At 37.4% G+C, this 144,179-nt stretch overlaps 1 protein-coding gene and 1 long non-coding RNA gene across 2 annotated transcripts; one reads left to right on the forward strand and one right to left on the reverse strand.

Moving 5' to 3' along the window:
* Positions 1 to 8,682: 8,682 nt before the first annotated feature.
* VAMP7 (vesicle associated membrane protein 7) lies at positions 8,683 to 69,455 on the reverse strand. Its single transcript, XM_035010434.1, has 8 exons — positions 69,326 to 69,455; positions 59,489 to 59,643; positions 53,823 to 53,880; positions 51,671 to 51,808; positions 49,236 to 49,326; positions 16,739 to 16,806; positions 14,074 to 14,166; positions 8,683 to 10,304 (listed from the first exon to the last, which is right to left on the reverse strand). The coding sequence occupies exons 2-8, from the start codon at positions 59,632 to 59,634 to the stop codon at positions 10,236 to 10,238; spliced, it is 663 nt and encodes a 220-aa protein (XP_034866325.1). The 5' UTR covers positions 59,635 to 59,643; positions 69,326 to 69,455; the 3' UTR covers positions 8,683 to 10,235.
* A 44,508-nt stretch (positions 69,456 to 113,963) lies between these two features.
* Positions 113,964 to 117,371, forward strand: LOC118014267. The gene is made up of 3 exons (XR_004680239.1): positions 113,964 to 114,740; positions 115,338 to 115,408; positions 117,097 to 117,371. It is a non-coding gene; the product is annotated as an uncharacterized LOC118014267 (long non-coding RNA).
* Positions 117,372 to 144,179: the final 26,808 nt, after the last annotated feature.

Below are 144,179 nucleotides of genomic sequence, written 5' to 3' on the forward strand. Positions count from 1 at the left end.
ACAGAAAGACACTCTGTGCTCAAGGAAGAACCCACACTGTGAAAATATCTACTGTCCCCAAAACTGTCTACAGAGTCCGCGCCGTCGCTACCGAACTTCCAGACAACGAAAGGACAACCCTGAAGCGGGTGGAGATGCGGGAAGGACCCTGCAGGGCTGAGGCGGCGGGAGCACGAGCACCACAACAGGAAACCGCTCCCTGACTGCAGACAGCCTGAGGAACCGAATCCGTGTGGCGCATAAACACAGACCCGGGACCCCTGGAGCGGTTCAGAGCCCAGAAAGGGGAGACCCGACAGCCCCCGGCACAGCGCCCACCGGGACCCCACGTCACCGCACACAAAGCCACAGAAACCCCACCGTCTGCACAGCGCGCCCTTCCTCCGCAGGGTCCTGTGAGCACGGGCGCCCTCAGCAGTCCCCGCTCAGGTGGCTTCTCCTCACCTTCTCCTCACGCAGCGGGTCCTGAGGAGTCCGGACTCCTGTCCGCGTGGATGAGCCCAGAGTCCTCCCCAGCGGGTCCTGTCAGCATGGACGTGGCCCCACGTCCTCCCCAGGCCTCCACAGCGAGTCCTAAGGACGCTGGGCTCCTGTCATTGAGGATGCGAACCCACGTCCTCCAGAAGCCCCCACAGAGGGTCCTGAGGAGCTCCGGCTCCTGTCAGAAGGGACGCGCATGCCCCACACGGGTTGGCGAGCTGGGCTAGGGCGCCCCCTACAGGCGCTGGAGGCAGTGCAATATGTGGTGCACTCAGTTCAGTGGAGGCACCTGTCCCCTCCCCTGGTCCAGCTGAATCCATTAAATTTTGGAAATTAAAACTGAAATCGAGCCCAATATCCCCTAACATCTCCAAAAATAGGAACAATTATTTGGAAACTATATGTAATTAAATTAAATGCACATATAAACTTTACAACTTATACCAAAATTCATTCAAAATTGTAGATAAATTTAAAATGCAAAACTATCAAAATATCAAAAAAAAACCCACATAAAGGAAAATCTACATAGCCTTGGGTTTGATGAGGAGTTTTAACGCACAACAACAAAAGCCAATCCACAAAAAGAAAAAAATTGATAACATGAACTTCCTGAAATTAAAACTTTTACTCTGTGAAAGACCTTGCTCAGAAAACTAAAAGACAAGCCACACACTGGGAGAAAATATTTGCAAAGCACATATCTCATAAAGTATTTCTTTCAAAATATACAAAAAATTCTCAGAACTCAACAAAAAGCAAATAACCTAATCAATAATGGGTAAATATTTGAATAGATGCCAGGACAAAGAAGATATACACATAATAAAAAGCACACAAAATATGCTCAACGTCCATTATCATTAGTAAATTACAAATTTAAACAACAGTGAGATAGCACTGCACACCTATTAGAAATGCTAAACTACAAAACAACAAGAATAACAATTGCTGGAAGATGACACATGACAGCAACTGTACTTCACATCGGGAGAATGTACCAACTGCCACTTCAGAAGACAGTTTGGCAGTTTTTTCCAAAGTTAAATAAGTCTCACCTTTAGGAACCAACAATCGTGTTTCTGGTATTTAGACAACTGCTTTGAAAAGCTATTTCCAAACAAAAACTTGCAAGCTTACACACAGCAGCTCTGTATCTAGTGCTTAAAATCTGACAGAAATCAGGTTGTACTTCAGTAGATGAATCCATAAGCAAACTGGAGTGCATTCATATGAAAGAAGCAGAATATGCCACCCCAAATATGCCTCTTTGGTGCAAGGATTATTTGCGGCTGATCATTTTTAAGTAACAGCAGATACAGAAGAATCTCTGAAAACTGAGCAGAGGTTGCCATTTGGTGACTGAAATGTACACTTATAAAGGAAAGCTCCGTTTGTAAGACTGTCTCCCTCTCTGTAACAGGAACAGAAGAATGACTAAATCTCAACACATTCTTATCAAAGGAGAAGGCACAGACTTGAATCTGTGTAACAACCATACCCTCCTTTGCTCAGCTTGGCCTGATAATGTCCCTTAACTGGGCTTCCCACCGCCCAAAATGTTTGTGTATTTAGCTGAAGATGGCATTTAGGGAGATGGCTGAGCCATTTCAGGGAGTTACTCTGTTTTCCTGGGTATCTTCCATGTAAACAGGACCTATGCATGTTATTAAACTTCTGTTTTTCTCCTGTTTATCTATTCAGCAATAAAAAGCAGTGAACCATCACCCCATACAATGACATGGATGAATCTTACATGTATTTTGGTAAGTGAAAGAATCCAGTCTGAAAAAGTTACACACTGTATGACACCATTTATAGGACATTCTGGAAAAGGCAAAACAATAGACATGATAACAGGATCAAAGGATGGGGGATTTCAAGTATTCCATGATATTTTAATGATTTATACCTGCCACTATACATCTGTCAAAATCCAAACATTTGACATCCCAAACAGTAATCATAATCTACTTAAATTATTTAGGATGTGGGAGTATCACAGGATGGTGTAGGGGCCAAGAGCAGGCCAAAGTGGCACATTGATCATTTTGAATAACAGTTACTTAAGAGACAGCCTATGCAAGAAAGACACTCAGACTCCCCCCTACAAGTCCCCCTGGAAGCAGGAAATAAATATCCCATGTGAAGATCTCCCTGTACGAGGAGGTTAAGAGACTTCCTTATCATCTGTGATGGGAAATTTAGAGCCAAGAAGCCTATTTGAACAACCATTCTTAGTTTTTTTACTTATTTACTACCCCAGCCTAAATTCCTAGAATTCCTTACAAATTGAAACTCCCAAGGTTACATTTTCTTTGTCCTGTGAATTCCTCACAAGTTTACTTTCCTTTTGTCCAAAAAGTATAAAAACTGACTGCATTGGTCATTTCTTTGAGTCTCAATTTCATTATTGAGCTTCAATATGTCCAGTTTCATTCTTCTGCATTTTTTTGTCCACTTTTCCCAACACCATTTGTTGGAGAGACTGTCTTTTTTTCCATTGGATATTCTTTTCTGCTTTGTTGAAGATGAGTTGACAATAGAGTTGTGGATCCATTTCTGGGTGTTCTATTCTGTTCCATTGATCTATGTGTCTATTTTGTGTGAATACCATACTGTCTTGATGACTACAGTTTTGTAATATAGCTTGAAGTCCAAAATCGTGATGCCTCCACCTTTGCTTTTCTTTTTCAAGATTGCTTGGCTATTCGGGGTCTTTTGTAGTTCCATACAAATCTTAGGATGGTTTGTTCTAGCTCTGTGAGAAATGCTGGTGGTATTTTGATAGGGATTGCATTACATGTGTAGATTGCTTTGGATAGTATGGAAATTTTAACAATGTTTGTTCTTCCAATCCATGAGCATAGAATGCCTTTCCATTGCTATCCTTCATCTTCAATTTCTTACATCAGTGTTTTATAAGTTTTTGGGTTTTTTTTCTACTGGAAACTAATTTTCAGGGTACAGTTCTTCCACCTCTTCGGTTACGTTTATTCTTAGGTATCTGATTGGTTTTGGTGTGACTATAAATGGGATTGCTTTCTTAATTTCTCTTTCTGCTCCTTCATTATTGATGGATAGAAATGCAACAGATTTCTGTATGTTGCTTTTTGTATCCTGTGACTTTACTGAATTCATGTATCAGTTCTAGCAATTTTTTTTGAGGAGTCTTTCTGGTTTTCTATATAGAGTATCATGACTTCTGCAAATAGTGAATGTCTGACTTCTTCCTTGCTGATTTGGACACCTTTTCTTATGGTTGTCTGATTGCTGAGGCTAGGACTTTCAGTACTATGTTAAATAACAATGCTGAGAGTGGACATCTCTGTCTTGTTCCTGACCATAGAGAAAAGCTCTCGGTTTTTCTCCATTGAAGATGATGTCACCCATGGATCTTTTGTACATGGTCTTTATTACGTTGAGGTAGGTTCCCTCTATCCCTACTTTGCTGACGGTTTTTATCAAGAATGGGTGCTGTGCTTTGCCAGATGCTTTTTCTGCATCTATTGAGAGGATCATATGGTTCTTATCCTTTCTTTTACTAATGTGGTATATCACATTACTTTCTCAATATTGAACCACCCCTGCAACCCAGGAATAAAGTCTACTTGATCATGGTGAATAATACTTTTAATGTACTGTTGGATTCAATTTGCTAGTGTCTTGTTGAGAATTTTGGCATCCATGTTCATCAGGGATATTGCCTGTAATTCTCCTTTTTAGTGGGGTCTTTGGTTTTGGAATCAAGGTAATGCTGGCCTGTAGAATGAGTTTGGAAGTTTCCCTCCCATTTCTATTTTTTGAAACAGTTTGATAATTGGTATTAACTCTTTAAATGTCTGGTAGAATTCCCCTGGGAAGCCATCTGGCCCTGGACTTTTCTTTGTTGGGAGATTTTTTATTACAGATTCAATTTATTTGCTGGTTATAGGTCTATTCAAGTTTTCTATTTCTTCCTATTTCAGTTTTGGTAGTTTATATGTTTGTAGGAATTTATCCATTTCTTCCAGAATGCCCAATCTGTTGGCAAATAGTTTTTCATAATTGTTTGATTTTCTGTGGTCTTGGTTGTGATCTCTCCTCTTTCACTCATGATTTTATCTATTTGGGATCTTTCTCTTTTTGGTAAGTCTGGCTAGGGATTTATCAATTTTATTAATTCTTTCAATAAACCAGTATTTCTGGTATTTCCAAATTTTTTCTTGTGGTTGACTTCAAGTTTCATAGTGTTGTGGTCTGAAAATATGTATGGTATGATCTCAATCTTGTTCAGGCCTGATTTGTCACTCACTATATTATCTATTCTGGAGAACATTCCATGTGCACTCGAAAAGAATGCACATGTATTCTGCTGCTTTACAATGAAAGGTTCTGAACATATCTATTAAGTCCATCTGATCCAGTGTCTAATTCAAAGTCATTGTTTCTTTCTTGACTTTCTCCTTAGATGATCTGTCCATTGCTGAAAGGGGGTTGTTAGAGTCCCCTACTATTACTGTATTGTTCTCAATGAGTTTCTTCATGTTTGTTATTGACTTATATATTTGGGTGCTCCACGTTGGAAGCATAAATATTTACAATTGTATCTTCTTTGTTGGACAGTCAGTCCCCTTTATTATGATATAGTGCCCTTCTTCATCTCTTGTTATGGTCTTTGGTTTAAAATCTAATTTGTCTGATATAAGTATGGCTAGCTTTCTTTTGATGTCCATTAGCATTTCTCCATCCCCTCACTTTTAATCTACAGGTGTCTTTAGGTTTAAAATGAGTCTCTTGAAAGGCAGCATATGGATGGGCCTTTTTTTTTTTAACCCATTTTGATATCCTATGTCTTTTAATTGGAGCATTTAGTCCATTTACTTTCAGAGTGATTTTTTTTTAAGATTATTTATTTATTTGACAGAGAGAGACACAGCGAGACATGGAACACAAGCAGGGTAAGTGGGAGAGGGAGAAGCAGGCTTCTCACCGAGCAGGGAGCCCAATGTGGGGCTCGATCCAAGGACCCCGGAATCATGACCTGAGCCAAAGGCAGACACTTAATGACTTAGCCACGCAGGCGCCCCAGTGGTTATTGATAGATACGAATTTAGTGCCATTTTATTACCTATAAAGTCATTCTTTCCAAAGATTTTTCTCTGTTCCTCATCTAGCCATCTAGATGTCTTCTTTGGAAAAAATGTTTATGTCTTCTGTCCATTTCTTAACTGGATTATTTGTTTTTAGGTGTTGAGTTTGGTAAGTTTTTTATAGATTTGGGATACCCTTTATCAGATATGTCATTTGCAAATATCTCCTCTCATTATGTAGGCTGCCTTTTAGTTTTATTGACTGCCATGACTTTCAGGAGCAAGAAACATAATAGGCTTTCCTAACACACAAAAGAAGAGATCCAGACAAGATGCCAAGATGGAGGAATTCTTCCCAAAAGAAAAACAAGAGATTACAGGCAGGGATCTATTCAAAAGAGGTGTAAGTAATACGCCTGAACCAGAATTTAAAACAACAATTATATGGATACTAGCTGGACTTGAGAAAAGACCACAGAGATAAAAGACCTAAAAACTAGTCAGGCATCCAGTCTTTGTTGCTTTTGGTTTTTCTTTCCCAAAGAGTCCCCCTTTAGTATTCCTTGAAAGCTTGTTTAGTGCTCATGAACTCTTTTAGTTTTTGTCTGGGAGACTAGTTCTCCTTCTATTCTGAATGACAGCTTTGTGGATAAAGTATTCTTGGCTGCATATTTTTCCCATTCTGCATGTTGAATATATCCATGCCACTCCCTTCTGGCCTGTCAAGTTTCTGTGGAGAGATCTCCTGTTACCTTATTTGTCTTCCCCTGTAGCTTTCCCTTGCTACTTTCAGGATTCTTTCCTTACCTCTGTATTTTGCTAATTTTACTATGATATGTCTTGGTGTTAGCCTGCTTTTGTCGATTTTGATGGGACTTCTTTGTTCCTCCTGGATTTGGATGTCTACTTCCTTCCACAACTTAGGCAAGTTTTTTTTGCTGTAATTTGCTCAAATAAACCTTCTGCCCCCTTTTCCCCTCTCTTCTTCTGGGACTCCTGTAATACAAATACTATGCTTTATTGAGTCACTGAGTTCCCTAGGTCTACATTTATAATCCAGTATTTTTCTTTCCCTCCTCTTGTCAACCTCATTATTTTCCGTAATTTTATCTATTACTTATTCATTCCTCTGATACTTCCATCCTTGTGGTCATTACATCCGTCAGTGTTGCATCTTGGTCATAGCATTTTTTATTTCGGCCTGATCAGTTTTCAGGTCTTTTAACTCTATGATAACTGTCTTCTATGCTTTTCTCAAGTCCAGCTAGTATCCATATAATTGTTGTTTTAAATTCTGGTTCAGGCATATTACTTATAACTGTTTTGACTAGATCCCTGGCTGTACCTCTTGTTCTTTCTTTTGGGAAGAATTCCTCTATCTTGGCATCTTGTCTGGGTCTCTTCTTTCGTGTGTTAGGAAAGCCTATTATGTTTCCTGCTCCTGAAAGTAATGGCTATATTAAGAAGAGGTCATATACTGTTCAAGGCTTGATGCTTCAGGAAAGGTTTCTGCTTTATGCTGTGTGCACTCTGCTGTTGTGTTTTAGCTGCTCTTTCGCTCAGGTCAGTTCTCTGCAGAATTTCTCCTTGGCTGCAGTGGGGAGTGTTTGCACCTTGTCAGTTGTATAGCAAGTTTTAATTAGGTGTGTTTTGGTTTGCTTGTTAAGAGGCTAGATCTTATTTCCCCTAGAGCTGAAGTTTTGTAACACTCTATGGTCAGTAGACTTGGTGCATATGGTGTGGAAGGAGAGTTGTGCTGGTCTTCTGGGGGAGGGGCCCACTGCTGCTCTCTCAGGTACACTTGCCCTAGTAAAAAAGCACCTGTGGAGTGTGTGGGGGAGGAGGGACAGGGCTTGGTGTAAGTGGCTCAAGCCTCCACTGTGAATGCTGTGTTGCTCACTGAAGTCCTTCTGTGCTGATGGGTGGGGGTAAACATGGCATCAGCCTACTCTCAGATCCCTGCCTTCACCCTGCATCCAAAGTGTCTGCCCACTTGGCAGCACAGTGTTCCTGTTTTGTCTCAGGTTCACCAGCTGGGTTTCACAGACCCGTGCTCATCCTCTGGATGAGATTCTCACCATGCTGTGGCTGTGCAGGTTGTCCCATGGCAGTCACACAAATGCACAGGGGTTTGGAGTTTATGGCAAAATACAGCAAAAAGCTGGTGTCCAGGTTAGCTGCCCTCAGCATGTGCCTCTACTCCTATGCTAATGAACGGGGCAGCTCAATGGCGCCCACCAGCTCTTTTGTCCCCAGATAGGCCATGCCACCTCTCCCAAATGCACTTCCAAGAAGAGGAATGGTCTCTCCTGGTGTGACCCAGGGGATCCTCGGGCTATGATATCCACTCAAGCCTCTACCCTCCTTCCCCACAGGAGCACTGCTAAGCCTGCCAGGCATGACCCCAGCGATGGCACAGACTTCTAAAACTTCACACTTTGAGCTCTGCTGCTTATAAAAACTTGCAATAATCAGCCCCTCTTGCTTTCCATCAATGGTTTTGGGGAAGTGTGTGTCTTGTGCAATGCTCTGTGTACTGCTCTCTCTTCCCTCTACTCTCCCTGATCAGGACTCTCTCTCCTTCACAGGACCTGAAATTCTTTTGTCCCCCAAATCATGTCTCCACACCTTCTACCGCCCATGGTGTGGCCTTTTTTCTCCCGCTATTTGTGCAGTCTTATTCTCTCAGTTCTCAGATTGATTTCTTGGGTATTCAGAATGATGTGATATTTATCTAGCTGTGTTCAAGGGATGAGGCAAGTATAAGGTCTCTCTCCTCCTCCATCTTAATTCCTCCCCAGGTCACACTTCTTAATGTATTCTTAGTGTAAGTAAACTATGGCAAAATGTCATCAGAAGAAATTAGATTCCAGGAGGAAATTCTAAAGCTCATTACATTACTCTTAAATTTTATTAATGCCTTCAGTTTGTGCGTCATTTAAAACAAGATATGTGCTTTAAAAAGCATTCTTATAAATAGACCAATGAACAGTTAAGTAATTTATCCCTAAAACATGCACATCATTTTTATTCAGGTGTGTATAAGAAAGGGAAATAAGCTTTAAGTCTTTTTCTTTGGATTAAAGACATTTGGAAATTATTATTCAGGAATGCCAAATGTTTTCCTGGAACAAATGTGTTTTCCAATAGGAAATGCTGATATAATTAAAAGGCATTAGTGTTGATAAAGAAGACCAAGAAACATTTGCGCCATGTGTGATCACCAAGAAGAGTTCTAGTGGGCCTAAAGTATATGTCAAATAAATGAATCTGGTAGCATGAATCGGAACGTTTAGATGGAAGAACAGATAGCATGAGCCAGATTATGAGACAGATATATATTCAAGGCACATGACTAGGATTACACAGGTGGCTAAGTTTTATAGACTACTTTGTTCATTTGGAAAATAGTCAAATGTAATATAATTTCCATTTACTGGCATTTATTGATAAATAAATGATTTAGGGCAGCAAATGTCCTTTCAGATACACACCACAAGTACGTAATAGGTAACAGATGCCAGTGTAGCCAAAGCAGAATGATTACACTCCAGTTTTCCCACACTGCAGTTAAATGGATGGTAAACTGTCTGGTATTATTTCTCTCTATATATATATATCATACTGTCTATTCTCAAGTTTCACAAAAAAATTCTTCAAAACTAGATTACAGAATTTATTAATCCATAAAAGATACTAAAACTATTATTCAACAGAACTCAAACCCAAACCCTAGAGTTGACTGTTCACTATATTCAGTTTGGGCTTTTCCCAGACTGGAAAAAATTCCCCATACTATCTCTCCCTTATATACCTAAAACACTAGTACATCCACCGTGGTTCTCTTATTTTTCTCTGGGGAGCCAGAAGAATTTGCCTCTCCACCTTCTCCACTACCCATTCTATTAACTATACAATTGCTCTAAATATCCACCAAAAAGAAAGAAGTATATAAAAAACCACAACCTTCAATATTTAAACCATCATCTTTTCAAATCAACTGCAATGGGGAAAGAGAGGATATCATGCTCTGCAAGGTTTGTGAAAGGTCAAACCTTTCTTCCTGGAAGTGAATACTAGAAGGACAAAGTTAATTCTGTGTATTTCTAATGGGCTAGCAAAATGTTCCCCATATGACTGACAGAAAATGTTTAAAACTTTACCTGCATGGGCTCCTAGAAACAAGCAGCACCAACAAATTAATTACAATTCCCCAAATAACGATTCTCCATTTAAATTGTTTTCAAGCACCTAAAACTCTTCAATAGCAAAAGATATTAAGACGAGATATTAGCAATGCTGTCTCTGGAATACTTTTGTGTGCAAATACAAAGTTCATCCAAAGTCTTAGTAGACAGCTCATAAGACCTGTGGTTTCTACCTTGGTGACAGCTATGTGCAATTACAAACAAAAACGTTTCTCTAAATAGATGACTCTAATAAACTAAAGAAACAAAAGCCTTTTTAAGGCTACTGCTGCAATAAATGGTTAAATCTGAAGTGCACTGGAATAAACTGGACAAAGATAAATCTGGAAGCGTACAACAGGATTAAAAAAAAAGGAAATAGAAGAGGGTTGAAGAGACTGGCAGACACCATCTGTCAGTATTAAAAGGCTTGAATCACATGGATTGCTTTTAACTCCTTGTTGTCTCATTTCCTTGGTTAATGACAACTTTTTTTTTATTTCTTCACACAGCTTGGCCATGTAAATCCACCACAGAGAGGTGACACGATGATATAGATGAACACCTAGAGGGAGAAGGAAGGCAATTTTATTTTCTTGAATCTATCATAGGCTCATAAATAATACATAAAGCATAGTAAAAACCTATTAACAGATACTGATTCCATTACAGTAGTAGTTGTGTAATAATATAATACACCAATCAAGTATTTTCAAAGGCAGAAGTGGAGTTAAAGGGATCCTTTCTGATACAACTCTCACACATTTGAATTCTAGTATACGTTCTTCATTGGGAGAGAAAGCAGTGGGGTTGTTTCTCTTCACTGGAAACCAGGCAGAATCAAGCTCTATGAACAATTCTTATTGAGACATCATTAATTATCAAAATCACAAATTATCTTAATTCTCCTGATGTATAATTTTATTATGAAGCATATGTTTAGGTTTTACACACGTGTCACTTTTCATTATTAGGATGATTAGAAATATTTAAAAGTCTGAGTAGAGACTCTGCTCTATATCGCCTATGAGCAAGAATGTTGCTATGAACCTTTTGGTGAATAATGACATGATAATTACAATAACCAAATCAAAAGAAAGCTGATGATACAAGTAACACAGTAAAAATGCTGGTCCTATTATAGATGGATTAACTTTTTAATTGTATTGGATTTTTGAAGTGTTTATATATACATATATATACATATATAATCTATATTTAAAGATTTTATTTATTTGAGGGAGAGAAAGAGAGGGGGCGGGGCAGAGCCCAAGGGAGAAGCAGGCTCCCCGCAGAGCAGGGAGCCCAATGTGGGGCTCGATCCCAGGACCCTGGGATCATGACCTAAGATACGCTTAACCGACTGAGCCACCCAGCAGCCCCTGAAGTGTATTTTTAATAGTATACGCTTGTTCACATTACTAAATTCCAAAAAACAGATTTATTTTAAACATTAGGATCACTGCATTGATTTCATCATTTGTCTTGCTTTAAATTACAACTTTTTTGATATCTTTAATGGGCTGATTTCATTACTCAATGCTAAGAAAAAAAACACATTTATGAATTCCATGCTTGCTCCCGAAAGTCAGCAGAGTGCTTTTGCCTTACTTCTCTACAAATGTGAGGGAGGGGGTGGTTTACAGCAAATTCTGGTTCTTAACGAATAAACTACTCACAGGTACACATACAAACACACACACACACACACGTACACAGATATTCCAGTATGACATGAAGTTGACTATTTACCACAGCTGAAATACAAGGATTTTTAAAGCTGAAGTACAATATATTAGGCAACAACAGCTTTTGGGAGAGACTGATACTGCATTAAGAGCAGTGCTATGTATGTAGTAAGTAATCAATAAATACAATCTGAATTTAACAATAATCCAGCTTTATAAATCATTGTAAATTTGCAGACCCAAGTAGAAGGAAGAAGCTAAGCTGAGGAGCCTAGAATGTGCCACCTGAGTATCCTGAGCAATGTGACATTCCAGGCTCTGGCACAATTTCTAGTATAACATCAACATATTGATGGCTGCTCTTCTCTGTTAGGTAAATGCAGCTATCTAAGGTGGAAGTCTTTCAACAGGGGTCAAGGAAAAGTGGAGCTGAGTCAGAGGTATCCGCACACAGTTAACTTTGGGCTTCTGCAAATGGCAAGAGGATAGGGAGAAAGGCTGCTTCACCCAGCCATAAACTACCCCCAAAGTAAAGCATCTCCCTCCCACCCTCTGTAGAGCAGCAGCTCTCAAACTTTTGGTTCAGGACCTATTCACACTCTCAAAAATCACTGAGGACTCCAAATAGCTCTTACATAGGGGGATTATAATTATCAACACTTACCATATTAGAAATAAAGCTTTAAAAATACCTATATAATTCATTTAAAAACAAAAATAATAAACCCATTATAGATAAACATAACTATATTTCTCCCAGATCAGTTTTATTTGTGTCAGCTTGGCTAGCTATAGTACAGAGTTACCCAATTAAACACTAACCTAGGTGTTACTGTATTTTGAAGATGTGATTAAAGCCCATAAATCAGTTGCCTTCAAGTAAAGCAGATTATCTTATATAATCCAAATTAGCCTGATTCAGTTAGAAGTCCTTAAGGGCAGAGCTGAAGTTTCCTTGATGAAGAAGAAATTATGTCTATGAATTATGCCTTTGCTCTTGCCCCAGCAGTCCAGACTGCCCTTCCTGACAGCCTGCCCTAAGGATTTTGAACTTGCCAAGCCAACTCCCACCATCACATAAGCTAATTCCCTGTGATGTATCCTTAACATATATCCAGAGAAATTCAAAGAGAGGCTACATCTGTTAACAAGGAGAACTCCACGAAAAAAAAGGTTACATTAAGAATAATAAGAGTTCTTAGAAATTTAAAGCATATCTATGAAAAATGAATACATAAGATGAATTGAGCTGAAAAGAAAATTAGCTTGCAGGCAAGAGTGAGCTATCTCTCAAATGTAATGCATATTAAAAAGGCTATCAGACATTCAGGATAGTTCAAAGAGGTCCAATATCTGTTTACATAGGAGTTACAAAAGGAGAACAGCATACAGACTCATTTACATTTATAAACATGAGAACTACTAAATAGACATTAGGAAATTGAACTCATGATGCATTAAAAGAATATTACATAATGGCCACTTAGTATTTATCCCAGAAATGAAAGGATAGTTATAAGTACATTTATTACTGTAATTCTATACATTACTATTAAATGCAGATAGTCATATTGTCAACTCATTGGGAAGAGAAATATTATTTCCCAAAATTAAATGCCTATTCATGACTAAAACTTCAGGCAATCTAGAAACAAAAATAAAGTTACCTTTGATGATAAAAATCCAACAAGAATTCGTAATACATATCACTCCTTTTAAAAAAGATTTTATTTATTTGAGAGACAGAGAACACGAGTGGGGGAGCAGGGTAGAGGGAGAAGAGAGCCCTACGCGAGGGAGGCTCCAAATGCCCTGAGCCAAAGGCAGATGCTTAACTGACGAAGCCACCTCGGCGCCTCTACGTATCACTCTTACAAATGAAATATTGGAAGCATTCCACTTAAAACCGGGAACTAAATAAAGATGCCCACTGGCACCACAGTTGTTCAACATTGCTAGTAACTGCAAATTATATATACATATACATACCTATATATAGTTATGCAGAATTATATAGAACGTGTGTATATAAATTTGATAACATTGAAATTATTAACAGACGGTAACATAATTTACCTATAGCACGAGTAGGCAAATGACAGCCCATGGCTTGTGAGCTAAGAATGGTTTTTATATTTTTAAAGGTTTAAAAAAAAAGGATATGTGACAGAGACTACATGCAGCCTGAAAAGCATAAAATATTTATTATCTGGCACTTTACAGAACGTTTGCTGACTCCTGACAGAAGAATCAGAATACAGAAGAATAAACTGACAAACTATTACAACCAGTAAGAGTTATACAAAGTTGCCAGACACAAAAACAGATCAGTTAGAAAAAAAACAGAAATAAAGAAACAGAGAATGCAATCAGCTAGAAAATAGAAATATAATTAGAAAATATGGAATTACAAAATGTAATTTTAAAAGAATCCCATTTCAAATGGGATGACAGAAACATTCAATATCCGGGAATATTTGGAATGCCTTGCCTGATTCCTTACATATAAACATTTAGGAAGATGGAGTTTAAGTACAATATTTTGGAGTGATTTCACAGGACAGCTAATCATTGAGAAAGAATTCCAGCATCCAGTTTCTTAAAGATTGAAAAATAAAATAACACACTAAAATAACAAAAACTTACAACTGATACGATGATGATGATGATAGTGAGTTTGAGATTCTTCATACACATGGCTCGTGCAAGATTTCTGCTGGTTGTTTTGAAGGTGACAGACTAGGAAAAAAAAAAAAAGATTTATTTGATCCCTGGCACTGACTACATAACCGATTCATAGTAATACCTGTAAAACTTTTACTTTCATTAATCATGTTGAATCATGAATTCATTACTGTCTTCACAGGTCGAGACTAGCCATTCATAATCACTAGTTCTCAGAAGCAGGACTTGGTCAGGTGTATGGTAAGCAGTACAAGCCCACTGGAAAAGCTTCTCCCCTTTTTCTTGTCCACCGAAGTAATGCATGTGGTGTCAAGAATCACAAATGGCTCTTCCTGCTAGTGTGAAAGCCTTTTCCTCTTTATGCTTCCAGGAAGAAAGGTTCCCTCTAAGCCAGTTGGTTGCAAACACATTTGCCTGTTCTACCCAATATAATCCTGGGATTTTTGAGCCATAAAAATCTGCTCAATTTCCATAAGAAGATATGTATTTACTTGTATGAGGCCCAAAACCCAAGGAACTTTGCTCCTTCAGTTACTCATTTTCTTTTGCAACACTGACTTCTCAATATCTACTGAACCATTCCCACCAGACACAAAGAGTTTAAAGCAACCAAACAACAAAATTCCCTAACAGCCCAGCAATTCCACTCCTAGGTATATATCCAACAGAGCTGTATGCCCAAGTTCACCAAAAGTGGAATAAACAGTTCAATTGTACACATACTTCATATATTCAAGAAGGCAGAGGGAAATACGCACATGTAAAGGAGACATGTGGAAGATATAAAAAAGAACCAAATCAAGCTTGTAGAGATGAAAAATATATGAGGTGGGAATAACAGCAGATTACAAACCACAAAATAAAACTAACAGAAGCTATCCTAAATGAAACACAGAAGAAAAAAAGACTGAAAAAAATGACCAGATCAATAGATCAACAGATAATTCTACAGAATCTGGAATTAGAATGGATTCCCAACAGGGGAGCATGGATAAACAAATTGTAGTAGGCAGACTTATACAACTGAATAGTACAAAACAATAAAATAAACTATTACCATATTGAACAATATGAATGAATCTCATAGATATAATAGTGAAAGAGGCCAGAGAGAAGCTAGTATATAACAGATGAATCCATTTCTATACCTTTAAGAATAAACAAAATATCATCTAGGGTAATGTAAGTCATAAAATGGTTACCTCTGTTGGGGATTATTAACAGGAAGGAGCATGAGGCAGCTTTCTGCAGTACTCGAAATGTTTTTTTTTTCTTGACCTAAGTGGCGGTTACATGCATATAGACATATGTGTAAAAAATAACTAAATGGTACACTTGCTGCACCTTATTCTACATATGTTATGCCTCCACAAAGAGAGACATCTGTTAATTAATTAGTACCTTTTGTTATTCTGGGTCACATAGTCAACAAAATTAAAGACTTATTTGGAAATTACAGGCTAAATACAAGACCATTCTAGCTAAACAGAGTAATCTTCGATTAAGAATTTGATCTGCAGATCTGAGATCAGATGCTTCTTTGCCCCATAGCAATGGGTTACAAAGTGAGCCATTATAAAAACCTGGTATTTTGACTTGCTGTATGGTACCACCCTTCCTCCAGTTACCATGTGCTTTGACTTAAAACTATTATCCTCCTAAAAACTACTGTTAATACATGTCCCTATAAAACTAACAATAACAATAAACACTGAAATAGCTCTTACTATGCACAAGACACCGTGTTAGGCACTTTGCGTGCATTATCTGATTTAATGACATATAGCTCCATTTTACAGACAATGATTCCTGAGGCACAGAGAGGTCAAGTAACTTGTCTAAGGTTGCACAACTACTAAGTGGCAGAGAGGGGAATCAATCCCAGGCAGCCTGACTGTAGAGCTTGTGCTCCTAACCACTACAATCTAGCTGCTGGTAGGAATAAACATGATGACTTACTAAACCATTTCACGGTGTAAACTACTCTGCATTTAAATTTCAAATTGTGTAGACCTAGAATTTCACTGATCTCTGCCCTCCATCTAGTCACATCTATTCACTATATATCTATCATCTTTCCTGAAAACCCCCAGCCACTATCCAGATGGAAAATGCAAAGACACACACAACTGTAGCGTAAGTAGGTCACAGGGACATACTGACTCTTTTAAGGCTCATTGGCCCTTCCCAATTTGACTCTTGCTTGATACAATGAAGGCTCAAGCTATCATGGTAAGCAAGAAAGTGACTGTATTGTCCAGTTTTCAGGATTCATACTGGATCACAACTGGCCTGCACATTTGTTTCATGTATCACAAAACTTTGGTACAGAAACAAATGGTATATGCAGACTATAAAGGCATTAATCTACAGCTTTAAAAAATTGTTTATGTATATTGAGTATGTTTTCCAAACCAAAATTTCATTAATGGTTTCTAATGGGTTGTGGCTTTTATTCTATGCCGCATTGTTACCCTTATCATCACAACATAATCACATCATGGAGTTAGAAAGGAAAAAACCCTGTAAATTATTAAATTTAACATGTCTCCCTATTATGTTAGTCATCAACCAGTTTCTCTACTTTATTTAGATGCTGAAAAATATTACCATATCCCATACTTACCGAATCCACAAGATTTTCTGTTTTATCTATCAATAATTCCAATCTTTCTCCTCGCTGAGCTACCAGATCTGAAAATGTTGGAAAAAACAGAAAATATGTTTATATTACAAATCTGCTATTTTTATCTTTAAGCCAAATCTGATTTTAATTATAGTTGGTATTCTTGACAACTCATATTTACTACAGAAGCACTTTTATCTTTAAGTAATAAAAGACTTTAGTAAAGCTAATCAACTAAAGTAGGGGTTGGCATTTTTTTTCTGTAAAAGGCCAGATACTGAATATTTTAGGCTTCCTGGGCCAAATGGTCTCTGTCGTAATTACTCAACTCTGTTAAACATAGACAATATGAAAATAAATGGGCATCACGGTATTCCAATGAAACTTTATGCAGATTTGATCCAAGGATTATAGTTTGCAAAGCCTAAATTAAGGGTATGATCTGAGAGTTTTAAAAAATGGAGCCCTCAAAATGAGTGAGAGTTGGACACTTACAGAATTATAGTATGACGAGTTCTACAGACCCTCTCTCCAACAAAACAACTGTAACTTGAAAAATTATAAAAACAGAAGCCATCAACATTTAAAGTCTCTGAAAACTATGAATATCCTAAGGGCATACAGCAAATGGAGAAACATATATAAAAAAATTATCTAATTCTTGTAAGAACAGTGAATCTATGGCATTTAAGCCATGACCTGCTCCATCCCTCAGCTGAGACAGAAACTCTACTCCAGGCAACTAAAGCCTGGAGGCTCTTTCCCTCCAGGTCTCAGTCAAAAGCTATGCTTTCTCCCCAGCAGGGGAAAGTCATTAACATTCCCCCTCCCATCCCATCCTACCCCTAGCTCCATGATGCAGAAGCTCTATTCCCACAAGGCATGCCCGATAGGTCTGAGGTTCCTTTCCTTCACCTAACCCTACACATAGGGCAGAAGTTCTATTAGAAGCTCTATTAGATTACACTGGATCAATTTATGTCTGGGGGAACTGTTACCAAAAAATACAGTTAGTGGAGGCTAACATCTGGGTGTGACACCAACAGAGGCAGACAAGCACTAGAAGCTTGACAGGGAGATTAGGAAAAGAGACACTCAGAGTTGTGTCACTCCAGTGTGACTACACATGCTCAAGGCTATCCCTCTGAGAAATGACATTAGAGACTGCACACTGTGGGAAAACTAAAGTTCAAAGAAAAAGTCCAGCCCAGTCACTAAGCAAATAACCAAACAACAAACCCCGGAGGATGGGAATCAGTACCCAGAGTTGCTATAATACATTACCTAAAACATCTAGTTTTCAACAAAAAATTATGAGATATGGCAAAAAAACCAGGAAACAGTAATCAATATACAGGAAAAAGAGCAGAGTTGTTAGAAACTTACTTTGGGTGGTGGTGGGGGGCTCAGCTATTGGACTTAGCAATGGAATGATACTGGAAATCAGTAGCACAACGAAAACTTATGGGATAAAGCAAAAGCAGTGCATAGAAGGAAATTTATAGCAGTAAACACCTACATTAAAGAGAAGAAAGATGTTACAGACTGAATTGTATCCCTCTGAAATTCACATATTGAAGCCCTAACCGCTAACGTGATGGTATTTGGAGATGGGAGACTTTAAGGTATCATTAGGTTTAGATGACGCCATGATGGCTTATGGTGAAATTAGTGTACTAGTAAGAAGAGACACCAGAGAGCTTACTTTGTCTTACTTTCTACCATGTGAGGACATAGTGAGAGGGGCCTTCTGCAATCTGGGAAGAGAGTTCTCACCAGAATCTAGCTAGGCAGGCACCTTGATCTTGGACTTCAAGCCTCCAGAATTGTTAGAAAATGAATTTCTGTTAAACTATCCAGTCTACAGTAATTTTTTATAGTAGCCTGAGCACGCTAAGAAAAAAAAAAGATTTCATACTAATAACTTTCTACCTTAATGAATTGGAAAAAGAACATATTAAATCCAAAGCTAACAGAAAGAAGGAAATAAAAATCAGAGCAGAAAAAATTAAATACAGAACAGAAAACACCAGAGAAAAATAAATGAAACCAGAAACAGGTTTTGGGAAAGATCAACAAAATTGATAAAACCTTGCATAAACTGACCAAGAAAAAAAGACAGACAATTCAAATTACTGAAATAATCACTATCAACTTCACAGAAATGAAAGGGTCCTAAGAGAATACTATTAACAAGAGTATGACAATGCATTAGATAACTTAGATGAAATGGATAAATTCCTAGAAAGACATAAACCACCAAAACAGACTCAAGAAGAAATAGGAAATCTGAATAATTACAACAAATAGATTGAATAATTATAATTTTTAAGATTTGAGTATAGTTGACACACAATGTTACATTAGTTTCGGGTATACCACACAGTGATTCAACTTCTCTATGTTATGCTATGCCTACCACAAATGTAGCTAACATCTGTCACCATATTATGCTATCATTGACTATCTCTACCTTTCACCCTTGTAACGTATTAATTTTCATAACTGAAAGCCTGTATCTCCCCCTCTCCTTCACCCATTTTGTCCATCCCCCACCACCTTCCCATCTGGCAAACATTTGTTCTCTGTACTTATGGGTCTATTTCTGATTTTTGTGAAAAGATTTTAGGGGGCGCCTGGTGGCTCAGTCGTTAAGCGTCTGCCTTCGGCTCAGGTCATGATCCCAGGGTCCGTCTTGGGATCGAGCCCCACACTGGGCTCCCTGCTCCGCAAGGAGTCTGCTTCTCCCTCTCCCACTCCCCATGCTTGTGTTCCCTCTCTCGCTGTGTCTCTGTCAAATAAATAAATAAAATCTTTTCAAAAAAAAGCAAAAAAGATTTTGAGAGAGACAGAGAGCATAAGTGGGGGGGAGGGGCAGAGAGGGAGGGAGAAGCAGACTCCCCGCTGAGCAGGGAGCCCGATGCGGGGCTCAATCCCAGGACCCCAAGAACATGACCTGAGCTGAAGGCAGACACTTAACCTACTGAGCCACTCAGGCGCTCCTCTGCTTTTTTTTGTATATTCGTTTGTTGTTCAGATTCCATAGATGACTGAAATCATATATGGAATGGTATTTGTCTTTTTCTAACTGACTTATTTCGCCTAGCATAATACTCTCTAGGTCCATCCATGTAGTCACAAATGGCAAGAGATCATCTTTATAGCTGCATAATATTCCATTATATGTACATACCACATCTTTATCCATTCATCTATCAATAGACACTTAGGTTGCTTCTGTATCTTTCCTATTGTAAATAATGCTGCAATAAACATAAGTATGAATATATCTTTTCCAATTAGTGCTTTCATTTCCTTTGGGCAAATACCCTGTAGTGCAATTATTGCATCATATGGTATTTCCATATTTTTTTCTCTTAGGAACCTCCATAGTTTGGACAATAGCTGTATCAGTTTACATACCCACAAATGCTGCATGAGGGTTTTTCTCCACATCCTCACAGATACTTGCTATTTCTTGTCCTTTTGATATTAGCCATTCTTATCAGTGTATGGTGATCTCTCATTGCAGTTTTGATTTGCATTTCCCTGATGATGAGTGATGTTGAGCATCTTTTCATGGGTTTGTTGGCCATCTCGATGTCTTCTTTGGAAAAATGTCTGCTCATGTCTTATGCCCATTTTTTACTCAGACTATTTGTTTTCTTGGTGTTGAGTTATATAAATTCTTTGTATATTTTAGATATTAAGCACTTATCAGATATCATCTGCAAAATTCTTCTCCCATTCTGTAGGTTGCCTTTTAGTTTTGTTGATGGTTTCCTTCACTGTGCAAAAACTCTTTATTTTGATATAGTCCCAATAGTTTATTTTTGCTTTTGTTTTCCCTTGCCTCAGGAGACATATCTAGAAAAATGTCGCTAAGGCCAATGTCAAAGAAATTACTGCCGGTGCTCTCTTCTAGGATTTTTATGGTTTCAGGTCTCACATTGAGTTCTTTAGTCTTTGAGTTTACTTTTTATGTATGATTTAAAAAAAATGTGGTCCAGTTTCATTCTTTTCCATGTATGTACTTGTCCACTTTTCCCAACACCATTTCTTGAAGAGACACTCTTTTCTTCATTGTATGTTCCAGCCTCTTCTGTCACTAACTGATCACATAAGTGTGGGTTTATTTCTGAGCTATTTTGTTCCATTGATCTGTGTGTCTATTTTTGTGCCAGTATCATGCTGTTTTGATTACTATAGCTTTGTAATATATCTTGAAATCTGGGATTGTGATACCTCCACCTTTGCACTTCTTAAGATTGCTTTGGCTATTCAGAGTCTTTTGTAGTTCCATACAAATTTTAGTATCACTTGTTCTAATTCTGTGAAAAATACTATTGGTATTTTGATAGGGATTGTACTGAATCTGTAGATTGCTTTGAGTAGTATGGACATTTTAACAATATTAATTCTTCCAATCCATAAGCAGGGAATAATATCTTTGTTTGCTTATGTTGTCTTCAATTTCTTTCAGAAATGTTTTATAGTTTTCAGAGTACAAGTTTTTCACCTCCTTGGGCAAGTTTATTCCTAGGTATTTTTTTTTTTTTTGGCACAACTGCAAATGAAATTGTTTTCTTAATTTCTTTGTTACTTTAGTTATAAGCATATAGACACACTACTGACTTCTGAGTACTAATTTTGTATTCTGACAATTTTACTGTATTACTTCTAGTACATTTTGTTGGAGTCCTTAGGGTTTTCTATGTATAGTATCACGTCATCTGCAAATAGACACAGCTTGACTTCTTCCTTACCAATATGGATGCCTCATATTTTTTTTTGTTATTTGATTGCAGTAGTCTGTTGAATAAAAGTGGTGAGAGTGGGGGCACCAGGGTGGCACAGTCCGTTAAGCGTCCAACTTTTGGTTTCAGCTTAGGTCTTGATATCAGGGTCATGAGATCAAGCCCCACATTGGTTTCTGTGCTGAGTCTGCTTTAGATTCTCCCTCTGCCTCTGCCCCTTCTCTCGATCTCTAAAATAAATCTTTAAAAAAAGGTATGAGAGTGGAGGTTCCTGTCTTGTTTCTGATCTTAAAGTGCTGCGATTTTCACCAGTGAGCATGATGTTAGCTATGGGATTGTCATATATGCCTTTACTTATTAGATCAAGCCCCACATCGGGTTCTGTGCTCAGTGCTGAGAAGCTTTAGATTCTCCCTCTGCCCCTTCTCTCGATCTCTAAAATAAATAAATCTTTAAAAAAAAGGTGGTGGGCGCCTGGGTGGCTCAGTTGGTTAAGCGACTGCCTTCGGCTCAGGTCATGATCCTGGAGTCCCGGGATCGAGTCCCGCATCGGGCTCCCTGCTCGGCAGGGAGTCTGCTTCTCCCTCTGACCCTCCTCCCTCTCATGCTCTCTGTCTCTCATTCTCTCTCTCTCAAATAAATAAATAAAATCTTAAAAAAAAATAATAATAAAAAAAAATTAAAAAAGGTGGTGAGAGTGGAGGTTCTTGTCTTGTTCCTGATCTTAAAGTGCTGCAATTTTCACCAGTGAGCACGATGTTAGCCATAGGATTGTCATATATGCCTTTATTTGTTAGATCAAGCCCCACATCGGGTTCTGTGCTCAGTGCTGAGTCTGCTTTAGATTCTCCCTCTGCCTCCGACCCTTCTCTCTCTCGATCTCTAAAATAAATAAATCTTTAAAAAAAGGTGGTGAGAGTGGACGTTCCTGTCTTGTTCCTGATCTTAAAGTGCTGCAATTTTCACCAGTGAGCATGATGTTAGCTATGGATTTGTCATATATGCCTTTATTTGAGGTATGTTCCCTCTAAAACCAGTTTCAGTTTTATAGTGAATGGATATTGAATTTTGTCAAATGCTTTTCCTGCCTCTTTTGAAATAACCATATGATTTTTATCCTTTGTTTTATTGATGTGGTGTATCACACTGATTTATAAATATACTACCATCCTTGCATCTCCAGGATCAATCCCACTTGATCGTGGTAATGATCCTTTTAATGTATTGTTGGATATGGTTTACTAATATTTTGTTGAGGATTTCTGAATCTATATTCATCAGAGATACTGATCTGTTTTCTATTTTTCTGATGTCTTTGGTTTTGGTATCAGGGTAATGCTGGCCTCGTAGAATGTATTTGGAGTTCCTTCCTCTTCTATTTTTTGGAATAGTTGGAAGAGAATGGGTATTAACTCTTCTTTAAATGTTTGGTAGAATTCATCTGATCCTGAATTTTTCATTTTTGGTAGGTTTCTGATTACTGATTCAATTTTGTTACTAGTAATTGGTCTGTTCAGATTTTCTATTTCTTCCTAACTCAGTTTTGGAATTTTGTAATATGTTTCTAGAATTTACCCATTTCTGGGAACCTGGGTGGCTCAGTTGCTTAAGAGACTGCCTTCAGCTCAGGTCATGATCCTGGAGTCCCAGGATCGAGTCCCGCATTGGGCTCCCTGCTCAGCAGGGAGTCTGCTTTTCCCTCTGCCCCTCACCCCTCTCATGCTCTCTCTCTCTCTCTCTCAAATAAATAAAATCTTTAAAAACAAAATATTTACAATTTACCCATTTCTTCTAGGTTGTCCAATTTCTAGGCATATATTTTTTTGTAGTACTCTACTGTAATCTTTTTATTACTGTGGTGTCAGTTATTTTTTCATTTCGGATTTTATTTATTTCAGTCCTCTCTTTTTATTCTTTTAAATTAAAAAAAAAATTAATTCCAGTATAGATAATACAGTGTTATAAGTTTCAGGCGTACAATACAGTGTTTCAACAGTTCCATATATTACTCAGTGCTCATCAAGACAATTACACTCGGGGCACCTGGGTGGCTCAGATGGTTAAGCATCCACCTTCGGCTCAGGTCCTGATCCCAGGGTCCTGGGATCGAACCCCGCATCAGGCTCCTGGCTCAACAGGAAGCCTGCTTCTGCCTCTCCCTCTGCCTCTCCCTCTGCTCATGCTCTTTCTCTCTCCATATCTCTGTGTCTCAAATGAATAAATAAAATCTTTTTTAAAAAAAGATATTATACTCTTAATCCCCTTCACCTGATTCACACCCCATCATCCACCTCCCTAGTAGTAGTCATCTGTTCACTATAGTTAAGAGTATGTTTTTTGGTTTATCTCCTTTTTTCCCTTTGTTCATTTGTTTTGTTTATTAATTCCACATATGAGTGAAATCATATGGTATCTGTCCTTCTCTGGCATATTTTGCTTAGCATTATACTCTCTAGATTGATCCATGTTATTGCAAATGGTAAAACTGCATTTTTTATGGCTGAATAATATTCCTCTGTGTGTGTGTGTGTGTGTGTGTAACACCTTTATCCATTCATCTATTGATGGACACTTAGGCTGCTTTCATAGTTTGGCTATTGTAAATAATGCTGCTATAAACACAAACATGTATATATCCCTTTAAACTGGTGCTTTATATTCTTTAGGTAAATACACAGTAGTGCAATTAAGAATAATAGGATAGTTCTATTTTTAACTTTTTGAGAATCCTCCATAGTGTTTTCCACAGTGGCTGCACCAGTTTGCATTCCCACCAAGAGTGCAAAAGGCTTCCTCTTTATCCACATCCTCATCCAACACTTTGTGTTTTTTTTTTTATTTTAACCATTCTGACTTGTGTTAGGTGATAATCCCACTGTAATTTTGATTCACATTTCCCTGATGATCAATGATGTTGAGATCATTTCAGGTGTCTGTTGGCCATCTGGATGTCTTCTTTAGAAAAATGTCTGTTCATGTCTTCTGCCCGTTTTTTAATACTTAGGGTTTTTTGGTGTTGAGTTCTAGAAGTTCTTTAATATATTTTGGAACAAACCCTTTAACAGATATGTCATTTGCAAAGATCTTCTTCCATTCAGTAAGCGGTCTTTTAGTTTTGTTCTTTCCTTCTCAGGGCAGAAGCTTTTTATTTTGATGAAGTCTCGATAGTTTATTTTTGCTTTTGTTTCCCTTGCCTCAGGAGACATTATCTAGAAGGATGTTGCTACAGTCAATGTCAAAGAACATACTGCCTGTGCTCTTCTCTACGATTTTTATAGTTTCAGGTCTCACATTTAACTCAATCCATTTTGAGCTTACTTTTGTGTATAGTGTAAGGAAGAGGTCCAGTTTTCCCACCACTTGTCAAAGAGACTTTTTCTCCATTGCATATTCTTGCCTCCTTTGTCAAAGATTATTTGACCACATAATTGTGGGTTTATTTCTGGGCTCTCCATTCTGTTCCATTGATCTATATGTCTATTTTTGTGGCAGTACCATACTGTTTTGATCACTATAGCTCTGTAATATAACTTGAAGTCTGGAATTGAGATACCTCCAGTTTTGTTTTTATTTTTCAAGATTACTTTGGTTATTCAGGGTCTTTTGTGATTCCATACAAATTTTAGGACTGGTTGTTCTACTCCTGTGAAAAATGCTTTTGGTATTTTGATAGGGATTGCATTAAATCTGTAGATTGCTTTGGGTATTATAGACATTTTAACAGTATTTCTTCTTCCAATCCATAAGCATGGAATGTCTTTCAATTTCTTTGTGTCATCTTCAATTTCTTTCAATGTTTTACAGTTTTCAGAGTACAGGTCTTTCACCTCTTTGGTTCAGTTTATTCCTAGGAATTTTATTATGTTTGGTGCAATTGTAAAAAGGATTGTTTTCTTAAGTTCTCTTTCTGCTGCTTCAATATTAATGTATCGAAAGGCAAGAGATTTCTATACATCGATTTTGTATCTTGCAACTTTACTCAATTCATTTATCATTTCTACTGGTTTTCTGGTGGAGTCTTTAGGGTTTCCTTTATATAGTATTATGCCATTTGCAAAGACTGAAAGTTTGGATTCTTCCTTACTAATTTGGATGCCTTTTATTTCTTTTTGTTGTCTGATTGCTTTGTCGAGGACTTCCAGTACTATGTTGAATAAAAGTGGCAAAAGTGGACATTCTTGTTTTATTCCTGACCTTAGTGGTAAAGCTCTCAATTTTTCCCCATTGAGGATGATGCTACCTGTGAGCATAAGGCCTTTAGAATGTTGAAGTATGTTCCCTCTAAAACTACTTTGTCGGGGGTTTTTATCATGAATGGATGTTATTTTTCAAATGCTTTTTCTGCATCCTTTGAAATGATAACATTATTTTTATCTTTTCTCCTCTTGATAGGATGTAGCACATTAACTGATTTGTGAATACTGAGCGACCCTTGCAGCCCAGGAATAAATCCCACTTGTGTGTGGTGAATGATTTCTTTAATGTATTGTTGGATTTGGTTTGCTAGTATTTTGTTGAGGACTTTTTTATCTATGTCCATGAGAGATATTGGTCTGTAGTTCTCTTTTGTGGTGTGTTTATCTGGTTTTGGTATCAGGGTAATTCTGGCCTCAGAGAATGAATTTGGAAACTTTCCTTCCTGTTTTATGTTTTGGAAAAGTTTGAGAAGAATAGGTATTAACTCTTCCTTAAATGTTTGGTAGAAGTCCCCTGTGAAGCTGTCTGGTCCTGGACTTTTGTCTGTTGGGAGTTTTTTCATTACTGATTCAACTTCATTGTTGGTAACTGATCTGTTCAAATTTTCAATTTCTTTCTGCTTCAATTTTGGTAGGTTGTTTCTAGGAATTTGTCCATTTCTTCCAGATTGCCCAGTTTGTTGGCATATAATTTTTCATAATATTCTCTTACAATTATTTGTATTTCTGTGGTGCCAGTTGTTATTCTCCTCCTTCATTTCTGAATTATTTGCGCTCTCTCTCTCTCTGATATTTTCCAAGAAACTGCTTGTGTCTTTGATTTGTTCTACTGGTTGTTTTTTTTTTTAACTTTTCACTTCATTTATTTCTGCTCTAATCCTTATTTCCTTCCTTCTGCAGGTTTTGGGTTTTGTTTGCTCTCTCACTAGCTCCTTTAGGTGTAAGGTTAGGTTGTTTACTTGAGATTTTTTTGCTTCTTGAGGTAGGCCTATATTGCTATAAAATTCCCTCTGAGAACTGCTTTTACTGCATCCCAAAGATTATGGACCCTTTTATTTTCATTTGCATTTCTCTCCATGTAATTTCTGATTTCGTCTTTGACTTCTTGGTTGACCCATTTATTATTTAGTAGCATGTCATTTAACCTCCATATATCTGTGGTCTTTGCAGATTTTTTTCTTGTGGTTGACTTCTAGTTCCATAGCCTTGTGGTCAAAAAAGATACAAGGTATGACTCCGATCTTTTTTCATTTGTTGAGACTTGTTTTGTGACCTAATATGTGATCTATTCTGGAGAACGTTCCCTGTGCACTTGAAAAGAATGTGTATTCTGCTGTTTTCGGATGGTATGTTCTGAATATATCTGTTAAATCCATTTGTTGCAGTGTGTCATTCAAAGCCATGGTTTCCTTGTTGACTTTCTGAATGATGATGTCCATTGATGTGAGTGGCATGTTGTATTACTACCAATTAGTTCCTTTATGTTTTATGTATTCGGGTGCTCCCATGTTGGGTGCATAAATGTTTATAATTGTTATATCTTTTTATTGGGTTTTCCCCTCTATTATTATATTGTGTCCTTCTTTGTCTCTTGTTACAGTCTTTGCTTTAAAGTCTAGTTTTTCTGATATAATTATTACTATTCTGGCTTTCTTTAGACATCCATTTGCATGATAAATGTTGCTCCATCCCCTCACTTTCAGTATACACGTATCTTTAGGTCTGAAATGAGTCTCTTACAGGCAGCATACAGATGGTTCTTATTTTATTAACCACTCTGTCTCCCTATATCTTTTGATTGGAATGTTTAGTCCATTTACATTAAAAGTAATCACTGATAGATATGTACTTATTGCCATTTTGGTACTTGTTTTATGGTTGTTTTTCTAGTTCTCTGATCCTCTCTTCTTTCATAGTTTGTTGGCTTTCCTTAGTGATATACTTGCATTCCTTTCTCTTTATTCTTTGCATATCTATTACTGGTTTTTGATTTGTGGTTGCCATTAGGTTTGTATATAATATCTTCTGCATATAGCAGTCTATATGAGGTTGATGGTCATTTAAGTGTGAACCCATTCTCCACTCCTCTTCCCTCCTCCATGCTTTACGTATATAATGTCATATTTTACATCCTTTTGTGAATCTCTTGACTGATTTTTACAGATATACTTATTTGTACTGCTTTTGGTTTCCTACTTTTCCTACTGTTAATTATGGTCTTTCCTTTCCACTCAGAGAGTCCACTTTAATATTTCCTATAGGGCTGGTTTAGTGGTCATGAACTTCTTCAGCTTTTGTTTCTGGGAAACTTTATCTCTCCTAGTCCGAATGATAGCCTTGCTAAACAGAGCATTCTAGGCTGCAGATTTTTTCTTTTCAGCCCTTCGAATTTATCATGCCATTCCCATCTGGCCTGCAAGTTTCAGCTGAAAAATTAGATGATACACTTATGGGGTTTCCCTTGTGTGTCACTGTCTTCTGTTCTGCTGCTTTTAAAATTCTCTTTATCACTACTTTCTGCCATTTTAGTTACTATGTATCTTGGTGTGGACCTCCTTGGGATGATTTTTTCAGGGGATCTCTCTGCTTCCTGCATCTGGATGGTTCCTTTCCCAGATTAGGAAAGTTTTCAGCTATTATTTCTTCAGATACATTTTCTACACCTTCTTCTGGGATCCCTTTAATGTGAGTATTATGCTTGATGGAGTCATTGAGTTCCCAAAGACTGTTCTCATTTGTTTATGCTGGGGTGTGGGGATGGAAGATGATGCCTGCGAGCTACTTTGTTCCTGGAAAAGTCTGTCAGCCATCCCTGCTTCATGGGACACACTCTGAAATGAGTAGACTACTCTTCCTCCCATGTGTCCCATGCATTTTCCAAACTGCTGCTTCTATGCTGTATCTCCACAGGCTGTTCACTGTGTTGTCTCTTTAAGGGTGGGGGACTCAGTTTACTCTTACCCTCCAGGCTCTTCCAGAACTGAGCCCCAATTTTTAAAATTCCAGGCCTTAAGTCTCACGGTTATGAGAACTCATGAAATTCGGCCCTTCTAGCTTTCAAAGCCAAATGTTATGTGGATTCGTCTTCCCCATGCAGGGTTCCCGGTGTGATAGTCTATTTTTCTCTCTGCTTCACCCATGGCTCCCTTCCCTACCCACCACAGATTGCTGTAGTCCATTTCACGCCCCACCACATCTCCCCTCTTACTACCGTCTTCAATGTGGTCTCTTCTCTGCCTTTAGTTGTGGAGTTTGTTCTGTCAGTCTTTGTTTTAAAGCCTATTTTGCCTGATATAAGTATTGTTAGCCAGGACGTTTTTCCCCCACTTCCATTTTCATGGTAAATGTTTTCTCATCCTTTCAGACTGTATGTGTCTTTAGATCTGAGGTGAGTCTCTGGTTGGCAGCATAAAAATGGGTCTTGTGTTCTTTTTAATCCATTCTGCCACCGTATATCTTTTGATTGGAGCACGTAGGCCATTTATAATTAAAGTAATTATTCATAGCTATATACTTATTGCCATTTTGTTAATTGTTTTTTGGTTGATTTTGTAGTTCTCTGTTCCTTTCTTCTTTTCTCGCTCCTTCTCTGTCATTGAGGAGTTTCTGTACTGTTATGTGTGGCTTTCTATTTTTTGTGTATCTCTTACAGGTTCTGAGTTTGTGGTTACCATGAGGTAACATCCTAAGTATATAACAGTCTATATTAAGTTGACGGTCATCTAGGTTCAAACACTTTCTAAAAAAAAACATTTTTTAACTCCTCCTCCACATTTTATGTATATGCTGCCATATTTCACATCTTTTTATTCATAATTTTCCTATGTCTACTTCTGGCCTTTTCCACTTAGAGAAGTCCCTTTAACAGTTTTTGTAAGCCTGGTTTAGTGGTGATAAACTCATTTTAACTTTTATTTGTCTGGGAAATTCTTTATCTCTCCTCGATTATTAATGATAACCTTGACAGATAGAGTATTCTTGATTGTAGGTTTTTGGTTTCCTTTCAGCACTTTTAATATACCATTTCACTCCCTTCTGGCCTGCAAAGTTTCTCCTGAAAAATAGGGTTTCCCTTGTAGGTAAGTTTTTGCTTCCATCATGTTGCTTTTAAAGTTCTCTCTTTATCTTTAATCTTTGACATTTTAACTACTTTGTGTCATGGTGTGGACCTCATTCAGTTCATTCTGTTTGGAATTCTCTGGTGCTTCCTGAAACGGGATGTCTATTTCCTTCCCTAGGTTACTGAAGTTTCCAACTATTATTTCCTCAAGTAAGTTTCCTGTCCCTTTCTCTCTTCTTCTTCTTCTTCTTCTGGGATCCCTATAACGTGAACATGTGCTTGCTTGATGTCTCCAAGAGATCCCTTAACCTATCCCCACGTTTTCAAATTATTCTTTTCTCTTTTTGCTATTTGCTTTAGGTGCTTTCCATTACCCTGTCTTCCAGATCACTGATATGTTCTTCTGCATCCACTAATCTGTTGATTCCCCCTAGGGTATTTTTTATTGCAGTTACTGTATTCTTCACCTCTGATTGGTTCTTTTTTATATTTTATATATCTTTATTAAAGCTTTCACTGAGTTCTTCCACTCTTATCGTCAGACCGGTGAGCATCTTTACAATCATTACTCTAAATGTTTTATCAGGTATGTTGTTTATCTCCATTTCATTATCTTACTGATGTTTTGTCTTGTTTCTTTTGGAGCATGTTGCCTTATTTCCCCCATTTAGTTTAACTATGTTTGTTTCTATGCATTAGGCAGAACAGCTACTTCTAAAATTGAAGGAATGGTCTTGTGTCTGGTTGTCCCGTGTAGACTGTGTATGCTTGGTGATTCCTGCTGGCCGGCTGGAGCTGTGGCTGGCATGGGTTGGGGGTCCCAGGGCTCTCCACAGAGTGGGCGCCCTGGCAGGAAAGCTAAAGCTTGAAGTAGGTACAGGTCAGTATGGTCCCTGGGCTCTCCACACAGCAGGTGGGTGCTATCCAGGGTAGTTCAAGTTTTCCATGTGGGGGTGCCCTGGCAAGGTGGCTGGAGCTGAGGCTGTGTGTGGGCCGGAAGGTCCCTGGGCTCTCCATACAGAAGGTGCCCTGACAGGATTAGCTGAAGTTGAAATGGATGCAAGCTGGGGGGTCCTGGACATCTATGCACAGAAGACATCTTGGCCGGATAGCTGAAGCTGAAGTGGATATAAACCAGGATGTTCCAGGACTCTTCACAGAGGGTACCCTGGAAGGGCAACTGGAGCCAAGGTAGGGTACGTGTCAGGGGGTCTTGGGGTGTTCCATGCAGGGGGCATCCTGACAGGATGGCTAAAGCTGAAGTGGACATGGACTGGTGTGGTCCCTGGGCTCTCCCCACGAAGTGTGCCCTGGCAGGACAGCTGAAGCTGAAGTGGGTGCAAGCTGGGGTGTCCTGGGGTGCTTGACGTAGTGGATGCCTTGCCCAGGTGAATGGAGCTGAGGCTGGCATGGACAGGGATGTTATGGGGTGCTCCACACAGGGGTGCCTTGGTGGGGCAGCTGGATCTAAAGCAGACATCAGACAGGAGGTTCCAGAGCACTCTGCATTGGAGGCTCCCTAGCAAGGCATCTGAAGCCAAAGTGTTGTGATCCTGGAGTGTTCTGGGTGCCTTGCACCTGTGTCACCTTGGCACAATGGCTGGAGCTGTACTGAGCACTAACCGGGGGTATCCCAGCGTGCACTGCTCTGTGGCCACCTTGGTGGGACGGCTGGGGCTGGCCTGGGGCTCACTGAGGCAAAGCAGACCAATTTTGATGCCAAGACTGTGTACTGGTCTGTACTTTCAAGGTGGGAATGGAGAGAATAGACCATGGCTGTCAGCCTCTCCCATCCAGAGAGTGTTCCAGCAGCTCCCTCACCATTTGGTGGAGTTCTAGTGCTGGCTCTTTTATATGCTAATTGATCTTTTAAACTGTGTTTTTTCTGTGCCCCAGGAGTTCAGGGCGGATGTGAGGTAAGGGACCTGGGGCTCACTGAAACCTCAAACTGGCTATGGTGTCCAGACTGCTCGGGTCAGTGCTTTCAAGGGGAAGGGGGAGCACAAACCATGTCGCTCACCAGTCCCTCTGACCCGGAGAGTTCCACCAGCTATTCTGTTGTTTGCTGGAGTTCTAGTTCTATTTTATGAGCTAGTTTCTCTTTTAAACCTGGAGTTCTAGTTCTATTTTATGAGCTAGTTTCTCTTTTAAACCATGGCTTTTCTCCTGTGCCCAAGGACAGATGACTGTGCTCCCAGTCCCTCAGTACTATCTCTTACCACTGCAGTTCGCAGCATCTGGGGTAGGGGTTCCCTGCATTACTGTGTCTCCATCTCTCCTGCTGTTGTTTTGCTATTCTATCTTTTGTTGTGTGGAAGCTGTTCAGGTGGCCCTCAGTTCCTCCTCAGGAGGAACTGCTCTGTAAATAGGTGTAATTCGGTGTGTTCCATGGAGGAGGTGAGATCAGGATCCTCCCCTACGTCACCATGTTGGACTGGAAGCTCTGAATCTGTAATTTTTAAACTTTGCAGAAGGAGAAGCCCATGTCCATATCACTTCAAAGGTGAATTCTACCAACCATTTCAAGAAGAATTAATACCAATTTTTCAAAAACTCTTCCAAAATAGAAGTGGAGGGAACACTTCTCAACTCATCCTATGAGGCCAGTTTTACTGATATCAAAATCAGATAACCACAGCACAAGAGGCTGAGAAGGAGGAAGATGGCAGAGGAGTAGCATATCCTAGTTTTATCTTGTCCCTGGAATTCAGCTAGATAGCTGTCAAATCATTCTGAACACCTGTGAACTCATCTGAGATCTAAGGAAAGGATCACTGCAATTCTACAAATAGAAAAACAACCACTTTTTGCAAGGTAGGAGGTATGGAGAAGTGAATATGAACCAACATAAAGGAAAATAAGCTGTGGGGGGAGGGAGCCTCAATCAGCGAGCTACCTGAAAGTGATATAGCAGTGGACTGCAAAATTGGAACTTCTAGAAATCTGCTCCAGTGAAGGACTTCCCTGCCTGAAACGCACTCAGGTGGTGAAGTAGGGCAGAATCCCAGGTGGGGCAGTGTGGTCTCAGGATCCCCGGGGTCACAGAAAGAACGGGGGTGCCTGAGTGCGGCAGAGATTGCAAGCATTAGAGCAGGGAAGCCGGCTGCAATCAGTGAGCCTATGAGTGGGCTTTCAGCTCAGTTTTGCCATAAACCAGCAACCACGACACGATCAGGTGACTGCTCTTCGAGCAGGGGCCCAGCAAGCAGCAGAACCACAGCAAGACCCTCCTCCTTCCCCCAGGGAGGACCGGCATGGGTGAGTGCCACAGGAATCTGCAGGATTTGGAGACCCAAAAAGGGGTCGGTGCCTGAGATAAAAACGCTTGGTCACAGGCTGGGTGAACAGAGTGTGGATGGAAACCAGGGAGACAAAACTGATTGACTGCTTTTCCCTGAGGGCATAATGAAGAGTGGGGGCTGGGATCATTCAGCTCTGGGGCTGGAGAACTGGACGCCACCATTTTTATTTTCATCCTCTAAAGTGGCATGGAAGGCCTTCAGGGAACAAAAGCCACATAGAGCAATCTGGAGCAGCTCACACTAAGCCCTGGCAAGGGTGGTGCAACTCGGCCCAGGCAAAGACACCTGAGAATTAGCAAAACTGGCCCCCCCACAGAAGACCAGCAGGAACATCTGGCTAATACCAAGTTTACAGATCACACAGAACTGCAAAACTCCAGAACTAGGGAAAAATAGTATATAGATTTTGAGATTTTTTTCTCATGATTCTTTAGTCTTTCAGTTTAAAATTTCTTTTCTTTCTTTTTTTTTACTTTTCAACTAGTTTCTTATGTTATCAACTCTTTTTTAAGTCTTTTTTAATTTTATTTTTACGTTTATATTTTATCTATCTATATATATTCTTCATTTTTGGCTTCCTTTCATCATATTCAATTATATTTTTGTATATATAGAAGTTTTTCTTCCTTTATCATTTGGGATCTAGTTTCTTCTAAAAGACCAAAATACACCGAGGACCTAGTGTGTTACCCTGTTCTATCCACCTCTTTGATCATATTCTCTTTCTGTTTTCCTTTTTTTCTTTTTTGGTTACTGATCTCTTCTGATTTGTTTACTGTATATTTTGCTGGGGTCATGGTTGATATTTTTGTATTTTGTTCTCTCATCCATCTATTCTTCTTTGGACAAAATGACAAGACAAAAAAACTCACCCCAGAAAAAAGAACAAGAGGCAGTACTAACTGCCAGAGACTTAACAAATATGGATATTATAAAATGTCAGAGCTAGAATTCAAAATAACGATTATAAAGATACTAGCTGAGCTTGAAAAAAGCATAGAAGACACTAGAGAACCCCTTTCTGGAGAAATAAAAAAACTAAAATCTAATCAAGTCAAAATAAAAAAGGCTATTAATGAGAATCAATAAAAAATGGAGGCTCTAACTACTAGGATAAACAAGGCAGAAGACAGAATCAGTGATGGAAGATAAAACGATGGAGAATAAAGAAACTGAGGTAAAGAAAGAAACAACTACTGGATCACAACGGGAGAAGTCAAAAGATCAGCAATACCATAAAGTGAAACAATATTAGAATAATTAGGGTTCCAGAGGAAGAGGAAGGGGGTGGCAGAAGGTATATTTGAGCAAATTATAGCTGAGAACTTCCCTAATCTGGAAGGAAACAGGCATCCAAGTCCAGGAGGCACAGAGAAACCCTCTCAAAATCAATAAAAATAGGTCAACACCTCGACATAGAATAGTGAAGGCTGCAAATTTCAGAGACAAAGAGAAAATCCTGAAAGCAGCTCAGGACAATAAATAGGTCCTTAACCTACAGAGGTAGACACATAAGGCTGGCAGCAGACCTAGCCACAGAGACCTGGCAGGCCAGAAAGGACTGGCATGATATATTCAGGGTGCTAAATGAGAAAAACATGCAGCCAAGAATACTTTATCCAGCAAGGCTGTCATTCAGAAAGGAGAGAGGGGCGCCTGGGTGGCTCAGTCATTAAGCGTCTGCCTTCGACTCAGGTCATGATCCCACGGTCCTGGGATCGAGCCCCGCATCAGGCTCCCTGCTCCACGGGAAGCCTGCTTCTCCCTCTTCCACTCCCCCTGCCTGTGTTCCCTCTCTTGCTGTGTCTCTGTCAAATAAATAAATAAAATCTTAAAAAAAAAAAAAAAGGGCGTCTGGGTGGCTCCGTTGGTTAAGCGACTGCCTTCGGCTCAGGTCATGATCCTGGAGTCCCTGGATTGAGTCCCGCATCGGGCTCCCTGCTCAGCGAGGAGCCTGCTTCTCCCTCTGACCCTCCCCCCTCTCATGTACTCTCTCTCTCTCATTCTCGCTCTCTCAAATAAATAAATAAATCTTAAAAAAAAAAAAAAAAGAATAGGAGAGATGAAGAGCTTCCAGGAAAAACAGAAACTAAAAGAATTCGTGATCACTAAACCAGCCCTGCAAGAAATATTAAAAGGGATCCTGTAAGCAAAGACAGAGCCTAAAAGTAACACAGACCAGAAAGGAACAGACAATATACAGTAACAGTGACTTTACAGGTAATACAATGGCACTAAATTCATATCTTTCAGTAGTTACTCTGAATGTAAATGGGCTAAAATGCTCCAATCAAAAGACAAAGGGTAGCAGATTGGATAAAAAATAAGACCCGTCGATATGCTGTCTACAAGAGACTCATTTTAGACCCAAAGACACCTCCAGATTGAAAGTGAGGAGGTGGAGAACCATTTATCATGCTATAATGGAGATGGAAAAAAAAGTAATCCTTCTTTCAGACAAATAAGATTTTAAACCAAAGACTCTAATAAGAGATGAGGAAGGACACTATATCATACTTAAAGGTTCTATGCAACAAGAAGAGCTAACAATTGTAAATATTTATCCTCCTGACTTGGGAGCAGCCAATTATATAAAACAATTAATAACAAAATTCAAGAAACTTATTCACAATAACACAGTAAGAGTAGGGACTTTAACACCCCACTTACAGCAATGGACAGATCATCTAAGCAGAAGATCAACAAGGAAACAAGGACTTTGAATGACATACTGGACCAGATGGACTTCACAGATATATTCAGAACATTGCCTCCTAAAGCAAGAGCATACACATTCTTCTCGAGTGCCCATGGAACATTCTCCAGAATAGAACACATACTGGCTCACAAATCAGGTCTCAACTGGTACCAAAAGACTGGGATTATTCCTTGCATATTTTCAGACCACAATGCTTTGAAACTAGAACTCAATCACAAGAGGAAAGTCGGAAAGGACTCAAATACATGGAGGCTAAAGAGCATCCAACTAAAGAATGAATGGGTCACAACCAGAAAATTAAACAAGAATTTAAAAAATGCATGGAAACAAATGAAAATGAAAACACAACTATTCAAAACCTTTGGCACACAGCAATGGTGGTCCTAAGAAGGAAGTACATAGCAATACAAGCCTTTCTCAAGAAACAGGGAAAGTCTCACATGTACAACCTAACCCTACACCTAAAGGAGCTGGAGAAAGAACAGCACATAAAGCTTAAACCAAGCAAGAGATGAGATTTAATAAAGATCAGAGCAGAAATCAATGAAATAGAAACCAAAAGAATAGCAGAACAGATCAATGAAACTAGGAGCTGGTTCTCTGAAAGAAAGATCGATAAACCCCTGGCCAGACTTACCAAAAAGAAAAAAGAAAGGACCCAAATTAATAAAATCGAATGAAAGAGAGATCATAACCAACACACAAGAAATACAATTATAAGAACATATTATGAGCAACTATCTGCCAACAAATTAGGCAAATGGAAGAAATGGATACTTTCCTAGAAATATAAACTACCAAAACCGAACCAGGAAGAAATAAAAACCTGAACAGACCCATAACCAGCAAAGAAATTGAATCAGTAATCAAAAATCTCCCAAAAAACAAGAGTCTAGGGCCAGATGGCCAAACATTTAAAGAAGAATTAATGCCTATTCTTCTGAAGTTGTTTCAAAAAATAGAAATGAAGGAAAACTTCCAAACTCTAGAGGCCAGCATTTCCCTGATCCCAAAACCAAAGATCCCACCAAAAAGGAGAATTACAGACCAATATCCCTGATGAACATGGACGCCAAAATTCTCACCAAGATACTAGCCAATAGGATCCAATAATACATTAAAAGGATTATTCACCATGACCAAGTGGAATTTATTCCTGGGCTGCAAGCGTGGTTCAGCATCTGCAAATCAATGTGATACACTACATTAATAAAAGATAGGACAAGAACAATTTGAGCCTCTCAATAGATGCAGAAAAAGCATTTGACAAAGTACAGCATCCTTTCTTGATTAAAACTCTTCACAGTGTAGGGATAGAAGGAACATACCACAATATCATAAAAGCCATATATGAAAAGCCCACAGAGAATATCATTCTCAATGGGCAAAAATTGAGAGCTTTTCCCCTAAGGTCAGGAACACAACAGGGATGCCCACTCTCACCACTGTTGTTCAACATAATGCTAAAAGTCCCAGGCTCACCAATCAGACAACAAAAAGAAATGAAAGGCATCCAAATCGACAAAGAAGAAGCCAAACTCTCACTCTTCACAGATGACATGATACTCCATGTGGAAAACCCAAAAGACTCCACCCCAAAATTGCTAGAACTCATACAGGAATTCAGCAAAGTTGCAGGATACAAAATCAATGCACAGAAATCAGTTGCATTTCTATACACTAACCATGAGACAGAAGACAGAGAAATTAAGGAATCAATCCCATTTACAGTTGCACCAAACACCATAAGATACCCAGGAATAAACCTACCCAGAGAGGTAAAGGATCGGTACTCTGAAAAGTATAAAACTCATGAAAGAAATTGAGGAAGACACAAAGAAATGGAAAAACATTCCATGTTCATGGATTGGAAGAACAAATATTGTTAAAATGTCTATGCTTCCCAGAGCAATCTATATATTCAATGCAATCCCTATCAAAATACCATCATCATTTTTCACAGAGCTAGAACAAATAATACTAAAATTTGTATGGAACCAGAAAAGACCCTGAATAGCTGAAGTAAGGTTGAAAAAGAAAACCAAAGCTGGTGGCATCACAATTTTGGACTTCAAGCTCTACTGAAGCTGTAATCAAGACAGTATGATACTGGCAAAAAAACAGACACATAGATCAATGAAACAGGATAAAGAACCCAGAAATGGATACTCAACTCTATGGTCAACTAATCTTTCACAAAGCAGGAAAGAATATCCAATGGAAAAAAAGACAAGTCTCTTCACCAAATAGTGCTGGGAAAACTGGACAGCCACAAGTAGAAGAATTTTCTTACACCGTACACAAAAAATAAACTCTAAATGGATGAAAGACCCAAATGTGAGACAGGACACCATCAAAATCCTAGAAGAGAACACAGGCAACAACCTCTTTGACCTCAGTCGCAGCTACTTCTTGCTAGACACATCTCCAAAGGCAAGGGAAACAAAGGCAAAAATGAGCTATTGTGACCTCATCAAGATAAAAAGCTTTTGCACAGCAAAGGAAAGTCGACAAAACCAAAAGACAACCTACCAGAATGGGAAAAGATATTTGCAAATGTCTTATCAGATAAAGGGTTAGTATTCAAAATCTATAAAGAACTTATCAAACTCAACAACCAGAAAGCAAATAATCCAGTCAAAAAATGGGCAGAAGACATGGGCAGACATTTCTCCAAAGACATACAAATGGTCAAAAAGCACATGAAAAAATGCTCAACATCACTCAGCATCAGGGAAATACAAGTCAAAACCACAATGAGATACCACCTCACACCAGTCAGAATGGCTAAAATTAACAAGTCAGGAAACAACAAATGTTGGCAAGGATGTGGAGAAAGGGGAACCCTCTTACACTGTTGGTGGGAATGCAAGCTGGTACAGCCACTCTGGAAAACAGTATGGAGGTTCCTCAAAAAGTTAAAAATAGAGCTACCCTATGACCCAGTAACTGCACTACAAGGTATTTACCCCAAAGATACAAATATAGTGATCCGAAGAGGCACCACACCCAAATGTTTACAGCAGCAATATCCACAATAGCCAAACTATGGAAAGAGCTCAGATGTCCATCGACAGATGAACGAATAAAGATGTGGTAATGTATACACACACACACACAACGGAGCATTACTCAGCCATCAAAAAAATGAAATCTTGCCATTTGCAATGATGTGGATGGAACTAGAGGGTATTATGCTAGGCAAAATAAGTCAGTCAGAGAAAGACAATTATCATATGATTTCATTCATATGTGGAATTTGAGAAACAAAACAGAGGAACATGGAGGAAGGGAGGGAAAAATAAAACAAGATAAAATCAGAGAGGAAGACAAACCATAAGTAAGAGACTCTTAACTCTAGGAAACAAACTGAAGGTTGCTGGAGGGGAGGGGGTGGGGGATGGGGTAATAGGGTGATGGGCATTAAGGAGGGCACGTGATGTAACGAGCACTGGGTGTTTTTTACAACTGATGAATCACTGAACTCTACCTCTGAAACTAATACACTGTATGTTAATTGAATTTAAATAAGAATAAGACATCACAAGAGAAAAACAGATCAATATCTCATGAATATAGACATAAAACCTCAGTAATATTTTAGATGTAATCCAGCAATATATTAAAGGGATTTACAACATGACGAAGTGGCATTTATTTCAGAAATGCAAGGTTGATTTAATATCCAAAAACCAAAATATATAATATACTGTATTAACAGAATAAAGGACAAAATCCACACAAACATTTCAATAGATGCAAAAAAAGTACCTGGCAGAATCTAACACCCTGTATATAGAAAATCATAAAGAACTCACTAAAATGCTATTAGAATTAATAAAAAAATGTTCAATAACGTTGCACAATATGCAAAAAATCAACTGTATTTCTATACATTAGCAATGAAAAATCCAAAAATGAGAGAGAAAAATTGCATTTACAATAGCATTAAAAAATATAATACTTGGAAACAAGGCAAGAAGGATGTTGGAAGAGAGATACTATTAAAGGGAAATTATTCTGACACTTGCCAAAAATGATAAGGAAGATTTTATTCTTCCTACTCTAGACTACTGCAACAGGGGTCAAGACTATCACAATATAACAAGAAGTGGGGTGATGTCAGCATCATGGCACTGTAAGACATCCCTCCATTTTGCCCCCCCCTTTTAAAAAACTAATTAAGGCATCCATCCACAAAAAAAGTGCCTCTGTGGGACCTGTGGGATCCAGCACCATAGGCCAAAGGACCTGAGGGGGTCTCATGCACCTGCGCATCGGTAACAGGCAGACAAACCTAAGTATAGGCTGTGGAACCAACATGATCAGTGTTGCTTCCATAGCCCTCTTGGTCGCAGCTGGGGAAAATTTGAAGAGTACTGATTTAGGCAGGTACTCATGGATGAGAGAGAATTTGTAGAAGGCTAGCCTTGCCAAGAGGAGACTTCAGCATGGCACTGGAGCATAAAATATAGATATGAATTTAGATGCACTGGAGAGGGTAAGAGGAACTTTTCCAGCACTGACCGTTGCCCAAGGTGACAGAGCATAGGGCTGAACTAAGTTTTTTTTCCCCCCAAAAAATGACCACCTCCCAGCCCCCACAGTCTGGCAGGGTATGGCCTTCACTTGCTGCCTGCAGTGACGGCCTTGAGGCTGCCTGCCCACGATGGACTATTTGGCACAAAGAGCAGTCCTGAGGCCTGCTCAGTGCTCTCAATGGGCACCAGGAAGCACTCCAGCAGGACCACCTCATACACAGGAGCATTGGGCATCACACAGGAGCACAGTTCGATTTGCTGGTGGCAGTCTCTCCCCCAGGGGAAAGGGAGAACAGTGAGTGAGTGCCTGGCTACTCCACCTATGTGACAAGCTACTGGAGAAACCCATTTCTCTCCAGCAGCACCCAGGGTACAGAGGCAGGACCTCTAAGACTGGGGGCAGGGAGGAGATCAGGAAAGAGGCCAATAAAAATGTCATAGGATATTAAAAGAACATACTCCCTGATAGCTGTGCTCAGGGCTTAAGCAGGAAGTCCACCCACAAGCCTCTGGGAGACCCTTACTCAATGATTCCCTCACCAGTCCCACAGTCACCTCCTCCTACTCTGCGGCCAGCTCCTTATGCATGCTCCTAAGTGCAGTGGCAAGAGTGAGCTCCAGTTAAAAGTAGTGCTCTCAGAATATCAGACCAGGGTCTGTGGGCAAGGGAGAAACCATAAACTTGAGCTGTAATGTCATCTTCTGGAAAAAAAAAAAAAAGAGGTTTCCAGCAGCCAGCATGGTAAGTTGTAAGATCAGAGAAGACATAAAAGTTAAGAACTCTGCCACAAGAATGAGTAAGAAGCACGGAGCAGGAGCATCCAGACAAGGATGGAGAGAACCCCAGATAGCAGAACCACAAATGCTATTTCCTACCTGAGGGTAACTAGGAAAGATTTTAGGAGGTGTCTACTACACATCAAAAGGGAAAGCAGCAACACAGAAGTTCAAGGAACATCAAGAATCAAGGAAATATGTCAACACTGTATGGTAACAATCATTCTCCAATAACTGAAATCAAAAGTGTGAAATTTTGCAATCTAGCTAATAAAGAATTCAAAATAACTGTTTTGAAAAACTCAACAAGCTGCAAAAAAAAATCCACAGAAAAACGATCAACAAAATCAGGAAAGCACTATATGAACAAAATCTGAAATTTAACAGAGAGAGAGATCATAACAAAGAATCAAACAAATTCTGGAGCTGAAGAATGAATGAGATGAAAAATTCAATAGAAAACATCTACCTCAAAGTAATCCAAATGGAAGACATAATAAGTGAGCTAGAGGATAGGAACTCTGAAACAACCCAGAGGACAACAAAGAGAAAATAATGAAAAACCCAAAAAGCCTATATGATCAATGGGACTCCATCAAATGTACAAATATTAGAATTGGGGTTCCAGAAGGAGATAAGAGAGGGAACAAGACAGAAAGCTTATTTAAACAAATAATAGTGGAAAACTTCCTAAACCTGGAGAGAGACCTGGACATCTAAGTTCATAAAGGTAAGAGATCACCTTATTATCTCAATGCAAAAAGACCTTCTTAAGATACATTATAAGAAAATGGTCAAAAATCAAAGATAAAGGGAGACTCTTAAAAGCAGCCAGAGGAAAAACAAGACTGTAACCTACAAAGAAATTCCTATTAGGCTATGAATGGATTTGCAGCAGAGACCCTAAAGGCCAGCAACGAATGTGGAATAACACATCCAAAGTGTTGAAAGAAAAAATTGCCAGCCAAGAATAGTCTATATGACAAAGTTATCCTTCAAATATGAAGGAGAAATAAATATATTCTCAGACAAATAAAAGTTAAGGGAGTTCATTACCACTAGACTTGCCATGCAAGAAATGCTAAAAGGAAAAGACACTAATTAGTGACATGAAAACATAGAAAAGTATATAATACACTGGTAGAGGTTAAATATACAGATTTACAAAACTAATTCTGTAATAGGATGGTGTGTTAAACACTTAAATATAGTATAAAGGTTAAAGATAAAGAGTATTAGAAATAACTATAGCTACTATAAATTTTAACAAACAGACAATAGAAAAAGGTAAACTGTGACACCAAGAGTGTAACAGGGGAGTAAAATATGTGGAGTTTTTGTATGAAAAGTTGCTATCACCTTAAAATGGACTATTTTATCTATAAGATGGTTTATGTAAGCCCCATGGTAACTGAAAAGCAAAAACCTAGAGTAGGTTCACAAAAGATACAGAAACAGGAAATGGAACACACAATCCCAAAACATCACCAATTTTAAAAGGTAGGCAGACATTTGGGACAATACAGATAGACCTAGAGGGTATTATGCTAAATGAAGTAAGTCAGATAGAGAAAGCAAATACCATATGATTTCACTTATACGTGGAATCTAAGAAACAAAAACAGAAACAGATGCATAAATAATGAGAACTGGTGGTTGCCAGAGGGGAGGGGGTTGGGGGATAGGTGAAATAGGTGAAGTGGATTAAGAGGGGCAAACTTCCAGTTATAAAATAAATAAGTTAACAGGGATGAAAAGTACAACATAGGGAATATAGTTAATAATATCATAATATAACTTTTTTTTTAATGTTTTAATTTATTTATTTGACAGAGAGAGACAGAGAGAGCAGGAACACAAGCAGGGGGAGGGGTAGAGGGAGAAGCAGGCTCCCCGCTGAGCAGGGAGCCCGATGTGGGGCTCAATCCCAGGACCCTGGGATTATGACCTGAGCCGAAGGCAGACGCTTAACGACTGAGCCACCCAGGCACCCCCTCATAATAACTTTCTATGGTGAGAGATGGTAACTACACTTATTGTGGTGAGCATTTCCTAATGTGTATAATTGTCAAATCACTATGCTGTACACCTGAAACTAATAATAATATGGTGTGTCAACTATATCTCAATTAAAAATTACATATATTTTCTGGGATACACAGACACATACATACATATACATATTCTAGGGGAAAAATAATAAATACATTAAAGGAAAAAAATAAAAAGGTAGGCAGAAATGGAAGGGAAAAGGAACGATGAAATTACAAAACATCCAGAAAGCAATGAATAAGATGGAATTAGTATAGTAAGTCTTTACATTTCAAAAATTACTCTAATAAGTTCACCAATCAAAAGGCACAGAGTGGCTGGATGGATAAAAAAAACAAGATCCAACAATATGCTGCTTACATGAGACTCACTGCAGATTTAAATACACACATAGGCTTAAAGTGAAGGGATGGAAAAAGATATTCCATGCAGGTGGAAACCAAAAGAAAGTGGAGATAAAATAAAACTATACACCAAAAACTGTAAAAAAAAAAAAAAAAGATAAATACAGTCATTACATAATAATAAAGTAGTCAATTCATTAAAAAGGTATAACAATTTTAAATATATATGCACACAGGGGTGTGGGCGGCTCAGCTGGTTAAGTGTCCGACTCTTGATTTCAGTTCAGTTCATGATCTCAGGGTCATGGGATGGAGCCCCACATAGTGCTTAGCGAGGAGTCTGCTTGGGATTCTTTCTCTCCCTCTCCCTCTGCCCCTCCCCCACTGGCATACTCTCTTTCTCTCTAAAATTAAAATAAATCTTTGAAAAAAATATATATACGTACACAATATCAGAGCACCTAAGTATCTTTTTTTTTTAAGATTTTGTTTATTTATTTGACAAGAGAGAGACACAGCGAGAGAGGGAACACAAGCAGGGGGAGGGGGAGAGGGAGAAGCAGGCTTCCTGCACAGCAGGGAGCCCGATGCGGGGCTCGATCCCAGGACCCTGAGATCATGACCTGAGCAGAAGGCAGACGCTTAATGACTGAGCCACCCAGGCGCCCCAGAGCACCTAAGTATCTTAATACAAGCAGATCTGAAGGAAGAAACAGATAATAATACAATAATAGTAGGTGACTTCAATACACCCCTTTCTAACAATGGCTAGATCATCCAGACAGAAATCAATAAGGAAACATGACTTAAACCATACAAGTGGTCATAACAGGCAATACACAGAACATTCCATCCAACAGCAGCAGAATATACATTCTTCTCAAGTGCACAAGGAACATTCTCCAGGATACATCATATGATAGGACACAAAACAAGTCTTAACAAATTTAGGAAGACTGAAATCATACCAAGTACCTTTTCTAACCACAGTAGTATGATATTAGAAATCAACAAGAGGAAAGCTGGAAAATCTATAAATATGTGGAAACTAAACAACACATTCCTGAACAACCAATGGGTTAAAGAAAAAAATCAAAAGGAAAATAAAAAAATAACTGAAACAAATGAAAACAGAAACACAACACACCAAAACACACAGGATGCTACAAAAGCAGTTCTGCAAGAGGTTATAGTGATAAATGCATATGTTAAGAAAACAAAGACCTCAAATAAACAGCCTAACTTGAACCTTCAAGGAACTAGAAACAGAAGAACAAATTAAGCCCAAAGTTAGTGGAAGGAAGGAAACAAAGACCAAAGTGGAAATTAATGAAATAGAAACCAGAAAAATAGAAAAGATCAACAAAACTAATGGCTGTTTTTTTTTTCTAAATAATAAAATTGACAAACCTCTAGCTAGATGAAAGAAAAAAAGAAGATTCAAATATAATCAGAAACGAAAGAGGAGACATTAGAACTGATACTACAGAAATACATAGGATCATAAGAGACTCTTTTGAATAATATATGACAACAAACTGAATAAAGAAGAAATGGATATAGTCCTAGAAACATATAACCTACCAAGACAGAATCATGAAGTAATAGAAATTCTGAACATTCCAATAATGAGTAAGGAGATTGAATCTGTACCCAAAAACCTCCTAACAAAGAAAAACCCAAAACCAGATGGCTTCATTGGTGAATTATACCAAACATTTAAAGCAAAATTAATGCCAAACCTTCCCAAACTCTTCCAAAAAAAACCAAAGAGGAGGAAATACTTCCAAACTCATTTTACAAGGCCAGCATTACCCTGAAACCAAATCCAGATAAGGACACAACAAGAAAACTATAGACCAATATCCCTGATGAACACAGATGCAAAAATTCTCAAAAAAATATTAGCAAATTGAATTCAACACCACATAAAAATGATCATATACCATGACCAAGTGGGATTTATCCCTGGCATATAAGAATGGTTCCACATATACAACTCAGTACATGTGATACACCACATTAATATAATGGAAGATAAAAACTTGTAATCAAATCAATAGATGCAGAAAAAACATTTTACAAAACATAGCATCATTTCATCATAAAAAACTTCAACAAACTGAGTATATAAGGACATATTTCAGCATAATAAAGGCCATATATGACAAACCCAAAGGTAACATCATACTCAATGGTGAAATAATAAAAGCTTTTCCTCTAAGATCAGGAACAAGACAAAGATCCCCACTCTCACCACTGTTACTCATATAGTACTGGAAGGCCTAAGTAGAGCAATCAGACAAGACAATTAAATAATAGGCATCAAAATAGAAAAGGAAGAAGTAAAACTGGCATCATTTGCAGATGATATGATAATATATACAGAAAATCCTAGACTCAACCAAAAATTGAACTAATCAACAAATGCAATAAAGTTGTAGGATATAAAATCAACATACAGAAATCAGTTAAATTTCTATATACTAACAATAAAATATCCAAAAAAGTAATAATGAAAACTATCCCAATCACGATACCATCAAAAATAATAAAATACTTACGAATAAATTTAACTAAGGAGGTGAAAGATCTCTGCAACGAAGACTACAAGACACTGATGAAAGAAACTAAAGACACAACAAATGTAAATATATCCCATGTTCATGGATCAGAAGAACTAATATTGTTAAAATGGCCATACTACCCAAAGCCATCTACAGATTCAATGCAATGTCTTTCAAAATTCCAATGGCATTTTTCACAGAAATAGAAAAAACAATCCTAAAATTTCTATGGAACCATAAAAGACCCCAAACAAATAAAGCAATTCTGAGAAAGAACAAAGCCAGAGGCGTCACAGTTCCTGATTTCAAACTATACTATAAAGCTATAGTAATTAAAACAGTATGGTACTGGCATAAACATAGACACATGAACCAATGGAACAGAATAGAGATCCCAGAAACAAACTCCCACATATACAGTTGACCAAGATTTTACAAGGGAGCCAAGAACTTTACTCACTAGGGAAAAAACAGTCTCTTCAACAAACAGTGCTGGGAAAACTGGATAACCACGTGAAAGAATCTAAAATTGGATCCCTTACAACAGCTCCCCCAAAATAACTTGAAATGGATTAAAGACTTAAATTCAAAGACTAAAACCATTAAATTCCTAGAAGAAAACATAGGGAAGAAGGTTTTTTCTCACTGGTCTTTACGCAAAACTCAACAAGTGGAACTACATCAAACTAAAAAGCTTCTGGACAGCAAAATAAACACTCGACAAAATGAAAAGGTAACCTACAGAATGGGAGAAAATATTTACAAACCATATACTAGATAAGGGGTTAATATCTAAAATAAGGAATCCATACAACTCAGTTAACAAACAAAAAAACTATCAAAAACAGGCAGAGGAACTGAATAGACACTTTTCCAAAGAAGACATCTAGATGGCCAACAGACACATGAAAAGATGCTCAACATCAGTAATCATCAGGGACAGGCAAATCAAAACCACAATGAGATATTGTAGATATCACACCTGTTCGAACAGCTATCATCAAGACAAGAAATCACAAGTGTTGGTGAGGGTTTGGAGAGAAGGAAACCCTTATGCACTGTTGGTGGGAATATAAATTGGTTCAGCCACTATGGAAAATAGTATGAAGGTTCCTCAAAAAATTAAAAATATGGGGCGCCTGGGTGGCTCCATTGGTTAAGCGGCTGCTTTCAGCTCGGGTCATGATCTCAGGGTCCTGGGATTGAGCCCTGCATCGGGTTCCCTGCTCAGCGGGAAGCCTCCTTCTCCCTCTGCTGCTCCCCCTGCTTGTGTGTGCACGCTCTCTCTGTTAAATAAATAAATAAAATCTTTAAAAAACACAGAGAGAAAACAGTGATGGTTACCAGAGGGGGAGGTGGGGTGGGAGAATGAGTTACATAGGTAATGGGGATTAAGGAAGACAGCTGTTGTGGTGAGCACTGTGGTGCAGTATGGAACTGCTAAATCACTATATTGTACATCTGAAACTATTATTACACTGCATGTTAACTAACTGGAATGAAAGTAAACATTAAAAAAAAAGTTTCTCCCTTTTGATTTTTAATCTCATTCCTGGGACTTAATTTCAAGAAAATAAGAAAAATAGGCACAAAACCATTTAGAGCAGTACTGTTATTGTAACACAAACCTCTAAATCGGTGCTACCTAAGAGTGTTTATTATTGCTTCAACTGAGTCTCTAAGCACACAACTGACATATTCATAATAAGATGTTCTCAATGAAGGAAGCACAGCACTGACTTACATGCTGGCGCAAGCTCTTTATCTGGTTGTAAAACAGTACTCTGAGTAACACTGCTCTAAAGAACCGAAGTGTCCAAAATTAGGACATGATTCTAACCTATAATATAACCCAATGAAATACTGTATGAGCATAAAGTAGATTAATGATAGCTAACGATAATTCAGCTCTTACTATGTGCTAGGCACTGTACAAGATGCTTTACATACATTATCTCCTTTATCCTGGTAACCTTAGGTTCTACCATCTCCTTTTTGCAGATTAGGAAACAAAGCTCAGAGAAGTTTGAGGATGACCAAGGGCTAACAGCAGGTTGGAAGTGAAATCATGACTCAAACTCAGGCACATATGACTCTAAATCTTGGTCACTATATTGTACTGCCTCAACAAAACTGAATATGTGCGATTATTATAATACGTATATATATGGATAAAAACCTTAAAAGAAAAAATGGAAATGAGTCTTTAGGATGCTGGGATCAAGAGTATTTTTTTTTCTAAAATGTCTTTACAGCTTGTACCTGTGCTAACAATAAATGTACAAGTAATTCAAATAGTAAATCCAAGATTATAAGTAAATTGACATTTATGAAATTTGACAATGTCTCAATTAAATATCTTATAAAACAATATCATTTTCATTCAATTTTATACAAGTTATTGTCTGAGATATTCCCCTTAGAAAGAGTGGTTCTCAAACTTGAATATGCATTCAAATCCTCTGGAGGGCTTGTGAAAACACAGATTGCTGGGTCCCACTCACAGAGTTTCTGATTCGATAGCTCTGGGGTGGGTCCTGAAAACTTGCATTTCTAACAGGTTCCCAAAGGATGCTGATGCTGCTGGCCCAGGGACTACATTTTGAGAACCAATGATTTTAAAAAATTAGCATCATCCTAAATCTAAATACAATTGCATAATCAATTAAAAAATAAACTTGATGCATTTCTCTGGATTATTTTAGTGTGCTTAAATAGCTTGACAAAACATAGGCTGACAGAATTTATATCATAGTTCATTCTTTGAAAAGTACAACAGTTTTTTTGGACCAATTCTTTCTTTCTCTCAATCAAGTGTTACAAACTTTCTGAGGAGGTCAAAAAGTTAAACTTTAAGTATCTACTGATAACATCAGCTATCTGGGTATCTCCAGCCAAAACTGACTAAATTATTCTTAATTGCGGAACTGTTGCAAGAATCTCAAATTATTCTTGCTAAGCCAACTAACAAATTAGAATGAAGAACAGTCATAAGTACTAAGAAATAAACATTCATACAGGAGACCGTATCATAGGTAGGCAACATCCATATCTCAGCTGATAGTTTCCAAAAGTAAGATTCAGGAAGTACTATTTCAGCCTTTCTAGAATAATTTGACCCCAATCAAGTAATCAATTACCATTTTTGCCCATATGCATGTGGACTATGCCATGAAACATACCTATGTTTCTGACCATGATTCCTTTCAGTTCATCCACTTGGGCTTGAGTCTCCACCACTTTGTCTATGCCCTTATTCTCAGAGTGATGCTTCTATAAGAAAACAAGATTTAACTTATCCAGACCTTACAATAGGAAAACAAAAAGAAAAGGAATGACACTGAGGAATGCTATTAAATTATGCCTGTATTGATATAAAAGATACATGCCATTTCATTTAAAAATTGTTACCAGGGAGCACCTGGGTGGCTCAGTCATTAAGCGTCTGCCTTCGGCTCAGGTCATGATCCCAGGGTCCTGGGATCGAGCCCTGCATCGGGCTCCCTGCTCAGCGGGAAGCCTGCTTCTCCCTCTCCCACTCCCCCTGCTTGTGTTCCCTCTCTCACTGTATCTCTCTCTGTCAAATAAATAAATAAAATCTTTAAAAAAAATTGTTATTAGGCCTAGGGAAAAATATAGGCAGCATAAAATAAAGGTAAATGTATTTTATCAATATATATACCTGAGACTCTTAGGGCAGAAGTACAGGGTTATATAATCTGTGCTCAGACAAGAAAGGAGAAAAGAAGACCATAGATGGAGAAAACAAGACAGGGAAAAGCACACTAAATTGTTCCCCAATTCTTGGGTATGATGAGGAGAGGCTGGCCCACCTTCTGAGCATCTATTCTTCTATCTGTTGGGATCAGAGTATGCATCCTATTTTCATTGGCTTCTTATAGGATCTAGAAATCTAAGCATTGATAATTGTATGTATTTTGAAATTATTATCCATAGCTATCCATGAAGTCCTTAATATACAATATTCTAGTCACTTCACTGTGCTAAATGCTTCAAAGAGAGGACATTATTTAATCTACCCAAAAACTCCATGATGAAGATGCTCTTATTATTATCTCCATCTGTAAATGACAATCCTGGCACAGACTTGTTCAGAGGGTCACACATAGATACAGAGCCAATGACAAACTGGTTAAGTTGAAAGTTTTGCTGCCAGCTCACCTGTTACCTTTGACTATATATTGGTATATTTTTGGTTGGTGATGTTTTACACAGTATCACATGTATGAATGTTTTCTAGTGGGAAGTATGAAACAAACAAACTGACTGAATAAAGATTTATAACTATTTAAAGGAACTTCATCCCCCGAAGAATGCATATTTAGAAGTGTAACACTCAAAAAGTACTAAAAAGAACACTTAAAGAAGTGAAAAGTAAAGTATTCAATCACAATAATGCTTTTGTTTCTCATTCACGATACAATCATAGATAGAACATATGTCTTTGCACTCAGATAGTTTCACCGCTAAAAGGGAAGCATTTTTAAAGGTCTCAACATCATTAGTCATCATGGAAATGCAAATTAAAACCACAATGAGATATCACTACACACCCACTAGGATGACTAAAATTAAAAAGATAGACCATAACAAGCATTGGCAAGAATGTAGAAACACTAGAACTGCTGGTGGGAATATAAATGGTACAACCACTTAGGAAAAAAGTTTGATAATTTATTACAAATTGTGGTATATGCACACAACACTACTCAGCAAAAAAAGGGAACTACTGATTTACACAACATGAATATCAAAAGCCTTACACAGAGCATCCAGGACACAAAGGAGTATGTAATGCATAATTCCATTTATAGGAAATTCTAGAAAGGACAAAACTAATTCATAGTGACAGAAAAGAGAGCAGAGGTTGCCTGGGGCAGAGTGTTGGGGAGGGGATTGACTGCAAAGGGACATCAGGAACTTTTAGGGTCATGGAGATGTATTTTGAAAAGGGTGTTATTTCATAGGTATATATGTATGAAAAACTTCACTGAGCTGACAGTTTGGTATTCACATAGATGAGCAGACTTTCAAATGACTAAGTTAAGCTGTTCAAAAATTACAGTTGCCTTGGGGTGCCTGGGCGGCTCAGTCATTAGGCATCTGACTTAATTTCCAGCTCAGGTCATGAACTCAGGGTTGTGAGATTGAGCCCTGCATTGGGCTCCATGCTGAGTGTGGAGCCTGCCTGAAAGTCTCTCTCTGCCCCTCCCTCACTCTCGCCTTCCTTCCCCGCCACGCAGGCAGGCATGCACCCTCTCTCACTCAAAAAAAAATTACAATTGCCTCATGGGAGGGTAGAAGGTTAATGTACAAGTTAAGAGGCCATTTGGCATACTGAGTGGATTTATGCATTAGATGGGTAGCTCAAGTAGATGATCTTTAATGTTTTTCCCCATTCCTAGATACTTTGAACACTATATAGAGAGTATCACTGATTATTTAAAATTTTTCTATCTGGGAAGTTTTATTACGTTGCCATTTAATAGCACAATCAGAAAAATATATTTGCAGGTCAGAGTCCCCTATATTCAAAGTGCCTGAAGGTAATAAAGAAGATATGAATCAAAATACTATATCCTGAAAAAGACCTTACCAACTGTGCAGCCAAGACACTTGAGAACTCGCTATTCATGGCATATGGGAGTGCTGTCTGTGCTCTCGAACCATATGTAGTCTGGAACCTCTTCTTTATCTCATTCAGAAAATTAAATGCTCGAGAACGTTCAAAATCCTGAAAAGAGACCAACACAGAGTCCACATTAGAAAATAAACAAAGATGATATGGATGATTAACAACAACCATAAGAACAGCTAACATTTACTAAGCAATGATTCCATGAGGAGGAACTAGCACTGACCTCATTTTACAATAAGAGAACAAAGGCTCTTAAAAGGTAACTTGCTTAAGGTCAAACGACTAATAAAAGAAAGAACTGAGAGTCCAATCCAAATATATTTATTTGACTACTGCCAACTAAAGATAACAGTATCTAGGTTAGTTTCTTGAGAGTAAGAATTGGGTATTACTTCCTCCATATCTTTCACAGGATCTATTAGAAGGCCCAGCACAAGAAGATGCTTAATAAATCCATAATAATAGTACAGTCTTTCACACACAAAAATAACACTACTTTGAATTGAGTTTTTTTTAATAGTGATGGTATACTTGAAAAGATCAAGTCATGTACTCTTGTCTGGTCCCAGTCAAGAAATAGAAAACTCAACTCTGATGAACCCAAATTTAGTCATATTTCTTATCTATTCCAAGCCTTTTCACATCAGTCATTTCAGATATAGCTGAACTTTTAAAATAATTTTAGAAAACACTCTGAAACTAAGGATAAAAATCACTGTGATGATCACTATAGTTGACACTCATCTCCATGTCACCCAAGATGATTAGTCTAAGCTAAGGGTTCTTACACTGGCGTCAGTGGTCCAAATTCAAGGGGTCCATGCACTTGGATAGAAAATAAACCACATTAAGTTTTAACTTAAGTTTCAAATCTGACTGTAGGTAACAAACCAGAATAGTACCAAACAGTACCTGTGACTGTCACCAATAGAAATCTTTTTTTCACATACCATCAGTTATAGATATCTCAAAATATCATTTATACTCATCACTTCAAAATTATTATTAGTTATCAGACCTATGACTAGATATTGTTACTTAATGAATTCATAAAAATCATATATATTACTATATCAATTTTTAAAATACTCTGAATACTGTATTTCATTATAATTGGTTTTGTTTATAATCATGTATTTCATACATTTAAAAACATCCTGGGAGGGGCCCATGAGTGTCAAAGGGGTCTGTGACACAATAAAGGTTAAAAACCCTGACCTATGGCAATCATGCCAATTCCACGCCTCTTGTCATTGATCAATTTAGAAATAAGTATGTAACCTAGTCCTAGCCAATAAGACATGAAAAGAAGTTCACTTTGAAAGAGGGGGAGAAGAGCGTGTGCTTCTGAGAACTTTCCTCATTCTTACAATAAGAGATTTGGGAACACACAGTTCCTCTGGACACAAATAAAAAAGCATGTGGCTCCATGCAACCATAGGGAAATGGACTAGGAAGAAGCTGACGCTAAAGATAACAGAGGAGAGAAATGACCTTGATGGCATTGTTAAGTTACTGAGCATTTTGGTCTAGAACCTGTAAATACTCAAAAAACCACCTACCAATGTGAACTACAGGTTTACAAAGGGGATCATGACGTATTGTGATTTTGTTTTCCAAAGGTCATTATACATTAAAAAATTCACTATTCACATGAGCACTGGGTGTTATACGCAACTAATGAATCATTGAACATTATATCTAAAACTAATGATGTACTATATGTTGGCTAATTGGATTCAAATAAAAAAATTCAGTATTGAATAAAATAACCTATTTAATATTTCAGATAAATAAATTTTGAGGATTTGATATCAAAGGGTCATGATGATGAAGACCAATTCTCACTACACAATGGGAGAAATGCAGAAGTTGCAAGAGGTTAGTTAAGCTAAAACTCTACCAAAACTGAGCTGATTTGCATATATCCAGACATCAACTCTTCTTGTCATTTGCTGCTCCATATGACAAATGCAAAGTATAGAAAAAATTTCCAGCTATGGACAGTTATAATCACATCACCTTTACCTACTAAAGATACAGATAATTAAGAACTGACTTTATTAACAGTACACATAGTTAAATAGCAACATGTCTTCAAGTTACTTACATCATCAGTGATACAAAGATATACAATCCTATCTTGGCAGATGTAATGAAACAAATAACTGTAGAATAAAAGATATAAAATTTATTGTGGTTATGAGCAATATCGCTTTCACTTCCATCTTCTATCTATGTATAAGCAAATTTAGTACCACCAATGTGACCATATCATTTACAGATACTATCTATTCTCCCTCTCCCCCTCCCCTATACACCTGTTTCTCTCAAGTCAAACTGATAAGAATAAATAAAACATTAAAATAAAGTCTCTACCCTAACTATGTAGCACAACGGTATGCACATTACCCATTAAAATGGTAGCTGTAAAAGCATAATTGGACTCTTAGGGCCTCAACAAGAGATGACATCTTAGGAGGGACACATAATTAAGATTAACCTCCAATGAGCCATACATCTTCCTTGCCTTCTTTTAAAATCTCAGAGCAATCACTTTTTGTACCAAATGCTCAACATTAACAACTGTTTGACATCTACTTTGAGCCAGTTACTGGGTTGGGTGCTGAGGATACAAATAAGCAAAACCATCAGTCCCTGCCTTCACAAAGATCACAGTGCAGGGAATTACTGAGCGGCATGGTAAAACAGGATGAGGAGTAAAAGGCAGTATGGTGCTCTGGCAACATAAAGGAGACACCTAACAGAGTTTAGCAAAGGGTAATGGGAAAGACATCCTGGAGCAAGTGATGTCTGAGTCAAGACCTGAAGAATAAGTAAAAGATGGCAAGGTAAAGAGGAGACAAAGAGGGTTCCAGAGTGAAAAACCAACAAGCATAAAGGCCTGGAGATTTAAAAAAAAAAAAAAAAAAAAGCACATAATGGCTTTAGTACAGTCAAATGAGTTCACATGACTAGAAAGTGAAATAGAAGGAAAAAACAAATTACCTGCACAGATGAGGCTGGAGAAGTAAGCAAATACCAGGTTAAGTAAGATGTTAAAACCTCACTATGCACTATCCTAAGAAAAATGAACAAGCATCAAAAGGTTTTAGCCTGAAGAGTGTGTAGTAAGATTTGTCATGCAAAAGGATGTTTTGGCTAGAGCATGGAAAACTCACTGAAAGAAGGACCAGAGAGAGGCGCCTGGGTGGCTCAGTCATTAAGCGTCTGCCTGCCTTTGGCTAAGGTCATGATCCCAGGGTCCTGGGATCAAGCCCTACATCAGGCTCCCTGCTCCACGGGAAGCCTGCTTCTCCCTCTCCCACTCCCCCTGCATGTGTTCCCTCTCTCACTGTGTCTCTCTCTGTCAAATAAATAAATAAAATCTTTAAAAAAAAAAAAAAGAAGAACCAGATAGGAGAGTACTGTAGTACAGCAGGTAAGCAAATGAAGAGGGAAATAAACTCAAGTACTACGGGCAATGAAAAAGAAAAGGCAGGAGACATAGAACAGAACTTGGTAACTGGCTACTGGAAATGAAGCAGAGGGTAACTCAATTTTGCCTCCCAGATTTCTACCTTGGGCAAGTGGATAGATAAGAGTACCTGTTGAATTATACTTTTAATGTTCACATAAAGGCTTGATATGAATTACAAGGAGGTATGGTAACTCAGGCAAAATGTCTTCCTCCACTACTCTAAAACTGTTCACATCAATTCCACCAATAACTTCCACGTCGCCATATCCAGTGGCCCTCTCTGAAACATGATACTATTGACCACTTCCTTCTTCTGAAAAGTGTTTTCTCTCCACTAGATTTCCCAGCACCAGGCTTGCTTGGTTAATGTGGCAGTCTCTTTCCCTCTCTATTGACGTTTTCCAACATCCTCAGCTCTCTGCTCTTCTCACACACAGTCCCTGGACGGTGGCATCCACTGTCATGTCTTGCTGTTGTTTTCAGCTACCACAATTATGATGATAATTCCCAAACCTAGATCTGATTTACTTCCTGAGCTCCAGGCCTACATACACTACTGTCTACTAGACACATCCAACTGGACATAGCATAGATAACTTAAACACAGTGTCCAAAATGGAAGTCATCATTTTCTCCAGAAAATTTGTACCCTAGGGAGTAACTTGGTGTGAAGACCACAAAAAGTTACAATGTATGGTCCCTGCCACCAAGCAGCCTACAGTCAGATGACAGAGACAAAAAGTAAAGATTGCAATTATACTACAGTGTGCTAAGTGCTACAGTATGAATAAACAAATGATACTATGGAGACAAGCAAAAAGGGGGCACCTGGCCTGGTCTTGGAGTTCAGGGTTTCTAGAAAAGAAAATATCTAAGCTCAGAAAGGCAAAGTCAGATTTTTAAAAAGAAAAACATATTCAAGTAAAAGGTAATAGCTACTGCAAATAGAAAGAGAAAGAACCCAGCACTGAAATGCAAATAGCTAAGTATGGCAGGAGAACAAAACCGAAGGCTAAAGTAGTGAGATATGAGGCTAGAGAAGGAAGCAAAGGCAGATACTGAAGAGTCTTCCAAGTCACCAAGAAACTTCACCCTGAGTGCACAGAGTAACTGCTGAATAAAAGGGACGTGATCAGAATTGCCCTTTTAGAAGGATTAAATAATGATGAAGAAAGTATCTCATTTGGGACCTATAAAATGAGCAAAAGTTTACCACTGGGCTGGGAGGGGAGAGAAAGTTCAAAACATGAAAAAAAGATGTAACGAAGCTTGAAATAACACAGCTAGGTCAGAGAACGGCAAGGACTCCTATAGAGATAAGGGCAGAAAGGTCAGGAATGGACAAACTTATGAAGGTAGAGTTTGGGCTTTACTCTAAAAGTAATGGGTTTTACTTTTTTTTTTTTTAAAGATTTTTATTTATTTATTTGACAGAGAGAGACAGCAGAGAGGGAACACAAGCAGGGGGAGTGGGAGAAGGAGAAGCAGGCTTCCCGTTGAGCAGGGAGCCAGATACAGGGCTCGATCCCAGGACCCTGGGACCATGACGTGAGCCGAAGGCAGAGACTTAATGACTGAGCCACCCAGGCGCCCCAAAGTAATGGGTTTTATTTATTTTTTAAGTAATGGGTTTTAAGCAAGAAAGTGTAATCATAGGAGCATGAAATACAAATTTAAGGAAGGAACAACTAGAAGCTGAAAAACAAGTTATGAGGAGGTTATTAAAAATGAAAACCAATAAAGGCCTAAACTAAACACTTTGACAAGTGGGGATAGAGGATAGGCAATGGATTGAAAAATCTCTTGTAGGAGAATGGCAAGGATTTGGTGAGAAAGTCAAATATGATTCTTCAGTGTTAGGCTTAGCCAACTGAATGGCTGGTGATGTTGTTAAAGAAGAGAGAAACAGCAAGAGGAAGATCAAATTTCAGGGGGAAATGGTTGTCTTACAGTAACATGGACTTTTTCTTTCAGTGTACAATAATGGATATTTTTAATCAAGATGATGGAATATGATTATAGGAAAGAAACAAAGGCAGAATGTTAAAAGGAAAAACTGAGTGCTGGAACCTCACTCCAGAGGATACTGGGCAGGACTGGATCAGGATACAAGTGGAGAGGCACAACAGATGGACAATGTTGCCTTCTTGTACTATAACCACATTTTTACTGGATTACATACTCTAGCTTCCCTTGTAGCTAGATACGGCTACGTGACTAATTTTGGCTGATAAAATGTGAGTGGAAGGTATATCCCCACTTCCCAGTCTTGCCTCTAAAAGGACTGAATGTGCTTTCCCTGGGCATTTTCCTGGGAACTGAATAGGAACACAGAGACCGTAAGTCTAATAAGTTTTTGAAAACACTATAAAGCCATACTCACAAGAAGCTGGGATCATTTGACCCCTAAGACAACGTCTGGACCTCTAAACCATACCAGCAGGCAGCAGACTACAAAACCTGTACAGTTCCAAAAGATGACACACATTTTTGGTGTGGCCAGGTGATAATGGACAAGGAAGAGCCTCCTGGAGAACAAAACCAGGATTCAGGGAGAAAAGACAAGGGAGTTCCTCCAATGAACCAGAACCACTAACCACTCCAGGGTCAGAATAGGGAATCTTTGAAATTGCTGTGAAGTAGTTACTGGAACACTGCGAGGAAGCAGTGACTTCTATGTGTTTCTCATCCTTCTCTTCTCTAAATGTGAATTTGTAACTTCGACGTTGATGATGTTGTTCTACTTCTACCATTGTCTAATGTGTGGGACAGGGGGAGCAGGAAGAACATGTCACTTCTCTAGTTTATGGTAAGTCACAAAAGCCACCCCTGGGCCTGATGGAGAAGACTGTGTGTCACCCAGACTCTCTGAACTAGACAGTGACCAGATGAGTTTTTGGAGCCATCTCCTGCAGAGAGGATATGTGCTCTTTGGGAAGAAGAGTACACCCAGATATCTGAGTGGCCCAAAAGAGTAGAATGGAAGATTGCAAGTTGTCTCCTAATATCCTATAACTTCTTCTAATGTAATAGAATTTTACCTGAACATACAGCTGCACAGCTATAAATGACAAAATCTAGCCTCCCTTCCAGCTAGGTTAGCTACATAACTATGTAGAGAAAAATAAAACATAACCCAAAACTTCTGAACAATAAAATGTCACCCTACTTCTGGGCTTTGCCCTTAAAATTACTGAGCACAGGATGTTAACAAGAACTAAAGGAACTGCCTTGGCCAGAGCTAACTGAAGACACTAACCGAAAATGACAGAGCCACCCCACCAGCCTGGAAGTACTCATCTCTGGGCTATCTCATTTAAGTAACACTGTAGTTTGGGTATCTCTCTTACAGTAGTTTAGACTAGAGTAGGTCCTAAATTATACAAAGAGCTAGCTCTGGAAAGTAGTAAGGACCTCCTTCTGAGATAGGAACTAAGGAAATTAGGATGGGTTAAATGACAAAAGTTTTTTAAGTATTGATGAGGAAGGTTGAGGTACTTTTTATCTGATTACTAAGATTTCCCACCTATGCCCTCCTAATCCATTCTCCAATCAGCCACCAGAGCGATCTTTCTAAAGCAAAAGCTGACCATGTCACACCCCAGCTGAAAACCTTCAGTGCCTTCCCACTGTCCACAGGGTAAAATCAATCTCTTAATATGGCCTATGAGACCCTATATGATTTCTCTTTTACCTATCTCTCTAGCTTTATTTTCACCATGCTGGGTACCAGTCACAGAATACCACCTGCAGTTCCCTAAACATGTGCTATGAACTTATAACTCCATACTTCTCTACCAGCTATTCCTTCTAGCTAGAATGCCATCCTCCTATCCACTACCTTCCACCATCTACTATAGTTATCTATGGATTTGACTGTCTCCTCCATTAAACTGTAACCTCTATGAGGGCAAATACTGTGTAATTTCTTGTTGCATCCCCAGCACCAAGCACAGTGCCTAGCAATAGTCAAGTGCTCAGTAAATATTTACTGAATGAACAAAGGAATATTATATCTTTTATCTGTATCATGTTGCACATATCCTAGAGCTCTATAGCAAAGTCATTTTTTATAAGTAACATTACCATATCTTTAAAATATTAATATCACTTTGATGATAAAAATAATTTAAATTCAAATTTATAATGAATAGAACCAGACCATTATCTAAGCTGGTAAAGATTACTGTTCTGTCAGCTTATTTAAATTATCTACCAAGAACCCTGTTTTCTGTTGTTCTGATTATAATACAGTTCACTTCTTTCACCCTCTTCCCATGCAGAGCAGAACTCACTTGCCATGTGAGTACGTTAGTTTGTTATTTTCAGAAGGTATCTTAGCCAGAATCTGCTCTGTCACCTCCAGGAAGTTTCCTCCACACCAAGCATGTTTGGCAAGGATAGTCGTTCCCCTGGCAACAACTGCAAAAAGAATGGCCATGGCTTCAATCTATCAAAAGGAAAAAAGACACAAAAAATTAGGATATTTCTTTGACATGATCTTTCAAAAGAAAACTATCATTTACCAACGTCTACCTGAAGAGAGTATTTTTTTCAATATTCATTTATTTTTTAATTGAAGTATATTTGACACACGTTACATTAGTTTCAGGTATACAATACAGTGATCTGACAAGTCTACAGTTTATGCTATGCTTACCACAGGTGTAGCTACCATCTGTCACCATGCGAAACTATTACAACACTTTGACTTTATCCCCTATGGTGTACCTTTTATTCCCATGACTTATTCATTCCATGAATGGATGCCTGTATCTCCCACTCCCCTTCACCCCTTTTTGCCCATCCCCCTTCCCTCTGTCAACCATCAGTTTGTTCTCTGTATTTATAAGTCTGATTCTGCTTTTTGGTTTTTTTAATGTATTTGTTTTTTTAGATTCCACATATAAGTGAAATTATACAGTATTTGTCTCTTTCTCACTTACCATAATACCTTCTAAGTCCATCCATGTTGTTGCAAATGGCAAGAGGCTCATTCTTTTTCATGGCTGAGTAATAATATTCCATGGTGTGTGTATATATCCATATATATATATGTGTATATATGGATAAAGAAGATGGATATGGATATATGGATAAAGAAAATATGGTGCATGTATATATGGTGTATATCTTATCTATTCATCTATCAATGGACACTTGGGTCACCTCTATATCTTAGTTATTGTAAATAATGCTGCAATAAACATAGGGGTACATATATCCTTTCAAATTAGTGTTTTTTAGTTCTTTGAGTAAATACCCAGTAGTGGAATTACTGAATCATATGGTATTTCTATCTTCAATTTTTTGAGGAACCTCCATACTGCTTTCCACAGTGGTTGCACCAATTTACATTCCCACCACCAGTGCACAAGGGTTCCCTTTTTTACACAGCCCTGCCAATACTTATTTCTTGTCTTTTTGATACTAGCCATTCTGACAAGTGTGAGGCAATATCTCATTGTAGTTTTGATTTGCATTTCCCTGATGGTTAATTAATGATGGTGAGCCTCTTTTCATGTGTCTGTTGGCCATCTGTATACCCTCTTTGGAAAAATGTCTATTTGGGTCCTGTGCCCACTTTTTTAAGTGATTATCGGGGGGTTTTGGTGTTAAGTTCTTTATATATTCTAGATACTAATCGCTTATGAACATATCATTTGCAAATATCTTTTCCCATTCAATAGGTTGCCTTTTAGTTTTGTTGGTGGTTTCCTTTGCTGTGCAAAAGCTTTTAATTTTGATGTATTCCCAATAGTTTATTTTTGCTTTTGTTTCCCTTGCCTCAGGAGACATATCTAGAAAAATGTTGCTAAGGCCTATGTCAAGGAAATTACTGCCTACTTTTCTTCTAGGAGTTTTATGGTTTTGTGTTCCACATTTAGGTATTTAACCCATTTTGAGTTTGTGTATGGTGTAAGACCATGGTCCAGTTTTCCCAACATCATTTGTTGAAGAGACCGTCTATTCCCTGTTGTATATTCTTGCCTCTTTTGTTGAAGATTAATGGACCATATAATTGTGGGTTTATTTCTGGGCTCTCTATTCTGTTCCAATGATCTACGTGTCTGTTTTTATGCCAGCACCATACTGTTTTGCTTCCTATAGCTTTCTAATATATCTTGAAATCTGGGACTGTGATACCTTCAGCTTTGTTCTTATTTCTCAGGATTGCTTTGGCTATTCAGGGTCTTTTGTGGTTCCATATAAATGTTAGGATTATTTGTTCTAGTTCTGTGAAAAATGCTATTGGTATTTTGATACGGATTGCACTGAATCTGAAAATTGCTTTGGGTAGTATGGACATTTCAAAAATACTAGTTCTTCCAATCCATGAGCACAGAATATCCTTCCATTTGTTTGTGGACCTGGAAACAGTATTGACCAAGGGGCTATAATATTAATGTAAGACACTTAATAACAGGCTTAACACAAAGGTCACAGTCTTGTACAAGCTTACAACCCTAAAACATGTTGATATGCATACATATATAGAGACACACCAAATATGTACACACGTGTGTGTATACACTGTAATGTATATGTCACATACACACTGATAGATAGGGTGCATTTACAAATTATACAGCATAATTGGATATCACCATTTGAAAAGCAATTACCATAAATAGTAAAGGGACATAAGAGGTGGTTCATCCTTTTTTTATTGAAGCATAATTAACATACAGTGCTATATGAGTTTCAGGTACACAATATAATGATTCAACAATTCTACGCATTACTCAGTGCTCATCACCATAAGTGTACTCTTAATCTCCTTTATCTATTTCACCCATCCCCTCCACCTCCCCTCTGTCAACCACCAGTTTGTTCCCTGTATTTAAGAGTCTGTTTTTTGTTTGTCTTTTTGTTTTGTTTCTTAATTCCACATATGCAATAATCCCATCCTGAAAATTTATCCTAATAGTTCAACAGAAATTTGACTCTAGATTCAGAAAGATACATATTAACAGTATTAATAGCCCATATTTATTAAGTGCTTACTGTGTACCAGGCACCATTTTAAGCTCTTTACAACTATTAACTCACTCAATACTTACATCAATTAAATTATACACTATTATGATACTTATACTAAAATGAGCAAACTGCAGCATAGATGACTTACAAAGTTTGCCCAAAATTACAGAGCTAGTAAATAATAAGAGTTGGGATTCAAACCCAGGCAGTATGGTTCTAGAACCTGTAATTCTATCCCTATAGTACATACTGCCTCTACTATAAAGGCATTATCCATAATAGAAACAAATTGAAAAGAACCCAAACCTTCCACAAGAGGAATGGTTCTCTAAATTATGTTAAGATCCTTCATAAACAAAACATTTCTTAAAAAAATACAACACGAGTTTAAGTCTCTTTTTCTCATGTTAATGAATTTGTACAATTTTTTTCACCTAACAGCCCCATTTCTTTTATCTAATGGAATAAATTTATAAAAAGAGATGTCCAAGTACCTTCCTATTCTTCTACTAACTCTTCAACTTACTATTATTTGTTAACATGTTCAGTTTCATCCAACAGGCCAGTGGTTCTTAAACTGTAGGTGAATGAGTTATCTTGGGTGGAAGAGTGACAGTCACTGTTAAAAACTCAAATTCTTGGCATCATCACCTAAAATTCTGATTCAGTAGGCTTGAGGTAAGACCCTGGAATAACATACTTAAGACAAGCCTATCTAGATGCAGGTCATTCACTTAACCATATTTTGTGAAACACAGCAACAGACCATAAAGTGCTTGAAGTCGGGGAATCCAGAGATTCCTTCTTGGAATCCCAGCACTGAAAAACCACACATAGAGCAGAAGCGCTCATCTGTGTCCTGAGCTGAACACCTCTCAGGGTCTCTTCTTCACTCTCTAAATGAGGGTATTCCTCAGGGTTGTGTCCTTAGCCATCTTCTTTCTGGATTTCTCTTTATACATACGTAGTAAGTTACAATTTCCAAATCACTTTCTCATACATCATATCTCTCAATCTTAAAAGCCTCAGCTGACCCTATAACATGCTCCAGGTACTGCTCCATTTCTTAATATCATAATCTATACACCATCTCTGCTTCTCTACTTCTTTTTTTTTTTTAAATAATTTATTCTGCCCTCATACTTTCTTTTTTAAATTTTTATTTATTTGACAGAGAGAGAGACAGCGAGAGAGGGAACACAAGCAGGGGGAGTGGGAGAGGGAGAAGTAGGCTTCCCGCAGAGCAGGCAGCCTGATGCAGGGCTCGATCCCAGGACCCTGGGATCATGACCTGAGCCGAAGGCAGACGCTTAATGACTGAGCCACCCAGGCGCCCCTCTACTTCTTTTTAACTCTTCAACTTACTGGGTTTTGCCCTCAACGGTCCACAAAACCATGCTTGCTAAGATCATCAACAGCCTCTATGCTACAAAATTCAGTGGACACTTCTCTATTCTCACTTACCTGACCTCTTAGGAAGAGTCGACATCGTTGACTAACCCTCCTTCTTGAAACACTCCCACATATCTGGCTGCTTCTTGTTTTCTTGATGAGCCCTCCTCCTCTAGCTGACTTCCAAATGTTGACTTTCCATGGGTCTTGGTTCTATGCTCTCTCATCCCAAGAAGAGCTCATCTACACCTGTCATTTTAAACATCATCTATTTGTTGAAGACATATTGCATATAGAAAAAAAAAAAATCAGGGCACAACCAAAGTTAAGAGAAAGCCAAAGACAAAACCCAAGGCACAACAAATAGTTGAGGGAAAGGTAGATGAAAAGAGACCCACAAAGAAGACTGAGAAATGAGAGGAAAGCCAGAAGTGTGTGGTGGCCTGGAAGCCAAAGGGAAAGCAAGCTTCAAGAAGGAACAAATGTCAGCTCCTACCTGTGTTTACTGATGCACAGCAGAAGACTATAAAGAGCCACTGAAATTTTATAAAGAAGGAAGTTATTGGTTAGTCAACAGATACGCAGTAGAGTGGAACAATAACACAAAGAGAAACCGAGATGAGAAATTACATGGTCCCTGAAACAAATGAAAAAGTAGCAGCTTCAATCCCTTAGTAGCTTCAAGAAGAAAACTGAACTGGCAACAATACAAAAAAAAAAAAAAAAAAAAAAAAAAAAAATCTAGCGTCTTAGTGGACCATAAGTTCATTATGAACTGACATTAGGTAATTGCTTAAAATGCTTACATAATCCTAAATTACATTTAAAAACAGGGTGTCTTGATCTTTTTAACTACTATTACCATTATACTCTCTGCTGGTTAGAATATATGTGGAATACTGAGTTCAAGTCTGGGTACAGTATTTCAAGACTGGATGGGTAAGAGACCTGGACAGAGACCTGGACATTCTATCATTTGAAGAATGACTAGAGACACTAGAAATATTTAATATTAAAAAGAGAAGATTTAGAGGGAACGTGACAACAGCCTTCAATTTTACATGAAGTACAGTCACCTAGAACAGGGAGTGCATTATTTGGACTTGGAACAACAGATATATGTTACAGGGAAGCAGTGTTTTGTTCAAGAAAATCAGTCCCCAATTAAAAAATGTCTGTTAAACATCAGGTACATAGCAACAGACACTTTCTTCTCAGACATCAATAACAGCAATTTCTTACTCTCTTCTGGACTGTTAAAAACCTCACCTATTATCAAGTCTCATCTGCCACCACTGTAACTCTCTTGCAATAGAATCTGTAATGTCTTTTTAAGTTTTTATTTAAATTCCAGTTAACAGTGTAAAATTAGTTTCAGGTTTATAATTTAGTGATTCAACACTTCCATACAACAGCTGGTGCTCACAAGGGTATTCCTTAATCCCCATTACTTGAATCTAATGTCTTAATGAATATTGGGATAATAGAAACTATGAAAGAATACTGCATTTAAAGTGAGAAAACCTGGTTCTGCTAATTACTAGCAGTATGTGAATGTCTAATAAACCATAAAGTGCTATATAAATGTAATATGCAAGAAAAAAAGAATGAAAAAGATAAACCAGAGGGAAAAGAGAAGGAAAAAAAACCCAATAATGAAATATAAAGGAAAGCCCTGTCTCAACACTGTTCCTCCATTCTCTTATTCATGCCTTGCTTGGTCCCACAGCCGTTATCCCAGTTCTACTTCCTTCCTGCTAAGAATCCTGTATGAGTTTCCTGTGGCTGCCTTGACAAAGTATCAAAAGCCACAAAGGTTTAGAACAACAGAAATTTATTGAAATCAAGATGTTGGCAGGGCCAGGCTCCCTCAGAAATCTATTAGGGGACAATCCTTTCTTATCTCTCCCTAGCTTCTGGTAGTCTGCTGACAATCCTTGGCATTCCTTGGGTTTCAGCTGCAGCACTTCAATCTCTGCCTCCATAGTCATATGGTATTCTTCATGTGTGTCCATGTCTTCACACAGCAGTCTCTGGGTCTTTTCTCTTATTAGGACACCCACTCCGCTATGACCTCATTTTAACTTACATCTTAACTATACCTGCAAAAACCCTTATTTCCAAATAAAGTCACATTCACAGGTACCACTGGTCAAGATGCAACATATCTTTTTTGAGGACACAAAACATCTTAGAAACTCACTGTTCCTCCCAAATCATTCTTACTCTTCCCTCTCTCTATATTCACATCAGTCTTTCCTTACTCCCATTAGAGGCCTGTCCTTAAAGAGATGGGCCAGAAGGGCAATCTCCAACAGCTTGGAGTTAGAAAGGCCTGTTTCTACTGCCTAGAAGATTCCAAGGAAAGGACATTTTTGTTTCAGTTGCCGGGATTCAAAAAAAAAAAAAAAAATGCTATGGGGGAATCCTACTGAGAATTCTAGATGTAGTTTTTTACAGAGGAATTATTAAATTGTGGTGAAGATCTTTAAGTCCATTAAAGATTAAGATGTTACCAATTGGCATAATAACGGAAATGCCCTGAATAGCATTATTTATAATGAAAAAGGCATCAAGTTTCAAAAAATCTTAAAAAGTAATTTTCAAAATATATCCATTTATAAGTAAGGGATTACCTGTGTTATAAACAAATTGCTCAGGGCCCCTGGGTGGCCCAGCTGGTTAAGCATCCAACTCTTGGTTTCGGCTCGGGTGTGATCTCAGAGTCATGAGATTTAGCCCCATTTCGGGCTCCACAATCAGCGTAGAGTCTGCTTAAGACTCTCTCTTCCTCTACCCTTGCCCTCCCACACACACTCTCTCTCAAATAAATAAATAAATCTTAAAAAAATTGCTTCCCACTCCCCATGCCCCTCTCTAGAAAACAATACATAAAAATAAAAATAAAAAACAAATTGCAAATATAACAGCAACAATGAAAACACTGCTCCTCAGTGGAGGCATCTTCAAGTAGAGGGTAAAGATGGTTTTAGGGAACTGAATAAAGAAAAAGGCCAAGTCAGTTTTTCTCACGTTCGAGTCTGTGTATTCTGAGGATTTTTTTTAATTCTATATTTTTATTTTGATAGCATTAAAAAATGTATGTTAATATTCTGGATCTACACATATACCTTATAAATGAGTGATGGCACACAATTCCATGCTGCATTTGCATTATGAAGGCCTAAAAGCCAAGAAATTCTCTAAAATGACAGTGCCTAATTTTTAATGTCTTGGAAGCATGTCTGGCTGCTCTTAGGCTGGCATATCCTAAAATCATAATGACAATCATGACTCCAACACTCTTGTGTTCCTGTTGTGTTTTTTAATCAGTTATAAAGACAAAATTTATCTTTTGCAGTAACAATTTACAGTTGAATGATATCTGCATAATAAAAACCTTTCATTTGAAGAATTGAAACTTACATTCTGAAAACAACAGAGTGACAAAATAAAAATTATCTCAGGCTAAGGAGAAAATAATATTTAAAGATGTGTCTCTACCAAGTGGAAACCAAATGACACTATAATGTGTTGTATGAATAAAGGTTGTGCAACTGTTCAAACAGAAAAAAAAGGTGGAAGAATTAACTTCTCACATAGCACATGGTAATAGTCAATGCAAAATCAAAAGAATGCATTCTGTCTCATTATTTATATTATTGCAAAGGAATGTATTATGTTAATCCTTGCAACAGTTCATTAGCAGAATGTTTCACAGGAAATACACAATGGAAATTAGATTGTTTCCACCCTTATATACTATTAAATTGGCCCATTAAATTAAATGAGAAGGGGGCATAAGAAGTGCTCACGAAGAGATGGGAACACATTTTATGGGAGAGCTATGGAACAAGAGAAGGCATAGAAGTGAGAACAAACTAGGGAAGGTAAACTAGCCTGATGAGATAGACTGGTCCACATTTGATGAATGAGAAGTTTTAGGGATAAGTACAATGACATTTTATAAAGAAGGCCTTGTGTAAATGAAATAATTAATGGATTGGATCAAATCGTTTTTCTATTTCAGTTCAACACATATTTTTCCAGGATTTACTATATGACAGCCAAAGTAGTAGACACTGGAGATACGAAGGCCAGTAAGAAAGGACCTCTATACTCAAGGGAGCCATAGTACAATGGGAAACACAGACATAAACAAATAAGTGCAATGAAGTGTAACCAGTGAATAATCTAAAAATGTACAAAGTTATTCAGACTTCTTAAAGGTTTGTGATTATCTCACCCTGGGTGAAGAAAAAATGCAGGCATCAGCCTATGTATTAGGAGTTTCCTCTACATACTACTTACAATTATTTCTCTGGAAGAGAGGTCAAGGTCTATTTTATCCTCACTAGCTTTCCAGTGCCCAGCACAGTGCCTGGCATATAATTTTCCCTCAAATATTTGTTAAATAAATGAATGAATACTGAGCATGTTTTGGTTTAAACAACAGATAACTTTATATTCAGTAGGACCTAGGAAGAAGGATATTTTGATTACTAAACTATCTCCTTAATTAAGATAAAGCAGTTGAGCTGCTTTAATCTAATCTAATCCCCAACTTTCTGTCTGGGTCTTAGGAGGAAATAAACCAACGACAGATAAACCACCAGTTCTGATGTAATAACCTTGGAGGAGACAGAAGAATGAAGAACAAATATTGATATGACAGAGGAAAAGAAGAGATGTTTATGAAAAGCCTGAAGTCTGGTTACAGACTTCTTGTATTCTTGTTGGTGTTACAAATACTCTTTTATGGTGATGTTCTGAGACCCAACCCAATCCCTCTGACTTTCTCAGGATAGGAGCCTACCCCGTCAAGTCAACCACCTGTTCTACTTTGCATTAACCACCACATCACATCACATCATCTGGATTATTCCTGTTTGCCAACACACACATACAAACATCTAAGCTACTAAGAGTAGCGATCTCCTAGGTCTTGTTTCTAGCTATATCCCTTGAACTTAGAAGAGTCTCTAGCACATATTAGCTGTTCAATAAATATTTATTAAATATATGAGTGAGTCTGCTCTCAGCCACAGCTATTCAAAGGGAACACATGTCTCTGGGATCAAGGGTGGGACAATGGAGGTACAGGTAGTTGAGCGCAATTAATAAGAGAAAGAAAAGGACTTGACAATTGCTCATTTGTGGGGGTTACAGGAGAGGGAGATGTAAGACATTTACCAAAGAGTCTAGTACATGGTCAGAGTTTGTTAAATATTGGCCAGTTATAACAGTAAAATACAGGTCGACGCTGTGAAAATAGGTCTGGGTAGAGATAATGAGTCCCTATCCGAACTGAGGCAGAAGAGGAATGAAACAATGGGCGGTGAAGAAAGGGCACGCGGAGGTGTACAAACCCACGAAGGAGCATAGAAGTAGGTGAAGCACAAAGTGACGTCATCAAAACAAGGGCGCAGAGACTAGTTTTTAGAAGACTCAAATCTCAAGATTGAATCTCAAACGCTAAAGAAAGGTCCTGCAAAATGCGAATTGAAGGAAAGTTAACATTTCGCCCTCCTGTAACAACAACTTCAGTGACGCATTCTGACACTCTTTATCAGCGGCACAAAACGCAGTTCGCCAAAATTGAACCTGCCCGACAATTCGCACCGTCGACACCAGAGAAGCCCAAGTCACCCTTGCACTGCCTCCTCGCTCCACCCCAGCACCCTCTCGACCACCCCTCTGCCCTCCCTCCGCCGTCGTCTCCCCGCCTTCTGCCGAGCGCGCCCCGTTCCACTTACCTGTCCGTGCACCCCCTGAAAGCGCGTGGGCTCAGAACCGAGGGGCGCAAGTCTGAGCCGGGCCGCCGACTGCCCGCTCCCAGAGGAGGCTGGGACCGGACGCCACCGGCTTCCGCGTAAAGCGCCCCGCCCGCGCGCGGCCTCCTGGGAATGTGAGCGCTCCTCCAATGGGGAGTGGGCTGTAGGGCGGGGCCTGCTGCGTTCCCAGCCCCGGCACTTCCCAGTAGCCGCACTGCATTCTGGGAGTGGTAGTCCAACTGGCATATCGCCCAGTCTGTCACACAGTCAATAACTTGTGGTAAACAACATCAAGCGCTGTTCCTCCGGCAAAAGGAAGGATGCAGGGCCACAAAGAGTTCACCAGCATTGAGTCGGTAGGGATAAATGAAGAGCGAAGCTTGCCCCGCCATCTCCGTGCTTAGTCTCAGAAGGTAACGTCTCCTGTTATTTCACAAAGTAGAATTCGTGTCACAGGAACTCTCTACTTTCGCCACGAAATCTCCTAACCTCCTTAGACCCCTGAACAATCCTTTCTCCCATTCTTTTGCAATAATAATAATAATAATAATAATAATAATAATAATACCTCCTCCTTCTCCTCCTCTCATGTGATATAAGCTCCCCCCGCCCCGTCCCCTTTACATTCCTATTCCCTCTTGCCAACTGAGTCTAGCCCCACTGATGAACCCTTCTGTCTCATGACTCAAATGGCTCCCTGCTTACTCGCTGCTTATTATCAGCATTTAAAGATTGGCAGAATTGCTCTCATCTAAAACATTCCAAAGTCACCTTTCTCAATTTCACACCCCCCAAACCTGTCACCACACAAACTTAACCTGTAGTCTTTTTCCCACCTCTTTTCCAGTCAAAATTATCAACTGTGTTGCTAAAACAATTACCATACTTCAAACTTGCAGGATTTTACGTTGATTGTTTTCCTCTTCTTTAAATCCTCTTAGTATGGGCCGCCTTAACAAAATATCACACACTGGATGGCTTAAACAACAGAAATTCATTTCTTACAGTTCTGGAGGCTGGGAAGTTTCAGACAAGAATGCCGGTATGGTTGAGTTCTGGTGGGAACCTGCTTGCTGACTTGCAAACTGCTATCTTCTTGCTGTATCTTCACATGATGGAGAGATATCAGCTCTCACACATCTCTTATAAGGGCAGCAATCTCATTCATGAGGGCTCCACCCTCCTGGCCTAATTAACTCAGAAAGGCACCACCTCCAACTACCATCACATTGAGGAGCAGGACTCCAATATATAAATTGTGGGGAGGGACACAAACATTCACTTCATAGCACTTTCTATTCTTTTATCTCTAAGATGGTGCACATTCCTCATTCCCCTCCCACTTTTATGGCAGCTCCTCATTTTCCTTTGAAATGTTCACGATCCATAGTGCTCTGCCCTATGCTCACACGTTTCTTGGGTGATCTTACCACTCCCACTGATTTGGTTGTCATCTCTATGCTGAGGATTCCCACATATAGGAAGCCCAGAAAAGACTCCTGTAACCCAGACTGAAATATCTAATGACAGCTGGGCATCTCTTTCAAGCACTTAAAACTTAATGTAGTCCTCAGATGACCTAGTACATTTCTACTCTCCCCTCTCCCATAACCTGTTCTTCCTTCTCTAATCCCACCTCAGTGAACAGTAGTGCCAGGCAGAGAGTAAGCACTTGAGGACAATAAGTATTTATCAAACAAGCACTGTGTTTGTCATTGGTTCTCCTTCATTTGGTCTTACATAACGATAACTAACATTTACTTTTATTTAGTTTATATTCAGGGAGAAAGAAAAGGAAAAATGGGAAATGGTGAGATAGTTTGTGCAAATTACCTCTACTCCATTCCTCTGTATTTTTCCAAGCATGTCAAAAATGTAGTACTGGTCATGAGGCACTATACACATGGTTCTAATCTAATATGTGCAGACTATACCATACCTTAGTTATTGTTATCGGCTCTGGGTGGGCTAGAGACAAATTGAAGTACATTAAGAAACTCATGACTACAATGATCAGGGCACTAGAAATCAGAAATAATGTCTGTACCTATAGTATCTCCTTCACCATCTCCCCACCCACCCCTTCTTGTCACTTGAGATTATTCTATTTAAAACAAAATCTGATCACTTTGAAATCCTACTTAAAACCTTCATTGGCTCCACATTATATAGGGGATAAGGTCTAAGATTCTTAACAGAGAATTCAAGGCCCTCCATGATCTGGCCTCCCTCTACCTCTCCTGCTTCATATTCTCTCTCACTAACACACTCTGTGTTCAACCCTGCTTCTCTGTGGTGGCATTCATTCATTCATCCATCCATCCATCCATTCCTTCCACTAATATGTACTAAGTGTCTACTATGAGCCAGGCCTATTATATATCCTGGAGATATAGCAGTGAAAAAGACAGACAATGCCCTTGCCTACATGGAGCTAACACTTCAGTACCATGCTCTTTCATGTCTCAACGCCTTTGCACATGCTGCCTCTCCTGTCTAAATCTTACTTATTTTTCAATGCCTATCTCAAATATCACTTCTTCATTTTACATCAAAGTATATGCTTCTTTTTTCACCTTTATCCACCGTCTGTAAGGGTTTAATTTTCGTATTAGTATTAATTTTATTCAGTACCTATTCTTTGTGAGAGGGAATAGTACCTTAGAGAATGAGTTCTGGAGCTAGACAGTCCTGAGTTAAGAGCTCTGTGAACCCTAAATGTTGCCTCAATTTAGAGATTTTAGGGCTCTATCAAAGCCTCTCTTCTTACTCCATGTTCTCTCCTAAAGTAACATATCTGTGCTCCAAAACTTGTATTTCTAGCAAAACCCTTTACATTGGGAAATCAGGGAAGGTCTCTCTCAGGAGGTAACATTTAAGCTGAAATCTGAATGTCAAGAAGGAATCAGCCACAAGAAGATAAGAGAGAACAGAATTAAGCCAGAGTGACTGGAAGGTAGTAGAAGTGAGAGAAGAGTGGTAGGAGGAGAGATCACACCACGTTTCTTTCTGGTCTTTAAATATTGTGAGCTCCTTCCCATTTTATGATCTTTGCACCAACTCTCTCTGCTTGGAGTTCTATTATGTCTTATCTTATGGCCAGAGGGTCTTGCAAGGCTGTGGAAGCCAGAAGGAATTTGGATTTTATTCTAAGTGTAACAGAAAATCTTTAGAGAGGTTAGAGCAGAGCAGTGATATGATCTGATGTAAGGTTTTGTTTTTTTTTTTTTAATTAGCTTTATTTAGCATGCCTATACACCGTCTATCCTGGTAATAAATTAATATCTACAGTTTTAAAAATATGTTGGGTAGTTTCCAAGAAAAATACTTCTGGATGTGTATACTAACGTGCATACAGAACCATTTAAATAGGTGGCTTTATAATTTTATAGTTTTCAAATTCAGAAATTCTGTTACTAATTCATCAAGTTACTGAAGAATGGAATCTCTTTTTTATAATGCATGATTTTAGATAGTTTGAGCATATGGAGTAAAGGCTTCAATTTCCATTTCAGTTCCTGCAGCTACCAAGCCTGGAATTATAGAACTGATGGTTTAGATAACCTAATCCAGTCTCCTAATTGTATACATTAGAAATCTTCTGGTCTTGACAAAGATTACAAAACTAAGAAACGATGGAGTCTGGATTACAAACCAGCTCTCATGTACTAGATGCTCCAGAAATGTCTGTTGGGCTAAGACAAGATACATATATTACACAGAGCTCTAATCTTATCTAGGAGACCCTGGTTTTACATTCCATTTAACAGGATTGGATCCCGATGTGTTATTTTGTGATTCACAAACAAATCCAGTGACTGTTGCCTTGGCATCAAAATCATGCACATTGTTGCATTCTATCACTGATCACCAGTGCTGTTTATGCTTCTTTTCTCCTGGATATTTGGCCTTGGGCAAATTTTCTTCTTGTTCTGTGTTCAGAATAGACCTGCCTCAAGAGTGCCTGTTCTCCTTTGAAATTCACAATCAGCAGAGGGAGCTAACACATTATCAATATCTACACAATCATTGGCATTTGAGCATGGGAGAGTTCATTTTTTCTTTGTGGCTCAATTCCAGTCAGAGTCATCACTTATCCTGCTCTGTTTCTCTGAGCCATCAATGATTCCAACACCAGCTTTGGCAAAGCAATTCTGAGGTGTCTTTCCCACACAGCAATGAAATTTCTCATTATAAACATGCCATTTATTTACATCTGCAGTAGGACAATGCTTCTCATAATGTACCAAACACTTTCAGCATCCAGCTTTTGATGATTTATTGTTTCTCAGTCTAATAGCTACGCATAGCCATGGTACTTGTAGGAAAAAAACCCTATAGACTTGTTTTAATTTAAACCTCCAGTGTCTATGTGCAGCTATCAGTAATAGAATGTTTTCTGGTAAGCCATTTTTCTCTTTAATTGCAGGAGCCATTTCCCAAACAACCTACCAGATGTCAGTGCATTTTTGTTAACTTTATATACACACAGGAAATTTACATATACAAAGGGGGTTTTCAAATCTCCATATAAGTGAATCTAATTTCTTGCTTCTCCCAGCATTGTAACAAAGGAAAGCTGATGACCCATCTCTCTTTATATATTTATTTTTCTCCAGGACAACATTCTTCTGGCATAGTGTGCCTCTAGTTTGGTTGCAGATTATAGAGGTTCATTAGATGTACCCCATGAGCGCATCTACTCAGATTTGGCCTCTTATTTTCAAGACAATCTTCAGCAGTTACTTCAGAGATCCTTTATTTTTTAGGTGATGTGATATGATAGTGTGAAAATGCTGGGAACATTGTTGCCAGTCATGAAGAGTTGACATCAACTCCCATCTAGAGAGCAATTTCATTAGCCCTTTCTAAAAACCACTGAGCATCCATATATAGAAATATCTGCCCTGGTCTGGCAAAATTATTTAAGCATTTTATTTACTAAGTTGGTATATATTATTCTTCTCATTCTGTTATCAATTTTGCTTCCCTTGGCTGTTTGACTTTTATCTTTTCCCAGTTTTTCAAGAAACATACAGAGTATTCATAAGGAAATTCCAAATTTGGTAACCATTTCACTTTTTTACTTTTATGCATGAAATTTTAGTTCTGGAGAAATTTTCTCCACTAAATTATCTAAATTTTCTCTTTAATAGCATGACTAACACTAAATGGTATGTAACAGAAAAGACCTGCTTCACAGAACATGAACATTCTAAAAAGGACCAAACCGAGGGCAAGCCTGAGGTTTGGTACAGAACATGGAAGTGCAACACTAACAAGACGACTCATTTTCTTAAGCTTTAAAGTTTCTAAAGCAAAGGTGATGTCAAATTACAAGAAGGGTTAGTTTGAATTATCTTCATAACCAAATCAAAAAAAGGGATACTAATAACTTTGAGATAGATACTGCTGCTATCAGATAGCGGGTGATTAGGTTTAAGGCATAAAAATGATCAAATGGAGGGAAATAAAACACTGATTGGAAATTATCCTCCTTTAAAATTCTGATGGAAAATTAAGAACACTTCCAGTTCAAAATTCTAAACATAAAATCCAAGTATGTCACATCTTTTCGCTTGTTTCTAATATGATGTAGAGAATCTACATTCTAATAGAATAGCTAACCACAAACCTGGTGTCCCTAGGGAAGAGGCCTGTAACTTGGCATTTGGTTTTTTCCACCTTGGCTCATTCCCAGTTGTTCAGGATTTTGACTCCTCAAGCCTTCAGCGTTTAACTAATCATTCATTGGTGGAAGGGACTAGGATTGTTTCTCTACACGTAAACTGACCTTTGTCCATTTTATAATGCCAGAACATCCAGGACATGTAGCTACTTCTTCCTTATTCTCCAACTCTTACTTGGTGAGGATGAAGATGCCCATATAAATTATCTTCACATGTGCAGGGGTAGAAATACATCTCCAAGGCATGATCATATTGCAGGTGCATGAGTTCTACCTTGGAACAGATCGAGTATGTTCTCACCTTTGAGTTTTTGTACCAGCTGTTTACTCAGCACTGAATGCTGAACCTCCAGATCTGTGCACATATCTTTCTTGTAATTCAGGTCCCAGCTTATATGGTCCCTCCTCAGATGGACTCTCCATGACCACTGATCACTAAACATTTTTCTGTTTTGTTTTCTTTACAGAATATATGCTCAAAATAATTTTTCAATGTTTCCTTGTTTATTGTCTGCCCCATTTAATTTTATTCAGTAATAGAACATATAAATTTCATACAGGAAGGAACTTTATTGCTCTTGTCCATCGTTGTATCTCCTCAAGGTGGCATAGAGTTGGTGCTCAATTACAGTTTGTTGAAAGAATCCATACTAAGAAGAGCTAGCACTTCTCTGGTACCAAATAATATTCTATGGTAAATATATATTACTGCACTTAATCACCACAGTAATGCTGTGAACTAATTATTATTATTGTCAACCTCATTTTCCAGACAAGGAAACGGAGCCTCCAAACAGCACAGAAACTGAGTGGGGCCAAGGTTTGCCTATGGAGGTCTTGGCTTCCTGTCTGCCCCTCTTGTGTAAATTTCAGAAGCTCTTTAAGAGGGAACAAAAGGAGGGGTGGGCAGTTGGTGTTGATTGCCTAAATCGAGCAGTCCCCAGGTCAGTACACAACCTATTTGCTTCCCTAGTCCTCCTCCATTTCTGTTCCTGCCTCCTGGGCTTCCGTGCCTAAAAGATATATATATATTATATATCCCTTGATTTTCTTTGTGTTGCATATGTATTCACAGCTTTCAAATACTCTAAACAGAATTTTTGTTACAAGTTATCACCATGACTTTTGTTTTGACCTCCTAAAATTAAACAGAACACTTTAACAAACTTTTACTGAGGCATCATGTGCCAAGAAGTATGCTAAGTACTAGAAATACATGCTCTCAAGGAATTCAATTAATATACATAATTGATTCATTAAAAGCATGCAAGTGTAAGAGTCATTGTGTCCTGAATTTTGTCACAATTCTGGTTTTAATACAATTCATATGACTTCACCTTTGTGACTTTCATCTGTAAAATTATGAAGTTGTATTAGCTGATCTTTAAGAGAGATTTTTATGATTTTGCTGTATTGAAATCTATTGAAAAGTTTGCTTTAAGTGATTGCTTTTCTCTTTCTTTTTTCATTTTATTTTATTTACATTTTTTCTTTTTTTAATTTAAATTCAATTAATTAGTATATAATGTATTATTTGTTTCAGGGGTACAGGTCTGTGACTCATCAGTCTTATATAATACCCAGTGCTCATCTGGGGAGGGTATGTGTTGTGTTGTAATGCCTTTCTCTTTCAAATTTTGCTGCATTCTAATGTTTGATACTTGATACTGAGGATCATTTGCTTTCTCTTGGTTGGCAGGTGCTGGCATTGATATGACACAAATAGAAATTGCACCATGTTTGTATTACCCAAGGAAGGCCATACCCTAAGAAATTCTCTTCATTATAGGATCATAAAGAAGTGAATGTAAATGTCCATTCACCAAGAGTTTGGTGATTTCGTCCCCGAACCATTGGACTAAAACACTGATTCCTTAACACCAATATATGTATAGGGCTACATCAGAATCACCTGAGGGTGTTAGCTGTTAATATAGATTCCTGGCCTACAAAGTCACATTTTTAAGAGCAGAAGAAGAGGATCTGTATTTGTAGCAAGGGACCTAGGTGATGCTGATAAGCTTAGAAAATACTGGAAAAGACTATGAAAAACTATTTATTTAATCCCTCAATCTCAAATTAGGATCAGATTTTTTTTTAAAGATTTTATTTATTTATTTGAGAGAGAGAGAAAGAGAGACAGAGAGCACGAGAAGGAAGAGGGTCAGAGGGAGAAGCAGACCCCCGCTGAGCAGGGAGCCCGATGTGGGACTCGATCCCGGGACTCCAGGATCATGACCTGAGCCGAAGGCAGTTGCTTAACCAACTGAGCCACCCAGGCGCCCTAGGATCAGATTTAATCCTAAACTAGAATCAAATTTTTCAATTTGTAGTAATGCCTACCAAAGTTAACAACACAAACTGTCAGAATGTTATTTAGTAAATAAAACCCAAATCTTTCATTCTGTAGTTTCAGGTCTGTTTACTATCCCTAGCAAGTGGTACCCTATAATTCTGGGCTTAATGACTCTAGGATATACAACTATCAAGGCCTAATTTCAGTTGCCAGTTTGTAAAACCAGTGCAAACAAAATATGTGACTAGACAAAGCCTTAAACCTCATTATTTTCAAATATTATTCAAAGCTTACTTTCATTTGATAAATCATACAGGTTTTTTTTTAGTTACACAAATCATGTATGATCAGTAATAGAAAAATCAGAAAATGCAGGTAGGTAATAAGGAAAATATAAAAATTAGCTTTAATCCTACCGTTTAGGATATATATCTCACAAGATTATATATACATGTATAGATGTGTATATGTATGTGTGTAGAATTACATTACACTTTTCCTGAGTGCTTATATTTTATGAGGTTGTATAGGAAAGCAAAATTCATTATACCATGGATAAGATCACCAATAAATTGATCACTTATAAAATTATTTCTCCTCAAAATCCCTCCCTGTTTAGCAATAGCCTCTATATCATCCATCACATCATTGGTCCTTTGTTGACTAATGAATGCTAACAGTGCCAAAATTACAAATTAATCGCAAGGTAAAATTATAATTGTTGCACAAGATATAAGATTTCGTAAAGTTGAAAGTGGTGTTGGATAACTGCTTCAACATACCATAGGCACTGATACATGAATTAGATCACTTAATTGAAGTGATGAAAATCTACATGGATGATGAGTGATATGGGTTTTGATATCAAACTGATGAGGGGATCTTTAGAAGAAATGAATTGTTCAAATGTTTGGGCAAAAATAACCCTTTTTATGCTAGGAGAATAAAAAAATGTGGTGAAGGATACTGTATCATGTAATACTTTTATTGGAGCAATGCCCCAAATCCCCCAATTATTTCATTCTTTGTCCGTTCTAAAAATTAGTGCATAACTGCAATCAAAACCTAAAATCTTTTAAATATGAGATTAACAAGCATATTTTCACAATTTTTGGTTTTATTTTCATAGATGAAATCCTAAACAAACCTTGTTTTTTCCATTTGTGATGAAATTTTGTTACCCTTTTAGGTTGATTCTCTTCAGGTATCATTTTAAGTACTAGTTGTCCTTAGATAATGAGGACTTTGTATGTATGTGCATGGTAGTGTTTTCTTTTTGTTTGACATATAATAATTGACATATTGTTCCAGTTGTACAACATAATGATTTGATATTTGTATATATCATGAAATGATTACCACAGTAAGTCTACATCCATAACCACACATAGTTACATTTTTTTTTGTGATGAGAACTTTTTTGGTTTGTTTCAAATTTTTATTTAAATTCTAGTTAGTTAACATAGACTAATATTGGTTTCAGGAATAGCATTTAGTGATTCATCACTTACATATAACACCCAGTGGTCATCATAACAAGTCCTTCCTTAATACCCATTGCCCATTTAGCCCATCCCCCACTCACCTCCCTCCATCAACCCTCAGTTTGGAGAACTTTTAAGATCTATTCTCTCGGGGCACCTGGGTGGCTCAGTTGTTAAGCGTCTGCCTTTGGCTCAGGTCATGATCCCAGGGTCCTGGGATCAAGCCCCACATCGGGCTCCCTGCTCCGTGGGGAGCCTACTTCTCCCTCTCCCACTCCCCCCGCTTGTGTTCCCTCTGTCGCTGTCTCTCTCTCTGTCAAATAAATACATAAAATCTTAAAAAAAAAAAGATCTATTCTCTGAGCAGCATTCAAATATACAATACAGTATTATTAACTATGGTCACTATGCTATGTTGTACATTATATCCCCACGACTTATATTTTATAATTGGCAGTTTGTACCTTTTGACTACCTTCACCTTTGCAGCCTACCCCTATTCCCCACCTCTGGCAACCATGAGTCTGTTCTATAGGAGTTTGTTTATTTGTTTGTTTGTTTGTTTTTAGATTCCACATATAAGTGAGATCATACAGTATTTGTCTTTCACTGTCTGACTTATTTACTTAACATAATGCCCTCAAGATCCGTACATGTTGTTGCAAATGGCAAGATGTCCTTCTTTTTATGGCTGAATAATATTCCATTTTGTATGTATGCACCACATTTACTTTTCCATTAATCCATTGATGATACCTTAGTTTGATTCCATGTCTTGGCTATTGTAAATAATGCTGCAATGAACATGGGGGTGCATCTATCTTTTAAGTTAGTGATTTGTTTCCTTTGGGTACATACTCAGAAGTAGAACTGCTGGATCATATGGCTCTATTTTTAATTTTTTGAGGAACCTCCATACTGTTTTCCATAGTGACTACAATATATATTCCCACCAACAGTGCACATTTTCTCCATATCCTTGCCAGCACTTGGTATTATCTTTCTATGATAACCATTCTAACAGGTATGAGATGAAATGAAGTGAAATCTTATTGTAGTTTTGATTAGCATTTTCTTGATGATTAGTGATGTTGGTTATTTCATGTACCTGTTGGCCATTTGAGTATCTTCTTTGGAAAAACATTTGTGGAGTTCCTCTGCCCATTTTTATTTGGATTATTTGTGGGGTTTTTGTCATTGGTTTGTATGAATTACTCATATATTTTTGATGATAACCTCTTATCAGATGTGTGGTTTTCAAACATTTTCTCCCATTCCATAAGTTGCATTTTCTTTTCTTTTTTTTTTTTAAAGATTTTATTTTTATTTATTTATTTATTTGAGACAGAGAGAATGAGAGACAGAGAGCATGAGAGGGAGGAGGGTCAGAGGGAGAAGCAGACTCCCTGCCGAGCAGGGAGCCCGATGCGGGACTTGATCCTGGGACTCCAGGATCATGACCTGAGCCGAAGGCAGTCGCTTAACCAACTGAGCCACCCAGGCGCCCTCCATAAGTTGCGTTTTCATTTGTCCATCATTTCTTTTGCTGTGCAGAAGCTTCTTAGTTTGATGCAGTCTTAATTGTTTATTTTGTTGCTTGTGCTTTAGGTGTCATACCCAGAAAATCATTGCCAAAATCAAGTTCAAGGAGCTTTTCCCCTTTGTTTTCTTCTAGGAGTTTTATGGTTTCAGGTCTTACATTTAAGTCTTTAATCCATTTTGGGTTATTTTTTATGAGTGGGTGTAAGGTAGGACTATAGTTTCATTCTTTTATATGAGAATATCCAACTTTCCCAGCACCATTTATTGAAGAGACTGTCTTTTCTCCATTTAGTATTATTGACTCCCTTGTCAAATGTTAGTAGACCATATATGCAGGCGTGTATTTCTAGAATCTTAATTATGTTCCATTGGCCTGTGTCTGTTTTGTGCCACTACCATACTGTTTTGATTATATCATTGTAAGATTGTTTGAAATCAGGAAGTGTGATGCCTCCCACTTCGTTTTTTTCTCAGGATTTTCTGGTCTGTTTGGGGTCTTTTGTGGTTCCAAATGAATTTCAGGATTTTTTTTATTTCTATAAAAAATGCCATTGAAATCTTGATAGAGATTGCATTGAATCTATAGATGGATTTGGGTATTATGAATATTTTAACAATATTAAATCTTTCCATTCATGAACATGGGATATCTTTCCATTTATTTGTGTCTTCTTCAGTTTCTTTCATCAGTGTCTTAGTTTTCAGTGTAGAGATCTTTTGCCTCCTCAGTTAAATGTATTCCCAAGTATTTTATGTTTTTGGACCCTTGAATTTGTTGATTAGATCTAATAGTTTTTTGTAAAGTATTTAGGATTTTTATATATAAAATCATGCCACCTGAAAATAGAGAATTTTTACTTCTTCCTTTCTGATTCTGATGCCTTTTATTTCTTTTTGTTGCCTGATTGCTCTGGCTAGGACCTCTACTACAACAGTGCAATAGGTAGACTGACAGAGAGACTTCCACTACAACAGTGCCATAGATGATAGATATAGATATATCACATTTTGTTTATCCACTTATCTGTCAATTGACACTTGGTTTGCTTACACATTTTAGCTATTGTGAATAATACTGCTATGAGCATTGGTATACAACCATCTCTTCGAGACCTTGTTTGCTTTCAGTTCTTTTGAGTATAACCCAAAGTGGAATTGCTGGGTAATGTACTGCTATTTTTAATTTTTTGAGGAATTGCCATATTGTTTTCCCAGTGGTAGTTTCATTTTACACTCCCATCAACCATGCACAGGATTCCAATTTCTGCACATCCTTGCCAACACTTATTTTCTGTTTTTCTGATATTAGTCATCATAATGGGTGTGAGTTTTGATTTGCATTTCAAAAGATGTTGAACATTTTTTCATGTTCATATTGGCCATTTGGTATATCTTCTTTAGATAAAGTGTCTGTGCAAGGACTTTACCCATTTTTGTATCAGGTTGTTTGTTGTTGATGTTGCTGAGTTTTAGACATTCTCTATATATTCTGGATATTGATCCCTTATCAGATATATAATTTGCCAAATATTTTCTCCCATTCTGTGAGTTACCGTTTTACTCTGTTGATACTGTCTTTTGATGCACAGAATTTTAAATTTTCATAAAGTCTGATTTGTCTGGTTTTTTTTCCTCTTTGTGTATGTCTTTGGTGTCATATCCAAGAAATCATTGTCAAATCCAATGTCATGAAACTTTTCCCCTATGTTTTTTTCTAAGAGTTTTATAGTAATGTCTTACATTTAGATATTTAATCTATTTTGAGTTAATTTTGTATATAGTGTTAGGATCCAGCTTCATTCTTTTGCATGTGGATATTTAGTTTTCCTAGCACCATTTATTTAACAGACTGTCCTATCCCATTAAATAGTTTTGATATCCTTGTAAAAAATCATTTGACCATATGCATGAGAGTTTATTTCTGGGCTCTTTATCCTATTCCATTGGTCTATATGTCTGTCTTTATGCTGGTACCACACTGGTTTTGATTTGCATTTCCGTGATGATTACTGATATAAGTGCCTCTTTATATACTTGTTGTTTATGTATCTTCTTTGGAGAAATGTGTATTTAGTTCTTTAGCTTGCTTTTAATCTGGTTATTTGTATTTTTTTTTTTTTTTGCTATTGAGTTGTTTGAGTTTCTTATATATTTTGGATATTAACACTTCGTTAGATGTATGGTTTGTAAATATTTTTTTTCCCCATTCCATAGGTTATATACTCTGTTGATTATTTCCTTTGCTTTGCAGAAACTTTTTGGTTTGATGCAATTTGACTTGTCGATTTTGCTTTTGTTGCCTTTGTTTTGGGGGTCTGTGATAGTTCATTTTATCTGCTAACTTGACTGGACTAAGGAATACCCAGCTAGCTGGTAAATCATTTCTGGCTGTGAGAGTGTTTGTAGAAAAGATGAGCATTTGACTCAACAGACTTGAGTAAAGAGATCTGGCCTCAACAATGAGGGAGGGGAACATCTGATCTTCTGAGGGCCCAAGTGGAACCAGAAGGGCAAATTCTCTTTCTCCTCAAGCTGAGATGCCCATCTTTTCCTGCCCTTGGACATTGGGGCTCCTGGTTCTTGGGTCTTTGGACTCCAGGACTTATAACAGTGGCCCCTTGATTCTCAGGCCTTCAGTGTCAGACTGGGAGTTACACGATTGGCTCCCCTGGTTCTCAGGCCTTCAGACATGGACTGAATTTTACCACTGGCATTCCTGGTTCTCCAGCTTGTAGACATCAGATTATAGGACTTCTTCATCTCCATAACTACATGAGTCAATTCCTATAAGCAACCTCCTCATATATCTATATCTGTAATCTATATGTAAATCTATATCATCTGTATCTATATCTATATCATTATCTATCCTACTGGTTCTGTTTCTCTGGAGAACCCTGACTAATACAGGGTCATGTCCAAAAAAATCATTGCACAGACCAATGTCAAGAAATTTTTGCTCTATGTTTTCTTCTAGTAGTTTCATGATTTCAGATCTTATGTTTCAGTCTTTAATCCAGTTTGGGTTAATTATTGTATTTGTAGGAGATAAGGGTCCAATTTCATTATTCTGCATGTGGATATCCAGTTTTCTCAGCTTCATTTATTGAAGAGATTATTTTTTCTCATTGTGTGTTTTTGAACCCTTGTCAAAGATCAATTGACTGTAGATGTATGGATTTATTTTTGGGATCTCTATTCTGCTCCATTGATACAGATGTCTGCTTTTATGTCAGTATCTTACTGTTTTGATTACTGTAGCTTTGTAATACCTTTCAAAAGTAGGACGTGTGATGCCTCCATCTTTGTTCTTCTTGTTCAAGCTTGTTTTGGCTATTCAGGGTCTCTTGTAGTTCCATATTAATTTTAGGATTGTTTTTTCTATTTCTATGAAAAATGTCATTGAAATTTTCATAGGGATTGCATTGAATCTGTATATGGCTTCAGGTAGTGTGGACATTTTAACAATATTAATTCTTCCAATCATGGACACAGGATTTTTTGTCCTCTTCAATTTCTTTCATCAGTGTTTATGTCCTCTTCAATTTCTTTCATCAGTGTTTTATAGTTTTCAGTGTACAGTTCATTTAACTCCTTTGTTAAATTTATTCCTAGGTGTTCTTTTTGATACTATTGCAAGTGGGATTGTTTTCTTAATTTCCTTTTGGGATATTTGGTTGCGTATAGAAGTGCAACTGATTTTTGTGTCGATGTATCCTGAAACTTTACTGAATTCATTGTTTAGTTCTTTCAGTGGCATCTGTGGGTTTTCTATATATAAAATCATGTCATCTACAAAAAAGTATATTTTTACTTCTACCTTATTTGGATGCCTTCCATTTCTTTTTCTTGCCTAATTGCTCTGGCAAAGTCTTCCAATACTATGTTGAATTAAAGTGGAGAGAGTGCACATCCTTGTCTTCTTCCTGATCTTAGAGGAAAAGTGTTCAGCTTTTGACTATTTTACTGTTGACTATGATATTAATTATGGGCTTGTCATATACACCCTTTATTATGTTGAAGTACATTGTTGGTTCACAACCTCAGGAACTTAATCTGAAACCAGCCCCTATATGCAGAGGGCAGGGAGAGACCAAAGAAAGAGGCAGACCACTCCAGATTGGTATGTGGCAGATTTAATAAGCAAGGGAAACTACATAGGAGGCTTGTCTGAAGTGGCCACAAGATGAGTAGATCTCCTCATGCACCTGCCAAATCTTAAAATTTTATATAGATGCCTTAACTGGGTTCAGTCACATATACTGTCCAGATGGTCTCAATACCATATCACTGTCTCAAGGCTGTGTCTTTAGGACAGCTTCTGGGAGCAAGGAAGGCGAGCAGAATGCACATTCAAAGGACTGGGGAGGGGATGGGGACCCTTTGATCGCTGGGATCCAGCTCATGGGTCAGCCAGTGGTCACACCCTCTCAGTGACCTCCCCCAATATACATTCCTTTGATACCTAATTTATTAAGAGTTTTTGTTGTGAAAGGATGTTTAATTTTGTCAAATGCTTTTTTTCTATATCTATTGAGATGATCATGTACTCTTCATTCTGTTACTATGCTGTATTGCGTTTATTGATTTGCATATGTTGAACCATCTTGCATGAGAGGGATCGATCCCACTTGATCATGGTATAGGATCTTTTAAATATGCTATTGAATTCATTTTGCTAGTATTTTTTGAGAGTTTTTGCATCTGTGTTCATCAGGGATATTGGCCTGTAATTTTCTTTTCTTGTAGTGTCCTTGTCTGGCTTTGCTATTAGAGTAATGCTGGCCTCATAAAATGAGTTTGGCTGTGTTCCATCCTCTTCAATTTTTTTGGAAGAGATTGAGAAGGATTGGTGCTAATTCTTCCTGAACGTTTGGTGGAATATACCAGTAAAAGCCATCTAATCTTGGACTTTATTTGTTGGGAGATTTTGATTATTGATTCAATCTCCTTATTCATTATTGGTCTCTTCAGATTTTCTATTTCTTCATGATTCAGTCTTGGCAGGTTGTATGTTCCTAGGAATTTATCCATTTATTCTAGGCTATCAAATGTGTTGGCCTGTAATTGTTCATAGTAGTCCAATGTGATCCTTTGTATTTCTGTAGTATCAATTATAATGTCTACTCTTTCATTTATAATTCTATATATTTGAATCTAATCTCTTGTGTTCTTGGTAGTCTGGCTAAAGGCTTGCTAATTTTGTTTATCTTTTCAAAAAACAACTCCTAGTTTTATTGATTATTTTTATTGTTTTCTAATCTATTTCATCTATTTCTGCTCTAATCTTTATTATTTCCTTCCTTCTGCTAACTTTGGGCTTAGTTTGTTCTTTTTCTGGCTCCTTGAGGAGTAAATTAGGTCATTTATTTGAGGTTTTTTTCTTAATGTAGGCACTTATCACTGTAAACTTCTTTCCTAGAACTGCTGTTGCTGCATCCCATAAGTTTGGTATTTTGTGTTTCCGTTTTCATTTGTCTTGATATTTTTTTGATTTCCCACTTAAATTCTTTGACCCTTTGGTTGTTTAAGATGTGTAGCTTAATTTCCACATATTTGTGAATTTTTCAGTTTTCCTCTCATTATTGATTTATAGTTTCTTATCATTATAGTTGGAAAGGTACTGATATGATTTTAATCTGCTTAATTTTATTAAAACTTGTTTTGTGACCCAACATATGATCTATTCTGGACAATGTTCCATGTACACTTGAGAAGAATATGTCTTCTGCCAGGGATAGAATGATTTGTATATATCTGTTAGGTCTATTTGGTCTATAGTGTTATTCAAGTGTTCTGTGTCCTTATCCATTTCCTATCTGGATGATCTATCTATTGTTCAAAGTGAAGTCTCCTTGAAGTCTCCTACTATTATTTTATTATTACTATTTCTCCATTTGTTAATATTTTCCTTACATATTTAGGTGCTCCAGTGTTGGGATACTTATTTTTATTTACAATTGCTATATCCTCTTGATGAATTTACACCTTTATCATTATATAATGATGTCTCTTCTGACAGTTTTTGACCTAAAGTCTATTTTTCTGATACGAGTATAGCCATCCCTGCTCTCCTTTGGTTATTTTCATGGAGTATCTTTTTCCATCTTTTCACTTTCAGCCTGTGTGTGTCCTTAAAGTTGAAGTGATTCTCTTATAGTTAGATCGTGTGGGTTTTTAAAAAGCCTTTCAAGCACTCTGTCTTTTGATTGAAAAAATTTAATCTATTTAGATTTTTTTAATTTGTAAATTCAACAAATGTTTATTGCACACTGTGTATCAGGCACTATGCAAAGTGCTGGGGACATAGAGAAAACAGCCTGATCCTCAAGTTCACAGTGCCAGCATTCAGTCTATTTTTGCAGCAATGTTTGAACCATCCCCATTTTTACAGATGAGGAGAGCAGTACAGTCTGGCTAGAAATAACAGCTAATTAAGCATGCAGCCGGGGAACTCAAATCTAGGCTGTCAACTATAGCATAAGGCCTCTCAGACAACACTTACTGTGTTCCTGGTAGTGTTCTAGGCACTTTACAGATATCAACTCATTTAATCCTCTCAGCAGTCCTAGGAGATAGGTACTATCATACCCATTTTATAAATGAGGAAACAGGCACTGAGAGACTAAGTAATTTTTCCACAGTCACAGAGCTACTTACAGGCAAAGCTAGGATTTCAACCCCAGAAATTCTGGCTCTTTACTACACTATACTGCCTTCTGATAGGTTTTTTTGTTTGTTTTTTGGTAGTTTCTTTTTTAAAGGGGGAGGGGTAAAACTGGCTCTTGAAGGTAGCACCCTTTCAGGCAGAGAAGCAGTACAGTAATGCTGTAGCAAAGTCATGGAAAATGTATTTGTTTGACAAAGTACACAATGGCCAGTGTCTAGAGATCATTGATTGCCTGGCTGAGCATTTTGAAGTTCTCTAAACCAGTAGCCATCAACCATTTTTTTCCTACAACCCATGGTAAGAAGTAATTCTATATTGCAACCAAGTATACACACACATACACATACTTTATATTTTATATGTATATTCATGATTATATGCTGAAAACTTAAATTCCTTAAAAGAATGCTTCCCATTCTCTGTGCCATGCACTCGGATACTTTTTATTCTATTTTACTCTGTTTTTTAAAGGCTGATTTAACCCCCTAAATTGATTTCATGATTCACACTAAATTGGTGGTAACCCAGTATGAAAAACACATTAGGCACAATGTGAAACAAGTAGTACAGATACATAAAACCAGTGATGTGCTTTGAAAGATAAAATTAAACAGCAGCAAAAATGATCAGAGAAAAGGAGACTGGGTGGGAGAATACAACAATACAGTGAATGGGAATGGAGAGAACATTTCAGAAGCTTTTGTTTAAGACAGAATATTCTGAACTTACTTATTGGATATGCAGGGAAAGGGAGAGGGCAGAACCAGAGATAATGCTGTGGTTTCCAGCTTAGGTGGCTAAGCAGATGAAGTGCCTTTAAAAGGAATGGGGAAGTCAGGGGTCGAGGCAAGTATATGTGCATGTAAGATGATCAATTCTATTTTGGACAAAGAATGTTGGTAGGATTTGGAGGAAATTGGGAGTAGGTAATCTGACTATACCACAGTAATTGAAATTAAAGCCAAACAGAAATGTAGGATTTAACCCAAGAGGGTAGTTCAAGTTATGATAGAGAATGAGATACCCCAGAAATAGAGAAGAAAATGAAGGATTAGAGTAGTACACTTTTATGGTTAAGAGAAGAAAAAAAACCCAAGAGGAAGAGAACTTCCACAAGGGAGTGAAGTAAAAGTGGCAGATGCTACTGAGATAGAAAGATGACTGAGAAAAAGCACTGGATTTGGTTAATAAGAGTAAAAGGTACCTTGAGTGAATGGTGGGAGAAGCCAAATTCAAACAAGTTCGGCAGGGAGTGATGGTAAGAAAGTGAAATAAATTCAAGTTTGTCCAGACCCCTCTCTGAATGTGTTTTGTCCTAGAAATGTTGGTTGGATTAGTAGTCATATGGCTCTGTCTCACACTTGCTCGCTTGCTTGCTCTCTCTGTCTTTTTATTTTTTTTGCTCTGTGGCCCTAGGGAAGTGTCCTAGCAATCCCAAGCTAAAATCTGCTTGTTGGTCTCTTCTGCACTGTCAGTGCCTGGTACCAGCACCTGCCGCAGCCCTGGCCTGGATGTGAGAGGCAAGGCAATGAGCATTTCCTGGACCATGAGGTGGTCACCGTACATAATCAGGCAATGCTTTCTCTGAACAGAACATCCACACAATCACCAAGCAGTTGAAGTTGGTGGAATGGACCTTCTTGCTGCTCACTGCCTGGAAGAGGGTCCTCATCGACTGCAAACCTGCTTCACAGACCAAAGCCCAGGCCAAGCCAAGGCTGCTGGTGACCTCTGCCCCAGAAGTAATCAATTTAGATTTAAAGTAATTATTGATAGGTAAGGACTTACTTTTGCCATTTTGTTAATTGTCTTATGATGGCTTTATATTTCCTTTTTTTCTTTTCTTCCTCTCTTGCTGTCTTCCTTTGTGATTTGATTGCTTTTTTATAGTGGTATTCTTTGATTCCTTTCTCTTTATCTTTTGTGTATCTACTAGAAGTGTTTTCCTTGTGGTTAGTATTAGGATTATATAAAATAGCTTATAGTCTGTTTTAAGCTGATAAGAACTTTACTTCGATTGCATACAAAAACTCTATCTTTTACTTCTACCTCACATTTTATGTTACTGATGTCACAGTTTATATCTTTTTATAATGTGTGTTCATTATCAAATTATTGTAGCTCTCGTTATTTTTAATACCTTTGTCTTTTAACTGTTATACTAGAATTAAAAGTCATTTAAGCACCACCATTATAGTATTAGATAATTCTGATTTGACTGTATACTTGACCTTACCATTGAGTTATACTTTTATATGTTTTCATATTATTAATTAGCGTCCTTTCATTCCAACTGAAGGAACTCCCCTTAGCATTTCTTGTGAGGCAGGTCTAGTGGTGAAGAACTCCCTCAGTTTTTGTTTTTCTGAGAAAGTTTTTATCTCTCCATTTCTGAAGGACATCTTTGCTAGGTATACTATTCTTGTTTGGCAGGGTTTTTTTCTTTCAGCATTTTGAACATATCATCTCACTCTTTCCTGGTCAGTAAGGTTTCTGCTGAGATATCCACTGATAGCCTAATGGGGTTTCTTCTGTATGTGATGAGTTGCTTTTCCTTTATTGCTTTTAAATTTCTTTTTCTCTTTGAGTTTTGAGAATTTGGTTATTATGTGTCTCAGTTTAATCTTCTTTGGGTTGATTCTATTTGACTATTTGAGCTTCATGCATTTGGATGTCCATGTTACTCCCATAATTTGGGAAGTTTTCTGCCATTATTTCTTTAAATAAACCTCTGGTCTTTTCTCTCTTCTTTTTTGAGTCACATAATGCATATATTCATTTGATAGTGCCCTATAAAACCAATAGGCTTCCTTTACTCTTCTTCATTCTTTTTTCCCCTTGATTGGATAATTTCAAATTATCTAAGTTCACAAATTCTTTCTTCCATTTGACAAGTCTACTGTTGAAGCTCTATTGCATCTTTCATTTCTTTCATCATACTCTTCAGCTCCAGAATTTATTTGGTTCTTTTTTAATGATTTCATTTTCTTTGTTGAAATTCTTTTGTTCATGAATTGTTTTCCAGATTTAATTGCATTGCCTGTTTTCTTAAAGCTTTCCGACCTTCCTTTTTGAATTATTTGTTAGACTATAGATCTCCATGTTTGGGGGGTTGATTACTGGGAAATTATTACACTCCTTTAATAGTGTTATGTTTCCTTGATTTTTCATATTCCTTGAATTCTTTCATTGCCATCTTTGCATTTAAAGCAATCACCCCTTCTGGTCTTTACTGATTAGCTCTGAGAGAGAAAGATCTTCACCAGTCAGCCTAGCTAGGCACTCTGGGGGTCTCTCAGACATTTGCTATGGATGTACCCACTCCACTCCTCTTGTTCCCTCTTGGGGGTAATTTTAGGACTGTATGCACTTTCTCAATCCTACAAAGCCAGGCCATGTGCTGAGAGCCTCCCATTTATTTTCCCTAGGCAGTGCCCTGAAACATTCAAGGTTATGTGCCTTCTCCCAACCCAGCAGAGTTGAGCCACCTGTATGTGCTTGTGCACAAGCTATAGAGGCTTGCATGTGTATTTTGTGGGAGTGTGGGGAGGGGGGCAGGCACCAGCTCCAAAGGGGTGAGGGATGCATGGAGATCTAGGGGTCACTTGCAGAGTAATTGGGAGAGACTGCAGGTGATGTATCATACAAGGTTTACGAGTGGGCCTCTTGGCAGATTATGCAAAGTGAGTAGTAGAATCCATGACTCTTTGTTGACTTCAAACCTCCAGTTATTCTGAGTCCCCACCCCTTTTCCCTGCTCCTTGCTGCCCCCTGACTACTCAGCTGTGCCAATCTCCTAAGTGTCATGGGTAGGATGAGAATGGAGCAGCTAAGGAAGTCAGATACTCACTTTCCCCCATGGGAGAAATCACAGGCTGTGGGGATCTCTCTTGGCACTGAGCTGTGCTGCCTTTGGGGAGAGGTTACATAGGTAAAGTGAAACGGCTCTTGTTTATCATCTTCAATGAGTCTATTCTCAGACTTTTTAGCTCCAATGAAGTGCTAGAACCTCTCTGTGGATTTCTTTTTTTTTTTTTAAAGATTTTATTTATTTATTTGACAGAGAGAGAGATAGCAAGAGCAGGAACACAAGCAGGGGGAGTGGGAGAAGGAGAAGCAGGCTTCCTGCCGAACAAGGAGCCCGATGTGGAACTCGATCCCAGGACCCTGGGATCATGACCTGAGCCGAAGGCAGACGCTTAACGACTGAGCCACCCAGGCGCCCATCTCTGTGGATTTCTGTACCTCATCCATGGGTGGTTGTCAAAATCTGTTTCTTTGTGGGAGATGAGGGCTAAAACTCCTATTCTACCACGTTGCTGACATTACTTTCCTGTGGATTTAAAACCAGGTTTGTCTCAATCAAACATCATGTTCTTTGCACGCTACAACACCTTATTTGCTAATTCTATCCACTTAGAATGTGTATATAAAAATTAAACATGCATTTTCATTTTATCAGATCTATCAATAGCTTTCAGCACAATTGACCCTTCTTTCCTTAAAGTTCTTTTCTACCTTGGCTTCCATTAAGCTGTATTTTCCTGGTCTCCCTCCTATTTATGTGGCTACTTCCCAGTCTCTTTTTCTGGGTCCTTCTCCTCAACATGGCCCTTCAGTGTTGGATATTCAGGACTCTTCCTGGGCCCTTTGCTTTTCAATTCTACACACTTTACCTAGAAAATGTCTGTTATCCATTCTTATGACCAACCACCATCAATATGCTGATGAATCCCACAATTGTATCTCCAGCATCCACCATTTTTCTAACTGAAGACTATATCCAACTGCATATTCTATATCTGCATATATCTTAGTTACCTCAAGTTCAGTATACTCAAACGTGAACTAATTATCTTTTTTCCCCTCAAAACTGCTCATCTTCTGGGGGTCTCAGACTCAAATATGCTAATACTGTCCACTCAGCTACTCAAGCCATAAGCTTATGAATCGATCTTATCTTCTCCTTCAACCCATATATACAATGAATCAAAATGTCTGGTTGATTCTCCTTTCTTTTTTTTTTTTTTTAAGATTTTATTTATTTATTTGACAGAGAGAGACACAGCGAGAGAGGGAACACAAGCAGGGGGAGTGGGAGAGGGAGAAGCAGACTTCCCACTGAGCAGGGAGCCCAATGCGGGGCTCGATCCCAGGACCCTGGGATCATGACCTGAGCCAAAGGCAGACACTTAACGACTGAGCCACCCAGGCACCCTGATTCTACTTTCTTAAAATCTCTCCAATTGATTAGCTTTTCTACATCTCTACAACCATAACTTACTGACCACAAAGCTATTAACAATGCCAGATTGTAGTGTTTCAATAGCTTCTTAGCTAATTTCCTTATAAAATCTTTTGTTTAGGGGTGCCTGCTTCTCCCTCTCCCTCTGCTGCTCCTCCTGATTCTGTGCACTCTCTCTCTCTCTCTCTCTCAAATAAATAAAATCTTATAAAAAATATCTTGTTTCCACTCCAATATTTTCTCCACATAGCAAAGAGTAAAAAATTTTTAAATACAAATTTGATTATGTCATTGCTTTGATTTCCATTGCTTTTTGCAGTTCCCTAATTACTAAATCAAAGTTAAGATTGCCAGGTCACTGCCTGCTTCTCTCCTGTCACATATCCTACTTCCTTCCCCTCACTTTACTCCAGGTATACTAGGCTTCTTTCATTTTCTTAAACATTCCAAGCTATCTCCTGCCTCAGGCATTTGCCCATATCTATCTTAGTCTATCAAACCAACCCCCTTCACATAGCTTACTCCTCATTCTTTAGATCTCTTAACTATCCACTTTGGTTCTGGTCCCCTGAACACTAGATTATGTCCTTCGTTATACACTTCTTTAGCATTCAGTGCTCTCACTACTAGTAATTACATGTAATTGTTCAATACCATATAATTATTTAATTGCATATTTCTTTCTTTCTTCTACTAAAATACGAACTTTATGAGGGCAGGGATAATACTTGTATTGTTAATTATTGTGCCCTCCCTACCTGGAATATTATAAAACTGCTAGAAAAAAATAATACATATCAATGTACTACAGTCTATTCCACTGACAAATATAACTGTTTCAAATTATTTTTCATTGTAGATCACTGTCTTTACTCTGTTATACTGAAGCATAAAACTGAGGGATATACATATTTCAACCATGTCTATGACTTAGACCTATTTTTCATTTTCTATTACAATCCTATTATAAAGTGTACCTGAGCTTCCGACTCAAAATTTTTAATTTGCATTATCTACTGCTTAAAAGTCATGCATTATTCATTCAATGTCAAAATGCCCAGAAATACTTCTAATTCTTCCTTATTTCCTACTGCAGCTTTTCAAATCCTGCTGGGTCAGGCAGTGTTGACTCATCTTGGAAAATATACTCATTTGACTTCACTTACTTTGACTTTCAAATAAGAGTTTCTATATTACAAAAAAGAAGAAGAAAAAAAGGAAAGAATCATTTTCTCTGCTTGGGTTTAAACCAAGACACAACTATATGTTGTCTATGAGTCTCACTTTATTATAAAGACACAGATTGGTTAAAAGGAAATATGTAACAAGCAGTATACAATATAAAAAATCAAAGAAAGCTGGAGTACCTATATTAATATCACATAAAATAGTACATGGAACATTTATCAAAATAGCGATATTGTGGGCCACAAAACTAGTCTCAATAACTTTAGTAAGAGTGAAATCATGCAAATTATGATGCACAGTGGAATTAAATTAGGAATCTATAGCTATAAGATATCTCAAAGATTCCTGAATGTTTGGAATTAAAAAGATATTTATATATAACACATGGGTCAAAGAAGAAATCATAAGTTAAATTAGAAACTTTTCAACTAAATGAAAATGAAAACATGGCATACCAAAATTTGTGTGTTGTAGCTAAAGCAGTGCTTTAGGGAAATAACTTAAGGTCCTCATTATATTAGAAGAAGAGTATTCAAATCAACAATCTAAGCTTCTACCTTAATTAGTAGAAATAGAACAGAGAAGGGGAATCAATGAAATTGAAATCAGAAAAACAATAGAGGAAATCAGTAAGATCAAGATCTGGTTATTTGAAAAGATTCATAAGCCTTAAGTAATAATGATAAGATAAAAAGGGAGAAGATACAAATTAGAACTAGCAGGAATGAAAGAGGGAATGTCACTGCAGATACTACATATATGAAAGGTTAGTAGGGAAATATTATGAATAATTTCATGCCAAAAGACTTTACAGCTTAGATGAAATTGACAAAATCCTTGAAAAATCAAATTTTGAAGTTGACTAAAAAAATAGAAAATCCGAATAAGTTTATATTTCATAAAGACATTGAATTTAAAATACTCCTAGAGGAGAACACAGGCAGCAACCTCTTTGACCTTGACCACAGCCACTTCTTGCTAGATATGTCTCCAAAGACAAGGGAAACAAAACCAAAAATGAACTATTGGGACTTCATCAAGGTAAAACGCTTTTGCACAGCAAAGGAAACAGTCAACAAAACTAAAAGGCAACCTACAGAATGGGAGAAGATATTTGCAAATGTCTTATCAGATAAAGGGCTAGTATCCAAAATCTATAAAGAACTTATTAAACTCAACACCCAAAAAACAAAAAATCCAGTCAAGAAATGGGCAGAAGACATGGACAGACATTTCTCCAAAGAAGACATACAAATGGCCAACAGGCATGTGAAAAAATGCTCAATATCCCTGGGCATCAGGGAAATACAAATCAAAACCACAATGAGATGCCACCTCACACCAGTCAGAATGGCTAAGATTAATAAGTCAGGAAACAACAGATGTTGGCGAGGATGTGGAAAAAAGGGGAAATCTCTTACACTGTTGGTGAGAATGCAAACTGGTGCAGCCACTATGGAAAACAGTATGGAGGTTCCTCAAAAAGTTAAAAATAGAGCTACCCTATGACCCAGTCATTGCACTATTAGGTATTTATCCAAAGGATACAAACAGTGATTTGAAGGGGCACATGCACCCCCAATGTTTATAAGCAACAATGTCCACAATAGCCAAAATATGGAAAGAGCCCAGATGTCCACCGACAGATGCATGGATAAAGAAGTTGTGGTATATATATAATGGAATATTACTCAGCCATTAAAAAGAATGAAATCTTGCCCTTTGCAATGATGTGGATGGAACTGGAGGGTGTTATGCTAAAAGAAATAAGTCAGTCAGAGAAAGATAAATACCATATGATTTTGCTCATATGTGGAATTTAAAAAACAAAACAGATGAACATTGGGGAGGGGAAGGAAAAATAAAATAAAATGAAAACATAAAGGGAAACAAACCATAAGAGACTCTTCACTATAGAAAACAAACTGAGGGTTACTGAAGGGGAGGTGGGTGGGGATATGGGGTAACTGGGTGATGGGCATTAAGGAGGGCACTTGAAGTAATGAGCACTGGGTGTTGTATGTAACTGATGAATCACTGAACTCTACCTCTGAAACTAATAATACAGTATATGTTAATAAAAAATAAAATAAAAATTTTAATAACGGAAAATAAATTTCAAAAGATAAAATACTACAGGACAGATGGTTTCACTGATGAATTCTATGAAACATTTAAGGAAGAAATAATATCAACCTTACACAAACTCTTTCAGAAATTAGAAGAGAGAACATTTCTCAAGTAATATTTAGGCCAGCATTATCCTAATATTAAAACCAGACTAAGATACTGCAAAAAGAGAAAGCTACAGAACATCCCTTATCAACAAAGATATAAACATACTTAACAAAATACTATCAAAGTGGATCCAGCAATATATATAAAGGATAATGCATTACATCCAAGTCGGATTTATTCTGGGTATGCAAGGTTGTATTAACATTTGAAAATAAATTGTTGTAAAACAAACTAGGGGAATAAGAAGAGAGAGGCAAACCAAGAAAGACTCTTAAGTATAGAGAACAAACTGATGGTTACCAGAGGGGAGGTGGGTGGGGGGATGGATTAAATAGGTTATGGTGATTAAGGAGTGCACTTGTGATGAGCACCAGCTGTTACATAGAAGTGTTGAATCACTAAATTGTACGCCTGAAACTAATATTACACTGTATGTTAACTAACTGGAATTTAAATAAAAACTTTTAAAAAAGAAAATCAATTGTTGTAATTCACCATAAACAGAATAAAGAATAAAAGCCATATGATCATCTTAATAGATTTGGAAAAAGCATTTTAAAAAATCAAGACTAATTCATTATAAAGAAAAAACAAACCTGAAGGTTACTTCCTTAAACTGATAAAGGGCATCTACGAAAAAATTTAAAAATTAAAAATAAAAAAGCCCTATTGTTTTACTCTTAAAATTGAGAACAAACTAAGGATGTCCATTCTTGCCATTTCTTTTCAACACTGTACTGGGGGCCTGAGCCATTGCAATAAAGTCAGTATAAAAAATAAAAGACATAAAGATAGAAAGGAGAAACCAATACCATCTGTAGACACAAGTGACATTATTGTATATATGGAAAATCCTAATAAATCTCCAAGAGAACTGTTAAATACACAAATGAGCAAGATCATGAGATATAAGATCAATATACAAAAGTCAGTTGTATTTCTATAAACCAACAAATAACAATTGCATGTTGACATAAAAAAGCATTTACATTCAAAATAGCATCCCAAAACATTAATTATTTAATGTTACATTTAACAAAATATGTGCAAGCCTGTACATTTAAAACTTCAAATTTTGCTGACAAAATTTGAAGAAAAATAAATGGAGAGATACATCATATTCATAGATCGGAAGACTCAGTTGTGTCAAAGTGTCAATTTTCTTCATATTAATTCACAAATGTAACTCAAACAATCAGTATCCCAACAGGTTTTTTTTTTTTAAGATTTTATTTATTTATTTGAGAGAGAATGAGACAGAGAGCATGAGAGGGAGGAGGGTCAGAGGGAGAAGCAGACTCCCCGCTGAGCAGGGAGCCCGATGCAGGACTTGATCCTGGGACTCCAGGATCATGACCTGAGCCGAAGGCAGTTGCTTAACCAACTGAGCCACCCAGGCGCCCCTCCCAACAGGTTTTTAAAAGGTATTTACAAACTGATACTAAAATTTATATGGAAATGCAAACAATCTAAATGCTGAAAAAAAATTTCTAAAATAACAAAATTTACCTGATTTTAAGACTTAATACAAAGCTGCCGAAATCAAGATAATTTGATGTTGGCAAAAAGACATTCATTTAGATCAATGGAACAGAATAGAGCATCCAGAAATAGACCCACACAGTTATAGGTAATTGATCTTTGACAAAGGTGCCAAATAATTAAATGGAGAAAAGAAAATCTTTAAAGCAGGTGAGCTGGAACAACTAGATATCCATATACCAAAAAAAAAAAAAAAAAAAAACCACTGATTAACTGGAGTTCTCCAAAGTTTAAAACTTTTATTCTTCAAAATATACTGTTAAAATAAGACAAGTAACAGATTGTGAAAAAATGTTTGCAAAACATATCTGAAAAGGTTTTGTATTGACAATATACAAAGAAGTCTCAAACTTAATAATAATAATAAAAGGAAAACAACCTACAGAAAAAGTGGGCCAAAAATTTGAACAAGCATTTTATAAAAGAAGATATATAAGCCAATAAGCACATGAAATGATCCTCAGCAAAACTAGTCAACAGGAAAATACAAATAAAATCACAAAGTGATACTAATGTATACCCACTAGAACGGCCAAAATTAAAGGATGTAATAATACCCTGTATTGGTAAGGATGTGGAGAAACTGAAACTCTCACATCTTATTGGTAAGACCAGTAAATGGTACAACCACTGCAGGAAACAGTTCAACAGTTTCTTATAAAACTAAACATATGCATTCCATACAACCCTGTAATTCCATTCCTAGGTATTTATCCAATAAATACAAAGATATTTCCATAAGAAGGCTTGTACTTGAATATTCATATCAGCTTAGTAGTTAGTAGGCCTAACCTGGGAACAATCAAAGTTCCCATCAACAGATGAATAAACAAAGTATTACTTCCATACAATGGAATACTACCCAGTAATAAAAATAAATAAATAAATAAACTACTGATACCTGAAACAACATAAATGAATCTCAAAAACTGTCTGCTAATTGAAAGAAGCCAGACACCACAGGGTACATTTTGTCTGAATCCATTTTTATGAAATTCAATTGTAAACTACAGTGACAGAAAGCAGATGGACTTGAGGGTTGGGGGAGGGGCTTGAGACTACGTTCATGGGTGATGGAATTACTGTCATGGGTAAGAATACTTTCATGGGTGAACTTCCATAAGAAGTTCAACATCTTGGGCGCCTGGGTGGCTCAGTTGGTTAAGTGACTGCCTTTGGCTCAGGTCATGATCCTGGAGTCCCAGGATCGAGTCCCGCACCGGGCTCCCTGCTCAGCGGGGAGTCTGCTTCTCCCTCTGACCCTCCCCCCTCTCATGTGCTCTCTCTCTCTCATTCTGTCTCTCAAATAAATAAAATCTTTAAAAAAAAAAAAAAGAAGTTCAACATCTTGATATTGATGGTAGTTACATGTTTATATACATTTGTCAAAACTCACCAAACTATAATGGGTACGTTTACTGTATATAAAGTATATCTTAGTGATTAAAGGTGGTTAAAACATTACAAAAAAGAACAAAGCAGAAGTACTTTGTATAAAAAAGAATACAATATCTAAGATAAATAAAAAACAGTATAACATTTGGGATAAATAGGAGAATGGATACAGCTAAGGAATGGATTAACAAATTATAAAACTAGATTGAAGACATTTTTCAATCAAAAAGAAAATGTAAAAGAAAACCTTGGAAGTATGTGTAATAGAAGTAAAATATCTGAGTAATGGGAGTCCCAGAAATGAAGAAGAAAATTAAAATACAAAAGAGAAAAATTTAAAGAAAGAATGTAGATAAACTTTCCAGAATTAAAGATAAACAACATTTCTTACTGATAGTGCTCTTAAGGATAAATAGGGAAAAACCCACACCTAGTGATAGTGAAATCTTGGAATCTCTCTCTCTCTTTTTTAAGATTTTATTTATTTGAGAGAGAGAGAGAGTGCGCAGGGGGAGGGGCAGAGGGAGAAACAGACTCCCTGCTGAGTGCAGATCCTGTCCTAGTGCTCAATCCCAGGACCCTGAGATCATGACCTGAGCCAAAATCAAGAGTCAGATGCTTAACTGACTGAGCTGCCCAGGCACCCTGAAATTTTGGAATATCTTAAAGACAAAATTCTAAGAGCCTATAAAGTGAATGAGCAAATTGCCTAACAGTGGCATACCTAGTGTATTTATTACTGGAGCAGATCATTTTTTTAGTGTTCTCTTCCTTCATATGGCAAAATTATTTTCAATGATAATCATGTAATAATAAGTAAAAATCTTCTTGGTTTCATCCTTATTTTTTTGGTTTCTTTTTTAGTTTAAAAACAATATCTTAAAAGGACTAAATTTCAATTTTAAGCACTTTATTCAAAATGAGCAAAATATTTCATGTGTGAATTAAAATTTTCACTATGACACAAAAATATTGTATCTTTCAGTTCATACTCTCTTACACTAGTAACAGAGTTCAAAACAAAAACCCCAAGTGATCAAACAGAATGATGGAAATGAAGTAACTCAAGGGTTTTTTCTTAATCTTTACAACCACTGTACTATCATTATTTTTTTTAAAGATTTTATTTATTTATTTGTGAGAGAGAGAATGAGAGAGAGCACATGAGAGGGGGGAGGGTCAGAGGGAGAAGCAGACTCCCTGCCGAGCAGGGAGCCCGATGCGGGACTCGATCCAGGGACTCCGGGATCATGACCTGAGCCGAAGGCAGTCGCTTAACCAACTGAGCCACCCAGGCGCCCTGTACTATCATTATTTTAAATCCACCATTTAAATGCAGGAATATGCAGTAATAGAGGAGTACTAGACATGAACTGTACCTGCAGCAAGCTTCAACAATTAGAAATAATTATGAACTAACTGCCCAATTGCATGTGTGTCATTGAGTCTGCCTATGTTATGGGCCAACTGCATAACTGGGATTTCTCTGAATTAACTTCCATGTACAATTAAAGGGTAAGTGATCAAAATGTGCCAATTTGAAGGTTACATATACATTGTTAAAATTCTTAAAAGTCAACAATAATAGCATCAAGTGTTTAGAACTTAGCCAAAAAGAAGAGTTTTTTTAATTGGTAGGATTACAGAAAGAAGTTGATAAATCTACTGCATGGGGATTTTAATACATTTCTTTCAATTAGTGTAAGATCAAGGAGACAAAAATAATCCAGAAGAGTATAGAAGATATCAACATCACAAGAAGTTTGACCTAAACTAACCAATACTGACCTAAAAAGAAAATAATTTTGAATAGTCCTAGAATCATGAAATAAAGCAGTACTTTAAAAATATTCCTCCAATGAAAATACCTGGTCCAGATGGTTTCACAGGCAAGTTTGACTAAATTTCAAGATGATCATCCTAATTTTAATCAAACTCTCCCAAGCAACAGATAAAAAAGAATACTTCATAACTTATCTTTGAAGACAGCATAATCATAGAACCAAAGAGACAAACACATTATATAAAAGGAAAATGACTTTTCAGTTTCATTTATAATTATAAATGTTAAATCCTACATGAAATATTAATAATTGAATACAATGGTTGGTCTTATGCTAGAGAGGCAGGAGTGGTTTAATATTAGAACATATATAAAAGTAATTCACCATATTAACAGATTAAAAGAGAAAAGTACATGATAATGGAAATCTGTTATAGAAAAAGCCTTAAAAATAAATAACATTTTGACTGTGGGAAGCAATGCAGTCTATTTTTCACTAGATAGGAACAAGGAAGAATGTAGTTCCAATGTGTGCCATCAGCCATCTTATGACTTTAAAGGGAGTCAGCCATAGGATGAATCTCACAACATGGATGTCAGAATTCAACAGGGAGATTTGAACAGGATATACACATTTTGTATTACCAACATATATATGGTATTTAACACTACAAAACTGGTTGATAGAGGAAAGTAAGTGTAGACAGGGAAGAGATCCAAGGATGGAGCCCCAATGTTTGAAAGTTACTCAATCTAATGGGAATCCACTGAGACTTACCTTAAAGTGCCAGGAGAACAAAACAGCTCTGAACTCAGTGATCCTAATAAAAGAGCAAATTCTGTGCTAAGAGTCAGAACTTGACAACCACAGGGTCAATAAGAGCCTAAAGATATAGACTCAGGTATGCTGATGTGGCCTCCCTAGGATTTCTCTTATTTCTGAGAGAGAGTAGGCCAAGATTTTCTCTGGTTGAGGAAAATATCTGTTACCTGGCTACAGAGGGGAAACGTGGGTAGACCTGAGGATGGGAATAACATAGGCCATGTCATTTTTAATTGAAATATAATTGACATACAATTTTATATTAGCTTCAGGTGTACAATGTATTGATTTAACAATTCTATATATTACTCAAAATTCACGATAATAAGTGTAGTCACCATACATTATTTTTTTTAATCTGAGGGGTTTTTTTTAAAAAGATTTTTATTTATTTACTTACTTATTTGACAGAGAGAGAGAGAGAGAGAGAGTGCAAGCAGAGAGAACAGTAGAGGGAGAAGCAGGCTCCCCACTGAGCAGGGAGCCTGATGTAGGGCTCGATGCCAGGACACTGGGATCATGACCTGAGTTGAAAGCAGATACTTAACTGACTGAGCCACCCAAGCACCCCACCATACAACATTATTAAAATATCATTGATTGTATTCCTTATGCTGTACTTTTCATCTCCATGACTTATTTATTTTGTAACTGGAAGTTTGTACCTCTTAAACCCCTTTATATATTTCAACCATCCCCTCACCCACCTCCCCTCTGGCAACCATCAGTTTGTTCTATGTATTTAAGAGTCTAGGGGTTTTTTTGTTTTGTTTTTTTTGTTTCCACATATAAGTGAAATCACATGGTATTTGTCTTTCTCTATCTGGTTTATTCCACTTAGCATAATACCCTTTAAATCCATCCATGTTGTTGCAAATGGTAGGATTTCATTTTTATGGCTGAGTAATATTCCATTGTGTGTATCTCCTTATCCATTCATATTCTTTATCCATTCATCTATGGATGGACACTTGGCTTGCCTCCATATCTTCTCTGTTGTAAATAATGCTATAATAAATAAACATAAGGGTGCATATATCTTTTCAAATCAGTTTTCATTTTCTTTGTGTAAATACCCAGTAGTGGAATTACTAAATCATGTGTTATTTCTATTTTTAATTTTTTTAGGAAACTCCATGCTGTTTTCCACAGTGGCTGTACCGATTTACTTTTCCACCAGTAGTGTACAAGGGTTCCTTTTTTCCACATCCTTGCCAATACTTGTTATTTCTTGTCTTTTTGATACTAGCCATTCTGACAAGTGTGAGGCAATATCTCATTGTGGTTTTGGTTTGCATTTACTTGATGGTTAGTAATGGTGAGCCTCTTTTCATGTGTCTGTTGGCCATCTGTATGTCTTCTTTGGAAAAATGTCTATTCAAGCCCTCTACTCATTTTTAATCAGATTATTTGTTTTTGTTTATTTTTTTGGCTTTGAGTTGTGTAAGTTCTTTATATATTTTGGAGATTAACCTCTTATTGGATATATCATTTGCAAATATCTCCTCCCATTCAATACATTGCCTTTTTGTTTTGTCTGTGGTTTCCTTTGTTGTGCAAAAGCTTTTTATTTTGGTGTAGTCCCAATAGTTCATGTTTTGCTTTTGTTTCCTTTGCCTGAGGAGACATAGCCATAAATATATTGCTAAGACTGATATCCAAGAGATTACTGCCTGTTTTCTTTCAGGAGTTTTAGGGTTTCAGGTCTCACATTTAGGTCTTTAATTCATTTTGAGTTTATTTTTGTGTATAGTGTAAGACCGTGGTCTAGTTTCATTCTTTTGTGTAGTTGTCCAGTTTCCCACCACCATTTATTGAAAACAATGTCTTTTCCCATTGTATATTCTTGCCTCCTCTGTCATAGATTAACCGAACACATAAACATGGGTTTATATCTTGGCTCTTTATCCTGTTCTATTGATCTATGTGTCTATTTTTGTGCTCATACCATACTGTTTTGATTATTATAGCTTGGTAGCATATCTTGAAATCTGGGATTGTGATATCTCCGGTTTTGTTCTTTCTCAAGATTACTTAGCCATTTGAGGTCTTCTGTGATTCCATAAAAATTTTAGAATTATTTGTTCCAGTTCTGTGACAAATGCTGTTGGTATTTTGATAGGAATTGCATTGAATCTGTAGATTGCTTTGGGTAATATAAACATTTAAATTATATTAATTCTGCCAATCCATGAGCATGGTATATCTTTCCATTTATTTGTATTGTCCTCAATTTCTTTCATCAATGTCTTATGATTTTCAGAGTAATAGGTCTTTCACCTCCTAGATTAAATTATTCCTAAATACTTTATCCTCTTTGGTGCAATTGTAAGCAGGATTGTTTTCTTAATGTCTCTTTCTGCTACTTCATTATTAGTGTATAGAAATGCGACAGATTTTTGTATGTTAATTTTGCATGCTGCAACTTTACTGAATTCATTTACATGTTCTAATGGTTTCTTGATGGAGTCTTTAGAGTTTTCTACTAATAGTATCATGTCATCTGCAGACAGTGACAGTTTTATTTCTTCCTTGCCCATTTTGGACTTTTTAGAAATTTCTTTTTCTTGTATGATTGCTGCAGCTAGGACTTCCAGTGCTAAGTTGAATAAAAGTGGCCAGAGTGGACATCTCAGAGGTCCTGATCTTAGAGGAAAAGCTCATTTTTTCACCATTGAGTATATCAGCCGTGGGTTTGCCATATATGGCCTTCATTATGTTGAGGTGTGTTTCCTCTAACTCCATTTTTTAAGAGGTTTTTTTTTATCATGAACAGATGTTGTATTTTGGTAAATGCTTTTTCTGCATCTATTAAGATGATCATATTGTTTAAATCCTTCCTTCTGTTAATGTGACATATCACATTGATTGATTTGAAAATATTGAACCACTCTAGCATCTTTTGAATAAATCTCACTTGACCATGGTGAATGATCCTTTTAATGTATTATTGAATTCAGTTTGCTAATATTTTGTTGGGGATTTTGCATCTATCTTTATCAGTGATATTGGCCTGTATTTTTCTTTTTTTTCTCTTTTGTACAGTCTGTCTGGTTTTGATATCAGGGTAATGCTCTAGGCCATGTCATTTTAAGATTTACTTTTCAGTATTTCCTATGTAGGGTTATGGATGGAAGAATAAACAGATATAAGAAAATTATCACTGAGTATAACTGGAAGGACTGATTGAAAGTACATTAAGAGAAAAAACTGAACTACAAGTTTCTATCATATGTGTTTCCAAAATTAACTGCCCTATGGTTATCTTATGTAAAATAGTAACCAGAGGACAAAGATGAATTAGAACAGTTCCACAGGGAAACATAGAGACCCTGATATATGTTTATTTTTAATTAGACACCAGAAGGGTTAATTATATGAGGTCATTAGAACAACTGCTCCAGATTATCTCTCTGTTACGTACAAAAGTGGAGAATTGGCAATAGCAGATATATTCTCCCAGCAACAAAAATACTAAGTCCTACACTTTAAGTAGAACACCACTGAACTGGAATTAGTCCAAAGGATAAGGAGGGTGATAGAAAATCAAATAAGTTCAGGAATTTTTAGCCTGAAGAAGAAATGATTCTAGGGTGGCAGGATCACTGTCTACAAATATTCAAAAAGTTGCCATGTAAAAGATAAAAGAGAATTGATTTGTGTAGCTACCATAGGAAAATGAGCCACCTCTTAAAGTTGCTGAGTTGATGATTTAGGATCAACATAAGATACAGTCCTAGCTGTTCAACAATTGAACAGTCTTCTTCATGAAATAATGAGTCCTCTGTTCAAAACAACACTTAAGAAGTACAATGATTCTTATTTAGGATACTTGTAGGAATATTATAGCATGGAGTGGCTGGATGAAGGAAACTTTAAGATCTAATTTAAGATTATCTTACTTTATGAAAAAAATACTTTCATCTTACTGGATTCAACCCCGCATGTTATCTGTGGAATTCGTATTCCCTTGAAGATTTATGTAATTTGCACCTTCTTTTTTCTTTCTTTCTTCTTAAAATTTTTAAAGATTGTATTTATTTATTTGTCAGAGAGAAAGAGAGAGCACAAGCATGGGGAGTGGCAGGCAGAAGGAGAAGCAGGCTCCCTGCTGAGCAAGGAGCCTGATGTGGGACTGATCCCAGTACCCTGGGATCATGACCTGAGCTGAAGACAGATGCTTAACCAACTGAGTCACCCAGGCATACCTCTTCTCAAATTTTTGATAAAACTATTGAATAGTACCACATCATGCCTTTCCAAGCAGAAAGCCATCTATGAATGAAAACACATTGGACATAATTGCACATAATAGGTATGCAAAATATTTAATGAATGAATCTGCTATGAATATCCTAACAATACCATTCAGCCCACATTTCACCATCTCACTCACAAGAATAATATCCAGATACCCTTAATATACCAAACCAGAAGTCTATTAAGAAATGGAAATAATAACAATAATTCTTTGCTCATTTGTTTTGTTTCTTAAATTCCACATATGAGTGAAGTCATAGGGTATTTGTCTTTCTCAGAGTGACTTATTTCATTTAGCATTATACCCTCTAGATCCATCCATGTTGTTGCAAATGACAAGATTTCATTCTTTTTTATGGTTGGGTAATATTCTATTGTATATATATGTATATACCACATCTTTACCCATTTATCTATGGATGGACACTTGGGTTACTTCCATATCTTCCCTATTGTAAATAATGCTGCAATAAATATAAGGTGCATATATCTTTTCAAGTTAGTGTTTTCATTTTCTTTGGGTAAATACCCAGTAGTGTAATTACTGGATCATATGGTAGTTCTATTTTTAATTTTTTAAGGAACCTCCATACTGTTTTCCATAGTAGCTGCATCAGCTTGCATTCCCACCAATAGTGCAAGAAGGTTCCCTTTTCTGCACATCCTTGCCAACATTGGTTGTTTCTTGTGTTTTTGATTTGAGCCATTCTGACAGGGATGAGGTGATACCTCATTGTGGTTTTGATTTCCATTTCCCTGATGGTGAAATAGATGAAGGGGATTAAGAGTACACTTATCATGATGAGCACTGAATAATTATAGAATTGTTGAATGATTACATTTATACCTGAAACTAACACTGTATATTAATTATACTTGAATTTAATAAATGAATAAATTTTTGAAATAATAAAAATGGCAGAGATTTATTGATCACTGACTATGTGCTAGGCAGTCTTATAAGCCTCTTTCATATATTATTTTAACACAACCCTGAAACAAGTACTATTGTTTTTTTTAAAGATTTTATTTATCTATTTGAGAGAGAGAGAATGCACACATGAGAGAGGGGGAGGGACTGAGGGAGAGGGAGAAGCAGACTCCCCACGGAGCAGGGACCCCAACATGGGGCTTGATCCCAGGACCCTGAGATCCCGACCTGAGCTGAAGGTAGACGCCTAACCCACCAAGCCACCCAGGCGCCCTGAAACAAGTACTATTGTTATCTCCATTTTAAAAATAAGGAAATAGGGGCACCTGGGTGGCTCAGTTGGTTAAGCATCTGCCTTAGGGTCAGGTCGTGATTTCGGGGTCTTGGGATCAAGCCCAGCGTTGGGCTCCCTGCTTGGCGGGGCGCCTACTTCTCCCTCTCCCTCTGCCTACAGCTCCCCCTGCTGGTGTGCGCTCTCTCTCCCTCTCTTTCTGTCTGTCAAATAAATAAATAAATAAATCTTTAAAAAAATAAAATAATAAAAATAAGGAACTAGAAGCATGGAGAATTTATCCATCCTGCTCAGACACAGCTACTAAATTGCAGAGCCAGGATGTAAACCCAGGAGGTTGCACTCCAAAGCCCCTGTTCCTAGCCACTTCACTATGTCATTTGCTATTACTTGATTGCAGATAGTTACATGTAATTGCTTTACTCTTTTATATTAGATAAAAGATAAATTTGCAAGTAATATGTAAATATCTTTTTATTATAAAATGAAAACATTACTGATAAAGCTAAAAGTTCTCTTTACCAGCCACCCACATTAGTATCCTACCCAGATAGAGCCAATGTTATCTGTTTGTTGTATAGTATTTGAAATACTTTTAAATTTGAATACATATATGTAACTATATGTATATACACATGCACATATACACACATAGTTTTTTAAAGTTATCAACATAGAAGTATTCCTGTGCAACTTGCATTTTTTATTCAACAATATACCTTGAAGATCTTTTCATTACAATACACAGAGATATCCTACTTTCTTTTTAACTGTTGCATAATATTCCATAGTGTGAAAATATTTTTAATTTAGCCATTCCCCTGTCAGTGGACATTTGGAATGTTTCAGATTTTTGCCATTACAAATAAATGGGAGTATTCTTGTCATGTTTGCTTTTGCTCATGTACAAATGTAACTCTAGGGTAGATACAGAGAAGTGGAATTGGTCATTGAGGATGTGCATTTTAATTTTAATACATACTGTTAATTTATCCAAAATGGCTGAACACACTGGCACTCCCTGTAGGAATGGTAGAAACTGTAAAAAACAGAATAGCTCCTACCTAATCTAGGAAGTATTAAAGACATGTGGATGGATGAGTTCACATAGGGAGAGTATAAACTACACAATCTGGAGACACCAAAATTACATCTCCAGCATGACCTCTCAGGGAGCATATGACTCTCATATCTGCTTGATATCTCTACTTCTACTACTTCTTGATATCTCTACTACTTGATATCTCTACTACTGCTTAATGTCTCTACTCCTACTACTTCTAATAGGCATTTCAAATCTAATGTATCAAAAAGAGAACTGCTGATCTGCCAATCCCTTTGTCCCAATCAAAACCTGTTTCTCTCTCTGACTTTCCTATCTCACTAACTGTACCACCATGCACCCAATTGCTCCAGCCAAAACCCCAGGTTCTTAGCCATTCTTGTTTCATCTATACCTCCACCCACAGCCCTCCATTTTGAAACAAGACCAAGATACATCATTTTATCTATAAACATTTCAGTATATATCTCAAAAAGATAAGGACTCATTTTTAAACATAATCACAATACCACATGTAAAGATAACAACTATCCCCTAGTTGCATCTAAATATATTATCACATCTAAGGATAACAGCTATTCCTTAATGTCACCAAATATTGTGTCTAAATTTCTCTAGTTTTCTCCCACATTATTTTTCAATTGGTTTGTTTGAATTAGGATCCAACCAATGTACATAAGTCAAACTTGATTACTATGTCTCTAATATTTTTAATCTATAGATTATATTTCTCTTCTCCTTCCTCTCAGTGTATTTGTGGAAGAAATCAGTTGTTTGTCCTAGAAAATTTCCCACACTCTGGGTTTTGCTAAATGCTCCTCCCCATGGTGTCATTTAACTTCTTCCAGGGTTCCCAACTCATTAACTGGTACCACCAGTCACCAGTTCCTCTGACTCTTGTATTTCCTGTAGCTAGGTATAGAGGTTTATCAGATTTAGATTCAACTTTTAACAAGAATAAGCTATAAGTGGTGTTGTTTGTATTTTCTATTGCATCACATCAGGAGACATAATATTTGGTTGTCTCTCTTTTTTTGCAGTGTAAACATTGATTAAATTGTTTATGTGTTGACAGCCTGATCAATCTATTTTAAACTTACCCAAACACTTTTCACCTAATAATTTTTGCAGTTCTTGATGATCTCTGCTTAGAACTATCATTTCATTATATGTTTCAAAATGGTGATATCCCATCATTCTTCCTGCATTTATAAGTTGGGATTCTTCTGTAAAGAAGAACTTTTCTACATCAACTGTTGGGTTACCTTGAAGGACTTTCATCAAGAAAGGCAGAAAAAAGGTTTGGTTCTTTCCATTTATTTACTAGTTATAATAGATGGTTATTGCCTGAAATAATGCCATGCAACAAACAGCTTCAAAATCTCAGTGGCTTACAACAAATATTTATTTCTTGTTCACAAGTCTGCTACTTCTTTGTGGTTCTGCTGAGCCTTGCTGGGATTGGCTAGTTCAACTGTAGACCCAGAGTTGGATTCAGGTCTTCACCTATCATTGTAGGACCACACCAGAGGTTATCCAAGGCAGGTTCTTCTCATGGCAGATAGCAAAAGTAGAAGAAAAAGCCAACACAAAGCAGATACATTTAAACCCTCTGCTTATGTCATGTCAATTCATATTCTAATAGCCAAAGTTACACAACTAAGCCAAATATACCGGGTGTTCTATTGTCAACTTATTTGAGCTTGAAACTACATTTCCTAGAAACCCTTTATATGAATGGTTCCACATTAAAGGAATCTGCATGAGATTTAGGAGGTAGAAGTGAAACAATGGCTATAATTCTTGGAGAGTCTTCATGATCAGATGGTGTTCTGATTATCTATTATTACATAACAAATCATCCCCAATCTTAGTGGCTGAAAAAATTATTATTCTCTCTTATTGTTCTGTGAGTTGACTGGGATTAGCTGAGTCGTACTCACTTGGGGTTTCACAACTTCATTCAGATGGTATCTGGTGCTGGATTTATCTTAAAAATCAACTCAGCTGGACATCCAAGATGGTTTATGCACATGGTTAGCTGTTGCCTGGGAACTTAGCTGGAGCTGTGGACTATATATGGCCTCACAATATGGCTTGGGCTTCTATAGTATGGAAGCTCCACAAGGGACTGTATCAATAGTGAGTGTTCCAAGAGGCAGGAATCAGAAGTTTTATGCCAGGTAAGTACTGTGCCTAGAACTGCCATCGTTTCGCTTACACCATATTCTTTCAGTCAAAATAGTCACAGATAGGGCCCAGATTCAATGGGGTGAGAACTAGACTGTACTTCCTGATGGGGGAGTGGCAAAGTCATATTGCAGAAGAGCATATAGGATGGAATATTGTTGCAACCATCTTTGAAAAATACAAATCTGTTGTTGATATGGTGATAGACAAAAGCAGAGGTGCCTTGGAGATTCCAGTTTGTCATTGCTCTTCTCTGCTCAGCATCTATCTCTTCTTTCCAACTGCTGACCCTGCTGACCAACAGTGGCCCCAGATATACCATCAGATACTAAGCCCCAAAGAAAAGACAGCTTACACAAAGGCAACAGCTTTCCATAGACCTCTACATAAGCTCCTACTTCATAGTCCTGATGAGGGAGCACAGGGCTAGCTGAGGACAAAGCAGAAGCTGACACCTCACAACCCACCCACCCCCCAGGGGGGATATATGTGACATTCCTCAGGCACTCCTGGCAGCCCTAAAGCTAAGGAAAGGAAAAACAGTTAACTTATAGAGATCACAATCCTGCAAGACACGAGTCTCCCTCAGTTTACAAGAGTCTTAGCAATTTATAAGAACAAAGCATTTCTATCAATAACCTAGCTTCCAGAAGGAAATGTAGATACAATTAAGTGTCCTTATAACCTGCAGCCCAGTAACAGATACTTGAAGTGGGCAGAGTATAATGTTCCTCCTGGAAGTTCCCAACAATCTTAATGTTAATGCCTTGCTAGAGGGAAAAACAACCTTAACTTAACAATGGCAAGGCTTCTGGTATCCTCTGAGTCTTCTTTAACTTGTGAAAATCCTTTTGAAACCTCCCTTTTCCTTACCTTCCCCAACTCCCAAATATGTAATCAGCCACCCCTCACAAACCTGGGGCAGCTCTTTCTGCCCACGGGTCCTGTCCCCGTGCTTTAACAAACCACCTTTTTGCATCAAAGACGTCTCAAGAATTCTTTCTTGGCCGTCGGCTCCGGACCTCACTCCACTGAACCTGACCTATATTCCAAAACCCCATCAGTCCTACTTTAATTGCTTGCTGTAATTGGATTTTTAGATTACCCTGAAAAGCTCCAACTTACCCATTTGCTCTAGTGCTTCGGAGGACCTATCAGCAACTCTTTCTCTGATCCTCAGTCCTACAACTGCAAGGAACTAAATTCTCCAATAACCAATGAGCTTGGAAGAGGACCCTGAACCTCAGATGAGATCACAGCCCTGGCCAACACCTTGATTTCAGCCAGCCTAGCGAGACCCTGAACAGAGAGGATCCAACTAACTTGTGCCTCAACTCCAGATTCACATAAATATGAGATAATAAGTTTGTGTCATTTTAAGTCATTGAGTTTGTGGCAATTTCTCACACAATAGAAAATTAACACAACATCTAAAAAACATCGAACATTCCAATACATGACCATGGTATATCTCTCTGTTTATTCATCTCAACAATGTTTTGTATTTTTTGGTGTATAGGTATTGCACATATTTTATTCAATTGACCCATCCATGTTTAGTGTTTTTATATACTTCTGTAAATGACATTTTAAAATTTCAATTTCCAATTGTTTATTGCTTAGTACATAGAAATACAATTGATTTTTGTATATTGACATTATGTCTTGTGACCTTACTGGTTCAAATAGCTTTTTATATAGATTCTTTAAAATCTTATGCATACATGATCATGTCATTTGTGAATAAAGGGTTTACTTCTACCTTTGCAATCAGTACCTATTATTTCTTTTTCTTCCCTTACCTACTGACTAGGATTTCCAGTACTATGTTGAATACAAATTTTGAGAGTTGGCAATCTTGCCTTGTTCATGATCCTAGAAGAAAGTATCCATTCTCTTATTTTTAGATATGATGCATGCTGCAATATTTTTGTCGATATCTTTTATAAAGCTGAGCTGCAGGGAGGCTTTTTTCCCTTTGGCTCCTTAACCCAGAGTTGGTGCTGTCTCTTCTCCATGAACCTCCTATAGATCAGCAAGGGCCCAGGCCCAGTTGCTACCTTTTTGCCCCCACAAATGCTGCTGCATGTTTTTCCTGTAATCCTCAATGTTTTTAAACCCCACAGGACCAGATAAGATGGTGACTTGGGTGCTTATATCTAACAGTCATAAAAGTTTGAGTGCCTCCTCTCCCCACAAATTCCCCAGTATATTTGTTTTTGTTTTTGTTTTTGTTTTTGTTTCCTAAATCACTTGAGATTGGGATGGAAGAGAGTGATCAGGGGGTGTAGAGTGAGAAAGAAATTTCTTTACATTTACTTTTGTTTTCAAGTGAATACCTGCTCAAGCTCAACAAGTGAACTTCTAATGTTTTGCTCCACTCAAAGCTCTATATTCTCAATGCTGACACTATATCCTTATGGGAGGCCTTTTGACTCAGCAGTCACAACATTCATTGCATTTTGGTTGGAGTCCCAGGGCTTGCTGCCCCATTGTCATGATAACATCCCTACAAACTCCCACCCAGAGGAGATTCAACAGCAATCAAAACACCTTTGAAGTGGCTTTTTCTTTTTTTAAATTTAATTTTATTATGTTATGTTAATCACCGTACATTACATCATTAGTTTTTGATGTAGTGTTCCATGATTCATTGTTTGCGTATAACACCCAGTGCTCCATTCAATACGTGCCCTCTTTAATACCCATCACCAGGCTAACCCATCCCCCCACCCCCTCCCCTCTAGAACCCTCAGTTTGTTTCTCAGAGTCCATAGTCTCTCATGGTTCATCTCCCCCTCTGATTTCTGCCCCCCCCCTTCATTTTTCCCTTCCTAATATCTTCTTTTTTTTTTTTTTTTAACAAGGCTTTTTCTAATTCCTGGTCTCATTAACAGATAGAGCAGTGGAGAACCCTTATTTCCACATTGGCCCTCTCATCACTGGGGAGAAAGCATTCTTTCTCTATTTCATACTGGGGAATCTCATATCCCATATCACAGCACACACCCATCCTCATTGCCAAAACTATCAGGAACTGTGAGGGTCTAGAATTTTACCCTGCTTACAAGCTAATTGAGATTTACTATTATTATTACTATTACTAGTTCATGAATGCTGGCAGAAAACATGAGACTCCTAGATAGATACACATTCTATGGGCTGCATTACAGGACAGAAACACTGAGATTAGGGTATTTGCCATTTTTATAGTGAACCACTGCTCTTTGTCTAAGGGACAGACATTACCTCATCCTTCTAGGCTGCTCACTGAAAACACAACACTGAGAAATGACCAAGGCAAAGAGTGTTCAGGGCCTTGTATTCTTGGCATACCCAACAAGAACTTGAAGGGATACTCAGGTCCTATCATAGATGGCCTCTCCCAATTGAAAAAAAAGGTTCACTCAAGAAGTAATAAATCACTTGAGGAGTCATGGCTTTGAAAGTTATTCCCCGTGATCTCCTTATTTGCTGCAAATAAAGTTTCTTTCGTGTGACAACTCCACCTGGTGTAGTCTCTATCTGTAACTCACCAAGGAGCAAACTCATATTAGTTCAATTACAAATTTGGTGACTCAGATGGGACACTTGTCCTTCTGAAGTTCTGCCCTCTAGTTACCTGGGTTAAGCTACCAGGGCCTGGTGTCAACTCCTTGGAGGACTCACCTTGGTGCTTGTGAACACTGGCCCAGTGTTCTGACCTCACCTGAAATCCAAAGGCCACTTTGAGTATTTTTTACTCAAAAGGATCGCAGTTGGGATAAGTTACGCTGGGTTTATAGCACAGCTTTTAGAGGAAAACTAGAGTTGTCTCACAAAGTCTAGGCAAGCCAGAATAACAGAGTACTCTGGGGGATTGAATACTTATTCGAGTTGAGCCTATGATGAAGGATCACACAACCTGACCATTCAGAGGCTTGGATGCCCCAGCCTGGCAAAACAAGGAATGGTCCAACAGAGACTAGTTTAGAATCTGGGAGGTTGAAAGAAAAATCTCTGCCTCACCTGGTTGTTTGGTGTGTTTGTGAGGCATGCCAGACACTGTTGTTGTTCCCTGTTTAAATCTCCACCCTGGATACTTGGTCCTTGTACTTCTCTCTTTCTTCCTTTACAATCCCAGACAAAGGAGACAGTAGCAACCTGAGTCATTGGAAACAGGTCCTTGATTACTTAAAAAAAAAACCTGAATCTTCTCAATATTAAAGGAGCTAAGTTTCTCTAATACCTGTATAACCCTCTATATTTGCCTTTGGAATCTCTTGTCACCACCTTGGTTAAATAGATAATAAAATATTAAATTTTATAGTGATCTGTGATCCTACTTAGGTATGTGCTTTAAAACCTTCTGGGTTTTTTTTAACAAATTTCCCAGAAATTCAAATTCTAAATGAAGTCTTTCTGAATAATCAGACTTGTTTATTTGGTATGTTAATTTACATGACAAGCATTGTCAAACAAATGATGATAAGCCTTCATAGGTTATATTGTATGGGTAAATGCTATAACAGTTCCAGAAAGTATGTGAAATTCCTAAAGTTTTAATATGTACTGATATAATGTCATCACTTAAAATTCTAATTATTAAAATGTGTGTCACAAAAATAACTGAATTTCATTGTCAACTACACTATAATGAATTCTCATCAGATCTTTAACCATGTCCATTTTTGAATCTTTTGTCATTAACAGTTATTGTTCTCATGCTCTTGCAAAAATGTTTCAGCTTCAAGGAGATTCATGAGAAGGACTTTCAACAAATACAGGTTTTTCATCCCCTTAGAATTGTATAACTAAACTGAGTAAGAATTTCTGGAACTAATGAAAAAACTGCATTCAAACAGAATTAGTAACATGGGACTAAATGATTTGAGAAAGATGACTATAGTTCTTATCACTTTTGTATAAAACATTGCTGGTTCTCTAATATTTGTTCTTCTAGATTTAAAAAACGAACATTTTCTCTTAAGCTATCTACGACTTACAGAAATTTGGTAAAATATTCCTTTGTGAACAAATTGGAACATTTATCTTTTCTCCCTACCTGAACCCTCCAAAATTCAGAAACTCTCATTGAGTATTCTTTCTTTCATGGCAATTGTAGTTATTTGCGTATGTTCAATAAGAATCTGCTTTCCTTGAGCAGAACACCATTGGAAACACTGGTTATATTACCAAGACTTTGACTGGAATGTCATATTTGAGAAAGACTTACATAGATTCAGATATGACCAGACAGCTTTAAAGAACTAAGGTTGACTTTAGGAAGCCAATAAAGCCCCTTGGAGATGTTGGCTTGATACCTTGCTTACAGAGTTCCCAGCAACTTTATCATGTGAGTAAAGAATGTCACTTTTTGGCAGGTGCAGGAACCTCAGGATGTTTTGGGGACCTCAGGAAAAGAAGAAGTAACCCAAATTTACAGGTATTGCAGGTGAGTCTGATGGCAAGTATGTGGCTTGGCTTCTTAGCCTTGAGAGGCTATTAAAAGTTCAATCTAAAATTCCTTATGAAAAGTTCCAGCAAAGTAGATTTAAGGAAACCTATATGGCCAATCACTATTCTTGCTACACGTATGTAAATAGTTAGGTAAAATCTGTTAAAACTGGATTTGTTTTACAAACAAAATTAGCCTTAATTTGGCTATCTTTGACAGAAATGAGTGTGATTTTAGAGAAAAATTGTTTCAATAACACATCTTTGTAGGTGTTAGATTCTAGTTCTGATTAATTATCTTTGACTGTTTGTTGTTTCCTATAAAACTGGGCTGGATCCCGAATTCTTCTGGTTTCCTTGAATATCTGGCTATGACTCTCCAAACTAAAGTTTCCAATTTTCTTTCATTTTCTTGATTTGGAATCACTGAGACCTAAAACTGCCCTTTTTCCTGAAGCCCTGAAAACTGAAGCTAGACACCTTAAGGTAAACTTCAGAGAAATTGCCTCACTGGCCCATGTTTACACAATCTTTTTTATTACGATTTTATTTATTTATTTGAGAGAGAGAGTGCAGACCTGGGGGGAGGGGCAGAAGGAGAGAGAGAATCTCAAGCAGACTGCTCCAACATGGAGCCTGAGCTCACAACCCGAGCTGAAATCAAGACTTGGTCACTTAACCGACTGAGCCACCCAGACACCCTGTGTTTACACAATCTTCATGCCTATTGTTGTATTGGCCACTCAGATCACTAGAGACATTTGAGTTCAAATAAGTTCAAACCAGAAACAATCCATCAGATTGCCACTGCCTGCTCCCACTCCCACTGAGGATGCTTCCAACCCAACATCTAGAAATATTTCACTGGCAACACTCAGGACTCAGACACTGGGTTTATAATTTGCTCCAGTCATTAATCTGTGTATTTCTTTTGTTTCCATAGAAATGTCTCATTAATTACCTAATTGCTTGCACAATATAGCCCTAATTTTGAGAGCCCACCTGCAAGACTGCCTCCTGAAATGAGACAACTGTTAAACTAACCTATTTTCAAGACTAAGACCAGTTCATAAGATATGGAGCAAATTTCTCACCTATGGTCCAGAACAGAACAGTTAAGTTCCAGCTAAGAGAAAAGAATGTTGATCTATGTTGTTTTTCTAAGAAAAATCTTGTCAAAAGAGAAAATGTTAATCTGTAACCACACCACAAGAACTTTTGATAGAAATTTATTCCAGATATGAGACAGATTCTTATAGATAACCCCCAGTTATGATAAATTAAGTCAGAGAACTACATTATACTGGGAACAACTTAATCATACTAAACACTGGACCCTTTTTCTGGAATCCCCAAAGGATTAAATCAATGTTACAAGGACTAGTAAAATTTGGGTTATATGTAATAATGAAATGTGCTTTCCAAATATTTTGGCCATGCAAAATGTACACTGTTAGCCAAGTACCAGGGTAGATTTCCAACAAAGTGCAAAGTTGTTTTATTCCTCAAACTCCAAAACTTCATTCCATTTTAGCAGGACATAGCCAGAGTGGTCATTGTCCCAATTCCTTCAAAACTGAGGAATGATCATAAATCTAGGGGAGATTGAAACCATGCCCCATGGGGTCAATGAGGTTAAAACTGTCATCAGAAAGGTCCCCAATGACCCTCTCTTCTTCTTCACAGGAATGTTAACCTTATCTTTTAGAGGCAAACAACAGGAAGAGCTCCAGCCAGCCTAAACCCAGTTTGAGCTCAACCATCCCCTCACACCTGTGCAGAGAGAGCATGGAGTGTCCAATAGTCACGTTTACCTCATAATAATGTTAAAATCTCCACTCAAGGAGGAACATAAACCTCATTAACATAACATACAGTACATGTATAAGCATGTTTCCTAAGTAAGCATCAGTTGCTTTATACCCACCTCTACATGTGATGACAAAACTTCCTTTTCTGAGTATTCATCCTATCCTTAAATAAAAGAAACTCACTCACCCCCATTTGGGGAGTCACCACTTTGAAGTTATTCCCGTGATCTCCTTATTTGCTACAAATAAAGTTTCCTTTGTGTGACAAAAAAAAAATAGATCGCTTGAATATCCTTATATTTTTAATTTATAATGAACTCCCCCATACAGACATATACCAGGCTCAGATTGTCACTGATGAATTCTGCCATTTAGGAAAGAAATGTTTGTTCTACACAAACTCTTAACAAAAATTGAAGAGAAAGGCATACTTACCAGCTTATTCTATGAGGCCAATGCTACTCTGATATCAAAACCAGACAAAGACATTGCAAAAAATTATGAGAAATGATAAACCAATATCTCTTGGGACCATAGATGCAAAATTCAACACAAAGTATTAGCAAGTTGAATTCAGTGATATATGAACATAATCTCCAAAAACCATACAGAACTAATAAGTGAGTTTAGCAAGATCAAAGGATATAAGGTCAATAACAACAAAAATATATCATATTTCTATATACTATTAGTGTACATTTGGGAATGAAAAAAATCTAAAAATAATACATTTACAATAACCCTCCAAAAGTGAAATACTTAAGTATAAATCTAACAAAGCATGTATAAGATCTGTATGCTGAAAACTATAAAATGCTCATGAAAGAATTAAAAGAAGACCTAAATACACCTAAAAATAAATATGCCATATTCATGGATTGGAAGGTTCAGCATATAAAAATATAAATTATATTCAAAATTAATTATAAATTTAATGCAATTCTTTTTTTAAAGATTTTATTTATTTATTTGACAGAGAGAGACACAATGAGAGAGGGAACACAAGCAGGGGGAGTGGGAGAGGGAGAAGCAGGCTTCCTGCCAAGCAGGGAGCCCGACGCTGGGCTCGATACCAGGACCCCAGGGTAATGACCCAAGCCAAAGGCAGATGCCCAACAACTGAGCCACCCAGGTGCCCCAATTTAATGCAATTCTTATCTAAATCTCAGCAAGATTTGTTTCTGTAGATATAAATAAGTTGATGCTAAAATTTATAAGGGAAACAAACAAAATAGAATAGCTAAAACAATTTTTTAAAAAGATTTTATTTATTTATTTGAGAGAGAGAGAGCACAAGTGGGAGGAGGGGCAGAGGGAGAGAATATCAAAGTAGACCTGCTAAGAGCAGAGCCTGACACAGGGCTCAATGTCATGACCCATGAGATCAAGACCTGAACTAAAACCAAGAATCAGATGCTTAACTGACTGAACCACCCAGGCACCCCTAGCTAAAGCAATTTTGAAAAGAATAATCAAGTTGGAGCAATCACACTACCTTATTTTAAGAATTACTGTAAAGCTATGCTAATCAAAACAATATGTCATTAGCAAAGGGATAGACATATAGATCAATGGAGCAAAATAATGAGCCCAGAAATATGCCCAGAGAGAGGGGAAAATGGCAGCAGAGTAGGAGGACCCTAGTCTTGCCTTGTCCCATGAATACAATTAGATAATTATCAATCATCCTAAATACCCCAGAAATCAACCAGAAGTTTGGAAGAACAAACTCCACAACTAAAGGTAGAGAAGAGGTCACATCAGGAAAGTAGGAAATGGGGAAAGACACAGTTTGGGAGAGAAACAGATCATGGCCACTATGGTGGGGAGAGAGACCCAGTCACAGAGAAGGGCAAGAAACAGACTAGCACACAGGGGAGTGCACAGGGAAAATGAATCCCCACAGCAATTGGCTTGGAAAGAGAGAGGGCCTGAATTTCATGAGTTCTTGCAACCAGCATGGCTTAAAGTCTGGAGTTTTAAAGATAGAGCCCAGAGGGCATTGGGGTTGCTATTGGAGAGAAGGCAGGCAAACCTCCCAGGAACGTACAGCATGGAAATAGTGATCTGAAGAGTGCCTGGGGCACACAGTGGGGAGGTTATTTGCTCATTTCAGAGCATATCCCATAAAGGTAGCCATTTACAGAGAGACCCCTCTGGGAACAAAGGAACTGGCCAGTTCCATTTCCCACTCCCTCCTCTCAGCATAAGCACACTGGTGGGAACCAGCACAGAGCAGACACTCACTACCTAACTTGCTTACACCAAGACCTGCCCCCCTCCCCCACATGCTCCTCTGGAACTGCCCCTCCCAGTCACATTTGCTTCAGTCCCAATGCAGTGAGACCCCTCCCCAAGAAGACTGGCCCAAACTCCTGCCAATACTTTGTCTCCCACCTGAAGCTTTGCGCAGTGGCAGTATGAGGTTTATCCGAGGCGCGATTATTGCTAATTAAGGAAAACTTTGCCTCCCACCTGGGAGTTTTGCAGAGCCTTGGTTCTGGTGGCAGCAGGTCTCATTTCACAAGCAGGCCAGTGCACACCTAGTTAAAACACGATGCGTTTAGGGGCACCTGGGTGGCTCAGTTGTTGGGCATCTGCCTTAGGCTCGGGTCATGATCCCAGGGTCCTGGGATCGAGCTCTGCATTGGGCTCCCTGCTTGGCAGGAAGCCTGCTTCTCCCTCTCACTCTGCCTGCTTGTGTTCCCTCTCTGCTGTCTCTCTCTGTCAAATAAATAAAAAAAAAATCTTTAAACGCACACACACACACACACACACACACACTGCATTGAGGTCAGGGGCCAAACACTGCCCACAACAGGCAAAGAGAGCCTATGCAGATGACTGGTCTAAAGTGGCCAGTACTCAAGAGCAGAGCACATGCAGCACACAGTGGAGGCATTCCAGAAGTGCCAGGCTGTGGGGAGGAGGGGACACTGCAGTGCAAGGCACTACAGGACCTCTTCTTCATAAGGCCATTACTCTCAAGAACAGAAGACTTAGCTGACTTTCCTAACACAGAAAAACAGGCACAGAGACTTAGACAAAATGAGAACACAGAGAAATTTATCCGATATGAAAGAATATGACAAAGCCATGGCCAGAGATCTAAGCAAAACAGATATAAGTAACATGTCTGATGGAGAGTTTAAAACAATGATCATAAGAATACTTACTGGACTCAAGAAAAGAGTGGAGGACTTCAGTGAGACCATTAACACAGATATAAGGAATAACATACCAGAAATAAAGGGCTCAATAAATGAAATGAGCAACACCCTTGATGGAATGAACAGCAGGCTGGAAGAAACAGAGAGAGTTGGGGTTAGGGTCCCCTAGAAGGACCCTAGGCTCACTTCATCCTATGAACGCAACTAGATAACTATCAAATCATCTTAAATACCCCGGAAATCAACCTGAAGACTGACAGAACGAACTCCATAACCAAAGGGAGAGAAGAGGCCACACTGAAGAAGGTAGGAATTAGGGAGATGTGGTTAGGGAAGAAATGTACTACGGCTGCTGTGGAGGGGAAGAAGCCATTTTTATGGAGAAAGGTGAGACAAAGAGGAGCACACGGAGGAACACACAAGAACTCCCCAAAGCGTTGGCTTGGAAATCCGGAGGGGCTGAATTTCAAGGGTTCTTGCAACCAGCAGAGCTTAAAGCCTGGAGTTTTAAAGGTCAGCAGGCTTGGCTGGGAAATAGCCCAGAGGGCACTGTGCTGCTCGTGGAGAGAAGGCAGGCAAACAACCCGGGGCGGGGGGGGGGGGGGGGGGGGGGGGGGGGGGGGCAGACAGTGTGGAAACAGCAATCTGAAGAACACCTGGGGCACACAGTGGGGAGATTATCAGCTCTTCTCGGGTGTCCCTGAGAGGCAGCATTCACAGAGACACCTCTCCAGGAACAAAAGAGCTGTTTGGAGCCTTTTTCCTCCGGGCCCCTCAGCATAAACACAGAGCAACCTGCAGGAAGCAGCACAGTACTGACCCTGGCTACCTGACTTGCTTACACAAGGCCCCACACCCCTGCACTCTGGCTGGACTGCCCTTCTCAATCACACTTGCCTCAGTCCCAGTATGGCAGGCCCCTCCCCCAGAAGATTAGCACAAACCTCAGCCCACACCAGTAAGTGTAAGTAGCAATACTTGTATTGAACAAGCTAGACTTTAAAACAAAGACTGTAACAAGAGATAAAGAAGGGCATTATACCACAATAAAGGGGACAATCCAACAAGAAGATATACCAATTGTAAATATTTATGCACCCAACACAGGAGCACCAAAATATATAAAACAATTAACAACAAACATAAAGGAACTCATTGATAATAATAGAATAATAGTAGGGGACTTTAACACCCCACTTACATCAATGGACAGATCATCTAAACAGAAGATCAACAAGGAAACAATGGCTTTGAATGACACACTGGAACAGATGGGTTGAACAGATATATTCAGAACATTCCATCCTAAAACAGCAGAATACACATTCTTTTCAGGTGCACACAGAACATTCTCCAGAATAGATCATGTATTAGATCACAAAACAGGCCTCAACAAATACAAAAAGAATGAAATCATACCATGCACCTTTTCTCACCACAACCCTATCAAACTAAAAGCCAACAAAAGAAAAAATCTAGAAAGACCACAAATACATGGAGGTTAAACAACATCCTACTAAAGAATGAATGGGTCAACCAAGAAATCAAAGAAGAAATTAAAAAAAAAAAAAAAAACACATGGAAGCAAATGAAAATGAAGACACAACAGTCCAAAACCTTTGGGATGCAGCAAAAGCAATCATTAAAAAGAAGTATATAGCAATACAGACCTACTTCTAGAAGTAAGAAAAATCTCAAATAAACAACCTAACCTTACACCTAAAGAAGCTAGAAAAGACAATAAATTAAGCCTAACGCCAGCAGAAGGAAGGAAATAATGAAGATCAGAGCAGAAATAAGCGAGATAGAAACTAAAAAAACAAAAACAACAACGAACAAAAAACAATAGGACAGATCAATGAAACCAGGAGCTGGTTCTTTGAAAAAATTAATAAAATTGATAAGCCTCTAGCCAGACTTATCAAAAAGAAAAAAGAAAGCACCTAAATAAATAAAATAATAAATGAGGGAGGAGAAATAACCAACACTACAGAAATACAAACAATTATAAAAGAATATTTTGAAAAATTATATGCCAACAAATTGGACAACCTAGAACAAATGGGTAAATTCCTAGAAGTATATAACCTCCCAAACTGAATCAAGAAGAAACAGAAAAATTGAACAGACCAATAACCATCAAAGAAATTGAATCAGTAATCAAAAACTACCAACAAACAAAAGTCCAGGGCCAGATGGTTTTACAGGTAAATTCTACCAAACATTTGAAGAAGAGCTAATACCTATTCTTCTTAAACTATTCCAAAAAATAGAAAAGGAAAGAAAACTTTCAACTTCATTCTATGATACCAGCATTACCCTGATAGCAAAACCGTACAATGACACCACTAAAAAGAGAACTACAAGCCAATATCCCTGATGAACATAGGTGCAAACAAAGCTCTCAATAAAATACTAGCGAACTAAATCCAATGATATATTTAAAAAAATCATTCATCACGATCAAGTGGGATTTATTCCTGGGCTGCAAGTGTGGTTCAATATTGGCAAATCAATCAACATGATGCATCATATCAATAAAAGAAAAGAACCATATGATCCTTTCAATAGATGCAGAAAAAGCCTTTGACAAAATACATCCATTCTCAATAAAAACCCTCAACAAAGTAGGTTTAGAGTGAACATACCTCAACATAGTAAAGGTCACATATGAAAGACCCACAGCTAATATCATCCTCAATGGGGAAAAACTGAGAGCTTTTCCTCTATGGTCAGGAACAAGATAGGGATGTCCACATTCACTGCTTTTATTCAACATAGTAGTGAAAGTCCTAGCCACAGCAGTCAGACAACAAAAAGAAATAAAAGGCATCCAAATCAGCAAGGAAGAAGTGAAACTGTCCCTATTTGCAAATGACTTGATACTCTATATGGAAATCCCAAAAGACTCCACCAAAAACTGCTAGAACTGATACACAAATTCAGTAAATTTGCAGGATACAAAACCAATGTACAGAAATCTTTTGCATTTCTATACACCAATAATGAAGCAGAAGAAAGAGAAATTAAGGAATCAATCCCATTTACAATTGCACCAAAAACAATAAGATACCTAGGAATAAATCTAGTCAAAGAGGTGAAAGACCTGTATTCTGAAAACTATGAAGGACTGAGGAAAGAAATTGAAGACATCACAAAGAATTGAAAAGGCATTCCATGCTCATGGATTGGAAGAACAAATGTTGTTAAAATGTCTATACTACTCAAAGCAATCTACAGATTTAATGCAATCCCTATCGAAATACCACTAGCATTTTTCACAGAGCTAGAACAAACCATCCTAAAATTTGTATGGAACCACAAAAGACCCCAAATAGCCAAAGCAATCTTGAAAAGAAAAAGAAAAGCTGGAGGCAAAATAATTCCTGACTTCAGGTTATATTACAAAGCTACAATCATCAAAACAGTATGGTACTGGCACAAAATAGACACAGAGATCAATGGAACAGACTAGAAAACCCCCAAATGAACCCACAATTATATGGTCAATTAATTTTCAACAAAACAGGAAAGAATATTCAATGGGAAAAAGAAAGTCTCTTCAACAAATGGTGTTGGGAAAACTGGACAGCAATATGCAAAAGAATGAAACTGGACCACTTTGTTATACACAAAAATAAATTCAAAATGGATTAAAGACCAAACATGAAGCTTGAAACCATAACAATCCTAGAGGAGAACACAGGCAGTAACCTCTTTGACATGAGCCATAACAACTTCTTTCTAGGTATGTCTCCTGAGGCAAGGAAAAAAATTAAAAATAAACTATTGTGACAACATCAAAATAAAAAGCTTCTGTACAGTGAATGAAATAATCAACATAACTAAAAGGCAACCTAAGGAATGGGAGAAGATATTTGCAAGTGACATATATGATAAAGGGTTAGTATCCAAAATATATAAAGAACTTATAAATCTCAACACCTCCAAAATGAATAATCCAATTTAAAAAATGGGCAGAAGACATGAATAGATATATTTCCAAAGAAGACATACAGATGGCCAACAGGCACATGAAAAGATGCTCATCATCATTTTTCATCAGGGAAATGCAAATCAAAAGTACAATGAGATATCACCTCACACCTGTCAGAATAGCTAAAATCAACAACACAAGAAAAAAACGGGTGATTGCGAGGATATGGAGAAAGAAGAACCCTTGTGTATCATTGGTGGGAATGCAAACTGGTGCAGGCTCTGTGGAAAACAGTATGGAGATTCCTCAAAAAGTTAAAAATAGAACTACCTTATAATCCAGCAATCACACTACTGGGTATTTACCCAAAAATACAAGAATACAAATTCAAAGGTGTACATGCACCCTTATGTTTATAGCCACATTATTTACAATAGCCAAGATATGGAAGCAGCCCAAGTGTCCATCAATAGACGAATGGACAAAGAAGACATGAAGACATGGTATACATACATGTGTGTGTGTGTGTGTGTGTATTATTCTGCCAAACAAAAGAATGAAATCTTGCCATTTGCAACAATATTGCTGGAGCTAGAGAATATTTACGCTAAGTGAAATAAAGCAGAGAAAGACAAATACCAATGATTTCACTCATATGTGGAATTTAAGAAACAAAACAAAGGGTCAAAGGGGGAAAAAAGGGAGAAAGGTAAACCAAGAAACAGACTCTTTTTTTAAATTTTATTTTATTATGTTCTGTTAGTCACCATACAATACATCATTAGTTTTTGATGTAGTGATCCATGATTCATTGTTTTCAGACTCTTATTTATAGAGAACACACTGATGGTTACCAGGGGGGAGATGGGTGGGGGATGGGGGAAATAGGTAATGGGAATTGAGGAGTGCATTTGTTGTGATGAGCACAGGGTGATATATGGAAGTGTTAAATTACTATATTATACTCCTGAAATTAATATAACACTGTATGTTAACTAACCAGAATAAAAATAAAAAGTTAAATAAAAAAACAAAGTGTTAAATTAAAAAAAAGAAATATGCCCACACAAATGTGGCCAAGTGATTTTTGGCCAAGGTGCAAAAGCAATTCAATTTAGTAAAGATAGTTTTTTCAGCAAATTGTGTTGCAACAATTGAACATCAGTATGCAAACAAAATAAAACAAAAACACCCTCAACCTTAACCTTACACCTTACAAAAAAATTGTCTCAAAGTGGATTGTAGATGTTAATGTACAATGTACATTTATGTACAGAGCCATATTCACTTATAATACATTTGAATTTTATTTATTTATTTGGTGGTGGTATTTGTTTTTTATTGAGGTATAATTTACATAGAATGCAAGTCATTATTTTTACATTTTGAAATATGCACCAAATCAAAGTATAATACAGTGCCATCATTCTCCCAAATTCACTTATGTCCCTTTTGTCATTATCTTTACTCCCCATACTCAATCCCTGGAGTACAAAACCCTTCACTGAATTTTTTTGCATCCCTATAGTTTGCCACTTTCAGAATGTCATATAAACAGAATCAGACACTATGTAACTCTTGAGTCAAACAAATTATTTTTATTTAGCATAATGCATTTGAGATTCCTCCATGTTTCTGTACGTTATCAGAAGTGTGTTCCTTTGAATGGCTAAGTAGTATTCCATTGATGGATGTACAGCTGGAGGTCACGTAGCTTGTTTCCAATTTTGGCAATTAGATGTCAAACTGGCAAACTGCTATAAACATTTAGTTTATTCTTACTGTATTCTTAAATCCCCATTTAGAGTAAGGATGAATTCATGGAAATAGGAATGGTTGTAACAATTCACTCTTACCAAAGCATTACAATATAGTTTTTTTTTTTGAAGGCATTTTCCTGACAAAGCAATATATTACCTATCATCAAGGTATAGGTAAGTATTTCTTGTCTGATATCTTTGTCCATTTGAATTTTAAAAAGCAGCACAAGGATAGTTGTATATGTCCATATATACTTATAAATAAGTTAAATACTTCTGAAAAGATACACTTGAAACCAATAGGTTTATCCTGGCTAGGAGGAGAAGCAATGGAGGATTTTATTTTACATTTTTTTGCCTTTCTGGTGTATTTCCTTAAAAAAATCAACTCATGCATCCTTTACTTTTATAACAAAAAAGAAATTTGAATAAATATTGATACTACCAAGCATTGACAAGGATATGGGCAAATGGGACTCTCATACATTACTAGAAGGAACAAAAATGTGACAGTCACTCTGGAAAATGGTTTGGAAGTTTCCTGTGAAGTCAAACATAGACTTTCCATATGACCTAGCAATCTCAATCCTGAGTCTCTACTCCAGAGAAATGAAAACTTATGTCTAAGCAGCAATGTGTATATCAGCTGTATTTATAATTGCCCAAAACTGGAAAGAATCTAAACGTCATTCCATGGGCAAACACTGAACAAACTGTAGTACACTCATACAATAGAATACTACTCAGAATAAAAAGAACAAATTATTGTTATACAGAACAATTTGGATGACTCTCGAAGAAAGACATGATGCTGCATGAAAGAAGCCACTCTCAAAGGGCTACATATTGCATTATTTCATTTATATTGCATTCTGAAAAAGGCAAGACTATAAAGGATGGAGAACAGATTGTCAGGGTTTATGGGTGGAGGGAGAGATGACTATAAAGTGGTAGAATGAGGTAGCTATTTTTGGCTCTTGAAACTGTTCTGTGCCCAGATCGTGAGGGTGGTTACATGTATCAATACATATGCTAAAATTCGTAGAACTTTACATCAAAATAGAAAAAAAGTGCTTTTTTGTATGATAATTTACAAATAATATTTAACATATTTGGTAGGTTAGTATTTGTTTTAAATGTTAAATGTTAGGAAGTCCACTCCTTTTTATTCTACCTGAAATGAAAACTCAAATGTTTCCAGAGGCCAAATAGGTAAAATATATTTATGAAATTGAAGTTGTTCAGGTATAAGAAAATAAGGAATGATATGGACTGTGTTTGAAGTATAGAGTGTGTGCCCCAACGGAAGACATTCAAATCCAATTGAAAACAAGACTGCACATGCACACACACACATACACATATTTGCACGTGCACACACACACACACAAACACCCCTCTGGGGGCCCCTGCTCTGTATGTTGTTTTTAGGTGACTTCATGGAATTTTATAACTTCAGTCACCATCTGAATAAATTTTCTTTTAATATCTGCTACCCAGATCTACTCTGAGTTCTAAATCTATTATCTTTACATGACATCTGGATATCTTCAACTATGTTTCCCACTGATACTCCAAAACTTAACGTGTTCAAAAAATGAGGTCATAATTTTGTCTTTCACTCAAAACCTTATCCTTTTGCATTCATTATGTTTCCCTGGCATACTTTGAGATAGCATTCTGTACTTTTCTTACTTAACACCTAACATGGTTTAGAACTACTTTTTTGGTATATTTTGTTTATATCCTGTTTCCTCCACTAGATTGTAACATACATGTGGACAAGAACTATGTCTGTTTAGCTTACTGCCCTATTTCTAGGACCTGGTATATAGTAGACATCAGTAAATTTTTGTTGAATGAACAGGTACCATCATCTATCCAATCACTCAAACCAAAAACTTGAGAGTCACCTTCCCTCACTTGTCATGTTTTCACTCACCAGTGAGTTATTAACTCATAGATTTTAACTCCTCAACAACTCTCATATCTATCTCCATTGCTTCTGCCTGGGTTAATCTCACATAATTTCTTAAAACATACAAACATAGTTTTCTTTTAAAGGCCTTTTTTCATTATATAAAATTTCTTTTTATTTTTTAGGTTTTATAAGTTTTTAGCTAACATACAGTGTTATATTAGTTTCAGGTGTACAATTTAGTGATTCAAAATTTCCATACATCACCCTGTGCTCATCACAAGTGCACTCCTTAATCCCCATCACTTATGTAACTCAACCCTCCACCTACCTCCCCTCTGGTAACCATCAGTTTGTTCTCTATAGTTGAAAGCCCATTTCTTGGTTCGCCTCTCTGTTTCTTTTTCTTCCCCTTTGAGCCTTTGTTTTGTTTCTCAAATTCCACACATGAGTGGAATCATATGGTATTTGTCTTTCTCTATTTCCCTTAGAATATTATAATACTCTATAGATCTATCCATGTCCTTGCAAATGGCAAGATTTCATTCTTTATCCACTCATCTATTGATGGACACTTGGGGTGCTTCCATATTTTGGCTATTGTAAATAATGCTGCTATAAACATAGGGGTTGCATGTATCCCTAGATATGTCTCCTAAGGTAAGAGAAAGAAAAGTAAAAATAAACTATTGGGATTTCATCAAAATAAACAGCTTCTTCACAGTGAAGGAAACAATCAACAAAACTAAAAGGTAACCTACAGAATGGGAGAAAATATTTGCAAATTACTTATCTGATAAAAGGTTAGTATCCAAAATATATGACGAACTTACAAAACTCAACACCCAAAAAACAAATAACCCAATTAAAAAATGGGCAGAAGACGTGAACAGACATTTCTCCAAAGAGGACATCCAGATGGTCAATAGACACATGAAAAGATGCTCATCATCACTTACTTTCAGGGAAATGCAAATAAAAGCTGCAATGAGGTATCCCTTCACACCTGTCAGAATGGCTTAAGTCAACAACACAAGAAACAGCAGATGTTGGTGAGGATGGGGAGAAAGGAGAACCTCTTGCGGTTCTGTGGAAAACAATATGGAGTTTCCTCAAAAAGGTAAAAATAGAGCTACCTTATCATCCAGCAATCATGCTACTGGGTATTTACCCAAAGAATACAAAATCATTATGTAAAATTTCTAAAAAGGGATACTCACAGGTATTTCAGCTGTCATGGTAGCTTTGTTCACAGTATATTTTGACATGGAATTTTAAATTTCCATTGCCTTTACAGCTTATACAATACAGTTTCCTACTTAATTGTATTTATTTTGTTTTTTTGTTTTTTTGTTTTTTTTATTTTTTTAGATTTTTTTTTTTTTTTTTTTTTTATTTGACAGAGAGAAAGAGAGAGAGAGAGCACAAGTAGGGGGAAGCCGCAGAGGGAGAGGGAGAAGCAGGCTCCCCGCTGAGCAGGGAGCCTGATGCAGGGCTTGATCTCAGGACCCTGAGATCATGACCTGAGCTGAAGGCAGTCACTTAACTGACTGAGCCACCCAGGTGCCCTTAACTGTATTTATTTTGATGAGTAATAAAGGCTACCGTTACCAAATACCTGCTATGTGATAGGCAACAATATTATGTGGTAAGTTTTTATTGTTATCATTATCCTAATTTTACAAATGGGGAACTGAGGCTTATAGAGTTTAAGTAACTTTCCCAAGGCCACACAGTAAATGACAAGGACAGGATTCTAACCCAGATTTGTCTATCAGAGTGTCTGGGGTTTTTGTTTGTTTGTTTGTTTGTTTTTACTATATCATTATTACCTCCAGTCATTAGCAACTGTATTGTCATTGACCACATGTGATTAGCTCTTCATAATTTCTGAGGTACTGCCACATATTATCACATTGAATTCTATTTCAATGATCTGGGAATCTGAAACTTGGAGAGAAGTCCCTTACCAAAGTCACAGAGTAAGCTGGTGGAATCCAAGACTTCTGATTTTCTGTCCTTAACTCTTTCCATTATATTATGCTGTCTTTGTAAGTACTCTCAGGTAGGAATCTCATTTCTTTCTCATGTTTTCCATAGCATTCAGCACAGAGTTGAGCACGAAGTAGCTGCTTAATGTGTTTCTTGGTTTTATAACTTAACAAAATGCTCAGGTTTTTTTAAATACAGCTTCCTGACAACCTGAGTGATAATATCTATTCCTTTAGTTTCTCAGAAAACAGAAATTTCCCTGAATTAATCTCTTAGTAGGTGCATGGGCAACCCTTAATTCTCATTTTCAGATCTTTAACATCTTAACACTCTCTACAGTCTTCCAAACAGGATCATATTATCTTACTTTATGATCCCTTTTTCTAGTCTTCAACTTAAATACGAGTTCAGAGAAATAGCAAGGAACTTTTCTACATACATAAGAATTATCACCATTTACAATATTCTTATGTGCAAATACACAGTGAATTAAAGATGGCTTTTGTCTCAACTATTAACATTTCATGTGGGGACTTTCTTTTAGTCTGTGGACACTAACACAGACATTGTTGCTACCAATCAAGTGACACTGTGCAGTTTTTTTTTGTGGGGAAGGATTCAATCCTGGGTGAAAGGGTATAGTGACAATGAGTCAGGAGCTTAAAAATGGCCCACCCTGCTGCCAGCATTGCTACAGAATCTCTTGGTGGAAAGCCCAGATCTTTTCCAGTAAACTGCTCAAAATGTTTGATTCAATTTTTTATTTGGTTGCCAATTTATTAAGTGGTTAACCTTGGACTGCATCTATCCAGCATTTAATTAATTAAAGCCAGTTTGAAATACCTTTAGAAACCTCACTAATTTCAATACACCAAGCTGGCACATTTATAAGCATCTAGCAATTGCTGAAATACTAAATCATCTTCACTAAGATGCTGTTGTTGCCAGCAGAGCATTAATCAACTGAAGAGCTAATTGTTAAGCTGAAAGAGTAAAAGCAATCCAACACATCTCTCTCTCCCCACAGTTTGGGAGGAGAAAAGTGGTGAGAATTACAGCTTCATTGAATTTCAGAGCTAGAAGGGTCCTCAGAGATTATTTAATTTATCGTCCTTATTGTAAAATGGGGAAAGTGCGTTAGAACAGAGTTAGTAGCAAAATCAGGATTAGATCCCATGGCTCTAATGCATAAGTATTCTTCATTCTCAGAATGCTTTTTATTATGGAAAATGATTCTAACTTACTACTCACCCACTCTATACCTCCATAGAGAATACTGGGAGAAGAATATAATGATACTAAACAGTGCATCTCATAGAAAATTTCTGGCCCACATTGTTTTATTCTGTATCATGTTGGTGCAGAAACTCAGGACATAAATTTTGAACGTCTAATTCTAAAGTCATTGCTTTCTATTAAAATGAAAAGTAATCGTTTTCCTCATCACCTTTATACCTCTTTACCTACTATAGGTGCATTCCTGATATCTGGAGTATCAGGCCACAGTGGTACCTATAGCCACCGAATTACAAACAGTGGTTTAGACAAAAAGCATTTCTCTTTGGCATTGAACTTCAGGACATGCATTTGTGGAAGCACTAAGCCTCATTAATATGCTAAGCCAAACAGAATGACAATTTCCATTCTCTGAGTCCACCAGTTGAATGCATGGCTCTGCATGTGGTAATATCAGAAGAAAAATAAAAGTCAGCTATCTGTGCATGCTGGGAAACCAACTCCTCCACATCATATCAACAGTCTATGAAAGAAAAAGGGAGAAAGGGGATCGGATTCAAAGTAACCCTGGGCCAAGCAACAATAATAAATATGTCAGTGGTGCTCAAACTGGAGTGTTTATAAAAACTACCTGAGAAAATTACTAAAAATAGTCTGAATGTAGATAGAGGTAGCAGTGGTTCCCGAACCTGGCTATGTGTGTGGTAGTTACACAATTGTATACAATTATCAAAATTCATCTGACTGTACACTTAAAATGGATGAACTTTATGGTATGTAAATAAGAACTGTATAAAAATTTTAAGCTATTAGGTCATTTTGTGAAGGGAAAAAGGTCTTCTCCCCAAATCTGGGTAGCCACAAAAGTAAACTCAGTGAAATCTTATTACAATAAGCAAATGGTAGAGATGTTAGTATTGACCTGAGGAAACACTACGGACAAATATATTTAAAAGAGAAGAACCCATGAGCTCCTTTCAAAATTAGATCATTTTATTCTTCAAGAAGCCAATTGGAACCACAATTGGTTATTACTTTTCTCTATAAGTATGAGAAATGAGGCTAAAACTTAACACATTGGTCAATGACTATACAGATCACATTGGGAAGGACTGATAACAGAAGCCTAGACATGCTCATTAACATAAGGCGAGTACTAAATAGCAGATTCAATGCACATGACACGTGAAATTTCAGTCAGGTAGTTGAACAGAGCCTGATATTGGGAAAGTGTTAACAAACTATACAAATTGGCCCAGGTACATGGTCAATTTCTTGGGGGAGTTTGTCAGCAGGAGGGTGACAACCATAGGATTGAAGTTTAAAGTTATGACTCTATTACCATAGATGAGAGGTATATGAATATCAAAAAGATTTCAATATAAAAGTACAAGCACAGGTTTGGGAACAAGACAGGCTGTCAAAGGATCTGCAATTCAAGTTGGTAGCTTGGTCATGTAAGAAGATGAAATGGGGAGATGTTAAAAGGATCTATTGAGATTATATTTTGACCTTGGAACCAAATATTAAATAAAAACTCTAGTAGGCTGGTGTGAGTCACATAGAAAAATTCTCTCTCTGTTTCTCTCTCTCTCTCTCTCTCTGCTCTCCCTCCCTCCCTCTCTCTTTTAGCCTAAAGACTTAAGTGGCTTCCTTCCAAGCCCAAACCAGAACCTCTGATGTTACCTTCCAATAACATGAAAGGCCACATCTCCCAATGCCATAGAAATGGAATCAAGGAAGAAAAACATTGCTCAGTACCTACAGCTATGCTGACTTAGACTGTTTTCCCTAGACCTGGACATTATGTTTGAAAAAAGAAAGGGGACAGGAGAGAAAAAAGTAAGCTATGGTTTCTCCTAGGAGCTACAGTCTGGCAGTCATCATTAAAAACACTTATATACCTGTCTCTTACTCTTTAACCATCTGCAATCTAAGAGAGTTCCCATTAAAAACTTTTTTATAGCTAAATTCAATAAACACTGTTCAGTCCTCATCTCATTTGACCTTTCCATGCAACATTTTACTTAGTGAAACACACTCTTCTACCTTCCATGGCACCACACTCTTCTTACTTTCTTCCTACCCCTCTGAATTCCCTCTTTCAATATTACTTGGAAATTTCTCCCCCTCTCCCCATTATAAATGTTGAGAGTCCCTCAGAGCTTGGGCTTGAATTCTCTTACCTTCTTATTCTACATTTCAGCTCCACCTGATTTCATTTGGTCCTATGCCTTCAATCAGCAACTATGTGCTGAAGACTTCCAATTTTTTATCTTCAGATCAGACTTTTTGTCTGAGCTCATATCTACACACACAATCTTTGTGAAACATCACTTAGGTATTTACTCATTGGCATTTCCTAGTTTGGACCATCATTATTACTTGCCTTAGAGTTGTTATTGGAGGGAAAGTGAGCAGTGGGTTTCCCTGCTCCCATTCTTATCCCCTTGTAATCTATCCTTCATATAACAGCTAGCTTCAAAATACAAAATTAGATCATGCTTGTCCACCACCTTAAATATCCCAGTGGCCTCCCAATTAGCCTAGAATAGAATTGAAGTTCTTACCATGGTCCATAGAGGCCCTGCATAATCTTGTCCTTCTCAAACTTTCCAACTTAATCCCATACAATTCTGGCCCCTTGTTCATATGGCTTTAGCTGCACCAACTTCATTTCTATTATGAATAAAAACACCAATCTCTTTTCGGCCTCAAGGTTTTCACTCATAATGTTTCCTTTGTTTGAAATACAACCTATGTAAACTCTTTCCCCCAATTATTTGTACCTAGAACACTGTGGAAAAAAGTAGCTGCTACACAAGTATTTCTTGAGTAAATATATCTCAGACATTTCTTTATATTAATAACAATATTTTAACCCATCTTTTTTATTCTTTTCAATTTCCTAATTATTAATTCTACAATAGTATTTTTTAAAAGATTTTATTTATTTATTTGACAGAGAGAGCACAAGTAGGCAGAGGGGCAGGCAGAGGGAGAGGGAGAAGCAGGCTCCCCGCTGAGCAGGGAGCCCGACGTGGGGCTCGATCCCAGGACCCTGGGATCATAACCTGACCCGAAGGCAGCTGCTTAACCAACTGAGCCACCCAGGTGCCCCAATAGTATTGTTTTGATCTTTGATTTGATTCCTGAGTTCTACACTCTACCTTTTCATCTTATTTTGTTGTTTTATCATTTGTCTTTCAGTTCTTGTTTTATCGGATTCATGCAGTGTATTTATTAGGGTATATTCAAAACTGCTGTAACAAAGAGACCCCAAGATACAGTAGCTCAAACAAGATACGATTTTATCCTATTTCACATTATAGTTCAGAGGTAAGGTGGTATGTGGCTGGTAGGACAAACTGTGTAGTTTCAATGTCTGTGTCTAAGCAGGCTTCTCTACTTACCATTTTCATATCTACAGCCAGTAAGAAGGGGAAAGGTAAGGTGAGCATACTCATTCCTTTCAAGAGGAGGATCTGAAAGTGAAGCATATTACTTTTTCCCACATCTTATTGGCCAGAACTTAATTATATGGCCACATCTAGCCGTAACAAAGGCTGAGCAATGTCATTTTCTAACTGTGCAACCATATGCCCAGACATAACACAGGAATTTTATTACCTGAGGAAGATGAGGGGTGACTTTCAGTATTTGTTATATATTTTCTTCCAGATTTAGTTCTTTTGACTACTTTTCCCCTAGTGTGTTTGAATATTGGCTATGGTATTTCTTTTCAGCTTGCTTATATGTTAACATGGGTGATCCTACCTATTCTAGACCTCCTTTTTTGCACTAATAAAATGTTGGCAACTTAAGGTTCTTTCTACCTATATATTATGCTCTAAATTTGCATTTATCAAACTTTATCTTAGCTAAGGGTCACTTGGAGGGCTTGTTAAAATACAAATTCCTAGGTCTGAGGAGGGGCCCATGAATTTTCATTTCTAAGTTTGGGGGCAGGTGAATATAAATGGGAAGCTCAGTTAAGATTTGTGCACAGCTTTAGTTGGAACACCGGGGTTCTTCTGAAATTTGTTAAATTGTTGGTATGAGATTTTATTCTACCTGGTCAGGAGTATATAACTTATTCCTGATTATATATTTCTAAGCCACAAATTGTTTTTATAATTTGACATGAAGTTCTGAAAAAGAGCAAGCCCTGTGTGTTTTTCCTACCTTTGTGTAGTGGTAGACAAGGATTTCTACTATCAAAAGTTTTCCCTTGATTTTTTTCCCCAGGCTTCTTTACTCAAACCTTCCTTTCCAAGATATTATTGATTCACATTCTTATCCCAGTACTCCCCACCATCCCACAATTTCCTTATCTCATTTATAGCTATATGAAATTAACTTGTGATTATTTCTTCACAATAGAATGTAGGTTTCATGAGGGTAGAGACTGTATATGTCTAACTCACTTAGAACAGTGTTTGGCACAGAATAGGTACTTAATATTTTTAAATGAATGAACAGATAAAAAAAACAAAGAATAGCTCTGGTTAAGAAATAGCTTAGCCTCTTCTAAAGAAGAGTATGCCTCAAACCACACTTATTTATTCAGTTTTTGGGGGAAGAGTATACAAAAGAAGTGGCAGGAGAGAAGGCCAAAGTTTCTGAGTACACCTAGCTGAAAGTACCCTTACCATTACAAACAAAAATGAGGAAGAAATAGGGAAAGAGAAGAAAAATATGTTATCTCTCCACACTTTTAGAAGAAAACAATGCTCTCCCAAGTGAACTACCATTTAAAACCTACCCTCTAGAAAGATGGATATCTGAACAAAGCTCACTTTTCCTCTACTAACTCTGAATTATCTGCCTCACCTGGATCAAATGACACCTATAGCCTGGAGACAAATGGAGTTTTTGATACTGTGATAATTATAATAAAAAGAATTGGTGCTGGGCTTTTTACACTGTGAGCTACACAAGTGCCCAGGGATCAATATCAAAAAGCTCTGTGGCATGGATCTACATTGATATATAGATGCAGGAAGCCAAATATGTGAATAATTTCAGCTCCAGGAGAAAAAAACATAGTAACCAAATTAATCAAACAATAGGGGAATAATCCCTGAAGAGGAAAAAAAAAAGTCTGCATATGAAATATAGTAGTTAATGTAAGTGGATAATAATAGACTATCTAGAAATGGGTAATATAAATGTTAAATAAGGACTTTCAAAATAGAAGTTCCATATTTCTATGTCTAGAACTAAAAGTACTACCTCATCTACGAAAAATAAGAGTTGTGGATAAAAAAGGAGTGCAAACAGAGAAGTAAACACATTCTAAAGATCTTATTAGAAAAAGTATGAATTTAGTAGAGGGAAAAAAGTGAAAGTATTCCAAATAAATAAGAAAATATTCTAAATAAAAATATTGGAGTAGCTGAAATCTTAATAGGGAAGAAATCATGTTTTCAAATAATAGCGGAGGCAAATGTGTTTGAAAGTTGAGGTAACAATTAATGAAATGGTAAGGCATATTAGAGCTCACAAATTAACAAAGGAAAGACTGAATTAATAGCTTGATCAAATTAGCAAACTTGGGCAAAACAATGTAAAATAGATAACATTTATTAAATAACGTGTATTAAATAATATGTAAGAAATTAAATAAAGTGTATCAAATATTATACAAAATATGGATAATCTCAGTTATGTCTTTAAAAGACAAAGGCTGTAAAATTGAGTAACAAATCATCTAAGCATGTGTTGTTTGCAAGGAATGAAATGAAAAGAGGTAAAAAATAAGAGGCTGTGCATATTCATTCATTCAACAAATAATTTATGGAATGCTTACCATGGACCAGGCACTATTCCAATTCCTGGGGACACAGCACAAAATAAAACAAAATTTCTGTTTTCATTGAGCTTATATTCTTGTAGTAGATATAGGCAGTAAATGAATAAAGATATAATGTATTAAGTGGTGGTAAGTGCTAAGAAGAAAACTAGAGAGACATAAAGGGACAGAATCAGAGTGAGAGTGTGAGGTAGAGCCTCATTGACAAGGCGATTTTCATAGCAACCTGAATGAAGAGCTCAAGCAAAACATGCAAGTACTGGGCGGAAGAATATATTCAAAGCAGTGGGCACATCAAATGCAAAGGACCCAAGGCCAAAACATTCTTGGGATTTTTGAAGGACAGCAAGGAAGTTGATATGGCTAGAGTACAGGGCCAGGACAAGGGTTAAGCACTCACACGACCCTGAGAATGAATGCTTCCTTAAATTTTGTGTATTCGGTTCCTCTTTTGCCTCACTCTAGTCCTGGCCCTGCTAAGGTGGAATGATCAAGGAAAGAAAATGATCTGGGAAGCTATTACAGATTTTGAGATGAGATATGACGTTATCTCACTTATCGTTTAACAGAACCACTCTGGTTTTTCTGAGGAGATAGAATGTGGGGAGTACAGTAACAGAAGCAAGAAAATCTGTTAGGAGACTATTAAGGTAATATAGGTGAGAGATAATGCAAGCTGATGGGGTAGTAGGAGTTCAGGTCATAAAAGGGGGTTGTATTCTCTATATATTTTGAGGAGCATAGCCAAAAGAACTTCTTGATAGAAGTTCTAACATGTGGGGTGTTAGAAAAAGAAAAGACTCAAGGATGGACATAACAACTAGAATAATGGAGTTGTCACTTATGTAAATGGACACTGGTATAGAAGAAGGTTTGGAAAGAAAGGATAAAGGAATGAAGACTTTAGGGTTTTTTGAGTTTTTTGTTTTGTTTTGGTTTGGTTTTTTGCACCAAACACCTTTGCATTTTTTTAAGCAAATGACAAAGATCCAGTTTACCAGCTTTACTTTTTTAAACCTAAGCTTGATGTTACATATTTAAACAATTTTTAAAACTTACTAAATTGTCTGGGGCACCTGGGTGACTCAGTTGTCAAGCGTCTGGCTTCAGCTCGGGTCATGGTCCCAGGGTCCTGGGATGGAGCCCCGCATCCATTGGGCTCCCTACTCAGCGGGAAGCCTGCTTCTCCCTCTCCCACTCCCCCTGCTTGTGTTCCCTCTCTCACTGTGTCTCTATCTGTCAAATAAATAAAATATTTTTAAAAAACTTACTAAATTGTCATCATTCATTCACAACTAGAAAAGCATCCTCAATTTATATTAAATGAAAAATCTATTACCATTAATGCATTAATATCTCTCGTTATTAAATACTGATAAAAATTGAAATTATTTTTGTGGAAGATTCATCCTGGCAATGTTAACTTCACAGCAGGCTGACTACTTGGGCCACATTTGAAACACAACGGAAAAGCAGGTCCATGCTGGTGTTAGTGTAAGAATCATGGCCACCTTGGATTATGTTTAATAAAAAGCAAAGTGCATACAGAGATTTACAACAATTTTAAAGACAAAAGCAAAAAGCAACAATAAAAAAAACCTCAACAAAACCAAAAAAACAAAATCCCCCCAAATTAATGTCCTACTATGTGGTCCTAACAATAAATTCAAAAGTTTCTGACAAATAGGGCTCCAATGTGTATAAATACTTGAGATTAGTTACAGTTATGCTGAAAGTGGAGGTCGTTTGAAATCTTCAAAAAAAAATGTTCCTGTTAATCCTCAATGGTGCTGGTTACAGGTAACATTTCTGTCACACGTGTGCATTGATTTTTTTTTATTATGTTCAATTAGCCAACATGTAATGCATCATTAGTTTTTGATGTAGTGTTCAACGATTCATTAGTTGTGTATAACACCCAGTGCTCATCACCACACGTGCTCTCCTTAATACCCATCACCCACTTACCCCATCCCCCCACTCCCTCCCTTCTGTAACTCTCAGACATATGTGCATCGAGTTGCTTGTTATCCAAGTGTAGCAGCTGCTCCTTACCATTTATCATTAAGGACTTAGCTGTTTTCTTCAACTTCTACTCTTTCTTCACCACTCAATAATTCTCTTTGTAGTGATTTTTCTGCCGTTAACCATTTTAGTGAAGTTGATATAGATTTGAGGTTGCCCATCCCACTACCACCAAATGCCATGGAAAAGAATGAAGTGAGGCCATGATCTGGTAACCTGAGGGAAGTAAATTCTGTATCAAAAGATGAAAACCCTCTCCAGAAGACAGAAATCCACTGAAGGCAGAGAAAAGTGACCCTGTTCCTTGGCTCCTGCTTCCACGGGGGGCCTCTTAGACTCCCAAAAAAGTCCTCAAATAGGTCTTCGAAGAAGTCTAATGAAAACAGACGTCTTCCACCAAAAAATTCCCTGAGAATGTCATCTAAGCAACAGAATGTGAAGCCAAACTCAAACGGATTGTCAAAATGAGCTCCACCTCCACCTCCATCATTTAATCCTTCTTTGCTGTATTTGTCTTAGGTGTCCTGTTTTTTAGCATCTCATAACACCTCATATGCCTCAGCTACTTGTTTGAATTTATGCTTCTTCTTTATTCTCTGGGTTTTTATCTGTTGGAGTGAGTCCAAGGACAGGGAGCTGGCAAGACTAGTGGCAGCTCCTCACTCACTTCCCTTTCTCTCCTCAAGACTTTAGTTTTAAATATGTGAAGCTTCAGATGTCCATTAAACATTCAAGTGAATATGCCAGTTGACTATATACATCTGGATTTGAGAGAAGTCCAGGTTGGAAAATAAATTTTGGAGATGTGTCAAGATATAAATATTATATAAAGCAATAAGATTGGATAATATCACCTAAGGTATGAGTATAGAAAAAAGAAAATGTCTGAGATCCAAACTCAAACCTTAACATTTGAAATTATCTTCCCACTATAAACAATGAAAAAGGTGGACAAATATATATGCAATGACAGTTTTCAGACTTTGGAAAACAAGAGCAAAGGATTGTGACCTCTAAAACAAGGAAAACAAATAAAGTGGGTCCTATTAGGATTTTGTGCTTGGAGACACCTTCTGGACCATGGTGCTGGGAGAATACCAAGCAGAACACATCAGTCTGAGTTGACAGGACAGAGAATTGAGTTTGAGGATGCTTGGGATGTTAGAACTTTGGGGGTGGAGAACTGAGGAGGGGAGAATTAGTCAGGAAAACCTCTCCAGATATTTGTATAGGGGTCTTCGTAAGTCTTTGGTTAAACATCAATCCACACATGTATATGACGAAACCCCCACAACACAAATCAAATAACAACTACCCAGAGCTCACACAGAACTGAGAGCTATGTGAGTTCCGACCAACCAGAGTAAAAATACCTCTGATAAATGTTAGACATTCAGTAGAAACCCCAAAAAGAGTCACACCTTAGTAAATTAGCCATAAAGAAAAAGCTATCTAGACTTTCTCTGGCAGAACTTAAAAAAAGAAATCTCAAGAAATCACCTTGACACAAAAGTTTATCAAACTTTAACACTCTTTAAAAAAGACAATGAAGTCCATTGTTCAAAAATATTCTCATAGTCAATGAAAAATTATTAGGCATGCAAATGTTACTCATACCAGGAGGAAAACTGTAGAATAGAAACAGTCACAGAAATATTCGAGATAATGTAATCAGTAGGCAAATACCTTGAACAAGTATGATAAATATTATAATATGCTCAATAGTTTGAAGAAAAACATGCATACATAGCACCTGGGTGGTTCAGTTGGTTAAGTGTCTGCCTTCAGCTTGGGTCATGATCCCTCTGTCCTTCCTCCCACTTGTTCTCTCAATCTCTCTCTATTTCTCTCTCTCAAATAAATAAATAAAAATCTAAAAAAAAAAAAGAAAAACATGCATACAATGAAAATCACAATGAGACAGGACTAACACACTGATTAGAGTAGCTAAAAAAATTTTTTAAGTAACAGTACCAAGTGCTGATGCAGATTTGGAGCAATTGAAATTCTGACATATTCCTGGTGAGTGATGGTACAGCCACTTTGGAAAACAGTTTGAAATTTTCTTATAAAGTTAAACATACACTTCTTATTATATGACCTAAGAATCCCATTAATAAGTATTTGCTCATTAGAAATAAAAACATATTATTTACATAAATACCTGCATATGGATATGGAGAGCAACTTTATTCAATTGCCGAAAATTGGGAACAATTAAAATGTCCTTCAAATTGCAAGTGAATACAGTAGAAACAAACTAGTGAAACATACAAAAACATAGATGAATCTCAAATATATTATGTCAAGTTAAAGAAGCCAGACTCAAAAGCCTACATACTGCATGATTCTGTTTATATGACATTCATGAAACTCTTAACTATAGAGACAGAAATCGAACCAGTGGTTGCCAGGGTCTGGGGATGCAGACATGAGTTACCTACAAAGGATTTGCATGAAAGAGTTTTAGGGGTATCCTGATTATGGTGGTGGTTATGCAGTTCAATATCCTGATCATGGTGGTGGTTATACAGTTTGATGCAATTGTCAAAACTCAAAGAATTGTACATCAAAAAGCATAAATTGAGCTTTATAGATTAAAAATAAATTTTAATTGTTTAGAAATACTAATAATGTATTTTGGAATTATAGTCTATGACAACAATAACGCTAATGATGAGAGGAGGATAATGGAAGTTTGTTGTTGTAAAGTTCTTATCCTGAACCTGAAAGTGTAATGCATTTGAAGGCAGACTGATAAGTCAAAGATGTATATTGTCAACCCTAGGGCAAATGGTTAAAAAAAAAATTAAGAGGTAAAGCTAATAAGGCAATGAAGGAAATAAATTGCAAAACAATAAAAAAAAACCTCTCAACACAAAAGAAGGAAAAAAAGACAAAAAGGGATAAATAATTGATAGAACAAATTAAAAACAAAGAGTGAGAACGTAGAATTACATCAACCACATTATTACATTAAATGTAAATGGCTTAAAAAATACAATTAAAAAAATATTACAATAAAATACCTATATATGCCTATATAAGAACTATATGTGCCTACAAGAAAACAACCTTAGATCTAAAGCCATAGGTTAAAAGGATATAGAAAAATTCACTATGCAAATACTATACAAAAGAAAGATTGAATAGCTATATTAATATCAGATGAAGTAGACTTCAAAATGAGATATATTATCAGGGATGAACAGGATACCACATAATGGTAAAGGAGTCAATTCTGCAAGAAGACATAACAATCTTAACTGTGTATATGACTAAAAACAGACATTGAATATACATAAAGCAAACTCTGACATAAATGAGAGGAGAAATATAGTACAATTAGAATTGGAAATATCAACATACTTCTTTTAGTAAATGATAAAATAGGTACACAGAAAATCAGTAAGGATAAAGAAGACTTGAACAACACTAAACACTAATAATGGTTCAATTAACATTTATAAAACACTTCATCCCAAAACAGCAAAAAAAAAAAAAAAATCAATGATCTAGGGCAGGACTTCCAGAAATTCTGAGTGAGGACGTGGGCAAGTCCACTTCACCAAAAAAACCCCAATAAAACTAGACAAAAGTTTCAAAAACTAAGATTACAGAAATCTGTAAACTAGCCAAACATGTAAAACAAATTGAGAAGAGTCTATTCAAGAAAAACTACTAAACCTCAATAAGAATGATGAAAGTTTGTGTCATTTTAGTCTGGAACTGCTCCTATACCCACCTCCAGCTCCATGCCATGGTAATTCTCCAGAGATGAGGTAAGTCATAAGGACCAGCAACTTCACTGCTGGAGGAAGTTGTCCTGAGTTAGAGCTGGGCATAGAAAAAGCCATGACTGGTATTGTTGAAAACAAGAACAATCTCAATGACAAACTAACAGGAAAGGCCAGCATAACAGCTAGCTCGAGATCTTGATACTGGTTGTGGCAAGCAACAGACAAGCAAATCAGCCAGAAACTTAATGTGATTTTTTTGTATATGACATCAAAAGCACAAGCAACGTAAGCAAAGAGAGATAAGTGGGATTGTATCAAACTAAAAATCTGTACAGCAAAGGAAACCATCAACAGAGTGAAAGACAGCCTATGGAATGGAGAAAATATTTGCAAACTATTCATTTGATAAGGGTTAAAATCCAAAATACATAAGGAACTCACTACTCAATAGCAAAAAAACAAAACAAGACAAAACAAAACAATAAAGTCCCCAAATAACCTGATTAAGAAATGGGCAGAGGACCTAAATAGACATTTCTCCCAAGAAAACATAAAAATGTCCAAAAAGTATATGAAAAAGCGTTTAACATCACTAATCATCAGGAAAATACAAATCAAAACTACAATGAAGTATCACCTCACACCTGTTAGAATGTCCATTATCAAAATCATGAAAGATAATAAACGTTGATCAACTGTGCAGAATTGGGAACCTTTGTATATTGTTGGTGGAAATGTAAATTGGTACAGCCACTATGGAAACAGTATGGAGGTTCCTCAAAAAAATTAAAAATGAAACTACCATAAGATCCAGGAATCTTGCTTCTGGGTACATATCTGAAGGAAATGAAATCAGTATCTCAAAGAGATATTTGCACTCCCATGTTTATTGCAGGGTTATTCATATAGTAGCCAAGATATGGAAACAACTTAAGTGTCCATTGGTGGATTAATGGATAAAGAAAATTTATATATATATATGAATATTAGTCACCCTTAAAAAAGAAGGAAAGTTTGCCATTTGTGACAACATTGATGAATCTGGAGGTCCTTATGCTAAGTAAAGTAAGCCAGACACAGAAAGACAAATACTGCCTGATCTCATAGGTGGAATATAAAAAAGTCAAACTCATATAAGCAGGTAGTAAAATGGTAATTGCCAGATGCTGGTAGGTGGAGGAAATGGGGAATTTGAAGGGTACAAAATTTCAGTTATGTGGTATGAATAAGTTCTAGAGCTCTAATGTATAACAATGTAAGTTAATACTATATTGTATACTTGAAATTGCTGAGACTAGATCTCAGGTGCTCCCACCACACACACACACACACACACGTACACACACACAATGTGAGGTCACCAGT

Source organism: Mirounga leonina, unplaced genomic scaffold, assembly GCF_011800145.1.
Source record: "Mirounga leonina isolate KUSES-001 unplaced genomic scaffold, KU_Mleo_1.0 Mir_101799, whole genome shotgun sequence".
Classification (NCBI taxonomy): domain Eukaryota; kingdom Metazoa; phylum Chordata; class Mammalia; order Carnivora; family Phocidae; genus Mirounga; species Mirounga leonina.

Coding starts and splice junctions, on each gene's coding strand:
- VAMP7 (XM_035010434.1), bottom strand. CDS start 59,634: ATGGCCATTCTTTTTGCAGTTGTTGCCAGGGGAACGACTATCCTTGCC. Junction 51,809..53,822: donor ATCTTTGTATCACTGATGAT/GTAAGTAACTTG, acceptor GTCTCTTTTCAG/GATTTTGAACGTTCTCGAGC. Junction 10,305..14,073: donor TCATCATCATCGTATCAGTT/GTAAGTTTTTGT, acceptor TTCTCCCTCTAG/GTGTTCATCTATATCATCGT.